The sequence below is a fragment of the Oncorhynchus masou genome, chromosome 10 (genome assembly GCF_036934945.1).
Source record: "Oncorhynchus masou masou isolate Uvic2021 chromosome 10, UVic_Omas_1.1, whole genome shotgun sequence".
NCBI lineage: Eukaryota > Metazoa > Chordata > Actinopteri > Salmoniformes > Salmonidae > Oncorhynchus > Oncorhynchus masou.
Window position 1 is genome coordinate 44,469,242 of NC_088221.1, and position 137,006 is coordinate 44,606,247.

General features: G+C 42.5%; 3 protein-coding genes and 1 pseudogene across 10 annotated transcripts in view; 1 reads left to right on the plus strand and 3 right to left on the minus strand.

Moving 5' to 3' along the window:
* The window catches only part of LOC135547665 (aryl hydrocarbon receptor-like), an 83,197-nt gene extending 72,521 nt beyond the window's left edge, over positions 1-10,676 (plus strand). The window contains exons 10-11 of one of the 3 annotated variants that reach the window (XM_064976856.1): positions 5,064-7,047; positions 10,074-10,676. In XM_064976856.1, coding sequence (XP_064832928.1) covers positions 5,064-7,047; positions 10,074-10,148 — 2,059 coding nt within the window. In that variant the 3' untranslated portion in view covers positions 10,149-10,676. Of the gene's footprint in view, positions 1-5,063; positions 7,581-10,073 lie in introns of those variants that run through there. The other 2 variants (XM_064976857.1, XM_064976855.1) reach the window with 2 other exon arrangements.
* A 7,162-nt stretch (positions 10,677-17,838) lies between these two features.
* LOC135547666 (major histocompatibility complex class I-related gene protein-like) lies at positions 17,839-34,067 on the minus strand. Of its 4 annotated transcripts, none has more exons than XM_064976859.1 (13): positions 33,911-34,067; positions 26,536-26,793; positions 26,158-26,436; positions 25,610-25,915; positions 24,774-24,839; positions 24,500-24,538; positions 24,208-24,240; positions 24,010-24,048; positions 23,780-23,809; positions 21,759-21,806; positions 20,679-20,745; positions 20,477-20,496; positions 17,839-20,340 (listed from the first exon to the last, which is right to left on the minus strand). In XM_064976859.1, exons 1-13 carry the CDS (start codon positions 34,029-34,031, stop codon positions 20,336-20,338), a joined length of 1,311 nt encoding a protein of 436 aa, XP_064832931.1. In that variant the 5' UTR covers positions 34,032-34,067; the 3' UTR covers positions 17,839-20,335. The 4 variants fall into 4 exon arrangements, with proteins under 4 accessions (XP_064832931.1, XP_064832930.1, XP_064832932.1 ...); XM_064976858.1 differs by having other exon boundaries at positions 20,444-20,496; XM_064976860.1 differs by lacking the exon at positions 33,911-34,067 and adding an exon at positions 33,150-33,283 and having other exon boundaries at positions 20,444-20,496.
* A 23,215-nt stretch (positions 34,068-57,282) lies between these two features.
* LOC135547668 (1-acyl-sn-glycerol-3-phosphate acyltransferase gamma-like) lies at positions 57,283-83,903 on the minus strand. Of its 3 annotated transcripts, XM_064976864.1 has the most exons (11): positions 83,714-83,903; positions 69,238-69,327; positions 67,950-68,009; positions 67,328-67,556; positions 66,413-66,582; positions 66,049-66,210; positions 62,711-62,864; positions 61,704-61,806; positions 58,631-58,706; positions 58,241-58,439; positions 57,283-57,984 (listed from the first exon to the last, which is right to left on the minus strand). In XM_064976864.1, the coding sequence occupies exons 4-11, from the start codon at positions 67,503-67,505 to the stop codon at positions 57,893-57,895; spliced, it is 1,134 nt and encodes a 377-aa protein (XP_064832936.1). In that variant the 5' UTR covers positions 67,506-67,556; positions 67,950-68,009; positions 69,238-69,327; positions 83,714-83,903; the 3' UTR covers positions 57,283-57,892. The 3 variants fall into 3 exon arrangements, with proteins under 3 accessions (XP_064832936.1, XP_064832934.1, XP_064832937.1); XM_064976862.1 differs by lacking the exon at positions 69,238-69,327; XM_064976865.1 differs by lacking the exons at positions 69,238-69,327; positions 83,714-83,903 and adding an exon at positions 68,407-69,174.
* A 6,862-nt stretch (positions 83,904-90,765) lies between these two features.
* Positions 90,766-115,148, minus strand: LOC135547669 (pyridoxal kinase-like; annotated as a pseudogene).
* Between the last annotated feature and the right edge of the window lie 21,858 nt (positions 115,149-137,006).

Consider the following 137,006-nt stretch of genomic DNA (forward strand, 5'->3'; position numbering starts at 1 on the left):
ATTTAACAGGAGTTGTAACAGATGTATCGAACACAGAAGCATCATGGGACACTAAAAATGGGGCCCTCTTAACTATTACTGTAACAATAAGCAGATTCTCATGGAACCCCCATATCTTCATCCTTAACACTAACTATGCCTTATCAACTAACCCCCCCCAAAAAATACTTGTTTCCAGGATTCTATATTGAGAAATAAACACAAGTTTTTATTTTTTAACAGAGGGCAGATGTATGTGAACCTTACTAAATTCAGTCTCCCACACCACTTGCCAATCCAAATGTACTATAAGGGGGCTGAGGAAGCGTGGTCTGCCTAAGTTCACACAATATAATGAAGCTGCACTCTGTTAAGGCTTGCATGAATCTGTCCTGGTTAAAAAACAACAACATTTAAACGTTATAATAAAATAAGAACAAAGGACATTAACAACACACGGTGAAAAGCTGGTGATGTTGTAACAAACTGGGTGTCTTCTCCAGACAGGGGATGATGACAACGACGTGTTGCTGCTATGTTTGCATGTTGCACTCAGGAAGTACCAGTCACCTGTAATCTGACACCTGCTTTCATGCCAATCCCCGTTTGTAAAGGAAAATCAGCACCCTCCCATTTACACTCAGAGTGTAAATAGATAAACAATGTGCGATGTGTTCAAAGTAAGTGCAGGTGTGTTGGAAAGCAGGTGCAGGTGTGTTGGAAAGCAAGTGCAGGTGTGTTGGAAAGCAAGTGCAGGTGTGTTGGAAAGCAGGTGCAGGTGTGTTGGAAAGCAAGTGCAGGTGTGTTGGAAAGCAAGTGCAGGTGTGTTGGAAAGCAGGTGCAGGTGTGTTGGAAAGCAGGTGCAGGTGTGTTGGAAAGCAGGTGCAGGTGTGTTGGAAAGCAGGTGCAGGTGTGTTGGAAAGCAGGTGCAGGTGTGTTGGAAAGCAGGTGCAGGTGTGTTGGAAAGCAGGAGCAGGTGTGTTGGAAAGCAGGTGCAGGTGTGTTGGAAAGCAGGTGCAGGTGTGTTGGAAAGCAGGTGCAGGTGTGTTGGAAAGCAAGTGCAGGTGTGTTGGAAAGCAAGTGCAGGTGTGTTGGAAAGCAAGTGCAGGTGTGTTGGAAAGCAAGTGCAGGTGTGTTGGAAAGCAGGTGCAGGTGTGTTGGAAAGCAGGTGCAGGTGTGTTGGAAAGCAGGTGCAGGTGTGTTGGAAAGCAGGTGCAGGTGTGTTGGAAAGCAGGTGCAGGTGTGTTGGAAAGCAGGTGCAGGTGTGTTGGAAAGCAGGTGCAGGTGTGTTGGAAAGCAGGTGCAGGTGTGTTGGAAAGCAGGTGCAGGTGTGTTGGAAAGCAGGTGCAGGTGTGTTGGAAAGCAGGTGCAGGTGTGTTGGAAAGCAGGTGCAGGTGTGTTGGAAAGCAGGTGCAGGTGTGTTGGAAAGCAGGTGCAGGTGTGTTGGAAAGCAGGTGCAGGTGTGTTGGAAAGCAAGTGCAGGTGTGTTGGAAAGCAGGTGCAGGTGTGTTGGAAAGCAGGTGCAGGTGTGTTGGAAAGCAGGTGCAGGTGTGTTGGAAAGCAGGTGCAGGTGTGTTGGAAAGCAGGTAGTTTAGTTAGTAGGCATGGTGCTCTGTAGCTCAGTTAGTAAAACATGATTCTCTGTATTTCAGTTAGTAGAACATGGTTCTCTGTATTTCAGTTAGTAGAACATGGTTCTCTGTATTTCAGTTAGTAGGCATGGTGCTCTGTAGTTTAGTTAGTAGGCATGGTGCTCTGTAGTTTAGTTAGTAGGCATGGTGCTCTGTAGTTTAGTTAGTAGGCATGGTGCTCTGTAGTTTAGTTAGTAGGCATGGTGCTCTGTAGCTCAGTTAGTAAAACATGGGTCTCTGTATTTCAGTTAGTAGGACATGGTCCTCTGTAGTTCAGTTAGTAGGCATGGTGCTCTGTAGTTTGGTTAGTAGAACATGGTCCTCTGTAGTTCAGTTAGTAGGCATGATGCTCTGCAGTTTAGTTAGTAGGCATGGTGCTCTGTAGCTCAGTTAGTAAAACATGGTTCTCTGTATTTCAGTTAGTAGAACATGGTTCTCTGTATTTCAGTTAGTAGGCATGGTGCTCTGTAGTTTAGTTAGTAGGCATGGTGCTCTGTAGTTTAGTTAGTAGGCATGGTGCTCTGTAGCTCAGTTAGTAAAACATGATTCTCTGTATTTCAGTTAGTAGAACATGGTTCTCTGTATTTCAGTTAGTAGAACATGGTTCTCTGTATTTCAGTTAGTAGGCATGGTGCTCTGTAGTTTAGTTAGTAGGCATGGTGCTCTGTAGTTTAGTTAGTAGGCATGGTGCTCTGTAGTTTAGTTAGTAGGCATGGTGCTCTGTAGTTTAGTTAGTAGGCATGGTGCTCTGTAGCTCAGTTAGTAAAACATGGGTCTCTGTATTTCAGTTAGTAGAACATGGTTCTCTGTATTTCAGTTAGTAGGCATGGTGCTCTGTAGTTTAGTTAGTAGGCATGGTGCTCTGTAGTTTAGTTAGTAGGTATGGTGCTCTGTAGTTTATTTAGTAGAACATGGTCCTCTGTAGCTCAGTTAGTAAAACATGGTTCTCTGTATTTCAGTTAGTCGAACATGGTTCTCTGTATTTCAGTTAGTAGAACATGGTTCTCTGTATTTCAGTTAGCAGAACATTTTTCTCTGTAGTTTAGTTAGTAGGCATGGTGCTCTGTAGCTCAGTTACTAGAACACGTTCCTCTGTATTTCAGTTAGTAGGACATGGTCCTCTGTAGTTCAGTTAGTAGGCATGGTGCTCTGTAGTTTAGTTAGTAGGTATGGTTCTCTGTAGTTTGGTTAGTAGAACATGGTCCTCTGTATTTCAGTTAGTAGGCATGGTGCTATGTAGTTCAGTTAGAAGAACATGGTTCTCTGTAGTTTTGTTAGTAGGCATGGTTCAGTTAGTAGAACATGGTCCTCTATTAATTCAGTTAGTAGAACATGGTCCTCTGTAGTTCAGTTAGTAGAACATGGTTCTCTGTAGCTCAGTTTGTAGAACACGGTCCTCTGTAGTTTAGTTAGTAGAACATGGTTCTCTGTAGTTCAGTTAGTAGGCATGGTGCTCTGTTGTTTAGTTAGTAGAACATGGTTCTCTGTAGTTTAGTTCGTAGGCATGGTTCAGTTAGTAGAACATGGTCCTCTGTAGTTCAGTTAGTAGGCATGGTGCTCTGTAGTTTAGTTAGTAGGCATGGTTCTCTGTAGTTTAGTTAGTAGAACATGCTCCTATGTAGCTCAGTTAGTAGAACATGGTCCTCTGTAGCTGTTCTAGTAGAACATGGTCCTCTGTAGCTCAGTTAGTAGAACATGCTCCTCTGTAGCTCAGTTAGTAGAACATGGTCCTCTGTAATTCAGTTAGTAGAACATGGTCCTCTGTAGTTCAGTTAGTAGAACATGGTTCTCTGTAGTTTAGTTAGTAGGCATTGTGCTCTGTAGCTCAGTTAGTAGAACATGGTTCTCTGTATTTCAGTTAATAGAACATGGTTATCTGTAGTTTAGTTAGTAGGCATGGTTCAGTTAGTAGAACATGGTCCTCTGTAGCTCAGTTAGTAGAACATGGTTCTCTGTAGCTCAGTTAGTAAAACATGGTTCTCTGTATTTCAGTTAGTAGAACATGGTTCTCTGTATTTCAGTTAGTAGGCATGGTGCTCTGTAGTTTAGTTAGTAGGCATGGTGCTCTGTAGTTTAGTTAATAGGTATGGTGCTCTGTAGTTTATTTAGTAGAACATGGTCCTCTGTAGCTCAGTTAGTAAAACATGGTTCTCTGTATTTCAGTTAGTCGAACATGGTTCTCTGTATTTCAGTTAGCAGAACATTTTTCTATGTAGTTTAGTTAGTAGGCATGGTGCTCTGTAGTTTAGTTAGTAGGTATGGTTCTCTGTAGTTTGGTTAGTAGAACATGGTCCTCTGTAGTTCAGTTCGTAGGCACGGTGCTCTGTAGTTTAGTTAGTAGTTATGGTTCTCTGTAGTTTGGTTAGTAGAACATGGTCCTCTGTATTTCAGTTAGTAGAACATGGTCCTCTGTAGTTCAGTTAGTAGAACATGGTCCTCTGTAGTTCAGTTAGTAGAACATGGTTCTCTGTAGTTCAGTTAGTAGGCATTGTGCTCTGTTACTCAGTTAGTAGAACATGGTCCTCTGTTACTCAGTTAGTAGAACATTGTTCTTTGTATTTCAGTTAATAGAACATGGTTCTCTGTAGTTTTGTTAGTAGGCATGGTTCAGTTAGTAGAACATGGTCCTCTGTAGTTCAGTTAGTAGAGCATGGTCCTCTGTAGTTCAGTTAGTAGAACATGGTTCTCTGTAGCTCAGTTTGTAGAACACGGTCCTCTGTAGTTTAGTTAGTAGAACATGGTTCTCTGTAGTTTAGTTCGTAGGCATGGTTCAGTTAGTAGAACATGGTCCTCTGTAGTTCAGTTAGTAGAGCATGGTCCTCTGTAGTTTAGTTAGTAGAACATGGTTCTCTGTAGTTTTGTTAGTAGGCATGGTTCAGTTAGTAGAACATGGTCCTCTGTAGTTCAGTTAGTAGAGCATGGTCCTCTGTAGTTCAGTTAGTAGAACATGGTTCTCTGTAGCTCAGTTTGTAGAACACGGTCCTCTGTAGTTTAGTTAGTAGAACATGGTTCTCTGTAGTTTAGTTCGTAGGCATGGTTCAGTTAGTAGAACATGGTCCTCTGTAGTTCAGTTAGTAGAGCATGGTCCTCTGTAGTTTAGTTTGTAGAACACGGTCCTCTGTAGTTTAGTTAGTAGAACATGGTTCTCTGTAGTTTAGTTCGTAGGCATGGTTCAGTTAGTAGAACATGGTCCTCTGTAGTTCAGTTAGTAGGCATGGTGCTCTGTAGTTTAGTTAGTAGGCATGGTTCTCTGTAGTTTAGTTAGTAGAACATGGTCCTCTGTAGCTCAGTTAGTAGAACATGGTTCTCTGTATTTCAGTTCGTTTGCATGGTGCTCTGTAGCTGTTCTAGTAGAACATGGTGCTCTATAGTTCAGTTAGGCATGGTACGTGAAATGCCAGGGTAGTGGGTTCGAGAAAGAGTCTGAGACCTGTCTGTTTTCTATCCTTTTAGGGAGGAGGAAGGAGGCGAACACCTACGTAAACGTTCCATGCACCTCCCCTTTACCTTCGCCACGGGAGAGGCCCTGCTCTACCAGTCCAGCCATCCAATTGGACGCTTCAACCACAGCACCCAGGGCTCCGAGAAGAACGTCAACAAGTCCAAGAAGGGCCGGATTGACAGGGTGTCCAGGGATGGCCTGGACCCGGGCTCCCTCTTGGGGGCGCTGATGAGTCAGGCTGAGTCTGTATATGTCTGCCAGCCGGCCTTGGAGCCCCAGCTGTCCTTCCACAGCAGTCTGTTCGGAGACCGGGTTGGTTTCTCTGACTCCGACCCCACCGCCCTGCTCCAGGGCTGGGATGAGTCGTCCAACGGAGTGGTGGGTCCTGGCCTTCCAGAACCGGCGTCGAGCTTTGACCCTATGCTGGCAACCCTGGACTCCCTGTCTCTGGGGAGTCCGGGGGGTGGGGTGGCCTGGGATGGGGATGGAGGAAATGGGGAGAACTGTTCCAACGGGGAACTGTTTGGGGCTTTGGAGGGCCTGGGACTGAGCGCTGAGGACCTGGAGCTGCTGCTGCTGGACGAGAGGATGATCCGGGTGGAGATGCACCCTGAGCGGGTTCCCACCCTGGATGACCTGCTGACCAACGATGAAATCCTGTCCTACATCCACGACTCCCTGGAGGCAAAGACAGATTGGGCAGAGGACGGGGACCAAGTACCCTCCACTATCCCAGGAACAAATGCCCCAGAAACCACCACAAAAACAACAAAGGCTCCTGTTGAAAGTAATCCCACTTCTGCCACCAATGTGTACCCTCAGTACGTTTCCCATAATGCCCCCATAGTTCAGCAGATGCAGAAGCACCTCAACATGCAGCCAGGGAGGGCGGTCCAAGACTGGGTCCAGCATAGCAACCACTTGCCCCATCCAGTGGTGAATGGACTGCAGAGTCAGCCAATACACAACGGAGAATGGACATCCCTACACATTCTAGCCAATACAGGGGTACCGGTTGACGACTGTCACACCCCCCAGACTCTGTTAAATGGAAAGGCGTCAGAGCCGGATGGGGACCATCACTGGCGGCAAGCCCACGAACGTCAACACTACCTCCAGCAGCAGCAGGCCCTGGTCCAGAGACCGCTCCCTCACAGCCATGCCAAACATCCAGGCGCTAATCTCAACGGAGTGTGTGGCATTCCAAACACACACACAGAGCATCTCCCAGCTGGCAAACAGCAATGGCAGGACAATAGTTACTGCCCCCCTGGGCAAACAACCCTGAACAGCAACCCCCCTGGGCAAACCACCCTGAACAGCAACCCCCCTGGGCAAACCACCCTGAACAGCAACCCCTCTGGGCAAACCACCCTGAACAGCAACCCCTCTGGGCAAACCACCCTGAACAGCAACCCCCCTGGGGAAACCACCCTGAACAGCAACCCCCCCGGGGAAACCACCCTGAACAGCAACCCCTTTGGGAAAACCACCCTGAACAGCAACCCCTCTGGGAAAACCACCCTGAACAGCAACCCCCCTGGGGAAACCACCCTGAACAGCAACCCCCCCGGGAAAACCACCCTGAACAGCAACCCCCCTGGGAAAACCACCCTGAACAGCAACCCCTCTGGGAAAACCACCCTGAACAGCAACCCCTGCCTTAACGATGGCCAGGTACCTCTCCTCACACACACCACCTTAGACGCTTGTATGAATTACACTATGGCTGATGTTCCCGGCATGGACTATACCATCAACAGATGTACATATGGGGGGAACGAGCAGCACCACGGGACCGGGGCTGCCGTTTCGTCCTACCAGAGGATGAACCACAAGCAGCTGCAGCAGGAGAAGCTGCCCCCTCCCTTGGCTCAGGTACAGTGCCCTCCTCCCTCAGCTACAGTAGAGCAGATCCTTGTGGTTGGACACTCTTCACTGGAGGCCAATGGCATGGTGACCTCTGACATCCCTCACCACCCCAACCACAGTAAGGTGAGACCACAGGGATTATATATTCATGCATTGAGTATACAAAACATTAAGAACACCTGCTCTTTCCATAACAGACTGACCAGGTGAATCCAGGTGAAAGCTATGATCCCTTATTGATTTCACTTGTTAAATCCACTTCAATCAGTGTAGATGAAAGGAGGAGAAAGGTTAAATGAGGAATGTTAAGCCTTGAGACAAGTGAGACATGGATTGTGTGTGTGCCATTCAGAGGGTGAATGAGCAACACAAAAGATTTAAGTGCGATTGAACGGGGGTATGGTAGTAGGTGCCAAGTGCACCAGTTTGTGTCAAGAACTGCAATGCTGCTGTGTTTTTCACGCTTTACAGTTTCCCATGTGTATCAAGAATGGTCCACCACCCAAATGACGTCCAGCCAATTTAACACAACTGTGCGAAGCATTAAGGTCAAAATGGGCCAGCATCCCTATGGAATGCTTTCGACACCTTGTAGAGTCCATGTCCCAACAAATTGAGGCTGTTCTGAGGGCAAAAGAGGGGGCTGCAACTCAATATTAGGAAGGTGTTCCTAATGTTATGTACACTCAGTCTTCTAATTCTATTCCTTTGGGTGAGAGATCCTGACAGTGGCATTAGGGTGGACATTATGGATAGGATTAGAAATTGGTTAAGGTTCTGGCTGGTTTACGATTAATGGTAAATGGTAGTGTTAAGGTTAGGGCGGAGGTTAAGGTAAGGGTTAAGGTTATGGGTCTGCTAGTTGAATATGCACTGCCTAAGAACTAGATTATTTACATAAGGGTTCATCAGCCTTTATACATGTAGCATCTTAATTTGAGCCAGTTTGCGACAGCGGGGATTTTTTATTCTTATGTGGATTATAATTAATGGACATTTTTGTAGGGGTTGATACATTTTGAGTAAGGGAAAATCAGAAGCCTTTTTAAACCTCATACACTACACATTTTAAATGTCCTGCATTGCAGGAAAGTTATCTTGCAACTGGGTGATCAAATTAAGATTCTACATCTGTACACCTCTTCCTAAAATCTTCATATTGATTGAGGAACAGTGGCGGATACAACAAAGCTGGGACAATGGTCCCTAACAGAGGGCCACAGAGGCCTTGCAGTGTCTCCAGTGAACATAATGGAGTTTATATAAATGGCCACTCATACAGTAAGACACAACACACAGTAGAAGCCCTCTAACTTTGACATCTGGTGCTAACTGTTCCTTGACAGATTCTTACTTTCACTCCTCCTCCTCCTGTCAACAATAACATAATTATTTCTCCACTCATGATTATTCAACAATAAAAAATAAAAAAATGTAATTATTGCACCCCTTTTGTGGCACTTGTTCTGTCTGTTCAGGGTCAGTACTCTCTTAGAAAAAAGTTGCTATCTAGAACCTTTAAAGGGTTCTTCGGCTGTCCCCATATGGATAACCCTTTGAAGAACCATTTTTGGTTCCAGGTAGAACCATTTTTTGTTCCAGGTAGAACCCTTCTTGTTCCAGGTAGAACCTTTTTGGGTTCCATGGAACTCAAAAGGGTTCTACCTCGAACCAAAAAGGGTTCTACCTGGAATCAAAAAGAGTGGTCCTATGGGGACAGCTGAAGAACCCTTTTGGAACATTTTTTTTCTAAGAGTAGCATTTAATTAATGGCCATTTAAAGGGAACTGACAAGCATTTGATTGTAAATTTAAGACAAAGGGTTCTGTAGAGACAGTAAGGTTCCATAGTTCACACCAGGACAGGAGGTGCTTTTCAGGGCCGCAATGTGTTTAGATAAATTAACATCACCATTCTTTCACAAATAACTTCCATAATTAATACTGCAAATCACAAAATGAATAAGCGTAAGTTCAAATATTTTTTTTAGATTGATGATGTTTGATATTGAGAATGTATCTTTCAACAGCTCTTTATTGAACTCTCTGGGATATGTGGGCTAGCGCCAAATTCAAATAAATTACTATAAAAATCTAACTTTCATTAAATCACACATGCAAGATAGCAAATTAAAGCTACACTTGATGTGAATCCAGCCAACATGTCAGATTTCAAAAAGGCTTTTTGGCGAAAGAAAACAATGCTATTATCTGAGGATAGCACCTCCGTAAACAAAGAGAGAAACCATATTTCAACCCTGCAGGCGCAACACAAAACGAAGAAATAAACATATAATTAATGCCTTAACTTTGATGAGCTTCTTTTGTTGGCACTCCAATATGTCCCATAAACATCACAAATGGTCCTTTTGTTCGATTAATTCTGTCGATATATATCCAAAATGTCCATTTATTTGGCGCGTTTGATCCTGAAAAACACTGGTTCCAACTTGCGCAACGTGACTACAAAATATCTCAAAAGTTACCTGTAAACTTTGCCAAAACATTTCAAACGACTTTTGTAATACAACTCTAGGTATTTTTTAACGTAAATAATCGATACAATTGAAGATGGGATGATCTGTGTTAAATACAGGAGGAAAACAAACTGTAGCTAGCTTTCTGGTCACGCGCCTCTATCTAACAGTACACTACAAATGACCCTAATTCAAGATGGCCGTACTTCTTCATTACACAAAGGAATAACCTCAACCAATTTCTAAAGACTGTTGACATCCAGTGGAAGCGATAGGAACTGCAAGAAGGTCCCTTAGAAAGCTGGATTCCCAATGAAATCCCATTGAAAAGAGTGACCTCAAAACAAAACAAAATCTGAATGTTTTGTCCTCGGGGTTTCGCCTGCTAAATAAGTTCTGTTATACTCACAGACATGATTCAAAAAGTTTTAGAAACTTCAGAGTGTTTTCTATCCAAATCTACAGGCAGTTGAATTTGGCATGCATTTCATCCGGACGTGAAAATACTGCACCCTGTCACCAAGAAGTTCAATTGCCAACATTGCTGACAATGCAGTCATTGGCATTTCAGGTGTCAATCTGCTCCTGGTAGTCAACCATCAACATCATACCATTCACAAGCTGAAAGGCAGGTTCCCTTCATTGTCTCCATGTCTTCTTCCTCTTTTCTCAGATGGAAAATGGCTGCATTCTTAACGGGACGTACTCGGGAGGCTGTGTTCTGCCCAATAGGAGTGGTGCCCTCTAACGGCCAACTCCCCTGCCCTGACACTGTCCAGAACCCCAGACCTCAGGCTTTTACCTCTGACTGGGGACCTCCAGGGGACACTAACTGACTGGAGGGTCCCACCCACCCACCCTACCACTGGACCAGCTTGTTACTCTAGTTGACAACAAAAGCAACACTTAGGCCTAAATATGTTTGGTACTTTTGTTTGGTTGGGTTTGATGTTTCATAATAACATAATTCTCATTTGAGCCCTTTGTTTACAATATGACGTCGGAGCGCTAAAGTTGAGTTTTATTCTGTTTTTAAAATAACTCAGAAGAAAATAATCTTAGTCTTAGAATTGTTGTTTCTGTTTTTAAATGTAAAATATATATATATTTTTAGTCCTGGTGGAATTACAACATGGTCATTGGTAGTCATGGAGACACCACCTAACCCTGCATGTATAGATGCTTACGGCACCATCACATTTATGATTTGTTGTGACACATGACATCATGATCGGTGTCATGAGTTGTCATACAACAGGAATGGAACCTTCAAATGCAACGTCCAACGTGCTCATGAGTTTCCTCTATTCGGGAACGTTAATAAATTGTTTTAGAACATTAAGTAATGTAAAGGAAAAACAGGTCTAGAATATCCTGCACTTTATTTCAAGCACCCAGTGATGCAGATACGGTAGTCGGTCAGGGAAACTAGGGTTATTTACGTCCCCCCAAAAAATTATACAGATGGACCTTCTTTTACGTTTTAGTATTTGAGGTCGGGAAATCTGTAACAATTGTCTTTTTGTTCTATTTTTGCGGTATTATATTTCAGTTGATCAGTTGATGTCCTCACACTTCTGTACAATTGTCATATTTTTGTTCACTTGAATTATCATTTTGTTGATGTCGTTGACGTCTTGTACCTCTGTGAGTGTTTGTCCAATACTAAGGTCAACTGACTCTGAACTAGCCGAAGGCTGCTTTGAATTCAGTATTTATTCATTTGTGATTCATTCCTCTAACATACATTACAAGATACCATCTTGATGAGATGGGAAGTACAGTATATCGTCAGAATCTAAACATTGCCAGCCACTATTTCAGTCTTATGATGTTGATCTAATGACAGTTCACTGACAAATCTGAAAACCAAATGATCTCTTCTGGAAGGATACCATGTTGAATGTTTTATGTAAATACTAAATAATTGGGCAGTAGTGCTAAATATAATTATTTCTTCATGGAGATGCTGAAAAGAGATTTCCTTGTAGTTGTTACAATAATTATCGTCATTATTTTTGTTATTATTACCATTATTGTCATTTATTGTGTTTTAAGTTGAAATGTGATACACATGTGGTTTCAGAATCAACTTGGTTTCTTTCCCCTTTCTTTTTTTACTATTAAAATGTTTGATATATTTAATATGATTGATGTGGCCTATTAACAATATGATTAAATAAAAGTGTAAACAAACAGCAATGGTTTTGAGAAATACAGGTATGTAAAGGTCTGCGTCATTTCACTTGTTTTAAAACACTGCTGCTTATCGAACTCTTGTGTTGACTCCATTTGCATTATACGTGCAGTGCCTTCGGAAAGTATTCAGACCCCTTGACTTTTTCCACATTTTGTTATGTTACGGCCTTATTGTAAAATGAATTACATTTTCTCCCCCTCATCAATCTACACACAATACCCCATAATGACAAAGTGAAAACAGGTTTTTAGAAATGTTTGCAAAAAAATACTTATTTACATAAATATCAAATCAAATCAAATTTTATTTGTCACATACACATGGTTAGCAGATGTTAATGCGAGTGTAGTGAAATGCTTGTGCGTCTAGTTCCGACAATGCAGTAATAACCAACAAGTAATCTAACTAACAATTCCAAAACTAATTTCTTATACACAGTGTAAGGGGATAAAGAATATGTACATAAAGATATGAATGAGTGATGGTGCAGAGCCGCATAGGCAAGATACAGTAGATGGTATCGAGTACAGTATATACATATGAGATGAGTATGTAAACAAAGTGGCATAGTTAAAGTGGCTAGTGATACATGTATTACATAAGGATGCAGTAGATGATATAGAGTACAGTATATACATATACATATGAGATGAATAATGTAGGGTATGTAAAATTATATTAGGTAGCATTGTTTAAAGTGGCTAGTGATATATTTTACATCATTTCCCATCAATTCCCATTATTAAAGTGGCTGGAGTTGAGTCAGTGTGTTGGCAGCAGCCACTCAATGTTAGTGGTTGCTGTTTAACAGTCTGATGGCCTTGAGATAGAAGCTGTTTTTCAGTCTCTCGGTCCCCGCTTTGATGCACCTGTACTGACCTCGCCTTCTGGATGATAGCGGGGTGAACAGGCAGTGGCTCGGGTGGGTGTTGTCCTTGATGATCTTTATGGCCTTCCTGTAACATCGGGTGGTGTAGGTGTCCTGGAGGGCAGGTAGTTTGCCCCCGGTGAAGCTTTGTGCAGACCTCACTACCCTCTGGAGAGCCTTACAGTTGTGGGCGGAGCAGTTGCCGTACCAGGCGGTGATACAGCCCGCCAGGATGCTCTCGATTGTGCATCTGTAGAAGTTTGTGAGTGCTTTTGGTGACAAGCCGAATTTCTTCAGCCTCCTGAGGTTGAAGAGGCGCTGCTGCGCCTTCTTCACGATGCTGTCTGTGTGAGTGGACCAATTCAGTTTGTCTGTGATGTGTATGCCGAGGAACTTAAAACTTACTACCCTCTCCACTACTGTTCCATCGATGTGGATAGGGGGGTGTTCCCTCTGCTGTTTCCTGAAGTCCACAATCATCTCCTTAGTTTTGCTGACGTTGAGTGTGAGGTTATTGTCCTGACACCACACTCCGAGGGCCCTCACCTCCTCCCTGTAGGCCGTCTCGTCGTTGTTGGTAATCAAGCCTACCACTGTTGTGTCGTCCGCAAACTTGATGATTGAGTTGGAGGCGTGCGTGGCCGTGCAGTCGTGGGTGAACAGGGAGTACAGGAGAGGGCTCAGAACGCACCCTTGTGGGGCCCCAGTGTTGAGGATCAGCGGGGTGGAGATGTTGTTGCCTACCCTCACCACCTGGGGGCGGCCCGTCAGGAAGTCCAGTACCCAGTTGCACAGGGCGGGGTCGAGACCCAGGCTTGATGACGAGCTTGGAGGGTACTATGGTGTTAAATGCCGAGCTGTAGTCGATGAACAGCATTCTCACATAGGTATTCCTCTTGTCCAAGTATTCAGACCCTTTGCTGTGAGACTCGAAATTGAGCTCAGGTGCATCCTGTTTCCATTGATCATCAGTTAGATGTTTCTACAACTTGATTGGAGTCCACCTGTGGTAAATTCAATTGATTGGACATGATTTGGAAAAGCACACACCTGTCTATATAAGGCCCCACAGTTGACAGTGCATGTCAGAGCAAAAACAAAGCCATGAGGACGAAGGAATTGTCTGTAGAGCTCAGAGACAGGATTGTGTCGAGGCACAGATCTGGGGAAGGGTACCAAACATTTCTGCAGCATTGGAGGTCCCCAAGAACACAGTGGCCTCCATCATTCTTAAATGGATGATGAGTGTGCAAATCTGTCATCAAGGCAAAGGGTGGCTACTTTGTGGAATCTCAAATATAAAATATATTTTAATTTGTCTAATACTTTTTTGGTTACTACATGATTCCATATGTGTTATTTCATAGTTTTGATGTCTTCACTATTATTCTACAAGGTAGAAAATAGTCAACATAAAGAAAAAAGAAGTAGGTGTGTCCAAATTTTTGACTGGTATTGACAGGTATTGTATGTAAAGGTGATTTTTCAAACCTGTTTATGCTGTGTCATGGGGTATAGTGAGTAGATTGATGAGGAAAGATAACATTTTAATCATCTTTAGAATAAGGCTGTACAGTATGTGGAAAAAGTGAAGGGGTCTGAATACTTTCCGAATGCACTGTACATGACCTCTCACATGTCACAAAAAAAGTTGGACTCTTCTGTTATTCCAAATTGGTGCCATACTACTGAAACTCAATTCATTTAACATATTGAGAACTTTATTTTGAGTCTTTTACTCAGTCACATTGAATTTATTTTAACATGTTAACAGGAACAGATGTAGTTGTTATGAGATACATTTTGACCCAAGGCCTTTGAATGCTTGTTTCAAATGTATTATTTTGGTCCTTTGAAATAAAGGATTTTTGCATTCACATTGATACAGGAAATGTTAATTATTGTGGATTAGAATTAATGCAGATTTTTGTAGGGGTTGATACATTTTTTTATTAGGCCAAATGAAGTCTGACATTTTAAAGTTTGAATACAAGTTTGCATGGTAGGCAATTTTGGGTCCATGAAAACCATAAATCCCATGTATTATTATTATAATATTCAGTGAGTCATCTGAAAAATAACTCCAATGGAGACAAATATGAAAAGCATGAATTACATGAAAGAAGCAGACTAAAATAGCTCTTTATGATGGTTTGAACTTTGGCCCTCGCTCTACCACAACAGTACTTTAGAAATATTCAGACAGGCTTTTAAAGGCATGGCCTGTTCACTGTCCTCTCCCCTCCATACTCGTACTGCTATTTGGCCAGACCGCTCTCTCTCTGCTTCTTAATAAGATTGCAGAGTTTGCCAGGGCTGCTTTTTTCTCCATCATATCCCCGCCTAAAACCAGACATGGTAAGTTTGAGTAGACCCCTTATTTTAAAAGGATGGCTCTAGTCCTCTTTAATTATTTTGGTAAAATATGAGTTTTTACTAGATAGAGTGGGGGGAGGGGGAGGAGCTGACTACAATATTTGAAAATGCTGCTTTCAGTTGTGTTTGTTGCATCTTTCTGTGCCCAGTAGCCTCTACAGCCCTTGGCTTGTTCGGGGCTTTTCAAAAGACAAAATATACATTTGGGTTCGCTGACGAGGCTTCTTTTATCATTGTTGTTGTTTCAGCATTAATAGTGGAATGACCCAGACTGAGGAGCCTTGTCTCGGCCCACAGTACTCACCATGATGCTTTGTCATCAGCGAGAGGTCCGCCAGAGGGGAACGAACGTCATGTGGGTTGAGTGGGAAGGAGTTTTAGTTTAGAGTTTATTAGTTACATGCACAGGGTCACAGATGTAATTGCAGGGTACTGTGAAATTCTTAAGCTCCGAGCTCCAACTGTGCAGGTCAAGAGAAGTGAATGGGACAATAATAAAATAATAATATATACATATTTACAACTGGAACAATGATAAATGTTCATTGGGGGCAGGGTTAATGTCAGTTGAGGGGGAATAAAATGTTCATATGGGGAGCAGTGGGGGGATAGCTAGTTTGGCCATTTTAAATTATGTATATTATTGTATATTATGAAATAAAATAAGCATGTTCCTTTCAATTACCTTGTTCATTGATGACCAACCAAGAACACTGCGCATGACTGCAACAGAAGAACCATATCTCCACCTTAAAACAATCCTTGCTGCTTTGTTCTGTGCATTCTGCAGCCTCCTAACTTCACTAGATGATGCATTTCCCCAGACCACAGAACAGTAGTTCACCTGACTCTCAATTAATGCTGTGTTATTTGCTGAACAATTTTTCCTGGTAAATATAAAATATGCATGCTGTTTTTTTTATACATAGATTAGTTATTTGAGACGACAATGATAAATAGTTGTCTAGCTCCATTCCCAATAGTTCTTCTTCAATTTGTACTCCTCCCATACTTAATTGTATCCCATGCTGTTTTGGCCTTTTCCTTGTGGAACAGACCAACATAACTATGGTTTTCTTGGTGTTTAAAACAAGTTTGTTTCGGCAAACCCACTCCCTAATATTCTCCAAATTTCCTTGTAAAGCTTGCTGTACCTGTTAAACCGATGGTCTTACTGCATAAATTGTAGTATCATCAGCAAATATAGTAGCTTGAGTTTCAGCTAAGGCATAGGGAAGGTCGTTGGTATATATTAAATAGAGAAGTGGCCCAAGGCAGCTGCCCTGCGGTATTCCACAGTTTAACACATGAGGGGAAGAAAATGAACCATTGATATAGGTGGACTGTTTCCTGTCAGTTAGATATGACTGTACCCAATTCAATGCTACCTCCTTAAAACCATAATGCATCGATTGTCAAAATTATTTCATGATCCACTAAATCAAATGCTGCACTGAAATCTAAAAATAGTACACCAACAAATCTGCCATTATCCATAGCATTGGGCCACTGATCAGTCATGCCAACCAATGCAGTGGTAGTGGAATGTTTTTTTGAGATAAGCATGCTGATTGGTTGTAATCAGATCATTCTTTTCCGTGTGCTCCCATATTTGTCTACTCACAATACCCTCCAATATCTTACTGAGTGTAGTGAGAAGACTAATTGGTCGACTATTAGCAGGAGTAATGGGTTCTTTGCAGTCTTTCGGAATAGGACAGTTTCACATGCTTCAATACATTTGCAAATTTGCAAACATCCCCTTTTCCAGTGACCAATTAAATATTTATCTCAGTGGAACTGCAATCTGGGGAGCAGCACAGCGAATCAAAAAATTGTCCATAAGACCATAACCTGTAGATTTACCATCAGGTAATGACTTCAATAGGTTTAACACCTCCTCTACTGACACCGTTTGTAGACTAAAAGAGCAGATCTTATTGCTCATAATATGATCATCAATCCATTGGACAATAGCTTGTTTGGAAGAATGTATGTTTACATTGTTGCTCAGTAAATTAATTTTCTTTGTAAAAAAAATCTGCAAAATGATTGGCAATATCAACTGGCTTTGTTATTATTCTACCGTCAACCTCCACACTAGATGGGCATGATGAGATAGATGCACCAAGTAAGCCCTTACCATTTTATAATCATTTTTATAATCAATAAAAGCATTTTTGTAAAATAACTTTTTTCCTTTCGATTCAATTTAAATGCATTATTACGTAATGTTCTATAATTCTGTTCATCAATTTCTAATTTTGACTTGGCTGCTAAGACCTTTGCCATATTTCTTTGCAAAAAGCCTCACCCAGTTCATCATCAATCCATGGAGATGGACGAGCACCAACTGTACTCTTTCTTATAGAGGCATGATGGTCCATTACGTCAGTGAGCAAATCAATAAAACATTCTATAGCGTGATTTAAATCATCCTCTAGATAAATCAACTCCCAGGGTACAGCAGCCAAATCATTTAGAAATAACTCATGATTAAATGTTTTCAAATGTCTCTTAACCACAATTCTAGGGGGTTTCTTTGGAATCTTGGTGTTCATGGTTATGGTCACAATATTATGGTCGGTCTAGCCCACTGGCATTGATCTGGCTTTTAAGCATCGCTGAAAGATTAGTGGAATCTGTGTGGGTAGCTGGACAGGTAGGATGACTGACAGTGAAGGTGAACGTGTCAGGTGACAGAGGAATGGATGAGACTGAGGCAGGAATTATTAACATAATTTAGGGAATTGAACAGTTCAGTTCATTAAGAAGTCCATAGTAATCATCCGAGAGTCATTTAGGCTCATAACTATTTATCATAAATCATGAAAGAATACAAACAGTGAATGGTTATACAATCTATAATCCTGTTAAAGGAATTCTATATTCCTGTATTGTTTCCCAATCAGAATGAATTACTCTGTCAATGCATTCTTTGGGATTGTAAAACCCATATTATTATAGGAATGGACAGAGCCCCGGCCATAAAAGTCAGGTAACAGCGTTTAATTCAAGAGAGTACTCCCTCAAAATGCAAAGAACATTACATTTTAAAGAGAGAACATAAAATGACGTCATCAGTTTCTCACACTCTCCGATCCACACAATAGCGCAGTGTCATCAGGTCTGGAGATTGTCTTCTACTCCCCTCATAAAACAAACATTCCAATCTGTCTAAAATATATATTCTTCTCCACTAATGGAACATCAAACAAACATTTTTATCTGTCTAAAGAGATATGCCCTCCCTCTCCCTTAAACCCGCAAGGTACAGACAATTAATTTGTTTTACTTACATTTTCAGTCCTAGTATAACCAAGAACCCCTACATTTCATACCATAACATAATAGTATTAAAATAAATGGTTCTAATTTAAATGTATACATAATTAATCATTTCAACTATAATTTCTTCCAACAAATTCCCATTATCAAAGTCAATCAGTTAGCAAACAATGACGTTTCTCATTTCACTCTTCAGTGAAGTAGCCTGCCTTCACAAGGTTATGAATCTCTCGGTTATGAACTTCTGCAAGCTCAGGATTCTTCACCAGGCGTCACCCCGTTCCACGCAGTAGTGGGAGTACAGCCCGTGTCGTGGTTGCCAGAGGATGGTTGGGCACCCGTAGCAGTGGGGTTGCATACCTGCGAACACCATCCATTTCGGTGGTGGTGGTGCTCTTCTCCAGGAGGTCTAATGCATAAGGAGTCATGTTTCGAGCGAGTGACCTCCTGTAGCTTCTGGCTGGAGAAGGTGTCCATCTTCCAGAGCATCTCAACATTCCGAAGGTCAGTGGCTGCACAGGGGAATGGATCTGGATTGCTTCTGGTGAAGAGGACTTGCTGTGACTGTACAGCTTGGGTGGAGAGAAGTAGATGGGATGGACCTTGCACAGCCCAACCCAAGGATGTATGGACAGCAATGGGCCCTCATATAGGCTCAGTCGGGGTGATGAGATGTGGGTGATGAGATGTGGGTGGTCTGACCCAATCAGGATAAGTGGTGCTACTCTGACCAGGTTAGGAAGAGGCAAGCCTCGTAGATGAGGATATTGTTTCTGTAGAACACTTACCGGGCAGGAGTGCTCTGCAAGTTTCAAGCCATCTGCCGTGAAGACATTGGTGACGTTATAGGCCACATCCGTTTCCTGAAGGTTAAATGCTAAAGGTTACAGCAGAGCCTTTCATTTGGATAACATCATGTCGCACCGTTCTGAGATTAAGGGTCTCGGGGGTCCCCTCCAGGTTAAGCTGACAGGTGGCCGCCGTGAGAATGATTGTTCTTTCTGACCCATCATCTAGAACGGCGAATGTATCAATGCTTCTCCCTTCACTTTGCAGTGACCTTGACCACCTTCAACATGACCTTTGGAGACCGGTTCTGCTGGTCGAGGTACAGCTCCTTTGCAGCTCCTACCATGAGCATACTCTGCTCCTTCTGTGCTTGGGGAATTAGATCATGCAAAACGGTGAGATGGATTTCTTTACAGCGGTTGCAGGGTTTCCTCAATGTGCAGGTCTCCACCTTATGGCTACGGGCACACTTGTAGCATCGCTCGCCTGAAGTGATCCAGGCCTTCAATTGAGTTTGAGTGAGCATTTTTACCCTGGGGCATGAGCCAAGGAAGTGCCCCTTACTATTGCAATATGGGCAGTAAGGCTGGAATTTGATGTCCTAGTAGTATCATTAACCATTTGTTTCAAACCACAATTCTTGGCATATCTCATCAATTATGTTCTATTCAAATTATTGTGATCCTTCCAATTTATATTAATATCTCCCAAGATAAATACATCTCTGTTGCTATCTGTGGCCTGGTCAAACCCAGTGCATAAGTCATCCAGATAGGACACCTTGAGAGCTAGGAGGTCTATACACATATCCTACCAATATGGGTGCCTGGTGAGGCAGATGTACCTGAGCCCATAGTGCCTCTACTTGACATACATTAAGGTAATCCCTCCTCTTAAAAGGTATATGATTCCAATATATATAAAAGGTATATGATTATTTGCGATTTTCAGAAATCGTTAACGTTGCGTTATGCTAATGAGCCTAAGGCTTTAGTCACAAACCCGGATCCGGGATGGGGAGTTTCAAGAAGTTAATGAATGAATCGCGATACATGAAATAACTGATATAAATAAATAACAACAAAACGGAACGTGAAACCTAATTACAGCCTATCTGGTGAACACTACACAGAGACAGGAACAATCACCCACGAAATACACAGTGAAACCCAGGCTACCTAAATACGGTTCCCCATCAGAGAAAAAAAACAATACGACAACACAATAACATAAACCCATGTCACACCCTGGCCTGACCAACTAATTAACTAAAAACACAAAATACTAAGACCAAGGCGTGACCGTAGCCAATATACTGAAATAACAATTCCAAACACTGATATATTTTGTAACTACACGGATAATTCAGGTGTCCAAGATCACAAAAGAAGACAGCCCTCCAACTGCAGTCGACCTAGACTAAAAACATAGGAAAGAGAATATACTATCAGCACTATTAGCAGATATGTTATTAAAGCAGATTTGTGTAATTAAAAAATATTAAAACTATTCAAGAACATACAGCAAATAAGATGTTAAACAGATCCCAACTTACGATTCTTGAAAAGAGGAGTTCTAGGGGGAAAGCATAGATACATTTTTTTTTAAATGAAATCAGAGAACAAAGCACAGCACTTCGAAAGTTATATCCATGTACAAAATCAATGCACAAGTTCATCTGTCACACAGGATTCAAAACATTTACTTTACATGCTGATTTTGTTCAATAAAAGGATCACAATATAATGGATACTTACGTAGAGTCTCCAGAGTCATAGGAGCTTGAGGAAATTGTTATGCTTCTGTTGGACGTTCTGTCGGAACCTTAAATATGAAAACATTTATCCTGAACTTTCCTGAACAAAATTCACCTTAAAACAGTGGAAGATTAATTACTTCAATGGATTGCACTATAATATTAGTTGGATATTTTTCATAACATTTAAAAAGCATTTCCTGTAAATGAACATAATCTATTGACAAAATTCCCAGTATTGTGTGCATTTGAGTAAGATCCCCCCCCCCACAAGCTATCGGATTTTTATTTCCATCACCCTCCATGATTATGCTTCACATTTGAGTCCTTTAGCAGACACTCTTATACAGATCAACTAACAGTAGTGACTGCATTCATTTTCATGATTTCTTCCTACTACTCCCCCGTGGGAATCATACCCACAACCCTGGCATTGCAACAGCCATGCTCAACCAGCTAACATGCCCCAGGGCAGTGATTGGGGACACTGCCCTGTGTAGGGTGCCGTATTTCGGATGGGACGTTTAACGGGTGTCCTGACTGAGGTCATTGAAGATCCCATGGCACTTATCGTAAGAGTAGGGGTGTTAACCCCGGTGTCCTGGATAAATTCCATCACAGTCACCTAATCATCCCCAGCTTACAATTGGCTCATTCATCCACCTCCTCTCCCCTGTAACTATTCCCCAGGTCATTGCTGTAAATGAGAACGTGTTCTCAGTCAACTTACCTGGTAAAACAACTGTAAAATTAAAATAAATAAATAAAACAGAGCAACATTTATACATGTGATGTGTGGATAAATAAACGACAAACTGAAAATAATTTATGGGGGGGGCGACCATCCAGAGTTTATTTTTAAGAACCTATAAGAGGACTGGATGACTAATAAACTCAAAACTCTACAGTGTCTTCAGGTCCACAAAATACCTTGAAGGGGAGTCTGCATCAAGTCATTGGTGCATTTAAAGTGACATTTAGATTCCTTTGCATTCATTGACTGGTTTCAGATTGTTCATTGAAGAACCCATTTTCAACTCCAACTATGAAGCTATACAAATACAGGAATAAATATTCTTACCTGTCATATCTTGAGTCGGGCACTGGAGAGTATCAGTTGAATGGCTCACTGAAAAGCAGCATATTTCTTATTTTAACATGTCAACATTAAACTGTGAAAATCACAAAGGTTTCTACTTTCCCTACTGACACCGGGGACATTTAAACAAGAATGCATTAATGGAAGACTTAGTGACATCACCAGAATAGTTGGGTGACTTATGAAGTGTCTCCACCACAGACCATCTAGGCTCCCCACCGTGTATGGTGATGTCATATTGCTGAGTCTGTACTTCCCTGCTTCAATTTCCCAGGTTTCAGTACGGAAAGTACATTGAAGACATACAAGTGAGTGGAGGGGCCACTTATCAATATACAATGTACAGCGCCTTGCGAAAGTATTCGGCCCCCTTGAACTTTGCGAACTTTTGCCACATTTCAGGCTTCAAACATAAAGGTATAAAACTGTATTTTTTTGTGAAGAATCAACAACAGGTGGGACACAATCATGAAGTGGAACGACATTTATTGGATATTTCAAACTTTTTTAACAAATCAAAAACTGAAAAATTGGGCGTGCAAAATTATTCAGCCCCCTTAAGTTAATACTTTGTAGCGCCACCTTTTGCTGCGATTACAGCTGTAAGTCGCTTGGGGTATGTCTCTATCAGTTTTGCACATCGAGAGACTGACATTTTTTCCCATTCCTCCTTGCAAAACAGCTCGAGCTCAGTGAGGTTGGATGGAGAGCATTTGTGAACAGCAGTTTTCAGTTCTTTCCACAGATTCTCGATTGGATTCAGGTCTGGACTTTGACTTGGCCATTCTAACACCTGGATATGTTTATTTTTGAACCATTCCATTGTAGATTTTGCTTTATGTTTTGGATCATTGTCTTGTTGGAAGACAAATCTCCGTCCCAGTCTCAGGTCTTTTGCAGACTCCATCAGGTTTTCTTCCAGAATGGTCCTGTATTTGGCTCCATCCATCTTCCCATCAATTTTAACCATCTTCCCTGTCCCTGCTGAAGAAAAGCAGGCCCAAACCATGATGCTGCCACCAGCATGTTTGACAGTGGGTGTGTTCAGGGTGATGAGCTGTGTTGCTTTTACGCCAAACATAACGTTTTGCATTGTTGCCAAAAAGTTCAATTTTGGTTTCATCTGACCAGAGCACCTTCTTCCACATGTTTGGTGTGTCTCCCAGGTGGCTTGTGGCAAACTTTAAACGACACTTTTTATGGATATCTTTAAGAAATGGCTTTCTTCTTGCCACTCTTCCATAAAGGCCAAATTTGTGCAATATACGACTGATTGTTGTCCTATGGACAGAGTCTCCCACCTCAGCTGTAGATCTCTGCAGTTCATCCAGAGTGATCATGGGCCTCTTGGCTGCATCTCTGATCAGTCTTCTCCTTGTATGAGCTGAAAGTTTAGAGGGACGGCCAGGTCTTGGTAGATTTGCAGTGGTCTGATACTCCCACTTCAATATTATCGCTTGCACAGTGCTCCTTGGGATGTTTAAAGCTTGGGAAATCTTTTTGTATCCAAATCCGGCTTTAAACTTCTTCACAACAGTATCTCGGACCTGCCTGGTGTGTTCCTTGTTCTTCATGACGCTCTCTGCGCTTTTAACGGACCTCTGAGACTATCACAGTGCAGGTGCATTTATATGGAGACTTGATTACACACAGGTGGATTGTATTTATCATCATTAGTCATTTAGGTCAACATTTGATCATTCAGAGATCCTCACTGAACTTCTGGAAAGAGTTTGCTGCACTGAAAGTAAAGGGGCTGAATAATTTTGCACGCCCAATTTTTCAGTTTTTGATTTGTTAAAAAAGTTTGAAATATCCAATAAATGTCGTTCCACTTCATGATTGTGTCCCACTTGTTGTTGATTCTTCACAAAAAAATACAGTTTTATATCTTTATGTTTGAAGCCTGAAATTTGGCAAAAGGTTGCAAAGTTCAAGGGGGCCGAATACTTTCGCAAGGTACTGTATTATCACTGACAATAACTCTGCCTGGCAGTACTCACATTTTGATTTCTCCATTTCAGCAGGTTTTGCTAGGGGGAAATAAATGTTGTTGTTTTTTATTTCAATCAGTAATGGAGGAAATGCCTTGATGGATTATTTACGTAATTTTTGCAAAACTCTTTAATGTTCCTCAAATTATACTCTTAATGAAAATGGAAACAACTACCAGACTGAATTTCTTAACTGCCGAAAGGTCATATTTGAGTAAAATAGAAATCTGAATACTCACAATTGTTGAGCGGAAGAACATTCTTCTCCAGGTGACTTACTGAGAATTGGGAAAAAAGGAACATTTCACAATAACTTCCACCTCACCTTTTCAGTGAGGAAAGTTGAGTATAGTTGAGTAGGTTACTGACTGATATGAAACCCTTCGTAAAGGATTCACTCCTCTATTGCATACAGCACAACACAGTTCAGTACTTACCTGGACACTGTTTTTCCTTTCCAGCTGTTGGTTCTAGAAGGATAGTGGAAAGATTAACACTATTATAGCTTCAGAAATTCAAAACTGACTAACCTTTCCCCGTGTAAGACTGAAAATGAATGTTATTCCAATAAACTAAGAGTTAAATGTCAGAATATTTGTTAAATTCCATATAATGATCACTATATTGTTTAGTAGACACTGCAGCAATTGAGTAAAGTAGTTTCAAACCCCTCATTTTGCTATATTATCAACAGGGACATAGTGCTTGAAAGAATAGGTGGGAACTTACCTTTTCCTTTGCAGACCCTCATTCTCATTAAGACAAACACTTGGATAATAGGAGAAAAAGATGTGGCAATTAGTTCATTCCTTCTCTCATCATCATTGGTAATCTAAATCATATCAATCTGTTTCAATCATTTCAATGACAAAACAAAATACATGTAACACTATGGTGTTGTGTATTATTGACATTCAAATGTACTGATGCACTGGACGTTTTAAGTTGTTGCCACATTCGTGTGTCTGCTGGTGTCTATAGTGGTGAAGAGGGCTTGACATACCAATCACACTGAAGGCCAATATGACCAATATCAAGTTGATGATAGTGATGCTGATGATGGAAACCCCTGAGATCAAAGAAGAATTGCTCAATTGTGAATACATTTGATTTCATGACACACATCACACTATTAGTGAAGACACTGATGAGACAATGAATCAAGTTTTGTGTTAATTGTGATTAAAACTGATCAGACTCTAGGGGCAGAGGATGACATCACTTTTCACAGTGGCCAATAAGAATGCACGTTTGAAAAGAGGCTGTAACGACGTTCTTCGTTTGTCGCAAGAAAGTCGGACCGAAATGCAGCGTGTTGGTTACTCATGTTTATTAGTGAAACAAACAACGGAACTATACATGAAATAACTAATAAATACAAAACAACAAAACGGAACGTGAAACCTATTACAGCCTATCTGGTGAACACTACACAGAGACAGGAACAATCACCCACGAAATACAAAGCGAAACCCAGGCTACCTAAATACGGTTCCCAATCAGAGACAACGAGAATCACCTGACTCTGATTGAGAACCGCCTCAGGCAGCCAAACCTATGTAACACACACCCCTAATCAGCTACAATCCCAATAACTAAAAAAAACCACTAAGAATACAACAAACAATAAACCCATGTCACACCCTGGCCTGACTAACTAATTAACTAAAACACAAAATACTAAGACCAAGGCGTGACAGAGGCTGCCATATACAACTGGTTTGCTAATAGATTTATAACATATAGAAGTCTAGAACATAACATTTAGATGTAATATTTAGAAACAAAAACTTGAATTGGTCCTTGAGAACTGACTTAGATAATAGGAGTACTACTAACCCTGAGTATTCCTGCTGTTGCCACGAATGCTGTCCCTGTTAGCAGACAGAACCACATCATTGCCGCTGTGTTTGACAGTGCATTTGTAGTCGTGCTTCTGTAGGTCTTCAGGGGACACAGTGAGATGGGTTCTCTTCTGATACGTCCCATCCCCGTTAGGCAGGGTCTCTTCATGCACCACATCATCATGGATTTCTACCCCATCTCTTCTCCAAAATAGCATGATTGCGTTCGGATAGAAGCCTGTTGCATGGCAGGTCACAGGAGAGGAGGGTTCTTTCTGAAGCAAAGTTACCTCCGGTGGGGCTGTGGAAAGCAAATACACAGACATCAGGATATTGATCAAATACATACATCTCTATAGTGTTATTTTGTTCTTCAGATGACATTATCTGGCTGTACACTATTCAAGAGGAAGGCTACTGGACAAGTTTGTTTGAAAGATCTAACTGTATGTATACATGTAATTAGAATCTCCAAGACATGGAAATAGTAAACCTACTAAAATTGTGTAAAAACATACTAGGTCATAATAATAATGACAATACCTGTCCTCTGCAGCATGCGTCTCCGATTGGAAACATATTTGTTCAGCCATTCAATACATGTGTGGGTTAGATAGTGAATTTTGGCTTTAAGTTTAGGAATATTAGCATCCCACTTTATTTTGGTGACGTGTCCCTGCCGAAGAGGTGCAATCCATCTTTCATTCTTCAGATCAAATAACAGGAAATCCTCTCCTCCATATCCATACTGTTCATGTCCCTCTGTAGCACCAGTTGCCTCAACCAACTCACAGCTGTACATTACCTGCAATGTATGGGCACCTAAATGGGAACAACATAGTAACATTGATCCTTCAATATTCAAAGAGTGTTTACGGTTAGACATCTAATCAAAACATGCTCTGATGATGGCCTGCTAACTTGTCTGGTTGAAGCGATCTCTAGCAGTGTCCATGTTGTTTTTGAACACCTTCTCGGTCTCCTTAAGAATTTGTGTATTTCTTCTCCAGAAGTCTGGATCCACGGCTTCTTTTACCCACTCCTGTCGAGCTACCACTTCCTTTGTAGAACTGTCATAGAAATAAATTGGTTCCTCATCCAGATAAGTAACAGCGCTGAACTCTGGAAGGCCAGTAGATTGTGGGAGCGCTGTGTAGAAATACTTCAGGGAATGGGTAGCTAGAAGAAAAAAAAAACAAGCACAGGTATGAATTAATGGATGGAAACGGAAGCATTACTGTTACATAAACACACACAATTACTTACTGAAATCATGGTAGCACTAGTAACATACCAGTATAATAATCAGGGTAGCACTAGTAACATACCAGTATAATAATCAGGGTAGCACTAGTAACATACCAGTATAATAATCAGGGTAGCACTAGTAACATACCAGTATAATAATCAGGGTAGCACTAGTAACATACCAGTATAATAATCAGGGTAGCACTAGTAACATACCAGTATAATAATCAGGGTAGCACTAGTAACATACCAGTATAATAATCAGGGTAGCACTAGTAACATACCAGTATAATAATCAGGGTAGCACTAGTAGCATAACAGTATAATAATCAGGGTAGCACTAGTAACATACCAGTATAATAATCAGGGTAGCACTAGTAGCATACCAGTATAATAATAGTAGCACATAACATACCAGTATAATAATCAGGGTAGCACACATAGTAGCATAACAGTATAATAATCATGGTAGCACTAGTAACATACCAGTATAATAATCAGGGTAGCACTAGTAACATACCAGTATAATAATCAGGGTAGCACTAGTAACATACCAGTATAATAATCAGGGTAGCACTAGTAACATACCAGTATAATAATCAGGGTAGGTAACATACCAGTATAATAATCAGGGTAGCACTAGTAGCATAACAGTATAATAATCATGGTAGCACTAGTAACATAACAGTATAATAATCAGGGTAGCACTAGTAGCATAACAGTATAATAATCATGGTAGCACTAGTAACATACCAGTATAATAATCAGGGTAGCACTAGTAGCATAACAGTATAATAATCAGGGTAGCACTAGTAACATACCAGTATAATAATCAGGGTAGCACTAGTAGCATAACAGTATAATAATCATGGTAGCACTAGTAACATACCAGTATAATAATCAGGGTAGCACTAGTAACATACCAGTATAATAATCATGGTAGCACTAGTAACATACCAGTATAATAATCAGGGTAGCACTAGTAGCATACCAGTATAATAATCAGGGTAGCACTAGTAACATACCAGTATAATAATCATGGTAGCACTAGTAACATACCAGTATAATAATCATGGTAGCACTAGTAACATAACAGTATAATAATCATGGTAGCACTAGTAACATAACAGTATAATAATCATGGTAGCACTAGTAACATAACAGTATAATAATCATGGTAGCACTAGTAACATACCAGTATAATAATCAGGGTAGCACTAGTAACATACCAGTATAATAATCATGGTAGTAACATACCAGTATAATAATCAGGGTAGCACTAGTAACATACCAGTATAATAATCAGGGTAGCACTAGTAACATACCAGTATAATAATCATGGTAGCACTAGTAACATACCAGTATAATAATCATGGTAGCACTAGTAACATACCAGTATAATAATCAGGGTAGCACTAGTAGCATAACAGTATAATAATCAGGGTAGCACTAGTAACATACCAGTATAATAATCAGGGTAGCACTAGTAACATACCAGTATAATAATCAGGGTAGCACTAGTAACATACCAGTATAATAATCAGGGTAGTAGCACTAGTATAATAATCAGTATAGTATAATAATCATGGTAGCACTAGTAACATACCAGTATAATAATCATGGTAGCACTAGTAACATACCAGTATAATAATCATGGTAGCACTAGTAACATACCAGTATAATAATCAGGGTAGCACTAGTAACATAACAGTATAATAATCATGGTAGCACTAGTAACATACCAGTATAATAATCAGGGTAGCACTAGTAACATACCAGTATAATAATAATCAGGGTAGCACTAGTAACATACCAGTATAATAATCATGGTAGCACTAGTAACATACCAGTATAATAATCAGGGTAGCACTAGTAGCATAACAGTATAATAATCAGTAGTAGCATAACAGTATAATAATCAGGGTAGCACTAGTAACATACCAGTATAATAATCAGGGTAGCACTAGTAACATACCAGTATAATAATCATGGTAGCACTAGTAACATACCAGTATAATAATCATGGTAGCACTAGTAACATAACAGTATAATAATCATGGTAGCACTAGTAACATAACAGTATAATAATCATGGTAGCACTAGTAACATACCAGTATAATAATCAGGGTAGCACTAGTAACATACCAGTATAATAATCAGGGTAGCACTAGTAACATAACAGTATAATAATCATGGTAGCACTAGTAACATACCAGTATAATAATCAGGGTAGCACTAGTAGCATAACAGTATAATAATCATGGTAGCACTAGTAACATAACAGTATAATAATCAGGGTAGCACTAGTAACATACCAGTATAATAATCAGGGTAGCACTAGTAACATACCAGTATAATAATCATGGTAGCACTAGTAACATACCAGTATAATAATCAGGGTAGCACTAGTAACATACCAGTATAATAATCATGGTAGCACTAGTAACATACCAGTATAATAATCAGGGTAGCACTAGTAACATACCAGTATAATAATCAGGGTAGCACTAGTAACATACCAGTATAATAATCATGGTAGCACTAGTAACATACCAGTATAATAATCAGGGTAGCACTAGTCGCATAACAGTATAATAATCATGGTAGCACTAGTAACATAACAGTATAATAATCAGGGTAGCACTAGTAACATACCAGTATAATAATCAGGGTAGCACTAGTAACATACCAGTATAATAATCATGGTAGCACTAGTAACATACCAGTATAATAATCAGGGTAGCACTAGTAGCATAACAGTATAATAATCATGGTAGCACTAGTAACATAACAGTATAATAATCATGGTAGCACTAGTAACATACCAGTATAATAATCAGGGTAGCACTAGTAGCATACCAGTATAATAATCAGGGTAGCACTAGTAACATACCAGTATAATAATCATGGTAGCACTAGTAACATACCAGTATAATAATCATGGTAGCACTAGTAACATAACAGTATAATAATCATGGTAGCACTAGTAACATAACAGTATAATAATCATGGTAGCACTAGTAACATACCAGTATAATAATCAGGGTAGCACTAGTAACATAACAGTATAATAATCATGGTAGCACTAGTAACATACCAGTATAATAATCAGGGTAGCACTAGTAGCATAACAGTATTATAATCATGGTAGCACTAGTAACATAACAGTATAATAATCATGGTAGCACTAGTAACATACCAGTATAATAATCAGGGTAGCACTAGTAACATAACAGTATAATAATCATGGTAGCACTAGTAACATACCAGTATAATAATCAGGGTAGCACTAGTAGCATAACAGTATTATAATCATGGTAGCACTAGTAACATAACAGTATAATAATCATGGTAGCACTAGTAACATAACAGTATAATAATCAGGGTAGCACTAGTAACATAACAGTATAATAATCATGGTAGCACTAGTAACAACAGTATAATAATCAGTATAATAATCATGGTAGCACTAGTAGCATAACAGTATAATAATCATGGTAGCACTAGTAACATAACAGTATAATAATCATGGTAGCACTAGTAACATACCAGTATAATAATCAGGGTAGCACTAGTAACATACCAGTATAATAATCAGGGTAGCACTAGTAGCATAACAGTATAATAATCATGGTAGCACTAGTAACATAACAGTATAATAATCATGGTAGCACTAGTAACATAACAGTATAATAATCATGGTAGCACTAGTAACATACCAGTATAATAATCATGGTAGCACTAGTAGCATAACAGTATAATAATCATGGTAGCACTAGTAACAACAGTATAATAATCATAGTAACATAACAGGTAGCACTAGTAACATATAGTATAATAATCATGGTAGCACTAGTAACATACCAGTATAATAATCATGGTAGCACTAGTAACATACCAGTATAATAATCAGGGTAGCACTAGTAACATAACAGTATAATAATCAGGGTAGCACTAGTAACATAACAGTATAATAATCATGGTAGCACTAGTAACATAACAGTATAATAATCATGGTAGCACTAGTAACATAACAGTATAATAATCATGGTAGCACTAGTAACATAACAGTATAATAATCATGGTAGCACTAGTAACATAACAGTATAATAATCAGGGTAGCACTAGTAGCATAACAGTATAATAATCATGGTAGCACTAGTAACATAACAGTATAATAATCATGGTAGCACTAGTAGCATAACAGTATTATAATCATGGTAGCACTAGTAGCATAACAGTATAATAATCATGGTAGCACTAGTAGCATAACAGTATAATAATCATGGTAGCACTAGTAGCATAACAGTGAACAGGCCATTTATGACCTACCTGGTCAACTGTTAAAACCTGGGACATTGATATCCAAAAGATCCAAAAGGCTTCTCAACAGCTTCTAACCCCAAGCTATAAGACTCTTGAACAGCTAATCAAATGGCTACCCAGACAATTTGCATGCCTCCTCTTTTACGATGCTGCTACTCTCTGTTTATTATCTATGCAGTCACTTTAACTCTACCTACATGTACATATTACCTCAATTACCTCGACTGACCAGTGTCCCCGCACATTGTACATTGACCCTGTACCGGTACCCCGTGTATATAGCCTTGCTATTGTTATTTGACTGCTGCTCTTTAAATGTTCTTAAAACTGCATTTTTGGTTAAGGGCTTGTAAGTAAGTAAGGTCTATCTATACCTGTTGTATTCGGCGCATGTGACAAATAACATTAGATTTGATCAGGTGACTCTCTTACACACAATCAGTCACACCACTTATACTGCTGCCATACTGTTTATTATAATATTATTTATCACGCTACAAGTCACTTTCTCCCAATCCCTGCCTACATGTACATATTTACCTCACTACTCCAGTATCCCTGCACATTGTTCATTTGGCATTGGCATTGATCCTGTAGCTGCCTCTTCTATTTATCTCATGTTTTTATGTTCATTTTCCTATTATACTTTGTTTTATATTGAATACTCCTTCTGTTGGGAAGGGCTTGCTAGTTAGACGTGTCATGTGACAAATAAAACTTGACCTTGAACATCGTGTGTTTACAAAAACAAATGGAAACAATGGAGGACAACATTATATTTATTTAGGTATAGTCTAATGGGCTAAGGCAGTTGTACTTACGAGGCATGTGTTCAAGAATCAATGATTAAATACTGTGAATTTAAGTGTCTATTAGACTACAGTTCTAGGCGTATTGCACATACCTTGGTATCCTATTTATAGGTCAAATTCTTTTAAATCAATGAGTAGGCTATATATATATATATATATATATATATTACAATATTTTAGGTACCATTTGAGTGAGAGAAAAAATACTTACCTGCGCATGTCATGGGAATACCAATAGTGGTCAAATATGAACAATCATATTTGAAACTATTAGAAATAGCCTAGTTTTAGCAGTCATTTAAAATCTGAAGTCGATGCACAATCCAATTTCCAGGAAACTCGATGAATAAACATCGGACACACATGATTGGCTGAAAAATCCCGTTGTACACATCCTCACTTATATCCAGGCAGACTGTACTGGTGCAGGTTATAAATGAAAGTCACTTCGAGATCACGGACGAGACACAATACGCCATACTGACCCTGAATATAAGAAAGGTTACATTAACTTTTAAACAGTAATAATGTGCTCCGGTAATTTAGTAAGATATTCAGGGGAGGTGATTGTAGCCTCGTGTTAAGAGATTTAGCTACAACAAAAGGTGCATTTCTTTAAACAATGAGTGTGCTTGCCTTAGCAGTCTAAAGTAGCCTGTTTTGTGTACGACCCGTGTTCTGCCCCTTAGAAAATATAAATAATGCCAAATCCGTTTCTCTCTTTGAACACAAGACGTAAAATTAGGTTTTATAATTAAACGGATGTAAACACACGCATAATTACTTATTAAAATCATGTTAGCACTAATAGGATAACAATGAAGACGGTAAGCCTTTTGACAACCGAGTCCTACTTTGATATCAGGTATGTTTGTTTACAAAAACAAATGGAAACAATGGACCAAAGCCTTGAAATACAGGTATAGCCAATCTGGGTAAAACGATAACGTTAACTAACTTTATGAAGAATTGTATTCTTCAAGAATCAATTATTATATATAATTAATTGAAATGTCCACTGGGCATAATGGCTAGGCCTATTGCACATTCAGTACCTTGGTACCCAAATTATATTCTTTCGAATCAAGTCATAGGTTAAATATTTATATTTGATGTGATATTACCCTCTGAGTGGAAATAATGACTCACCTGCGCATGTCATGGGAATCAAATACGTTACCAATAAGGTAGAAATATGAACAATCCTATTTGAAACGGTATACATATTTAAAACAATCAGACATAGCCTAGCAGTAACTTCTTGATACCTCAATAGAAGAAAAAACAATCTAAGTGAACGAAATCTACTTTGGACAAGCGCGATTGGCTGAAAAATCCCGTTGTACACATCCTCACTTATATCCAGGCAGACTGTACTGGTGCAGGTTATAAATGAAAGTCACTTTCGAGATCACGGACGAGACACAATACGCCATACTGACCCGGAATACAAAAAAAAAAAGGTTAAATTGACTTTTAAACAGTAATAATGTGTTCCGGTAATTTAGTAAGATATTCAGGGGAAGTGATTGTAGCCTCGTGTTAAGAGATTTAGCTACAACAAAAGGTGCATTTCTTTAAACAATGAGTGTGCTTGCCTTGGCAGTCTAAAGTAGCCTGCTTTGTGTACGCTCCACATTGGTTTTGCCTCCAAGAAAATATTGTTTCTCTATTTGGGACAAAACACATTAACTACGATTACGTTTGTTTATTTTGTATATATCATCATCAACCCTTCCATGGCTGCAGATCCTGACACTCAGTTTTGGCGATAACCACGGAACTCCAACCTACATTGTCACATTCAAGTTGAAAATAAAATAGCGTTTTTGGATGGTTGTTATTTTTACTTTCAAAACGGCGTTTGATTTAGGGCTTTAAGTCTAGCCAAACAAAGGAAAGGCTCTCACCTGAGTTTGCTGTAGGCAGGTTGAGACACAACCATAATACCAGTATTTGGCCTACCATGGTTGGTAGCAACGTTACCAGCAACCGCTGGTGTACGCAGGGTAGGCTCTTCTGTAAATCCATAAAGTGTAGACCTATTTCCTTATCGTTTCCTTTAAAATAGATTTGGGCGCAAACAAATTTAGCGAATGATTAATACGGGCTTAACACTGTCACGTGTAACTAGGCAGATTCTGTCTGTGTATAACCCCTGTTCATTCTGCTTTTTCACATTATTTCCACATTCCTTATGTATCTGTTTTATAAGGGATTCCAGCTTTTCTACATTTAGACAGCCATCAAAATCGTATTTCTTTCTCCATCTTAGACTGAAATCGATGTTTCTCTTGTCTTTCTGTTCCATATAACGCTCGTCTCCCGTTAGTTCCGGGGCTTCTTTTGAGGCATTTCCACCCATTCGTACTCCTTACCGATACTTAGTAGCTATGGTATTTGATCACTTATCTATGCCTTTCTCTATTTAATTTTAAATCCTATGTGCGTGTCTTTCTACGAATTAGCAATTTACTGTTACTTAATTACTTTTAGTGCTTTTCTGTCTGACTATGTGTGTGTCTCTTTTATGGAAATCTTATCAATAGCTTTGACTTCTGAATCAGATATTAGGTCTCAAAGAAATTAAGGGAACACTTAAACAAAACAATGTAACTCCAAGTCAATCACACTTCTGTGAAATCAAACTGTCCACTTAGGAAGCAACACTGATTGACAATACATTTCACATGCTGTTGTGTAAATGGATTAGACAACAGGTGGAAATCATAGGCAATTAGCAAGACACCCCCAATAAAGGAGTGGTTCTGCAGGTGGGGACCACAGACCACTTCTCAGTTCTTATGCTTCCTGGCTGATGTTTTGGTCACTTTTGAATGCTGGCGGTGCTTTCACTCTAATGGTAGCATGAGACGGAGTCTACAACCCACACAAGTGGCTCAGGTAGTGCAGCTCATCCAGGATGACACATCAATGCGAGCTGTGGCAAGAAGGTTTGCTGTGTCTATCAGCGTAGTGTCCAGAGCATGGAGGCGCTACCAGGAGACAGGCCAGTACATCAGGAGACGTGGAGGAGGCCGTAGGAGGGCCGCTACCTCCACCTTTATGCAAGGAGGAGCACTGCCAGAGCCCTGCAAAATGACATCCAGCAGGCCACAAATGTGCATGTGTCTGCTCAAAAGGTCAGAAACAGACTCCAGATGAAAGCAGGTTCACACTGAGCACATTTGACAGACGTGACAGTCTGGAGACGCCGTAGAGAACGTTCTGCTGCCTGCAACGTCCTCCAGCATGACCGGTTTGGCGGTGGGTCAGTCATGGTGTGGGGTGGTATTTCTTAGGGGGGCCGCACAGCCCTCCTCCATGTGCTGAGATCCTCAGACCCTTGTGAGACCATATGCTGGTGTGGTTGGCCCTGGGTTCCTCTTAATGCAAGATAATGCTAGACCTCATGTGGCTGGAGTGTGTCAGCAGTTCCTGCAAGAGGAAGGCATTGATGCTATGGACAGGCCCGCCCGTTCCCCAGACCTGAATCCAATTGAGCACATCTGGGACATCCTGTCTCGCTCCATCCACCAACGCCACGTTGCACCACAGACTGTCCAGGAGTTGGCGGATGCTTTAGTCCAGGTATGGGAGGAGATCCCTCAGGAGACCATCCGCCACCTCATCAGGAGCATGCCCAGGCGTTGTAGGGAGGTCATACAGGCACGTGGAGGCCACACACACTTCCATTGAAGTAATTTTTGTGTGATTTTGTTGTCAGCACATTCAACTATGTAAAGAAAAAAGTATTTAATAAGAATATTTAATTCATTCAGATCTAGGATGTGTTATTTTAGTGTTCCCTTTATTTTTTGGAGCAGTGTATATATATACATATATATATATAAGTACCAGTCAATAGTGAAATATGGAATCATGCAGTAACCAAAAAAGTGTTAAAGAAAACAAAATATATTTTATATTTGAGATTCTTTAAAGTAACCACCCTTTGCTTTGATGACAGCTTTGCACACTCTTGGCATTCTCTCAGCCAGCTTCATGAGGTAGTCACCTGGAATGCATTTAAATCAACAGGTATGCCTTGTTCATTTGTAGAATTTCTTTCCTTCCTAATGTGCATGAGCCAGTCAGTTGTGTTGTGACAAGGTAGGGGTGGTATACAGAATATAGGCCTGTTTGGTAAAATATCAAGTCCATATTATGGCAAGAACAGCTCCAATAAGCAAAGAGAAACGACAGTCCATCATTACTTTAAGAAATGAATGTCAGTCAATCTGGAAAATCGCAAGAACTTTGAAAGTTTCTTCATGTGCAGTCGCAAAAACCATGAATCGCTATGATGAAACTGGCTCTCATGAGGACCACCACAGGAAAGATAGACCCAGAGTTACCACTGCTGCAGAGGCTCATTAGAGTTACCGGCCTCCGAAATTACAGCCCAAAATAAATTATTCACAGAGTTCAAGTAACAGACACATCTCAACATCAACTGTTCAGAGTAGACTGCATGAATCGGGCCTTCGTGGTCGAATTGCTGCAAAGAAACCACTACTAAAGGACACCAATAATAAGAAGAGACTTGCTTGGGCAAAGAAACACGAGCAATGGACATTAGACCAGTGGAAATCTGTCCTTTGGATCAAGGCTGGCCTGCTGAGGAGTGACAACTCCATCCTAGTTGGAGGCGCGGTGTTCGCCTTAGCAATCTCACTGGAATAAAGACCTCCTCCATTCCTGTCATTATTGAAAGAGATTGTGTTATCTCACATCTCAAAATAGGGCTATTTAATGTTAGATCCCTCACTTCCAAGAAAGTTATACTCAATCAACTAATCACTGATCATAATCTTGATGTGATCAGCCTGACTGAGACATGGCTTAAGCCTTATGAATTTACTGTGTTAAATGAGGCCTCACCTCCTGGTTACCCCCGCGGAGGTGTCGCTAACATTTACCATAGCAATTTTCAATAAAAAATCATTTTAAACGACCTTTCCGTCTTTTGAGCTTCTACTCATGAAATCTACGCAGCCTACTCAATCACTTTTTATAGCTACTGTTTACAGGCCTCCTGGGCCATATACAGCATTTCTCACTGAGTTCCCTGAATTCCTATTGGACCTTGTAGTCATGGCAGATAATATTCACATTTTTGGTGACTTTAATATTCACATGGAAAAATCCACAGACCAACTCCAAAAGGCTTTCGGAGCCATCATCGACTCAGTGGATTTTGTCCAACATGTCTCCGGACCTACTCACTGCCACAGTCATACTCTGGACCTAGTTTTGTCCTGTGGAATAAATGTTGTGGATCTTATTTTTCCTCATAATCCTGGACTATCGGAACACCATTTTATTACATTTGCAATCGCAATAAATAATCCGCTTATACCCCAACCAAGGATCATCAAAATCCATGCTATAAATTCTCGGACAACCCAAAAATTCCTAGATGCCTTTCCAGACTCCCTCCACGTACCCAAGGATGTCAGAGTACAAAAATCAGTAAACCACCTAACTGAGGAACTCAGTTTAACCTTGCGTAATACCTTAGATGCAGTCGCACCCCTAAAAACAAAAAACATTTGTCATAAGAAACTAGCAAGCTTCCATAAATTTGGAACGGAAATGGCGTTACACCAAACTGGAAGTCTTCCGACTAGCTTGGAAAGACAGTACCATGCAGTATCGAAGAGCCCTCACTGCTGCTCGATCATCCTATTTTTCCAACTTAATTGAGGAAAATAAGAACAATCCCAAATGTATTTCTGATACTGTAGCAAAGCTAACTTCAAAGCAGAATTCCCCAAGAGAGGATGGCTTTCACTTCAGCAGTGATAAATTCATGAACTTTTTGATGAAGAAATCATGATCATTAGAAAGCAAATTACGGACTCCTCTTTAGATCTGCATATTCCTCCAAAGCTCAGTTGTCTGAGAGTCTGCACAACTCTGCCAGGACCTAGGATCAATTGAGACAGTCAAGTTTTTTAATACTATATCTCTTGTATGAAAATAATCATGGCCTCTAAACCTTTAAGCTGCATACTGGACCCAATTCCAACTAAACTACTGAAAGAGCTGCTTCCTGTGTTTGATCCTCCTATGTTGAACATAACAAACGGCTCTCTATCCACCGGATGTGTACCAAACTCACTAAAAGTGGCAGTAATAAAGCCTCTTTTGAAAAAGCCAAACCTTGACCCAGAAAATATAAAAAACTATCGGCCTAAATCGAATCTTCCATTCCTCTCAAAAAAATGTGAAAAAGCTAACTCACAACCTTCCTGAAGACAAACAATCTATACGAAACGCTTCAGTCTGGTTTTAGGCCCCATCATAGCACTGAGACTGCACTTGTGAAGGTGGTAAATTACCTTTTAATGGCATTGGACCGAGACTCTGCATCTGTCCTCGTGCTCCTAGACCTTAGTGCTGCTTATGATACCATCGATCACCACATTCTTTTGGAGAGATTGGAGACCCAAATTGGTCTACATGGACAAGTTCTGGCCTGGTTTAGATCTTATCTGTCAGAGAGTTATCAGTTTGTCTCTGTGGATGTTTTGTCCTCTGACAAATCTACTGTAAATATTGATGCTCCTCAAGGCACCGTTTTAGGACCACTATTGTTTTCACTATATATTTTACCTCTTGGTGATGTCATTCGGAAACATAATGTTAACTTTCACTGCTATGCGGACGACACACAGCTGTACATTTCGATGAAACATGGTGAAGCCCCAAAATTGCCCTCCTTGGAAGCCTGTGTTTCAGACATAAGGAAGTGGATGGCGGCAAATGTTCTACTTTTAAACTCGGACAAAACAGAGATGCTAGTTCTAAGTCCCAAGAAACCAAGAGATCTTCTGTTGAATCTGACAATTCATCTTGATGGTTGTACAGTCGTCTCAAATAAAACTCTGTAGGACCTCTGCATTACTCTGGACCCTGATCTCTCTTTTGATGAACATATCAAGACTGTTTCAAGGACAGCTTTTTTCCATCTACGTAACATTGCAAAAATCTGAAACTTTCTGTCCAAAAATGATGCAGAAAAATGTATCCATGCTTTTGTCACTTTTAGGTTAGACTACTGCAATGCTCTACTTTCCGGCTACCTGGATAAAGCACCAAATATACTTCAGTTAGTGCTAAACACGGCTGCTAGAATCTTGACTGGAACCCCCAAAAATGTATCATATTACTCCAGTGCTAGCCTCTCTACACTGGCTTCCTGTTAAGGCAAGGTCTGGTTTTAAGGTTTTACTGCTAACCTACAAAGCATTACATGGGCTTGCTCCTACCTATCTTTCCAATTTGGTCCTGCCATACATACCTACACGTACGCTACGGTCACAAGATGCAGGCCTCCTTACTGTCACTAGAATTTCTAAGCAAACAGCTGGAGGCAGGGCTTTCTCCTATAGAGCTCAATTTTTATGGAATAGTCTGCCTATCCATGTGAGAGACGCAGACTCGGTCTCGACCTTTACATCTTTATTGAAGACTCATCTTCAATATGATTAAGTGGACAGATTATCTCCACATGTGTGAAGCATGGAGAAGGAGGTGTGATGGTGTGGGAGTGCTTTGCTGGTGACACTGTCTGTGATATATTTAGAATTGAAGGCACACTTAACCAGTATGGCTACGACAGCGTTCTCCAGCGATACGCCATCCCATCTGGTTTGTGCTTAGTGGGACTATCATTTGTTTTTCAACAGGACAATGACCCAACACACCTCCAGGCTGTGTAAGGGATAGTTGACCAAGAAGGAGAGTGATGGAGTGCTGCATCAGATGACCTGGCTTCCACAATCACCCAACCTCAACCTAATTGAGATGGTTTGGGATGAGATGGACTGCAGAGTGAAGGAAAAGCAGCCAACAAGTGCTCAGCATATGTGGGAACTCCTTCAAGACTGTTATATAAAATATATTTTAATGTAGAAAATAGTCCAAATAAGAAAAACCCTTGAATGAGTAGGTGTGTCCAAACTTTTGACTGGTAATGTATTTATATTAAAATATTAATATCATACAGTGGGCATATAAACCAATAGGCCTTTGCATTCAATGCTCTGATACTTTTAGTGCTCAAATTACTGACAACTGAACCGTGAGATGGACCATCATTATGTTAGGCTGTACCAGGTTGGATCTGAATGCATATGGATGTCCATTACATTTCTCAAATGTCCGGTAAATGTAAATCTTCCCTGTCATGTTGTCCAGCGCCTATTTTTTACTAAAGGACATGAAGGTCAGTCATATTGTTTTTCTGAAGATTTTAGAATATTCACATGAAAATCGGTCGCCAATTGAATAGAAACCTGGCTATAAGACACCTTAAATCAGGGTTCCCCAACTGGCGGCCTGTTGGTCGAATTTGGCCCGCGGGGGGTTTTCTTTGACCTCTCAAGTTGAAGTGCTCAAAGTCAGTATGCTTTGTTTATTGGTTGTGTGGTGCGAGAAAGCTGTTGCACAGAAAACTGTTGGTTGAAAATGTGTTGCATATATTGGATATAATTAGAAATATGGTTTCAAAATGTTGAAAATCTGATTTCTCCCAAGCTAATCTGATTTCTCCCTAGCTAATCATTGTCTTCAACTGGCTCTGATCGTAGTGTAATGAAACAGGCAGGGAGAGTGAGCTCGTTTGTGGTGGTCAGCAATCCCTCAAACTTCTGGCATGTAGCCCTGCATGGCATTGACAGTGCCACAAACACATGCTGAAGTGTTGAAGTTTATATCCAAGTTTATAAACACAGGGTCGCTACAGTTATTGTTATTTGTGGTCATAAACATTATTTTGAGTTAATTCTATGAGGGGGAGGGTGTTCAATTAATTTTACAGTACAAGTGGAGGGTCATGTGAAAAAAAAAATACTTTGTGAGGTGGGGGAAATTATTTTTTTATGACACCTTGAGTTGGATCATCCCCCCCGCAGTACATTTCAATCTCTCTTAAATATATGATTTGTATCATTTTGATTTTGAATATGAGTATTTTTTTCTATTTCTATGAAAAGTAATGCTACTTTTACTCTTACCATAACCAATGGAGCCATTATTGGTCATATTTATTGTTGTCATTTGTTGAAGGAATTCTAAATTCCTCTGTTTTATTTCCCAATCAAAATTAAACACTCTGTCAATGTATGTAAGGGTTTGTAAGACCCTTATCTTATAAGAATGGACAGAGCCCCGGTCTTAAAAGTCAGGTAACAGCGTTTAATTCAAGAGAGTACTGCCTTCATACACATTTTACCACAGGTTATAAACTGAAAATGACGTCAGCGTTTTCTAAATGTTCTATCTCTTCTTGACACTGGTAGAGAGGCCCTATAGTTCTCAAGCCTTCCCTCCTCGCCTAAAGCCAAGGTCAGTCAGTGTAGTTAAGCATTCTAGACAGTCTGGAGATAGTCCGTCCCTGCCATCTGGAGATAGTTCATTAATTTGTACAAAGGAACAGACCGTCATTGTTCTAACTTTTGCCCACGTTCACACACCTCCGTTCCAGTACCAAGGCTGTGTCTCAAGCCTTCCCACATCCGTCTCCCTACCAATTTAATATAATTTACGAGTCAAGGTTTTCTTGTGTAGATAAGCATTCTAGCCAGTCTGATTCATTTGTACCAATGAACAGACTGTCATTGTTACTAAACTCTTGACCACATTCACTTCAGTACTGGGATCAGATAAGAAAATTCATACATATACAGTAACATTTAGTATTTTGATTAGTACATATACAGTACCATAATTGTATTCTGATTAGTACATCCTGATTGAAATGTATACATAATTAGTCATTATAGATAAAAATTCCCTTAACACATTACATTGTTAAAAACAAATGATTACTTTAAATAAACAATATTTTATCCAAAGTAATGTTGATCTCATGGAAAACATTAGTTGAACACAGTACATTAAATCATAGAAACCAAGTGCTGTTTCTGAAAGTGTCATGGGAAGCATTTGCTCCATTTTATAAATGTTTGCTCAAATCACACCCTTTGATGCCATGCACATCTTGATCATTGATCAATAGTATTTTCAAGGCGCTGTGCAATCAGAAACTTGATTTTATTCATATTTCCACATCATGAGGTTGGAATAATACTGTGAAATTGTGAACATGATAATGCCCTTCTAGTGTAACAGCTGTTTGAAAGGACTGCCTGACATTTCAACCTATTTTGGTGGGAGTTTTTAAATACCTGGTGACATCACCAGGCAGTAAATTCGTCAATAAACCAATAAGAAAAAGAGTTCCAAACCTATCTTCCAATAACAGCTAGATTGCTCCCAGACAGTCCTAGAAAAATTATTGCTTGAGAAACTATTTTTCGCCATTTTTGTCAATTCATTCAAACAATCACAGTAAGGCACTTAATTGTTACCCAGAAATGATGTAATATTGACATAAAAACAGCTGCATTGGTTTGGTTTATTCCACATTGAACTTGTAATTAAATTGAATGTTGAACTGAGTCTGTGCTTGTAATGTTTATTCCTCAATCCCAGTTTATCTTCCATGTAGATCCTTGTTAATGTGACTCCACTCTGTTCTCTCTGGCCTCCTCTCATATCAGAAAACTCCCCGGCAGAGTCCCTGCTGCAGCTCATATAGTAATAATCCCTGTTGCTGTCCTTAGTGGAGCCCTCACAGACCCAGCTCCTATAGCAGTCCCTGTTGCTGTCCTTAGTGGAGCCCTCACAGAACCAGTTCCATTAGCAGTCCCAGTTGCTGTCCTTAGTCCCAGTTGCTGTCCTTAGTCCCAGTTGCTGTCCTTAGTGGAGCCCTCACATAATCATATAATCTATTTGCATGATTTCACATTTGGCACAGAACCAATTCAAATGTAAGGATAGAGGTTTTGGGGGAATTATCTGGTAAAAAGATCTGAGTGTGTCCCTCTGTCTCTACACCTTCATCCGTCTCAGGCTTGTCCTCTGCTGACCTCTTTACCTCAACGGCCATTGAAAAAATTGAATTCAGGACAACATAACCAAGACCACTGCCCTCACTGTTTCCTTCCACCATTTCATCTATCATCCTCGGCAGCTCTAGGTTCTGAGTGATGATATTGTCCCTGGCAGTGGCGGGTCTAACTTGTATGGCTCCCTGGGCAAATCCCCCTTTCAGCGCCCCTCCACCCGCCAAAAAAAGCACCATTCTGCTCTAACTCTAATTTTTATTCAGACATGTGGACAACACAAATAAATTATCCTAACATTTTAAACTATTTAAATTTAAAAATATACAAAAATAAGACTCATAAATAACAAAAAGAAGTAACAAAGACAAATGGAAACAAATTTTAGTATATAAATCCAAACAAAAAAGACAGGCAGCAGGAAACTTAGTGGTTAGAGCGTTGGGCCAATACCTGAAAGGTTGCTTGATCAAATCCCTGAACTGACAAGGTAAAAAATATGGTGTTCTGCCCCTGAACAACGCATTTAACCCACTGTTTCTAGGCTGTCATTATAAATAAGAATTTGTTCTAGCGCAGGGCGACAACATTCCGCTGAAAAGGCAGCGAGCGAAATTCAAAAATATTTCACACATTAACAAGTCCAAAACAGCAAATGAAAAATACACAACTTGTTAATCTACCCATTGTGTCCAATTTCAAAAATGCTTCACAGCGAAAGCACAACATATGATTATGTTAGGTCATAGCCAAGTCGAAAAAACACAGCCATTTTTCCAGCCAAAGACAGGAGTCACAAAAAGCAGAAATATAGATAAAATGAATCACTAACTTTTGATGATCTTCATCAGATGACACTCATAGAACATCATGTTACACAATACATGTATGTTTTGTTTGATAATGTGCATATTTATATCCAAAAATCTCTGTTTACCCTGGCGCCTTACGTGCAGTAATATTTTGATTCCAAAACATCCGGTGATTTTGCAGAAATACTCATAATAAACATTGATAAAAAAATACAAGTGTTATTCACATAATTAAACATAGACTTCTCCTTAATGCAACCACTGTGTCAGATTTTTTTTAAAAGAAGCATAATCTGAGAACGGCGCTCAGAAGCCAAAACAGGAATATCCGCCATTTTGGAATCAACAAAGTTAGAAACAACACCATAAATATTCACTTACCTTTGATTATATTGATCAGAAGGGACTCCCAGGAATCCCAGTTCAACAATAAATGACTGATTTGTTCCATACGTTCCATAATTTATGTCCAAATGGCCACTTGTTGTTAACGTGTTCAGCCCAGTAATCCATCTTCATGAGGCGCAGGCACTTCATCCAGACAAAAACAGTCCTTTAGAAACATGTCGAACGATGTATGGAATCAATCTTTAGGATGTTTTTAACATAAAACATCAATAATGTTCCAACCGGAGAATTCCTGTGTCTTCAGAAAAACACTGGAACGAGAAGTAACTCTGTCAGGAGCGTGCGTCATGAGACCAAGGCACTATGCCAGACCACTGACTTCAAGAAGGTCTCATGAGCCCCTCCTTTATAGTAGAATCCCCTTTTAAGTTTCTAAAGACGGTTGACATCTAGTGGAAGCCATAGGAAGTGCCACTTTATCCATATCTCAATGTGTATTTGGTAGGCCAAGCTTTGAAAAACTACAAACCTCAGATGTCCCACTTCCTGGTTGGATTTTTCTCAGGTTTTTGCCTGCCATATGAGTTTTGTTATACACACATACATCATTCAAACAGTTTTAGAAACTTCATAGTGTTTTCTATCCAATACTAATAATAATATGCATATATTAGCATCTGGGACAGAGTAGGAGGCAGTTCACTCTGGGCACACTATTCATCCAAAAGTGAAAATGCTGCCCCCTATCCCAAAAAGGTTTCACTGACATGCCTGGTTTAAAAAAAAAATACACCTTTGCTAACATAAAACTAAATTGCACAAATCTTATATCACACAAATAGAAAAAACAGTTAAGAAGAAGAGAGCCTGATTATTGCACTTCCAACAAGAAACACACAAAGGAAAGCGAAGGCTAGCTTTTTCAAGTAGAAATTTTCATCTCGTAGCTCTAACTCCAAAAGGTTTTGGGACACTGTAAAGTCCATGGAGAACAAGAGCACCTCCTCCCAGCTGCCCACTGCACGGAGGCTTGGTAACACTATCACCACTGAAAATTTCAGTAAGCATTTCTCTATGGCTGGCCATGCTTTCCTCCTGGCTACACCAACACCGCAGTTCCTTGCCCGAGCCCACCCAGCTTTTCCTTCACCCAAATCCAAATCCAGATAGCAGATGTTCTGAAAGAGCTGCAACCCCTATTACCAGTCTGTTCAACCTCTCTTTCATATCGTCCGAGATAAGAAAGCTGCCGCGGTCATCCCCCTCTTCAAAGGGGGTGACACACTAGACCCAAACTGCTATAGACCTATATATATCCTGCCCTGCCTCTCTAAAGTCTTCGAAAGCCAAGTTAATAAACAGATCACTGACCATTTAGAATCCCACCGTACCTTCTCCGCTGTGCAATCCGGTTCCCTAGCCGGTCACGGGTGCACCTCAGCCACGCTCAAGGTACTAAACGATATCATAACCGCCATCAATAAAAGATAGTACTGTGCAGCCGTCTTCATCGACCTGGACAAGGCTTTCGACTCTGTCAATCAACGTATTCTTATCGGCAGACTCAATAGCCTTGGTTTCTCTGATGACTGCCTCACCTGGTTCATCAACTGCATTGCAGGCAGAGTTTAGTGTGTCAAATCGGAGGGCCTGTTGTCCGGAACACTGGCAGTCTCCATTGGGGTACCACAGGGTTCAATTCTCAGGCCGACTCTTTTCTCTGTATATATCAATGATGTCACTCTTGCTGAGGGTGATTCCTTGATCCACCTCTATGCAGACGACACCATTCTGTATACTTCTGGCCCTTCTTTGGACACTGTGCTAACTAACCTCCAAACGAGCTTCAATGCCATACAACACTCCTTCCGTGGCCTCCAACTGCTTTTAAACGCTAGTAAAACTAAATGCATGCTTTTCAACCGTTTGCTGCCCGCATCCACCTGCCCGACTAGCATCACCACCCTGGACGGTTCTGACCTAGAATATGTGGACAACTATAAATACCTAGGTGTTTGGCTAGACTGTAAACTCTCCTTCCAGACTCATATTAAACATCTCCAATACAAAATCAAATCTAGAATTGGCTTTCCATTTCGCAACAAAGCCTCCTTCACTCATGCCGCCAAACTTACCCTCGTAAAACTGACTATCCTACCGATCCTTGACTTTGGCGATGTCATCTACAAAATAGCTTCCAATACTCTACTCAGCAAACTGGATGCAGTCTATCATAGTGCCATCCGTTTTGTTACCAAAGCACCTTATACCACCCACCACTGCGACCTGTATGCTCTAGTCACCAGACCCACTGACTCCAGGTCATCTATAAGTCTATGCTAGGTAAAGCTCCGCCTTATCTCAGCTCACTGGTCACGATAACATCACCCACCCGTAGCACACGTTCCACCAGGTATATCTCACTGGTCACCCCCAAAGCCAACACCTCATTTGGCCGCCTTTCCTTCCAGTTCTCTGCTGCCAGTGACTGCAACGAATTGCAAAAATCGCTGATGCTGGAGACTTATATTTCCCTCACTAACTTTAACATCAGCTATCTGAGCAGCTAACCGACCGCTACAGCTGTACATAGTCCGTCTGTAAATAGCCCACCCATTTTACCTACCTCATCCCCATACTGTTTTTATTTAGTTTTCTGCTCTTTTGCACACCAGTATCTCTACTTGCACATCATCATCTGCTCATTTATCACTCCAGTGTTAATCTGCTAAATTGTATTTCTTCACTACTATGGCCTAATTGTTGCCTACCTCCTCACGCCATTTGCACACACTGTATATAGACTTTATTTTTTTCTTCTGTGTTATTGACTTGTTTATTCTTTATTCCATGTTATTCCATGTGTAATCCTGTGTTGTTGTTTGTGTCGCACTGCTTTGCTTTATCTTGGCCAGGTCGCAGTTGTAAATGAGAACTTGTTCTCAACTAGCCTACCTGGTTAAATAAAGGTGAAATAAAAAAAAATACAAATACATAATAAAATTTCACAACTAATCGCATTAGTAGTGTACAAAGTTAGAGGTGTGCTATTTGATAGATTCCCCCGCTCCCCCTACCTCGGGCTTCCAGAGGGGAGACCTGAGGTCAACCTACCCCCGCCCCCCTACCTCGGACTTCCAGTGTGGAGACCTGAGGTCAACCTACCCCCGCCCCCCTCCCCATCTTGTACCTCTGAGTGGGAGACCTTCCCAGGCAGTAGCCTGCCTAGCTCACAAACTAGAATCAGGGCTCCCACTCCGACAAGGTTAATTGACCCACAGTCCCACATGGTGACATGATATCATTGACGTGACTTGCAAATGAGCAATAGAAAACCAATCGCGCAAATGTCACTATTCTGAATATTATAATATATATATTTTTTTTTTGTGCGGGCGCCCTGTGCTGCCCCCGGCAAGATGCCGCCCTGAGCAGCTGCCCATGTTGCCTATATGGAGAAAACCCATGTCTCGCTATGTGCTCATTTAGTGACCTGCCCCTCAGTGTCATGTGCCTCCACACTGTGGTTTAGAAGCTCGAGGAGGCCCTCTACTGTCCACTCCCTGCCTTTGTGTGAGTTTCAGCGGATGACCATGACAAAGGCATGGGGACCTGGTTGACACATGGACATCCTGGCTTCTATGCTGGACAGTGATGGAAAAAGTAAAAGTAAAGAGACCTTAATAGAACATGTGAAAAGTCACCCAATAAAATACTACTTGAGTAAAAGTGTAAAGGTATTTGATTTTAAATGTACTTAAGTATCAAAAGTAAATGTATAAATCATTTCAAATTCCTTATATTAAGCAAACCAGAAGGCACAATATATATATTTTTTTTTTGGACAGATAGCCAGGGGCACATGCCAAAACTCAGACATAATTTACAAACAAAACATTTGTGTTTAATGAGTCTGCCAGATCAGAGGCAGAAAGGATGACCAGGGATGTTCTCTTGATAAGTGTGTGAATTGGACCATTTTCCTGTCAAAATGTAGCAAGTACTTTTTGGTGTCAGGGAAAATGTATGGAGTAAAAAGTAAAACAATTTCATTAGGAATGTAGTGAAGTAAAAGTGGGCAAAAATACAAAAAGTAAAGTAAAGTACAGATACCCCAAAAAACTACTTAAGTAGTACTTTTGCTCCCAAGTGGTCAAACCCAGAAAACGCTGGGCCAATTGTGCACCACCCTATGGGACTCCCAATCATGGCCTGATGTGATACAGCCTGGATATGAACCAGGGACTGTAGTGACACATCTTGCACTGAGATGCAGTGCCTTCGACCGCTGCACCACTCAAGAGCCCAGAGATCCAGTGTGTGTGTGTGTGTGTGTGTGTGAGAGTGTTTAGTTACACTTTTCCCCACAAGAATAGTCAAAAAACAACCAGTTGGGTTTAGGGTTAAGGTTAGAATTAGTGTTAGGTTTATGATCTAGGGTTAAGTTTAGAATTAGTGTTAGGTTAAGGCCAGTGTTAGGTTTAGGGTGTGCTAAGGTGAGAAGAATCAGAGCAGGTGATCAGTCTGTTTAAAGTGTTCAGCAGTCTGATGGCTAGTAGATAGAAACTGGGGCGGCAGTGTAGCCTAGTGGTTAGAGCATTGGACTAGTAACCGAAAGGTTGCAAGTTCAAATCCCCGAGCTGACAAGGTACAAAATCTGTCGTTCTGCCCCTGAACAGGCAGTTAACCCATTGTTCCTAGGCCGTCATTGAAAATAAGAATTTGTTCTTAACTGACAAAAAAACACACAAAAAAAAAACTGTCTCAGCCTGTTGGTATCAGACGTCATGCTCCAATAATGGAGAGAACTGGGGAGTGTGGGGTCCTTGATGAAGTGTGGGGTCCTTGCTGATGTTGCAGGACTTCCTTAGGCACCATTTCAAGTAGATGTCATGGATGGAACACGGACCCAGCGATGTACTAGAGGGCATTGTGAACACGGACCCTTGCGGTCGTGGAGAAACTCCTGTACCAGACCGTGATGCAACCGGTCAGGACGCTCTCGATGGTGCAGTGGTAGTATGTTCTTCGGCCGCCTTAGGAAGTAGGGACGCTGTTGAGCCCTCTTGACAAGAGTGGTGTTGCTGGTCGATGTCAGGTCCTTGGCGATGTGGTTGCTGAGGAACTTAAAACTGCTGACACTCTCTACCACAGTCCCGTTGATGTGGATCGAGGTGTGTTCCCTTCTCTGCTTAAGCAAACCATGAAGTCAACAATAAACAAATATAAATACAATGTGAGACAACTAAAAACAATACGCTGAAAAGCTTTGAAATAAATCAGTAACTAACCATTGTGTCTGGAAGCCATTTAGACCCTCTCTCTCTGGTGTTGGACTTCCCTGAAGTATACTCATTCAACCTGGCTATCACTTCCATTCATTTAGGCTCAGTATTCAAGGAAACGGTCACCCCCCAAGCTTTGTCTACACTCTTCTACACTCTTCAATGTCATTTCATGTGATCGTTCAATAGAAGGTCTCCCACTCAGAAGTACAAGATGGGGAGTGGGGCGGGGGTAGGTTGACCTCAGGTCTCCCCACTGGAAGCCCGAGGTAGCGGTAGCAGGGGTAGGTTGACCTCAGGTCTCCCCTCTGGAAGCCCGAGGTAGGGGGAGCGGGGAATCTATCAAATAGCACACCTCTGACTTTGTACACTACTAATGCGATTAGTTGTGAAATTTTATTATGTATTTGTATTTTTTTTGTTATTTGGATGCAACTCAGCATCCTTTGTCCTCCAAACACGATGAGTTGAGTTTTTACCAAAAAGTTCTATTTTGGTTTCATCTGACCATATGACATTCTCCCAATCATTTTCTGGATCATCCAAATGCTCTCTAGCAAACTTCAGACGGGCCTGGACATGTATGGCGCTGCAGGATTTGAGTCCCTGGCGGCGTAGTGTGTTACTGATGGTAGGCTTTGTTACTTTGGTCACAGCTCTCTGCAGGTCATTCACTAGGTCCCCCGTGTGGTTCTGGGATTTTTGCTCACCGTTCTTGTGATCATTTTGACCCTTTGATCTTGCGTGGAGCCCCAGATCGAGGGAGATTATCAGTGGCCTTGTATGTCTTCCATTTCCTAATAATTGCTCCCACAGTTGATTTCTTCAAACCAAGCTGCTTACCTATTGCAGATTCAGTCTTCCCAGCCTGGTGCAGGTCTACAATTTTGTTTCTGGTGTCCTTTGACAGCTCTTTGGTCTTGGCCATAGTAGAGTTTGGAGTGTGACTGTTTGAGGTTGTGGACAGGTGTATTTTATACTGATGACAAGTTCAAACAGGTTCCATTAATACAGGTAATGAGTGGAGGACAGAGGGGCCTCTTAAAGAAGAAGTTACAGGTCTGTGAGAGCCAGAAATCTTGCTTGTTTGTAGGTGACCAAATATTTATTTTCCATCATAATTTGCAAATAAATTCATAAAAAATCCTACAATGCGATTTTCTGGATTTTTTTCTCATTTTGTCTGTCATAGTTGAAGTGTACCTATGATGAACATTACAGGCCTCTCATCTTTTTAAGTGGGAGAACTTGCACAATTGGTGGCTGACAAAATACTTTTTTGCCCCACTGTGTCTAACTATTTCTTCACACAGCAAATTACATGGACTGACACATACAGGGCCTTCAGATGTATTTACACCCCTTGACTTTTTCCACATTTTGTTATGTTAAAGCCTGAATTTAAAAAAGATTAAATTGAGATTTTGTGTTACTGGCCTACACACAATACCCCATAATGTCAAATTGGAATTATGTTTTTAGAATGTTTACAAATTAATACAAAATGAAAATCTGAAATGTCTTGAGTCAATAAGTATTCAACCCCCTTTGTTATGGCAGGCCTAATTAAGATCAGGAGTAAAAATATGCTTAACAAGTTACATAATAAGTTACATGTACTCACTCTGTGTGCAATAATAGTGTTTAACATGATTGTTTGAATGACTACCTCATCTCTGTATCCCACACACACAATTATCTATAAGGTCCCTCAGTCGAGCAGTGGATTTCAAAAACAGATCTAACCATTAAGGCCAGGAAGGTTTTCCAATGCCTCGAAAAGAAGGGCACCTATTACTAGATGAGTAAAATAAAAAAGCAGACATTGAAGTTATTAATATGGCTTTGGATGTTGTATCAATACACCCAGTGACTACAGAAATACAGGCGCCCTTCCTAACGCAGTTGCCAGAGAGAAAGGAAACCGCTCAAGGGTTTTCACCATGAGGCCAAACAGTAACAGAGTTTAATGGCTGTGATAGGAGAAAACTGAGGATGGATCAACAACATTAAAGTTACTCCACAATAATAACACAAATAACAGAGTAAAAAGAAGGAAACCTGTATAGAATTAAACATTTCCAAAACATGCATCCAGTTCAAAATAAGGCACCAAAGTAAAACTGCTAAAAATGTGGCAAAGAAATTAACTTTATATCCTGAATACAAAGCGTTATGTTTGGGGCAAATCCAACACAAAACTGAGTACCACTCTTCATATTTTACAGTATGGGGGTGTCTGTATCATGTTATGGGCATAACCATGGGTGTGCTGAGGGTGCTGCAGCACACCCTTAAAAATCTGAATACATTTTTTTTAAACAAAATAATTCACAAAGCGCAGCGGTCTAAGGCATTGCATCTCAGTGCAAGAGGCCTCACTACAGACCCTGGTTCGATTCCAGGCTATTACACACCCGGCTGTGATTGGGAGTCCCATAGGGCGGCGCACAATTGGCCCAGTGCTGTCTGGGTTAGGGTAGGCCGTCATTGTAAATAAGAATTTGTTCCAAGTAATTGGTTTCCCTCTCTAAGAGGTGTATATTGATGTTGTGCCTTTATAGACATGTTTTAAGTGTGATGTCATTAGCCATTTATTAATGTACATATACATTTCACTTGTTCCACATTGTTACGTTACACCCTTATTCTGAAATGGATTAAATAGTTGTTTTCCCCTCATCAATCTACACACAATAACCCATAATGACAAAGCAAAAACAATTTTAGAAATGTTTGCAAATGTATTAAAAATAAAAACCTGAAACATGTCATTTACATAAGTATTCAGACCCTTTACTCAGTACTTTGTTGAAGCTCCTTTGGCAGCGATGACAGCTTAGAGTCTTCTTGTGTATGAGGCTACAAGCTTGGCACACCTGTATTTTGGGACTTTCTCCCATTAATCTCTGCAGATCTTCTCAAGATGCTTCAGATTGGATGGGGAGAATCTCTGCACAGCCATTTTCAGATCTCCCTAGAGATGTTCGATCGGGTTCAAGTCCGGGCTCTGGCTGGGCCACCCAAGGACATTGAGACTTGTCCCGAAGTCACTCCTGCGTTGTCTTGGCTGTGTGCTGAGGGTCGTTGCCCTGTTGGGAGGTGAACCTTCGCCCCAGTCTGAGCGCTCTGGAGCAGGTTTTCGTCAAGGATCTCTCTGCACTTTGCTCCGTTCATCTTCCCTCAATCCTGACTGGTCTCCCAGTCCTTGCTGCTGAAAAACATTCCCACAGCTGCCACCACCATGCTTCACCTTTGGTTTCCTTCAGATGTGACGCTTGGCATTCAGGCCAAAGAGTTCAATCTTGGTTTCATCAGACCAGATAATCTTGTTTCTCATGGTCAGAGCCTTGAGGTGCCTTTTGGCAAACTCCAAGTGGACTGTCATGTGACTTTTATTGAGGAGTGGCTTCCATCTAGCCAATTTACCATAAAGGCCTGATTGGTGGAGTGCTGCAGAGATGGTTGTCCTTCTGGAAGGTTCTCCCATCTTCATAGAGGAACTCTGGAGCTCTGTCAGAGTGACCATCGGGTTCTTGGTCACCTCCCAATGCCCTTTTCCCCGATTGCTCAAGTTTGGCCAGGCAGCCAGCTCTAGGAAGTGCCTTTGTGGTTCCAAACTTCTTCAATGTAAGAATGATAGAGGCCACTGTGTTCTTGGGGACCTTCAAAATGTTTTGGTACCCTTGGTTTTTGCTCTGACATGCACTGTCAACCATTGGACCTTATGTAGACAGGTGTGTGCCTTTCCAAATCATGTCCAATCAATTGAATTGACTAAAGTGGACTCCAATGAAGTTGTAGAAACATCTCAATGATGATCAATGGAAACAAGATGCACATTATCTCAATTTCGAGTCTCATAGCAAAGGGTCTGAATACTTCTCTAAATAAGGTATTTCAGTTGTTGGTTTTTAGACATTTGCAAGTATTTCTAAAAACCTGTTTTCACTTTGTCATTATGGGGTAGTGTGTGTAGATTGATGAGGAAAATGTTTTATTTAATCAATTTTAGAATAAGTCTAACGTAAGAATGTGGAAAAAGTCAAGGGGTCTGAATACTTTCCCGAATGCACAGTATGTATATTGTATTATAGCCGCGTTTACACAGGCCGTCCCAATTCTGATTTATACCCCCACTAATTGGTCTTTTGGAACAATTGGACAAAAGATCAGAATTAGCTGCCTGTGTAAACACAGCTAAACGGGCCTGCTTTGTGTGGTTCTGCCATTAACTATCAGTTGACCTAAGACAATGACACCGCGGTCTCATTAGAACGACGTCATCGGTCTGAAGACAGTGTGGTTCTGCTGCATAGTTCAAACAAACTGAAAGAATAAGAATTGCCTGATTAAATCCTTTAATATTCTTAATTGTTTACTTAAAGAAACAACAGATACAAATAGACTTAGAAAAAAGACAAATGTAAGTTGAGTCGAGATGCAACTTTAACAACTTTCATGCCAAAAAAGGTTCAAATTTCAGTGTTGAATTTCTAACGTTGCTTGTTTCTTTAGTTTCGAGAACTTTAACAAAAATAAGAAAATCAGAAATTAGTGGGATTTTTTTGCAGTACAAACCAGTGTTAGAAAATGTCAAATAGTGTTAACTTCTCTGCATTTGTCCTGTTGCTCTGGAATAGATACACCACAGGCTGCGTTTACACAGGCAGCCCAATTTGGGTCGTTTCTCCACTAATTGGCCTTTCCACGTCAAATCTTTTTCAGAGCTCATCCGATTGGTCAAAAGACCGACGAGTGAAAAAAATATCAGAATTGGGCTGCCTGTGTAAACACAGCTGACTGATAGATACCTGAGGGAGTGGTGGGACTGCACCAGTGCCTGATGGGTACTGTAGTTTGGAATTACAGTATGGGAAGGACACTGGAGATGAGATAAAACGTATGCCCCACAACTTAGAACAGGGCCCGTACCCACAAAGCTTCTCAGAGCAGGAGGGCTGATATAGGATCAGTTTAGCCTTTTAGATCAGAATTAATAAGAATATATGGAAAGATCCTAGATCAGCACTCCTACAGTTAGACTCTGTGGATATGGGCCCAGATCTCTCTTAAGCTACTGAAAACAGGTGTATTGACAGTTGAGAGATTTAACAGGAGTTGTAACAGATGTATCGAACACAGAAGCATCATGGGACACTAAAAATGGGGCCCTCTTAACTATTACTGTAACAATAAGCAGATTCTCATGGAACCCCCATATCTTCAGCCTTAACACTAACTATGCCTTATCAACTAACCCCCCCAAAAAATACTTGTTTCCAGGATTCTATATTGAGAAATAAACACGAGTTTTTATTTTTTAACAGAGGGCAGATGTATGTGAACCTTACTAATTCAGTCTCCCACACCACTTGCCAATCCAAATGTACTATAAGGGGGCTGAGGAAGCGTGGTCTGCCTAAGTTCACACAATATAATGAAGCTGCACTCTGTTAAGGCTTGCATGAATCTGTCCTGGTTAAAAAACAACAACATTTAAACGTTATAATAAAATAAGAACAAAGGACATTAAACAACACACGGTGAAAAGCTGGTGATGTTGTAACAAACTGGGTGTCTTCTCCAGACAGGGGATGATGACAACGACGTGTTGCTGCTATGTTTGCATGTTGCACTCAGGAAGTACCAGTCACCTGTAATCTGACACCTGCTTTCATGCCAATCCCCGTTTGTAAAGGAAAATCAGCACCCTCCCATTTACACTCAGAGTGTAAATAGATAAACAATGTGCGATGTGTTCAAAGCAAGTGCAGGTGTGTTGGAAAGCAGGTGCAGGTGTGTTGGAAAGCAAGTGCAGGTGTGTTGGAAAGCAGGTGCAAGTGTGTTGGAAAGCAAGTGCAGGTGTGTTGGAAAGCAAGTGCAGGTGTGTTGGAAAAGTGCAGGTGTGTTGGAAAGCAGGTGCAGGTGTGTTGGAAAGCAGGTGCAGGTGTGTTGGAAAGCAGGTGCAGGTGTGTTGGAAAGCAGGTGCAGGTGTGTTGGAAAGCAAGTGCAGGTGTGTTGGAAAGCAGCAAGTGCAGGTGTGTTGGAAAGCAAGTGCAGGTGTGTTGGAAAGCAGGTGCAGGTGTGTTGGAAAGCAAGTGCAGGTGTGTTGGAAAGCAGTGCAGGTGTGTTGGAAAGCAGGTGCAGGTGTGTTGGAAAGCAGGTGCAGGTGTGTTGGAAAGCAGGTGCAGGTGTGTTGGAAAGCAGGTGCAGGTGTGTTGGAAAGCAAGTGCAGGTGTGTTGGAAAGCAGGTGCAGGTGTGTTGGAAAGCAGGTGCAGGTGTGTTGGAAAGCAGGTGCAGGTGTGTTGGAAAGCAAGTGCAGTTGCAGTTCCTGAGCTCAGGGTGGTGCTGTAGCATGCAGGGAATAGCAGCAAAAGAATAAACAACGGGGCAAAAACCTCCTTCCTGTGCAGCTCAGGACCTGGAAGCAGCTTTTAGTAACGTATCGCTGGCTACTGAGATGTAGAACAGTACTGTTAGGGACGGTATTGTAAATTGCTCTGGATTAGAGCTTCTGTTAAATGACACATGTAATTGCAATTCAATAAGATCCTTTTGCTCCTGCACCATGTCAACATACACCAGGGCATAATAAACATGCCAGAACTAACATGGAGAATATTCAACTACCCACAGTGCACCAAGACTTTAGTAGAGGAAGAGATGAGGTAGGAATGGAATTTAGTAACCAATCAAATCACCCTAGCCTATGAGATAGGAACGGTGTAACCAATCAAACAATCACCCTTGCAGAGGCAAACATTACTAGTCTACAGCTGGAGAGAATCAGTAGCTAGTGCATTTCAACTATAAAAGGGTAGGTGGGGTTATAGTCTGTTTTGACTGGAGTTGGTTATTATAAGAGTCACACTGACATGGAGGGTGGTTGAGCTGTGTATAGACACCAGGAGTGGTTGAGCTGTGTATAGACACCGGGAGTGGTTGAGCTGTGTATAGACACCGGGAGTGGTTGAGCTGTGTATAACAGAGTGGAGACAACAGAAGAAGAGAAAACAGGAACTGGCTCGTCATAACATGGTATGTTAATGTGTGTGCGAGCAAAGCATGGGAGAATGCGGAAAAAAACCTACATAAAATAATAATTAGTCAGAACTTGAGGGCGTTGGAACAGTGGAGTCGAATATCATGTCAAAGATAACAAAATGTTAGTAAGTAGTTAATTAGTGTGTAGTTAATGAATACAGAGCCCTTACTGTAGTCTTAACACACAGAAACCTGCCTCAGTATTTAAAACACTGGAAGTCCCATCTCTGCTGTTGTACATATTTTCATCTGGGCTAAGTGCCGTGGTAATATTCAACAGTGACCAGAATGCATAGACTTGTAGAATCATGGAAACGCCCCATTATATTTGATTTTGAATCTGGACAACAAATATAAAAGGGGGCGGGCTCCCACAGCAGAGATAGGAAGCACAGTGAAAAATAAACACCTATTTCTTAGAGGTTAAAAGCAAAGTGGAAACCAGGCTGAGCCTCAAGAAACTGGTTCCCATTCGAAGTCCAGTCATTTGGTAGAACGAGGGGGAGATGTACTGTATGTTGTTACAAGAGGTAACACCACCTAAACACGAGTAACACCACCTAAAAAAAAGAAGGAAAAAAGGACCAGAGCATGTGACAGGAAAAGGAAGTGGTGAGCTCAGAACAGGAAGTGGGCTTGTTTCTGTGTGGTGAGCTGACGAGTTGTCCAGTGGTGAGGACCCCAGTGGTCAGGAGGTGAAGAGTGGGCGTGGCCGGGGACATCCGAGGGAGTTGTTAAGGGGGCAAAGAGCCTGGTCATAGCCTCTCCTTCTACCCTCTCCTACTCTACAGAGAGCTGGCTCCAGACAGTCTTCCTTTCTCTCTCGACACTCCTTCCATGGTTATAACGCTCTCTCTCTCTTTCTACAGATCTCTGTGTAATGTTTTGGTACCCTACAGATCTATCCATTTTATTTCTAGGTGTAATGGTTTGGCTCCCTCCAGATCTATATATGGTAACTCTAGGTGTAACGGTTTGGCACCCTACAGATCTGTTTTATCTCTATGTGTAATGGTTTGGCCCCCTCCAGATCTATCTGTTTTATCTCTAGGTGTAATGGTTTGGTCCCATCCAGATCTATCTGTTTTATCTCTAGGTGTAATGGTTTGGTCCCATCCAGATCTATCTGTTTTATCTCTAGGTGTAATGGTTTGGTCCCATCCAGATCTATCCGTTTTATCTCTAGGTGTAAAGGTTTGGCCTCCTCCAGATCTATCCGTTTTATCTCTTGGTGTAATGGTTTGGCCCCATCCAGATCTATCTGTTTTATCTCTATGTGTAATGGTTTGGCCTCCTCCAGATCTATCTGTTTCATCTCTATGTGTAATGGTTTGGCCTCCTCCAGATCTATCTGTTTTATCTCTATGTGTAATGGTTTGGCGCTCTCCCCGACGTGCTGACTGCACCTGCAGGACAACAGAATAGAGGGAGGGCAACCGCAGGAGGACCGTACAGCAACCAACAGGGGGGAGGTAGAGGTCTAGTTCTGTTTCTTGGACCCCTCGTCGCCGTAACTGGAGCCTGTCTTCTTTACCTCGGTGACACCGATCAGGCGCCGGATGGCTATGGAGGCTGAAGAGGACCAAAAAGAAAAAACAGAGATGATGGACCAAATCTCAAGAGGCAAAAAAAACCACACAAAATTATAATATTTACTGATATGTAACTTTGTTGTCAGGAACAATACACATTAGTCTACATTTCAGTTACATTCATGTGTATGTTGGAGTTAGCTACTGTATAAAGCTCATTGTTATTGGATCAAGGTCCCAGGCCACGGCAACAGTGAAGAGGAAGTGCTTGCGGCTGTTGTGTACCCTCTACTCACCTACGATGAGGAAGAGGCTGAAGCCGAGGATGAGGAGGGGGGAGCCGCTGACCACCACCCCGCAGGCGAAGTTGATGAGGGGTGAGAGCAGCAGGGCCGCCCAGAACAGGAAGTTGAGTAGCGTCCACAACCGGCGAGGAGGGGTGATGGTGGGACCCGGGAAAGTGCCCTCCTTATGGTAGTGCTCCTGCAAAGCATCCTGGAGAGAGCCAATGTCAAGGTACAGTAGGTGGCTACTACCAAACCTGGTAAAACATTGTGCTGTTACTTCAAAATAAAAGTAGGTGTAACTCATCTGATATGAGTTTATATGCCTGACTTCTACAGGTAAGAAAGCGTCTCTACATTTAACACTATTCAGTTAAACCACAAGCACCAAAAGAGCCTTACCTTCTCCTGGTAGAGTTTATGAAGCCAGTTGGCACACTCCTTCTCATCTTCTGGGATCTCCTCTACAGGGAACCGCCTGCAGGCCAGAGAAGAGGAGACAGGCAGTCAACACAATGCAGGAGATAGCAGGAGAATGAGCGTCTGCTGTGGCAACAGAATGCAGGAGAATGAGCGTCTGCTGTGGCAACAGAATGCAGGAGAATGAGCGTCTGCTGTGGCAACAGAATGCAGGAGAATGAGTGTCTGCTGTGGCAACAGAATGCAGGAGAATGAGCGTCTGCTGTAGCAACAGAATGCAGGAGAATGAGCGTCTGCTGTGGCAACAGAATGCAGGAGAATGAGCGTCTGCTGTGGCAACAGAATGCAGGAGAATGAGCGTCTGCTGTGGCAACAGAATGCAGGAGAATGAGCGTCTGCTGTGGCAACAGAATGCAGGAGAATGAGCGTCTGCTGTGGCAACAGAATGCAGGAGAATGAGCGTCTGCTGTGGCAACAGAATGCAGGAGAATGAGCGTCTGCTGTGGCAACAGAATGCAGGAGAATGAGCGTCTGCTGTGGCAACAGAATGCAGGAGATTGAGCGTCTGCTGTAGCAACATCTCACCACCAGGGAGCAAACTGACTCAAGGTTCAGATGGGGGTTCCTCATACAGTAAAAGTAGGACTGGACCATAAAACAAGCATCTGTTTTTGCCACACCAGGCTATGTTTCCCGTTGAACCTCACACAGGGCTCATTCATGCAGGCTACGTTTCCTGTTGAACCTCACACAGGGCTCATTCATGCAGGCTACTTTCCTTTAACCTCACACAGGGCTCATTCATGCAGGCTACGTTTCCCATTTAACCTCACACAGGGCTCATTCATGCAGGCTACGTTTCCCATTTAACCTCACACAGGGCTCATTCATGCATGCTACGTTTCCTGTTGAACCTCACACAGGGCTCATTCATGCAGGCTACATTTCCTGTTGAACCTCACACAGGGCTCATTCATGCAGGCTACGTTTCCCGTTGAACCTCACACAGGGCTCATTCATGCAGGCTACGTTTCCTGTTGAACCTCACACAGGGCTCATTCATGCAGGCTACGTTTCCTGTTGAACCTCACACAGGGCTCATTCATGCAGGGGAGGTGTCTTGGCCATCTAATAAAAAAGGCAATGAAACAGAGCCTTTGAAGGTCTCTGAATGTTGTTATTCAAATGGTTTCTATGACTGAAAAGTTGTGCTTTTACGTGACGCAATTAGACATATGCTGGGCTGAAAGAAGACAAGAAATCCCATGACTGAAAACTTAATCTCAGATCAATCGTTTGGGCTCAAGTTAATAACCTCCCCTTCCACGTCAGGAAGTCATGACCATCATGCATTTAGGCAAAGAGGATCAATTCATCATGTATCAAACTGCGAGTTTGGCCAAATCCCATCCCTTGATCACGGGGTCTTCCCCGGGATCATTTTTATGAAGCACTGAGAAACTCAGTTCTGTTTACTTTTTAAAAGGGACATTATACTCCAAAATTAAATTTAAATTAAATCATGCTGACACCATCTAATATATAATTTCCACCTCTAGAAATGGGCCTCAATGTGCATGTCAGTTCAGGGCACACAACGTAACAGAGAAAATACAATATTTGAGAATATATTTATTAATGTCCAAACCAGACTCCAAACCAGGATTTTCATTGCAGATCCACACTGATCTCAAAACAACCTCTCCAGAACCCATATGATGGGAATACGTTACATTGACGGGTAATTTTAACCCCTGCAAATGGCTCTCTGTAATCTTACAGTTTAGTCTATTTTATTTAACCTTTATTGAGCTAAGCAAGTCAGTTAAGAACAAATTCTTATTTACAATGATGCCTATGGGAGTCCCAATCACGGCCGGTTGTGATACAGCCTGGAATCGAACCAGGGTCTGTAGCGACGCCTCTACATTTACATTTAAGTCATTTAGCAGACGCTCTTATCCAGAGCGACTTACAAATTAGCACTGAGATGCAGTGCCTTAGACCGGTGCGCCACTTGGGATCCCCCCCAACTCCCTGTAAGAGTTGATGTCTCTCTGTAATCTTACAGTATAGTGTCCTCCCTGTAAGAGTTGAGGTCTCTCTGTAATCTTACAGTATAGTGTCCTCCCTGTAAGAGTTGAGGTCTCTCTGTAATCTTACAGTATAGTGTCCTCCCTGTAAGAGTTGAGGGCTCTCTGTAATCTTACAGTATAGTGTCCTCCCTGTAAGAGTTGAGGGCTCTCTGTAATCTTACAGTGTCAGCTGATGTTGTAACAGAAGCCTGATACTAACCCTGGTATTTAATGATGGTCTCCGGGATATGAGTCAGAGTCATGCTTTTCACCGCAGCTTTTCTGTGACCTCACTGCCCTCTCTCCACCCTTTCTCTCCCTCCTCCTGTCTCCACCAATGTGTGTTGGTTAGGACAGAACATGATTACCCCAGCAGCATTACCCATGTGTGTCGGTTAGGACAGAACATGACTACCCCAGCAGCATTACCCATGTGTGTCGGTTAGGACAGAACATGACTACCCCAGCAGCATTACCCATGTGTGTTGGTTAGGACAGAACATGACTACCCCAGCAGCATTACCCATGTGTGTTGGTTAGGACAGAACATGACTACCCCAGCAGCATTACCCATGTGTGTTGGTTAGGACAGAACATGACTACCCCAGCAGCATTACCCATGTGTGTTGGTTAGGACAGAACATGACTACCCCAGCAGTATTACCCATGTGTGTTGGTTAGGACAGAACATGATTACCCCAGCAGCATTACCCATGTGTGTTGGTTAGGACAGAACATGACTACCCCAGCAGCATTACCCATGTGTGTTGGTTAGGACAGAACATGACTACCCCAGCAGCATTACCCATGACTACCCCAGCAGCACAAGACTCCAGCTGAGTTAAGCAGTCCATTGTCTCTCTCTGATAAACACCAATGTGCTTGGAACAGTGCCAACGGGGCTAACAGAGCATCATGGGCTTCCATTTGAAACAGCCCCAGTAATAATCACAGGGTCGTATCTATTGATCTGTTCCCACCTGATTCTCATATCTGCCATGTATTTCTTGCCGTTGATGATGCCCAGCAGAGTGGGGACTTGGTGGTCTTTAAAGTTCAGTGTGACGTCATACACAGCAGACACTAAAAACAGAAGATGACAGACACAAGAACAGAAAATCAGTGTGTGTAGGGTTCTCCCCAGGATGGTTTTAAAAGGTGCTGCTGCAAAGTACAGTGTTTTTGAACAGCTGTAACTGACAATTTCTGCAATCTAGAGCAAAAAAAACCCAAACCTATTAGAGTATGGTGCCTGGCCTTAAATGATAAAAAAAACAAAACAAATATGTACAAGGTGGCGCGGCCAGACATCACAAGGTGGCGCGGCCAGACATCACAAGGTGGCGCAGCCAGACATCACAAGGTGGCGCGGCCAGACAGGTGGCGCGGCCAGACATCACAAGGTGGGCGCAGGCCAGTCATCAGACATCAAGGTGGCGCGGCCAGACATCACAAGGTGGCGCGGCCAGTCATCACAAGGTGGCGCGGCCAGTCATCACAAGGTGGCGCGGCCAGTCATCAAGGTGGTGGCGGCCAGACATCACAAGGTGGCGCGGCCAGACATCACAAGGTGGCGCGGCCAGACATCACAAGGTGGTGCCAGACATCACAAGGTGGCGCGGCCAGACATCACAAGGTGGCGCGGCCAGACATCACAAGGTGGCGCGGCCAGACATCACAAGGTGGCGCGGCCAGACATCACAAGGTGGCGCGGCCAGACATCACAAGGTGGCGCGGCCAGACATCACAAGGTGGCGGCCAGCGCGCTTGCCAGACATCACAAGGTGGCGCGGCCAGACATCACAAGGTGGCGCGGCCAGACATCACAAGGTGGCGCGGCCAGACATCACAAGGTGGCGCGGCCAGACATCACAAGGTGGCGCGGCCAGTCATCACAAGGTGGCGCGGCGCCCGTCTTCCATTCTTTGGGGAGAACCCTGGTGTGTGTGTGTGTGTGTGTGTGTGCGCACTTGAATGCATGCCACACCTGTGCCCTGGAGGCATTTGAGAGCGGTGGTGAAGCCTTTGGTTCTGGGCAGCAGGTGGTATTTGAGCTTGGGCAGGCCTTTACTCTCTGCCACTTCCATACTGATCTGGTGCTTCTTCTCTGTGAAGCGAGTGCCTTCACAGTACAGCAGGAACTACAGAGAGAGAGTAAGAAAGAGACAGTGAGATACATTGAGCTTAAAAAAAATACACACTAAGACAAACAAAGTTTTAAAAATACAAACAGATAGACAAGAAGCAAACAACAGGTTTAGACAACACTCCCGTTAAGGTGGCCTCCTCTCATCTCTGTTTGTATTCGGTCATGTTTCCGGTCACCTTGCCCTGATTAAAAGCAGTGGTTCGCGCTTTCAGTTTCACGCGAATGCTGCCATCAATCCACGGTTTCTGGTTTGGGAATGTTTTAATCATTGCTATGGGAATGACATCTTCAACGCACGTTCTAATGAACTCGCACACCGAATCAGCATATTCGTCAATGTTGTTGTCTGACGCAATACGAAACATATCCCAGTCCACGTGATGGAAGCAGTCTTGGAGTGTGGAATCAGATTGGTCGGACCAGCGTTGGACAGACCTCAGCGTGGGAGCTTCTTGTTTTAGTTTCCGTCTGTAGGCAGGGATCAACAAAATGGAGTCGTGGTCAGCTTTTCCGAAAGGAGGGCGGGGCAGGGCCTTATATGCGTTGTGGAAGTTAGAATAGCAATGATCCAAGGTTTTGCCAGCCCTGGTAGCTCAATCGATATGCTGATACAATTTAGGGAGTCTTGTTTTCAGATTAGCCTTGTTAAAATCCCCAGCTACAATGAATGCAGCCTCAGGATGTATGGATTCCAGTTTGCAAAGAGTCAAATAAAGTTTGTTCAGAGCCATCGATGTGTCTGCTTGGGGGGGGAATATATGAGGCTGTGATTATAATTGAAGAGAATTTGCTTGGTAGATAATGCGGTCGACATTTGATTGTGAGGAATTCTAAATCAGGTGAACAGAAGGATTTGAGTTCCTGTATGTTGTTGTGGCCACACCACGTCTCGTTAGCCATAAGGCATACGCCCCCGCCCCTCTTCTTACCAGAAAGATGTTTGTTTCTGTCGGCACGATGCGTGGAGAAACCAGCTGGCTGCACCGACTCCGATAGCGTCTCTCCAGTGAGCCATGTTTCCGTGAAGCAAAGAACGTTACAGTCTCTGATGTCCCTCTGGAATGCTACCCTTGCTCGGATTTCATCAACCTTGTTGTCAAGAGACTGGACATTGGCGAGAAGTATACTAGGGAGTGGTGCACGATGTGCCCGTCTCCGGAGTCAGACCAGAAGACCGCTTCGTTTCCCTTTTTTACAAAGTCGTTTTTTGGGGTCGCCGGCTGGGATCCATTCCGTTGTCCTGGGTGAAAGGCAGAACCCAGGATCCGCTTCGCGAAAGTCATATTCTTGGTCGTACTGATGGTGAGTTGACGCTGCTCTTATATTCAGTAGTTCTTCTCGACTGTATGTAATGAAACCTAAGATGACCTGGGGTACTAATGTAAGAAATAACACGTAAAAAAACAAAAAAAAGTGCATAGTTTCGAGTGAGGCGGCCATCTCTGTCGGCGCCGGAACATATAACATTTGTGACATCAGCTGATGTAAGGGTTTTGAATTTAGAGTGGGCCCATTTCAAAGACACAGTAAACACTCAACATGTCAGAGCTGACCTGTCCCCGTGTCAGAGCTGACCTGTCCCCGTGTCAGAGCTGACCTGTCCCCGTGTCAGAGTTGAGTTGGTGGGGGGTTTTCGAGGGGTCACTAAAAATCAGATCAGACCACTTAATTTGCCGAAGCCCTCTGGTAGTTCCCGGTAACCGGTAACGAGCGTCAGACGTGGAATCTTGCAGCCCGAGCGACAGCACGTGTCTAAACCTCTCCAAAGAGAGGAAGAAGGCCAGAATCACACTGTCCTATATTCCTGTGGTGTCTCGGCCAGTTGAATGGCACCAGAGATACAGTAACCAGACCTGATCGGGACAAGACTGAACTCCTGGACCTAGTCCAATGACTTGTTATAACAGACTGAAGCTAGGTGCTCAAGGATAAATCCTGTGTGTAGATTCCCTGCCATCTGGGCCTAATGTACATTGTATTTGAGGTGTTTCAAATGGCAGTTAAACCTCTTAGAGATCGGGCTACTTTTTTCAACATTCTGTTAAAAATCGCGCAACATTTCAACGTCCTGCTACTCATGCCAGAAATATAATATATGCATATGATTAGTATGTGTGCATAGAAAACACTCTGAAGTTTCTAGAACTGGTTCAATGGAGTCTGTGACTATAACAGAACGAGTTCCGTGGTCAAAATCGCCAGAAAACCTGGTCACTAAATCGACGAAGAAAAAATCAATCCGCCAGCCCATGTATTGTCTATTGGAAGGAAAAAAAGTTAAGGGTGAGATTACAGTTCCTACAGCTTCCACACGATGTCGCCAGTGTTGTGACTTCGGTTCAACTAAATCGCTGGTCATCTGAGTAATAGCCACATCCGGTTGTCAAGTCCACAGCTGTAAACAATGGAACCGGAAAAGTTAGTTATGTTTCCCAAACTCGTGCTTATTGAATACAGATCGCTCCGTGATCAATTTGATCGTTTATTAACGTTTAGTAATACCTAAAGTTGGATTACAGAAGTAGTTTGAAGTGTTTTGTCAAAGTTTATAGGCAACTTTTTTAATTTTTAAAAATAACGTCGCGTTTAAAAAAATGTGTTTTTACTGGATCTGACGGTGTTCATAAATTGACATTTTGGGGACACAAGGACCGATTTAATCGAAAAAAAGACCCAATTGTGATGTTTATGGGACATATAGGAGTGCCAACAAAGAATCTCGTCAAAGGTAATGAATGTTTTATATTTTATTTCTGCGTTTTGTGTAGCGCCGGCTACGCTAATTCCTTTGTTTACGTCCCTTCTGGTATTTCGGCGTGTTGCCTGCTATCAGATAATAGCTACTCATGCTTTCGCCGAAAAGCATTTTACAAATCTGACTCGTTGGCTTGATTCACAACGAGTGTAGCTTGAATTGACTACCCTGCATGTGAATTTTAATGAATGTTTGAGTTTTAACAAGTGCTATTAGCATTTGGCGTAGCACATTTGCATTTATTGTTGGCAGGGGGTGCGGTTGCGTCCCGGGTGGGCCAGACAGGTTAAGAGCCGACTGAATGACAAGAATTTGAACAATCTTGGCCAGGATAGAGAAATGTAGCCCTATGACTAAGGAGCCTGAGTAATCTTGGCCAGGATAGAGAAATGTTGCCCTATAACGAAGGAGCTATACTCACCCACATAAACTCAGGGTAGTCTCTGAGTCTTTCTAGCCCTCTGAACACGGTCTCTCTGTCCTCCTCCCACTTTCTCTTGCAGAACACGATCTCCAGGAAATACCAGGTCCAGCCAATCAGAGGCACCTTCAGCAGCTCGTGTTTGGCCAGCACCTTGGAACTCTGGGTAAACAAAGATGGATCATCAGGTCAGAAAAAAAGGGAGAGATGTGAAGAACGCCGGTCCACCTCAATGGTCTACAGTGGCTCCCTCAACTACTGTCCTGTTTATCTGCACTGAAAACAAGGGACAAGTCAACAGGACAGGCCAATAGAGTGACAGAGAATTGGAGCGAGCCAGTGAGGGTTGGAGATCATTACTGACCCCTAGGACTCCGTATCGCTCACAGATAGTCCAGCCGCACAGGAAGTCAATCTCATAGTTGTGGTTGAGGATGATGATGACGTGTTCCTTGCCGAACTTGTCCACTGTGGCCTGATCTGTGTAGAGGGTGCACTGTGTTCCTGACCACCACTCCAGCAGCATCACCAGCTCTGTACAGGACAACAGGGTCAACACAGTCACATCTATTCACAGCTCTCTGGTCAACTTTACCCCACCAAGATCCTTGTTGGATCGAAACATTGGCCATAAAAAAAAGGTGCTAGTTGGGAGGTTATTCAGTATGAACTCTGTCACCACTAAATCTACTCTGTCAACATCAGGACACAACTTGCTTTCTGTTACACAGTCTCATACAAAACAACTCCATGGCCACAAATATAAATTATTGCCTCTACTAGTCAACTGAATCACAGTTGTCAATATCACAAGATCCATTCTGTTACAAGTTCTCCCTTTGAGGTGTGACAAATAGACTTCATATTATACACACAACGCATTACATATTAACGAGGTCACACCAGGATCTCACAAATAACTAGTCAAACACACACCCACACACAAACACCAGGATCTCACAAATACCTAGTCAAACACACACCCACACAAACACATCAGGATCTCACAAATACCTAGTCAAACACACACCCACACACAAACACACCAGGATCTCACAAATACCTAGTCAAACACACACCCACACACAAACACCAGGATCTCACAAATACCTAGTCAAACACACACCCACACACAAACACCAGGATCTCACAAATACCTAGTCAAACACACACCCACACACAAACACCAGGATCTCACAAATACCTAGTCAAACACACACCCACACACAAACACCAGGATCTTACACAGACACGGGACAATTGCAGCGTGGTGACTCACGGCTCCAGAGGGAGTAGGAGAGCCTGGTGTTGATCCTGCGGTACAGCTGCTTGTCGATGGGCCACAGGACGCACGTCAACAACTGGATGAAGTTGATGAGGAGGCCGCTCACCACGAACACAAAACCCAGGAGGAGCTGCAGAACAAACTGGGTCTTCAGGTAAGCTGCCAGGCCCATGGCTGCTGCTACTACTGAGGACCACTTCTCTCCTCTGCACACTACGACAACCTGGGGGAGGGGAGAGGGTGGGTGCAGGAGGAAGGAGAGAGGCAGGGAGGAGGTAGGTAAGATAAAAGGTGTCATGGAGAAAGACATTAAAAAAAATAACAGAAGAGGAGAAATTAGTCAAAAAAAGAAACAAAGCCCAGGTTGCTACATTAGATGTGGTTGTAAATGCAGAAATGAAGCCCAGGTTGCTACATTGGATGTGGTTGTAAATGCAGAAATAAAGCCCAGGTTGCTACATTAGATGTGGTTGTAAATGCAGAAATGAAGCCCAGGTTGCTACATTGGATGTGGTTGCTCAGAGAGAATATTAAAGAAATCCATTTCAAAAAAGGGAGGATGTGTGTGGTTGGTTTTGAAAGTGATTTGAGAAGATAAAGTTTCTTTCATTCTTACCAAGCGAGGTGGGTTCTCTTTGAGTCCCTCTCGCACAGCCCTTCACTCAGTATTACAGATCTGAGACAGAGAGTGCCAGAGGTTAATATAAGGACAGGAGACAGAAAAAGTCTACTGTAAACCATACAGTACAGTTGCACAACAGGAAGAGGTAACCAGGACGCTGGTGTAGCCAACCTCAATACCAACCAGAATCTACTGAACTGGAAGCTATCAGAGACCAGAGGGAAAACTTACAGTTTCTCACTAAATCTTTCTGGCAGAGCATGAGAATGTGCTATATTGTGTGTGTGTGTGTGTCACAGAAGAGTATGAGTATAGGTCCATCACAGACTGAAGTGACAGTGTTTGACAGACAAGGAGGATTACATTTTGTGTCACAGCAAATGCATGCGTTTCAGTGTGTGTGTGTGTGTGAGTACAGTGACTAGTCTTTGTGATTTAGGCCAATGCTCACTCAAACAGAGCACTGAGTCACAACATCACACAGCCCTCCAGTCCACCGTGACCTCCCGTGCAGGCTAGCCTGGTCCCGGATCAGTTTGTACTCCCCTGTCATTGCCAAGACAATTCCATTATGCAGCTGAAATCAGAAACAGATCAGTCTTCATGCACTGAAGACAGGCTCAACCCTGAATACCAAGAGCTTCCTCTGCACACTCCACCTCTCCTTTTCATTCTATTACATCCCTCTATTCGACTAACTCCTACTCATCCTCCCCTTCATCCCTCTAATCTCACATTCAACTTCCCATTACCTCTCCATCTCTTCACTTGTCTCTCATCTTTCCCTTCTGTTCTCCGAGGTGTTTAAGCTCTGGTTTGGGTTATAAGACCAGACAATGCCTGGAGGCTGCATGCTCTCATCCCATAGGGGATAGAATGTGACTTAAGGGTGTGTATCAGTGAGTATATCAGTATATTGTTCCCTCACAGGACAGGACAACCATGTCGTCTCCATTTCTCAGGGGCAAAAAACACCAGCTAGCCAGAGAGGGAGGAAGAGAGACTGTGTACAAGTGTGATGATATGTATGTCTGTTCGTGTGTAGAATCATTTGAACGAGTGGCAGAACTAGCAGGCGGTCATTCCACCTCAAAAAGCACCAGAAAGGGGACTTGGACTGACACCATCTCAGATTGTTCTGTTAGAAACAGAAAAGACATTCCTGCAACATTAATCTGTTTAAATATAATTAGATCTCTGAGAAATGAATCTGGCTGCACCCAAATTGGCCATTATATGTGATAGGATTCATATAATAATAATAATAAAATATATATATAACCTTGCTAGTGCTGCGTAGTCTAGCTCTCCTCTTCCTTGAGAGATATCATCATCATCACCTTCAGCTCCTGGCTTCAGCTAAATCAGACTTCTAAATACAGAAATTATTTCAGAACAATCTGAGATGGTGGGTTTGTCATGGCCTGCTGAAATGACATGGAACGACCCCAGAGTCTCTAGATCACAAACACGGATCCTTCCTCAGTACAAATAAGCTCTAAGAATCGGTTGTCTTCTCACAGCTCTGAGAAGGTCGCAGGTCTACTTGCTGTATTGAACCACCGGCTCCCGGGTGGGCGGAGCGGTTTAAGGCACTGCATCTCAGTGCAAGAGGCGTCACTGTAGACACCCTGGTTCGATGCCGGGCTGTATCACAACCGGCTGTTATCTGGAGTCACATCTGGGCTGATGGAGTCTGCAAAAGACTGAGACTTGGCCCAGACCGTCATCCGGGTTAGGGGAGGGTTTGGCCGGGGTAGGCCGTCATTGTAAAATAAGAAGTTGTTCTTAACGGACTTGCCTAGTTAAACAAAGGTTAAACAAACAACAAAAAAACATCACTGACCGAGTGTGAAGCCACTACACAGCAGGTCATGGTGCTATTTGGCCTGTAAACAAATTCAAACAACCAGGGATCTGCGATGGTGGGTTTGTCATGGCCTGCTGAAATCTGACCAGAGTCTCTAGATCACAAACACGGTTTTCAAGGCTAATTTGTGTGTGGCTTACAAAGGTCTGGGAGGGACCTTAAGTGTTACCCTCACAATTGGCTTAGATCACAGGGATAGGCCTAGATACCGTCGAATGTACAATAGAATGTCTGCCATTCTCGTAGATCAGGAGGGGACTACTAACAGGTGAATAATGGCACCGGAGGAGATGGCTGACGTTTTTACGGTTTCCTAACCAATTGTGCATGTTTTTTTTGCATTATTTGTAACTTATATTGTACATAATGTTTCTGCCACCATCTCTTATGACCGAAAAGAGGTTCTAGATATCAAGACAGCGATTAATCACCTCGTACTGGAAGAAGAAGAAAAGAGGTTCTAGATATCAAGACAGCGATTAATCACCTCGTACTGGAAGAAGAAGAAAAGAGGTTCTAGATATCAGGACAGCGACGACTCACCTCGTACTGGAAGAAGAAGAAAAGAGGTTCTAGATATCAGGACAGCGATTAATCACCTCGTACTGGAAGAAGAAGAAAAGAGGTTCTAGATATCAGGACAGCGACGACTCACCTCGTACTGGAAGAAGTGTTTTTATTTATTTAAACGGGGCAGACAAAGGATTTCCTTCAGACACCCGACAAGGCCCAAATCCCAGAGATTCGCAGGAGAAAGAGAGAGATATCGGGGACGTAGGTCAGGGTGCCTTGTAAGGATCTGACGGAAAGTGGGTAATCTGCCACTACCATCAGTCCTATTAGAGTACACCACAATCAAAATAGACTAACTACGATCACAAATATCCTACCAACGGGACATTAATAAAAACTGTAATATTTTATTTTTCACCAAGTCGTGGCTGAACAACGACATTAATAACATACAGCTTGTGGGGTTTACGCTGCATCGGCAAGGTAGAACAGCCGCCTCCGGTAAGTCAAGGGGTGGTGGTCTGTGTATATTTGTAAACAACAGCTAGTGCACGAAGTCTAATAGTAAGGAAGTCTCAAGGTTTTGCTTGCCTGAGGTAGAACACTATTTACCAAGAGAGAGTTTATCTTTATCCAGACGAGCTAAATTACTTCTATGCTCACGTCGTGGCAAGTAACACTGAGACATGCATGAGAGAATCAGCTGTTCCGGACGACTGTGTGAATACGCTCTCCACAGACGATGTGAGTAAGACATTTAAACAAGTCAACATTCACAGGGCCGCAGGGTCAGACAGATTACCAGGACATGTGCTCCGACCAACTGGCAAGTGTCTTCACTGGCATTTTCAACCTCTCCCTGTCTGAGACTGTAATACCAACATGTTTCAAGTAGACCACCATAGACCCTGTGCCCAAAGACACTAAGGTAACCTGCCTAAATGACTACCGGTCCGTAGCACTCACGTCTGTAGCCTGAAGTGCTTTGAAAGGCTGGTCATAGCTCACATCAACACCATTATCCCAGGAACCCTAGACCCACTCCAATTTGCATGCAGCCCCAACAGATGATGCAATCTCTATTGCACTCCACACTGCCCTTTCCCACCTGGACAAAAGGAACACCTATGTGAGAATGCTATTCATTGACTACAGCTCAGCGTTCAACAAGTGCCCTCACAGGTCACCCCCAGGTGGTAAAGGTAGGTAACAACACATCCGCCACGCTGATCCTCAACAGGGGGGACCCTCAGGCGTGCGTGCTCAGTCCCCTCCTGTACTTCCTGTTCACCCATGACTGCACAGCCAGGCGCGACTCCAACACCATCATTAAGTTTACGGATGACACAACGGTGGTAGGCCTACAGGAAAGTCAGAGACCTGGCCGTGTGGTGCCAGGACAACAATCTCTCCCTCAATGTGATCAAGACAAAGATGATGATTGTGGACTACAGGAACAGGAGGACCAAGCACGCCCCCATTCTCATCGACGGGGCTGTAGTGGAGCAGGTTGAGAGCTTCAAGAACCTTGGTGTCCACATCACCAACAAACTAACATGGTCCAAGCACACCAAGACAGTCGTGAAGAGGGCACGACAAAGCCAATTCCCCCTCAGGAGACTGAAAAGATTTGGCATGGGTCCTCAGATCCTGACTGTTTGCATCACTACCTGGTATGGCAACTGCTCGGCCTCAGACCGGAAGGCACTACAGAGGGTAGTGCGTACGGCCCAGTTCATCACTGGGGCCAAGCTTCCTGAAATTCAAGACCACTATACCAGGCGGTGTCAGATGAAGGCCCTAAAAAAATGTCAGACTCCAGCCACCCGTCATAGACTACATCATGGCAAGCGGTACCGGAGCGCCAAGTCTAGGTCTAAAAGGCTTGACAGCTTCTACCCCCAAGCCATAATACTCCTGAACAGCTAATCAAAGGGCTACCCAGACCCCTCTTTTATGCTGCTGCTACTCTCTGTTTATTATCTATGCATAGTCACTTTAACTCTACCTACATGTACATATTACCTCAAATACCTTGACTAACCGGTGCACATTGACTCTGTACCCCTTGTATATAGCCTCACTATTGTTATTTTACTGCTGCTCTTTCATTATTTGTTACCATGATTTTCTACGTAACATTTATTTTTCTTAAAACTTCTTAAAAGCATTGTTGGTTAAGGGCTTGTAAGTAAGCATTTCACTGTAAGGTCTACACCAGTTGTATTCGGCGCATGTGACAAATAACTAACATTGGATTTAGTGCGTCTGCTCTATCCAGAAGTGTCTGCTCGTTATTTAAACCATGGCAATTAAATAACCCAACAGTAAATAGAGGTTCTAGTTAAAACACTCCTTAGTGAGCAGCTCACATAGGCTACTGAGTGACTAGTCCACATACTCCATTAGTGGATTGGCTTCTTCACAGATAGGATTCCTAAATACGTTAAATTCCTCGTAATGAATTAATAGTAGGCTACATTCACATCAGTAGCCAGCTGGCCCTTTGCACTAGGAGGAATCTTGGTACTGGTTCCACCTCTTCAGACAGGAGGTAGCCGAGCCAACTCCTTAGGTGACTACCCCGACAGCTGCTGAGTAGGGCCGGGCCCATGCCAGTACAGCCGTATTCCTTAGCATCTTAGCAACTCCTTTAGGAAAACAGCCCTGACATTGTTGTCATCCAGAGTCAACATTTATTCATTTTCCAGGCTATAGAACAAAATATTTGACATATAACAGGGTTTTAAAGAACCCCCAAAAAAAAAAAAGAGTTGCTTTATGTTTTCGTTTTTGCCATGGAAAAAAAAAACATTGCGATACTGGTATCGTCACAGCCTGAAGATCCCGTCTCGCTCTGGCTGGCCAGACACCATCTGGAACAAACAGAGTTACGACCATGACCCCAGAGGAAGGGAGAGTGGTGGGATACTGTTACAGAGACAGACTATTCTCTCACACAGTCTGAAGATCCCGTCTCGCTCTGGCTGGTCAGACACCATCTGGAACAAACAGAGTTACGACCATGACCCCAGAGGAAGGGAGAGTGGTGGGATACTGTTACAGAGACAGACTATTCTCTCACACAGTCTGAAGATCCCGTCTCGCTCTGGCTGGTCAGACACCACCTGGAACAAACAGAGTTACGACCATGACCCCAGAGGAAGGGAGAGTGGTGGGATACTGTTACAGAGACAGACTATTCTCTCACACAGCCTGAAGATCCCGTCTCGCTCTGGCTGGCCAGACACCATCTGGAACAAACAGAGTTAATACCATGACCCCAGAGGAAGGGAGAGTGGTGGGATACTGTTACAGAGACAGACTATTCTCTCACACAGCCTGAAGATCCCGTCTCGCTCTGGCTGGCCAGACACCATCTGGAACAAACAGAGTTACGACCATGACCCCAGAGGAAGGGAGAGTGGTGGGATACTGTTACAGAGACAGACTATTCTCTCACACAGTCTGAAATGATCCCTTAGCCCCAATCCTGAGACACTTCGAAACCATGTGCTACAGATCATGTATTCAGAAAGCACGCACACCCATTGACTTTTTCCACATTCTGTGGGGTTACAAAGTTGGTTAGGACTTCACTAAGGTCACCTGTTGTAGTCATGAAATGACCCTCTCCTCTGCATGCAGCTTTCAAAGACTTGACCTCTCATGATGTATTGCTTTGTTTTTTTGATGCTCGAGGCACTTTGAGGTTCTATGAAAAGCTCTATATAAAAATATCATGTTAATGCCATATTGGTTAGGACTACCCCCACCCAATCATCTCAGATATAGGCTACAGGAAAGGTCGAGCCCAGGTGTGTCCAAACATTAGGACTGTGTGTATGTGTGAGGGACAAATTGGAATCTGTGGTAAGGCCCAGATGGTCCAGGCAGATCTAGGGGTGGATTTGGGGCATCTGTGAGGAACTGCCAGTCAAACCAGTGGGATAAAGAAAGCACGTGGTTGGGAATAGACACAAGACTGGGACCAGGGAGCCAAACAAGTCAATTCCTAGCCACTTTGAGATAGACATCATTTGGGAGGGAATCTCCCCACGTCCCACCAGGTGAAAAATAGAAAGGCATTGAAATGCAGTAATAAAATCACCTACATTTAGGGCATTAACCAGAGTATCAGAGTGAGAGCTGCCTGTGTATCCTTGTAGTCAAAGCTTCCAACTGAGACCAAAGGACAAGGCTATGTGCATTGAGGTAAGAGAAAGTAAAGAGCACGTTCTCTCTCTCACACACACACACACACACACACACACACACACACACAGTTCAGGTGTGACCACTGGATCAATTTATTATCCAACTCACTGGAATAAATATTGGAATAAAATGCTTCCGGTGTGCATTTGTACACTTAGTGAGAAAAATAAATAAATAATACTAATAATAATTGGATCACCTGAAAGAATCCACCCCCTTTGACATCCTCAAAAGGACCATATCATCACATAGTTGCCATGGTAACAGACCCCGGTGTAACACACTAGGGTTATGGGTATTATATGTGATCTTTCTGCATCTTTAGTTTCCAGTTTCTCTTTCCCTCTCTCCATCAGTCTGTCTTTCAAGTCAACCAGGGCTGAAAGGGAACAATGTAACACACCTTGTTCCAGGATCATCTGCAGGACAAGGGTTGGTTATCACTGCCTCAGGACTACCCTCAAAGCATCACATAGTAGGTCATCTGAGCTCGGGCTCCACCCCAACCTGAGCTCGGGCTCCACCCCAACCTGAGCTCGGGCTCCACCCCAACCTGAGCTCGGGCTCCACCCCAACCTGAGCTCGGGCTCCACCCCAACCTGAGCTCGGGCTCCACCCCAACCTGAGCTCGGGCTCCACCCCAACCTGAGCTCGGGCTCCACCCCAACCTGAGCTCGGGCTCCACACCAGCCCCTCGCACATGCCTGGGAGAGGATGACAGACACTGGGTTAAAGTTGCGTAGGAAAATAACTGCTGCCTGTCCTCGATCACCTGGCAGCAGGTTCACTGGGGGTTATGGTTATCTATTCTATTTAAAAATCGGTTTCGATTCTTGCCTGATTCCGTTTCATTTAACCCCGCATTCCGTTTTTTTCCTCTCCCAGGTTTCTGTTTCCCCCAGTTCAGGTTTCCGCTCCACAAAACAATACCACATCAGGACACCACTTTTGAAATGTTGACCAATGTAAGAAATTTAGATTTTTGGGTAATAGTTACCCTTTAATTCAACTGTGCCAGAGACGGGCTGGTCTGGATAGCGATATTTCTGTAGCACTCATGTGATTGCAGAGTTTGCAAAACAAATGACCACTGGTTTTATGCAAATAATCATGACTCCGTTCTGCCAGGTAGGCATAGGCATTTTGTAAAGCATTTCCATCTACCAGAAGACTGTTTATGACATTAGCATCATCGCTAACGGCTACACAACGTGGTAGACACACACACACACACACACACCTCTTCAGAAAGTTGCAGGAAAATACAGATCACTGATGCATTTTGTTCATGTCTTCAACACATTTAGTTCAATACATTTACTTCAATTTAACTTAAATAAATCAGATATTAAATAAAGTAATAGATTAACTTAGGAAAATGTATGTATTGTCTAATACATTTAGTTGATTTCCTACTAAGCTATTCAAAGTAAAGAAGGCTCATCATATAGCCAGACTAGGCAGAGAGAGCAGAGCAACCCCTTGGGTTGAACATACAGTACCACGTGTCAAATTATGATTCACACAAGCAGGAGACGAGAGACAGAAAGCCTGTCAAAGTACCACTGATGTGATGCACACCTCAATAGGTGGTTCAGTTATCCTCATGACATGGGACACGTGGGGATAGATGGGCACTGTCAGACAATCGCCTTAAAATGGCCCACTTCTTGAAGCTTGCTGTTGTGTCCAAAAACACTAATTTTGCTCAATACATTTATCAACCCTAACACTTTTATTTAACTAGGCAAGTCAGATAAGAACAAATTCTTACTTATAATGACGCCTACCGGGGAACAGTGGGTTAACTGCCTTGTTCAGGGGCAGAACGACAGATTTTTACCTCGTCAGCTCTGGGGTACGATTTACAGTTACTGGCCCAATGCTCTAACCACTAGGCCACCTGTCGCCATGAAAGCTGAAATGCGTAACTTTCCGGGCGACCTGATCAAATTCACATAGAAATGTGAGTTATAGATCAGTCACTCATTGAAGGAAAGTCTAAGAAGTGGTAAGTCTGTTCTGTGCTCTATTTCTGTTTCCCCGTTCTTTTCTCATCTTTTACTTTAAGATGTGTCCACCAGCTTCAAAACAGCTGAAAATACAACATTTTTGGTTATGGAAAATATATTTCACAGCGGGTAAGATGCTGCAATGATTTTCTACACTATAGTTGCTTGTTTTGTCAAAAACTGAAAATAGGAAAACTATTTAAAAAATGCTAGCAACTGGGAAATGGCAGAGCGATTTCACCATGGTGCACATTACTGTAGTCATTAGTGGGATATTGTTTTAAAACAGGAGAAGTTCAGAAATAGCTGGAGTGTGTCTTTACATTTATTGTCCATAACTGTTGGTTACGAGACTATAGGATTATTGTGCCCGCCCTGTGCATGCGTGTCTACGTCTTAGAGCGCAGTGAACAGGCGAGCTGTCTGTCTTGGCTCTCCCTTTCAGTGTGCTTTCTAATTCACCACAAGGACCTGCTTCGTAAACAACGGGTGTAGACTAACAGTGAAATACTTACTTGCAGAGGGAAAATAATGAGAAATAATAGAAAAATAATAACAAGGAATAAATACACAATGAGTAAAGATAACTTGGCTATATACAGGGGGTATCAGTACTGAGTCAATGTGCAGGGGTACGAGGTAATTGAGGTCGATATGTACAGTGAAGATATGTACAGAAAGTGTCTGTTCTTTTGCCCATCTTAATTTTTTATTTTTACGAGACACTTTGAGATATGGATTTTTCTTTGCAACTCTGCCTAGAAGGCCAGCATCCCAGAGTCGCCTCTTCACTGTTGATGTTGAGACTGGTGTTCTGTGGGTACTTTTTAATGAAGCTGCCAGTTGAGGACTTCTGAGGAATCTGTTTCTCAAACTAGACACTAATGTACTTGTCCTCTTGCTCAGTTGTGCACCGGGGCCTCCCACTCCTCTTTCTATTCTGGTTAGAGCCCGTTTGTGCTGTTCTGTGAAGGGAGTAGGATACAGCATCGTAATTTGTAAGTCGCTCTGGATAAGAGCGTCTGCTAAATGACTTAAATGTAAATGTAATGTACGAGATCTTCAGTTTCTTGGCAATTTCTCGCATGGAATTAGCCTCCATTTCTAAAAACAAGAATAGACTGACGAGTTTCAGAAGAAAGTTCTTTGCTTCTGGCCATTTTGAGCCTGTAATCGAAAACCACAAATGCTGATGCTCCGGATACTCAACTAGTCTAACGAAGGCCAGTTTTATTGCTTCTTTAATCAGAATTTTTCAGACGTGCTAACATAATTGCAAAAGGGTTTTCTAATGATAAATTAGCCTTTTAAAATGATAAGCTTGGATTATCTAACACAACGTGTCATTGGAACAGAGGCGTGATGGTTGCTGATAATGGGCCTCTGTAAGCCCATGTAGATATTCCATTAAATTTAGATTTTTTTTTTTTTTAATCTGCCGTTTCCATCTACAATAGTCATTTACAACATTAACGATGTCTACACTGTATTTCTGATCAATTTGATGTTATTTTAAAATGGACAAAAAAATAAGTGTTTTTCTTTCAAAAACAAGGACATTTCAAAGTGAATCCCATTCCTTTGAACGGTAGTGCGGGTAGGGAAATAGTGACTAGGCAACAGGATAGATAATAAGCAGAACCATCAGCGTATGTGATGAGTCAAAAGTGGGGCACTGCAAATGGTTAACTATTTAAGTAAATAACTACACAGACTATTTAGCAGTCTTATTCCCTGGGGGGGGGGGGGGGGGTAGAAGCTGTTCAGGGTCCTGTAGGTTCCAGACTTGAGAGGGAAGAGGTGTTGTCGTGCCTTCTTCACAAATGTGTTGGTGTGTGTGGACCATGTTAATTCCTTAGTGATGTGGACCCAGAGGAACTTCAAGCTCTCAACCTGCTCCACTACAGTCAATGTGGATATGAGCGCGCTCGTCCCTCCATTTCCTTTAGTCCACAATCAGCTCCTTTGTCTTGCTGACATTAAGGGAGAGGTTGTTGTCCTGGCCCCACTGCCAGGTCACTGATCTCCTCCTTACAGGCTGTCTCATCGTCATCGGTGATTACGTCCCCGTTGTGTAGTCAGCAAACAATGGTGGTGTTGGGAGTTGTGCGCAATGACGCAGTTGTGGGTGAACAGAGAGTACAGGAGGGGATTAAGAACACACCCCTGAGGGGGGGCCCCACACTGTGTTGAGGGTCAGCGTGGCGGATGTGTTGTTGCCTACCCTCACCACCTGGGAGAGGCCCGTCAGTAAGTCCAGGATCCAGTTGCAGAGGGAGGTGTTCTGTCCCAGGGACCTGAGCTCAGTGATGAGCTTAGAGTTGCCTTGGTCTACCCCCAGTCACCATTCATTCACTTCTCAAGGGTAATGGGATTAAGCCTGGTCTTACTATCCCCCTCCAAGTCCTTCTCCGTAGGTCCAGCCACCTCTCCTGCAATGACAATGCTAAAGTGGAAACGTTTGACTAATTAAACATTCCCTCAATGTTACTTTACTCCGTGCCAAGTCCTTTTCAGTGCTACCATGACATGTTCAGCGTGTAACACACCCTGCAATCGCAGAAATATAGCCTGAAGGTTGTAGCTTCAGTCAAAGGAGAAGTGTACCCAAAATCCAGAAACTACCATGTGATTCCATACATTGAAACTAGTTCCGTGGAGTTTGCACTCTGACCCTTGCTGGATGCAAGCGTCACTCTGCTCCGTTGCCAGTGAACTCATGATTCAGAAATCTGTTAAGTGTGGACAAATTAGTTGTTTTATTGAAAGCGTAAAGCCAAATGAGGTATTTTGTCAAAAGTACTGTCAGTTTTGAGTCAGGAAATAGGTACCTTTCCACCAAAAACATTTGAGTATTTTTATAGCGTTGTTTTATTTCCCTGACTGCCATATGTGCCCCTGTGGGGGAGACTGCTGTGTCAAAATGTCCCGATATGCCCGTAGATGATGCTTGATGTCTTTTGGGGGTGAGAAGGTGCATATGAACAAGATATGTAATCTAAAATTATGGGGACAGAAAATCAAAGGTTGCTAAGATACCGCTGTTGCTACTGTACAGCTGTTGCTACATGTCCAAATTAAAAACAATGGCAACTACTGTCTAATAATAATAAAACAAAAACATACATTAACACATACACATTAACACATACACATTAAAACATACATTGTGATTAACAAAAAAACGTTGTTGTACAACAAATGTTACTAATAGGCTAGCCCATTAATGGACTAAAGGAGTCTAACATTAGTCCTTATTGTCCTAGGACATTACGTGTTCTGTTTAGAGGTGAATTGGCTCTGGATGACAAAACACCGAAAGCTCTGTCTAAACATGAATAGATTCTGGTTCTAAAAACATAAAACCCTCTCCTTTCGTATCACATCAAAATAATTTCACAAGTGCAAAATAGACACTTGTGGAACATCGTCGCAACACAGTTTCAGCCAACAGTATTTTTCAGTGACAACACGTTTGTGGCGTCTGTCTTCTGTTTACACAGGTGTTCGGAGTCACAGATAGCTAAATAGCACAGGTAGTCCACTGTCTGCTTTCCTTAAACATGTTGGCACGTTTATTAGAACATTTTGCCATATGTATGTCGTTGAACAAGTGATTTATTTTGCGCTTCACTCAGTCACCGAGCCTACTCCCAAACAAAAGCCTGTGATTGTAGGTAACTCCAAAACCCCTTGAAGGTTGTGAGAAATGAACACGAGAATCAAATGCTTTCGAAAATAGAATTGCTATTCATTTCTATCGGCATTAAGATAAGACCCTTCCCTCACAAAGTGAGAGGGTAGGAATGAAATGAAACATCCATCAAAAAAAAGCATCAGCTCGGGCTCTGAATATCACTTTTGATATGACAGTGATTCCACACGTTCCTGTGACAATTAAATGGGAAAAAATATTATTTGAATTTTATTCTGTTATATTCTTACTATAAAATAAATGTGTGTTGACTGATTGGGGTAGGTGTGTCTTGTCTGTTGAACAAAATAACTTAATTTGGATGTAACATAATTTAACTCAAAATATGCTAGGGCTGTTTTAAATGGGGTCGTGTCCACCGGTTCCCCACAAGGTTGTGTGCCCTCTCCTCTACTGTACATACTAATGACTGTCGCAGCAAATATGGGGAACCACGCCTGTGGTAGATGACTGTGTCATGGGGGAGCATGGCCTGTGGTAGATGACTGTGTCATGGGAGAGCATGGCCTGTGGTAGATGACTGTCATGAGGGAGCATGGCCTGTGGTAGATGACTGTGTCATGGGAGAGCATGGCCTGTGGTAGATGACTGTGTCATGAGGGAGCATGGCCTGTGGTAGATGACTGTGACATGGGGGAGCATGGCCTGTGGTAGATGACTGTCATGGGAGAGCATGGCCTGTGGTAGATGACTATGTCATGGGGGAGCATGGCCTGTGGTAGATGACTGTGTCATGGGAGAGCATGGCCTGTGGTAGATGACTGTCATGGGGGAGCATGGCCTGTGGTAGATGACTGTGTCATGGGGGAGCATGGCCTGTGGTAGATGACTGTCATGGGGGAGCATGGCCTGTGGTAGATGACTGTGTCATGGGGGAGCATGGCCTGTGGTAGATGACTGTGACATGGGGGAGCATGGCCTGTGGTAGATGACTGTGTCATGGGGGAGCATGGCCTGTGGTAGATGACTGTGTCATGGGGGAGCATGGCCTGTGGTAGATGACTGTGTCATGGGAGAGCATGGCCTGTGGTAGATGACTGTCATGGGAGAGCATGGCCTGTGGTAGATGACTGTGTCATGGGGGAGCATGGCCTGTGGTAGATGACTGTGTCATGGGAGAGCATGGCCTGTGGTAGATGACTGTCATGAGGGAGCATGGCCTGTGGTAGATGACTGTGTCATGGGGGAGCATGGCCTGTGGTAGATGACTGTCATGAGGGAGCATGGCCTGTGGTAGATGACTGTGTCATGGGGGAGCATGGCCTGTGGTAGATGACTGTGTCATGGGGGAGCATGGCCTGTGGTAGATGACTGTGTCATGGGGGAGCATGGCCTGTGGTAGATGACTGTGTCATGGGGGAGCATGGCCTGTGGTAGATGACTGTGTCATGAGGGAGCATGGCCTGTGGTAGATGACTGTGTCATGGTGTGAGAACTGCCTCTTCCAAATGAATGCCTCCAAAACTAAAGACATGGCAAATGACTTTAGAAGGCAGCCACTGAACCCCACACCGACTGTGGTTATGGGAAATGGCATTGAGCTGGTCAGTACCTACAAGTGCCTGGGAACAGTGTTGGACAACGTATTGACGTGTGAGGAGAACACAGATGCCACCTGTAAGGCACAGCAGCAGCTTTTTTTATTTTAAATATGAACTCGTCTTATGTCAGTAAGACAATGATGGCACTCTGTTACAGGAGTTTCATTGATGTTCTCGATGGTGGCCTGGCAATCTTAATGTTTGCGACAGAAATAGGTTGGACGGTGTGGTTAAGGTGGCCGGCCAGGTCATCGGGTTGCAACAGGCACAGCTCTCATTCAGAAAGCAAGTGGTGAGGAGAGCTAACAGTATCCTAGACTGTCCTGGTCACCCTCTCCGAGACCATTTTGCACACTTCCCCTCAGGTCATCGGTTTAGACTTCCCAGAGTCAAGAGCAACAGATACAGGAACACATTTATCCCACAGGCCATACATTTTCTGAATATGTACATGAAATGCATATTTATTGCTGAAATTTTGCAGACTGATTAATCATTTTTTAAATCGATCTCATTGTTTCATGTTATGTGTATATCGGTTGTATGGTTGTCACCCAATTGGGACAATTACGTAAGATAACAGAAGATGGTGCTGACAGAGAGGGCTGCCTCGCTTCTTCTAGTCCTTAGGAAAATGTTATTACAAGTGTAGTGAAATGCTTGTTTAAAAAAACAAACATCTGCTAACCATGTGTATGTGACCAATAAAAATGATTAATTTAAAACTTAAGTGCCTTGCTCAAGGGCAGAACGGATGATTTTCCCACCTTGCTAACTAACTAAATTGTTTGAAATTATCATTTAAATCTCAATAAAAACGAAAATACATTTTATTAGTCTTAATGTTTATTTAACATTTATTTAACTAGGCAAGTCAGTTATGAACAAATTATATGCAATGATGGCCTACCTTCTTAGCAACCTAACAAACAACAAATGAATAATGTATTTCTTTTTTATGGTGTATATTAAATGGATTTACTAAAATAAAACACTCACCCACATCTGCACAACACTATTACCACTCAGCAGCACCTGCATTCTGGCATGGGCGGTACAAAAATGTGTATGCGGGCAAGAACGGGGTAAAAACGGGCCTATTTGAAAGGGTGTCGTAAACAATGCCCACATTCTTTTAAAGCAAAATACCATAAATCCTAAGTGAAAACAGTATGAGAGTCACGATCAAGGGCTACAACTACCAATAAAACTAAGCACCTTTAATATTTACATACTTACGAATATATCCATCCACATGGTGATGTTTCTAATAGTTAAAACACAAACAGAATGTTCTTAGTTAAACATTTCAAAAAAGTGCTTTTTAAATTCACTCAAGGAGATTCCTTTTACTGGTGCAATAGCATAAAGGGGATTTTTACACCGTTCAGAACCGCAAAGGCACGCAGGAGAGTTTGCACTAAAGTAACCCCGAGGTGGTACGACAACGTACGCATGCCAAGTCAGCGCTACTGACACCGAAGAACACATGCCGTGTCACCGGAACCCAGAGGGTATCAGGAATTGCATATTATTTTAGCACGAAGATGTTTGTGATATGCAGTTTGCGAATTCTTTATCAATACACTTCGCACAGAACAACCTTAGCTGCATAGCAAGCTTGAAACTCACTAGCTAGACGATTGGTCAGCAAACGTAACTACAAACATCAAATCATGATGCATGAGGAGACCAATCTAGTTAACTAGTTATAAAACTAATACGAGATTGTATTGCTGTAGCATGGAAGGTATACAACTTCACAATAAATGTTTTTCTTCTAACTATATTGCGTTAGCTAGCTACCCAACAGCAAGACAACGCCAGCTAACGTTAATTTTAACCCTTGCTGTAATACGGGGTGAAACGCTAGCTAAAGTTGACGTTACCTGATTTCGCCGTGGGTTGGATCTCCGGATTTGTTTCAGTTTTGCAGATGCTCGGAGTTTCACAAGTGCTGCCACCTTGATCCCTATATAAATTATTCTCAGTAGCTAGCTAATTCACTCAGGATGGTTGCTATTGTTTAGTCGTTGAAGCTCCAGTAGTGTGTGATTGCGGGCCGCAATTCGGGGCGTTCAAGCATGTGGGCATTCCTGCATATGCAGGAACGCCCCCCCTCGAGCATCTCATTGGTTCTTTCATGAACGCCCCCCACCTCGATCATCCGATTGGTTCCTGCATGAACATCCTCATCGAGCATCCCATTGGTTCCTGCATGAACGCCCCCCCTCCCCCTCCTCGAGCAAGACATCTTCAAGCTTGTGTGACTTTTGAATGTGGCTCAAAAGGGAAATAAAACTATTATTGGAGTTTTTGCCCCTGCCTCTGGTATACCGGAGTCCTCCTAGCCGGACCTTCAAAATAAAATAGAATCTATCACATGCACCGAATACAACTAGTGTAGACTTTACAGTGAAATGCTTGCTTACGAACCCATGCAGAATAGTAACTAACACAAGAGGAATACAATTAAATACACAAGAATGGAGCTCTATGCAGGAAGTACCAGTACCAGATCAATGTGCAGAGGTACGAGGTACTTGAGGTAGATATGTACATGAAGACAGGGCAGATAATATGTACATATCTACCTCAAGTACCTTGTACTTCTGCACATTGATATGGTACTGGTACTTCCTGTATTTGAGGTAGACAAGTACATGAAGGCAGGGTAAAGTGACGAGGCTTCAGGATAGATACTAACAATGTATTTGAGGTAGACATGTACATGAAGGCAGGGTAAAGTGACTAGGCATCAGGATAGATACTAATAAGGTATTTGAGATAGATATGTACATGAAGGCAGGGTAAAGTGACTAGGCATCAGGATAGATAATAATAAGGTATTTGAGGTAGATATGTACATGAAGGCAGGGTAAAGTGACTCGGCATCAGGATAGATACTAATAAGGTATTTGAGATAGATATGTACATGAAGGCAGGGTAAAGTGACTAGGCATCAGGATAGATAATAATAAGGTATTTGAGGTAGATATGTACATGAAGGCAGGGTAAAGTGACTCGGCATCAGGATAGATACTAAGACGTGTAAAATAAATAACAAGAGTAGCAGCAATTGATGAGAGTAAAAGTATGTTTGTTTGTGTCGATATTTTTATTTTAGTCAGTTAAGAACAAATTCTTATTTTCAATGACAGCCTGGCCTGTTCAGGGGCAGAACGACAGATTTGTACCTTGTCAGCTTGGGGATATGAACTTGCAATCTTTCAGTTACTAGACCAACACTCTAACCACTAGGCTACCCTGCCACCCCATATGCATGTAGTGTTTAGATGTGTGTGGAAGTGACAGGGTGTGGAAGTGAATGTGCATATAAAGTCGAGTGAGTGTGCTTAAGGCCAGTGCAAGATAGTGCAGATAGTTTGGGTACCATTAATTCACTCTTTAGTAGTTTGGCTATTTAGCAGTCTTATGGCTTGGGGTAGAAGCTGTCTCGGAACTGGTTGGTGCGAGAGCCAATGCTCAAATCAAATTTTATTTGTCACACACACATGGTTAGCAGATGTTAATGCGAGTGTAGCAAAATTCTTGTGCTTCTAGTTCCGACAATGCAGTAATAACCAATGAGTAATCTAACCTAACAATTTCACAACATCTACCTTATACACACAAGTGTAAAGGGATGAAGAATGTGTACATAAAGATAAATTAATGAGAGATGGTACAGAATGGCATAGGCAAGATGCAGTAGATGGTATTGAGTACAGTATATACAGTGGGGCAAAAAAGTATTTAGTCAGCCACCAATTGTGCAAGTTCTCCCACTTAAAAAGATGAGAGAGGCCTGTAATTTTCATCATAGGTACACTTCAACTATGACAGACAAAATGAGAAAACAAAAATCTAGAAAATCACATTGTATGATTTTTAATGAATGTATTTTTAAATTATGGTGGAAAATAAGTATTTGGTCAATAACAAAAGTTTATCTCAATACTTTGTTATAAACCCTTTGTTGGCAATGACAGAGGTCAAACGTTTTCTGTAAGTCTTCACAAGGTTTTCACACACTGTTGCTGGTATTTTGGCCCATTCCTCCATGCAGATCTCCTCGAGAGCAGTGATGTTCTGGGGCTGTTGCTGGGCAACACAGACTTTCAACTCCCTCCAAAGATTTTCTATGGGGTTGAGATCTGGAGACTGGCTAGGCCACTCCAGGACCTTGAAATGCTTCTTACGAAGTCACTCCTTCGTTGGCCGGGCGGTGTGTTTGGGATCATTGTCATGCTGAAAGACCCAGCCACGTTTCATCTTCAATGCCCTTGCTGATGGAAGGAGGTTTTCACTCAAAATCTCACGATACATGGCCCCATTCATTCTTTCCTTTACACAGATCAGTCGTCCTGGTCCCTTTGCAGAAAAACAGCCCCAAAGCATGATGTTTCCACCCCCATGCTTCACAGTAGGTATGGTGTTCTTTGGATGCAACTCAGCATTCTTTGTCCTCCAAATACGACGAGTTGAGTTTTTACCAAAAAGTTATATTTTGGTTTCATCTGACCATATGACATTCTCCCAATCTTCTTCTGGATCATCCAAATGCTCTCTAGCAAACTTCAGACGGGCCTGGACATGTACTGGCTTAAGAAGGGGGACACGTCTGGCACTGCAGGAGTCCCTGGCAGCGTAGTGTGTTACTGATGGTAGGCTTTGTTACTTTGGTCCCAGCTCTCTGCAGGTCATTCACTAGGTCCCCCCGTGTGGTTCTGGGATTTTTGCTCACCGTTCTTGTGATCATTTTGACCCCACGGGGTGAGATCTTGCATGGAGCCCCAGATCGAGGGAGATTATCAGTGGTCTTGTATGTCTTCCATTTCCTAATAATTGCTCCCACAGTTGATTTCTTCAAACCAAGCTGCTTACCTGTTGCAGATTCAGTCTTCCCAGCCTGGTGCAGGTCTACAATTTTGTTTCTGTGACAGCTCTTTGGTCTTGGCCATAGTGGAGTTTGGAGTGTGACTGTTTGAGGTTGGGGACAGGTGTCTTTTATACTGATAACAAGTTCAAACAGGTGCCATTACTACAGGTAACGAGTGGAGGACAGAGGAGTCTGTGAGAGCCAGAAATCTTGCTCGTTTGTCGGTGACCAAATACTTATTTTCCACCATAATTTGCAAATTAATTAATAAAAAATCCTACAATGTGATTTTCTGGATTTTTTCCCCTCATTTTGTCTGTCATAGTTGAAGTGGACCTATGATGAAAATTACAGGCCTCTCTCATCTTTTTAAGTGGGAGAACTGGTTCCAGTGTGTTAGTGCAGGGTATTGAAATGGGTTTTGTCCCAGTGCCATTGCACTTTGTGAAAGTACACTCTGAGTTAACCAGTGGAATATTCAGAGTGGGGGTACGCCCTATGTTGCCAGTGAAAGGTGTGACCTTTATAATGGGTAACGATATTGCCGGAGGAAAGGTAGTACCCGTGATTGTATATACTGACCATAACCCCTTAGTTTTTCTCCACCGAATGTACAACCAGAACCAGCGCCTGATGCGTTGGGCGCTGATTGTACAAAATTATAATTTGGAGATCCGCCACAAAAAGGGTTCTGATAATGTGTTGGCAGATGCTTTGTCTCGTGTGTGAAAATGATTTCTGTATGTTTTGCAAGGTTGTTGCTTTGTTGTGAGTATTCATTGAAATACTGTAGTTGCAACCCCTAGGGTTGCTCTTTTAAGGGTGGGAGTGTTACGGATACAGTTATCCTGTGTGTGTGTGTGTATCCTGTGTGTGTGTTTCTTTTCTCTCCTTCTCCCCTCACAGGTGAAAATCATCACTCCCCAATCAGTCAACAATCAATCATCAATCAGAAGACACACCTCCTCCTATTTCCTAACCTATCACAGTTCCTTCCCCGTGGTTTAAAAACCCCATAATTTGTTTGTTCTAGAGCTCAATCTCTCTGTAAATGCCATGTCTGTAGGTCTCTGTGTTTCACTCTCACTTTGTGTCTTAACCTCTCTTTTGTTTAAGCACCTCATAGCACTTTGTCATCACCTGTGAGTATTTGTTAAATACACTAGTTAGAACTGGGCGGACCACCCACTGTATTTTTGGTTAGTTAGTTAGCTGTTGTTAAAGTAGGCTAGTCTAGCTTAGGGGTGTTTTTGAATACTTATTGTTTCTTTCCTTGGGTCCAGCTCAGCCCCTTTTCCTGCTCCCCCCATTACCGCGTGTTTATAAATAAACCTGGAGTTTGACGGTAGATTTCTGTTGTCGTGGTTATTTCGTTCACACTTTTACTTTGTCACAATAATAATTTGCATGAGTTATGTTACGGGTCTCATTACCATCCCCCCTAGACTGTCGGGCCAAAAGGGATTCGTAACACAAACCAAGGCGGTGGTTGTTCGACGAAACAAAGCTTTGTGCTTCTGATAAAAGTGATACAGGCACACTTCTCCAAAGTAAACTGCTTAGCAATTTTGATGCATGCCTCAGAGCTTCAATATCAAACACAACATCGCTAGCAGAGAGTATCCTTCGCTCCCGCCTGCCCGAATACCTGCTCTCACCTTCATTGACAGAACTGCGGGAAAACAGTGCCCAGTACACAGCAGGTGGATCCCTTTGAGAATGGGTGTCAACAGGTAGCTAGCGTTACTCACTGGACCAGTCACTTGTTTATAAAACATCAGCTGGTGAATCACTATTTACTTTCTTTTGTGTAGACAACAGTACAGTTTAGTTGTGGTGTGGTGCTCAGTACCTGGATGTGCAAACTACAAGCAAGCACAGGCTGCTGGGGCAACATTTAATAGGATACCTTGCTAAGAACTCGAGCAGCTGTAACATAGCTAACTTAGTTAACTAGCTAGCAAGCTACATTCATTTATCTAAACCAACATCTAGCTAGCTATCATAATACGCTGGCTAGACATTTCAAAGCAAATCAATGTATACTGAACAAAAATCTAAACGCAACATGTAAAGTGTTGGTCCCATGTTTGATGAGCTGAAATAAAAGATCCCAGAAATTGTCCATACACACAAAAAGCGTATTTATCTTAAATTTTGTGCACAAATTTGTTTGCATCCCTTTTAGTGAGCATTTCTGCTTTGCCTAGATAATCCATCCACCTGACAGGTGTGGCCTATCAAGAAGCTGATTTAAACAGCTTGATCAGTGATAAGATGGCGCCGAAGTGGACGGCGGACTTTTTACATGCTCTGAACCAACCGTGCTATTTTGTTAGTTTTATTTGAACTTATTTTGAACATAATGTTGCTGCTACTGTCTCTTATGGCTGAAAATAACTTCTGGACACCAGAAGTTATAAAATAAAATTGATGACCGACGATTATCCTACCAACGGGGTCATTAAAAACTGTAATATCTTATGTTTCACCGAGATGTGGCTGAACAACGACACGGATAATATAGAGCTGGTGGGATTTTCCATGCACCGGCAGAACAGAGAAGCTACGTCTGGTAAGACGAGAGGTGGGGGTGTGTCTTTTTGTCAATAACAGCTGGTGCGCAATGTCTAATATGAAAGAAGTCTCGAGGTATTGCTCACCTGAGGTAGAGTACCTTATGATAAGCTGTAGACCACACTATCTACCAAGAGAGTTCTCATCTATATTATTCGTAGCGGTGCTCCTAGTGGCCGGGGACTTTAATGCAGGCAAACTTAAATCAGTTTTACCAAAATTTTACCAGCATGTCACATGTGCAACCAGAGGGGATAAAAGCTAAACGAAACTATATGTATTTAATTATTATTATTTATTTTTTAGTAGGGGGGAAAGTAACATAACTTTAAAAAAAAAGATGTTTATCTATTTTTATGTTTATCTCACATATAATTTAAAATTATGCTTTAAGGTGTCTGTAATAGAATAAAAATGGCAAACACAAATGTATACATGAATAGATGCATTTCTACAGCTTACAACATATTATTTTACAATGGCAGAGTGCCAAGATGGAGGCACGGTGGCTTAAAACAGCGCCACGTCAGTCATCTAGTGTAAATAAAAAGCAATGGTGACAAGCATCAACGACCCATCACTAGAGAGCACCATCCCTCCCTCAAAAGAAAATCAGAGCAGAGAAGATATCAAACTTCCTGTCCGGTCCCTATCATTTAGCAGTTCCCATGAACTGAGACACAGCAGTTCAGATACAGACAGATGGAGAGAGACTTTTTAAAAGACAATTCTGGGAATGTTGCATTGTATTGCTTCATTGTTAGCCACAGTCAAGAAGATTCATGCTATCCCCTTATGATTATTCATGGTCCTCTGTATAGCCCAGGCCTGAGTAGCAAGGGATGGATCAGGGAGATAACTGTGTCTCAGAGGCCCTCTGCTGGTTACTGTAACTAACCACAACCTCCTCTACATCCAGTGGGGCTCAGGTGTTGGTGGTGTAACTACAGACAGTGTTGTTGCTGGGCAGACACCCCAATCAAAAAGCATGACTCGTCATTTTGGTTTGAGTTCCCTTGACACAGCAGAGTGATCATCTTTACTTGGCGTGCCTGTTTATTTGGGTCGTTGCAGGCTATCCACATTGGGATTAGTGCAGCGAACTGTGATGCTGTGAAACCTGACCCTATAATCTCACCAGAATACAGGCCCCCACCCAGACGGTAAAATGATTCTCTGTAATATTCCTCCAATTTATTTAATCTCCAACATTCACCTTTTGTGGCATCGTCATTTCCATTAGTTCAAGCACAAACAAAATAATATAGAAAATACAGATTCACTGGTGGCATAGATCATTCATTTCCAGGCACCAATACCTGTGGGATCAATTAATAGTGCAAAACGAAACTAAAGCCTGCCCCTATTCACATTCTCTTATAGGACTGTAGAACAGACCACTACTGATCTCACTGTAATCCCACTCAAGGGACACATAGCAACAGGAACATGAGGCACAGAGGCCCAACTACAAGAGACCGGTGGGTTTAATTAAAATATTTTATTATTCCTCATCATTTATCAGAGCTTCAGCTTTGGCACTTATCTTTCTAACATTGTATAATAAATATTTATTTCATTACCTTTGCAGGCATAGATACAAAACATTCAACGACGGTATTCCTCTAAACGACGCTAAGGCCAAATTGTACTTTTTCATACCAACATAGGCCTGTGTTCTAGTAACGATATGAAACTGGTAAGACAATCAAGACCATGAAAAGCATTCAATGATTAACATTAATAATAAACATGTTTATCATGATTATCTGTGCAAATATTGTTACCTCAGTTAGAAATGTATAAGACATTTAAGAATGACAAGCATTATTATTAGGACAAAGTACATTAATAGTCCAATACATGTATGAATCATTCACATCATAAAAAGTATGAAAACAAAAACGTACAATTGTCAATCTATGAAATATTATACTTTTTGCCTAAAATATTTTTTTTTAAATGGACAATTGAAAATCTTATGAGAAAACGTGCACGGATTAGTACTGCATAACATGCTTCATGGTAGCACAAATATAATGCCTCACTGGATCTGATAAAAGCCTATGATGTATCACCAACCCATAACCGAAGCGCAGAGATTTTCCTGGTCAGCTCACATTGTCAGGGGAAATTCAGGGCCCATGCAAATACCTAGGCCTTATTGAGGGCCAATCAGGTATCCATACAGTCACTTCACTATTCTGATGTATGGTAATATCCACAACCTGTGTGTGTTCCTCTAAGATAGGGTTTCTGAAACTATGGGTCGGGACCCAAAGTAGGCCCTGGGTAATGTGAGAGGTGGGTTGTGAGTTATGAGAATACATCTATAAAATTACACACTATTCTTAATTTGGGTCGTTAGAGGATTAATTGGGTCACGGAAGGACGGTCAATTTCTCAACCTGATCTCAAGCTGAGAAAAGTTAAACAACCCTGCTCTAAGACCATCTATGTTTTCAAATGGGTGACAATGCTTATGTCATAGTAAGGACACATGGCAGTGACTAAGTAAGTGTGTGTGTGGTGTGCAGGTCAAATAGTCTGATGTCCATCATGAAAACAGTGCTCTCTACAAGATCCTACAAGGCAAGATGACACCTCATGATGTAAAAGTCCTATATGTCTATTTATGAGGCGTTGGGTGTTATAAGATGGTGGCCTCCACTACGATGTCCGGGTCCTCAATGTCTTTTTTGCTCTGGACCATCCTCAGCTCCAACTGAGCAGGGTTGGGTCTCTTACCAGGGCCGGCCATCTCTGATGGAGAGGAGGAGAGATGTTAGACTGGAATATACACTGAACAAAAAATAAAACGCAACATGTAAAAGGAGTTGGTCCCATGAGATGAAATTCTTAAAAATCCCAAAAATGTTTCATATGCACAAAAAGCTCTCTCTCAAATGTTGAGCACAAATTTGTTTACATTAGTGAGCATTTTTCCTTTGCCGAGGTAATCCATTGAACCTGACAGATTACACAGGTGCTACTTGTGCTGGGGACAATAAAAAGCCACTAAAATTTGTAGTTGTGTCATAACACAATGAAGATCATGTGCGTGCTCGTCGCTCTTCCCAGGGTCTTGACCAGACTGTAGTTCAGCGTCATAACCGACTTCAGTGAGCAAATGCTCTCCTTCAATGGCCACAGGGGGCGGCAGGTAACCTGGCGGGTAGGAGCGTTGGGCCAGTAACCGACAGGTTGCTGGATCAAGTCCCCGACCTGACAAGGTAAAAACATGTCATCCTGCCCCTCAGCAAGGCAGTCACCCACAGTTCCCTGGGCACTGATGACGTGGATGTCGATTAAGGCAGCCCCCCACACCTGTATCCCGGTTTCAACTGTACCGGGCAGATGGCAAACAGTGTGTATGGCGTCGTGTGGGCGAGCAGTTTGCTGACGTTGAGAACAGAGTGCCCCATGGTGGAGGTGGGGTTATGGTATGGGCAGGCATAGGCTATGGACCACGAACACAATTGCATTTTATCAATGGCAATTGGAATGCACAGAGTTACCGTGACGAGATCCTGAGGCCCATTATCGTGCCATTCGTCCACCGCCATCACCTCATGTCGCAAGGATCTGTACACAATTCCTGAAAGCTGTAAATGTCCCAGTTCTTCAGTGGCCTGCATACTCACCAGACATGTCACCTATTGAGCACGTTTGGGATGCTCTGGATTGACGTGTACAACAGTGTGTTCCAGTTCCTACCAATATCCAGCAACTTTGCACAGTCATTGAAGAGGAGTGGGACAACATTCCAAAGGCCACAATCAACAGCGTGAAGGATATGTCGTGCTACATGAGGCAAATGGTGGTCACAACAGATACTGACTGGTTTTCTGATCCACACCCCTATTTAAACATTTTTTTTAAAGGTATTTGTGACCAACAGATGCACATCTGTATTCCCAGTCATGTGAAAGCCATAGATCAGGGCCTAATTAATTTATTTCAATTGACCGATTTCCTTATGATCTGGAACCCAGTAAAATCTTCAAATGTTGCATGTTGCGTTTGTTGTGTAGATTAGACAGTCCTACAAACAGGCAAGTAGAGACTTGTATATCATCTCACCGTTGGCATAGGTGATGGTCCTCTTGATAACATGGTGCAGGACTGAGACAGTCTTCTCACAGGCAGCCTAAGAGAGACATGTATGTTAGAAAAGATAGGCTAATCCATGGATCAAACCACATGTATTACATTATTAAGGATAATGTAGCTTGGTTGTCATCTCTGCATTGATAAACTCCCCAGTCCCCTGTGTTACTGACCTACAGGTAGTTAAAGCAAAACAGAGAACACCATGGTGTTCGTGAGAGTCTCATCTTTCCGAAGAGAGGTCATAAAATGTTCTATGCCAAGCCATTTGGACACTACAGATGATTTTGTGAGAAGACCGTTTTTTCGGGATGTCTCGTAATCTGACCTATCCAGCTCCATCACCTTTCACCACAGATGCGGAAGGGTGACATAGGCGGATTTATACCCATCCAATGCAACAAAAAAAACATCTCTATCTTAAAACTGACAATTTTATGTTGTGGAGTTTGATATGCTCATAGAGAATGTTAAGCTCCTCTGCCGTCAGCACTTGCCTTTTCCAACTAGCATAGCCTTGGAAACAAGAGAGGTTAAGGGTCAGAGGTGAGGGATCACCTTAAGACCTAAAGCATACTCCACTTTACTCAACAGATTGGTCTGCCGATGCCTGCTATTATCCTGAATAAAAAGTTCCAACAACAAAGGGGGCTGTTGTTTATGGAGGGAAAGTGTGGACTGGTAAGTTGTCAAGATGTTTTTTAAAGAATTCCAGAGGCAGATTTGGATGCTGAGGTAATTATAGAAACACTGATCTCTCAGTCAATCAATCAATAGTCATCAGTTCTTCTTATGACCAGCAGGGGTCAACGTGAAGTAGAAGTCAGCAAGCAGTTATTCAGGGTTTGGATTTGGTACATTGTTGGGCGAGACAATCAAACATGCTGACAGAGGAAGACTGATTACAATCTCCATTGTTAGAATTTCAGTTACGTGCATCAATCATTCACGAGCATATCTCCCTTTGACATTGGGCTGAGGACATAGCAGCTCATTGAAGAAAACAAGCCATTCACAACTGAGCAAGTAAGAGGCCCAGCAATGAATCTAATCTCTAAACATTTCTAATAAACCCCCTACTGGGGGTATTACTGACCTTCAGGTCATTGGGGTGGTGGTGGCTCCAGGCAAGCAGCATGGCAGTGAACAGGTCCCCGTGCCCACAAACACTGCATCCACCTTGGGCATCTCAATACGAATCTTCTGGGTGGACTTGCTCCCATCTGTCCTAACTGAGGAAAGGACACAGTAGGAGTCTGTTACCCTTTAACACGTTGGCAAGTAAAACTTTCACCCTCCATCCCAGCCCTTGCCTTACCCATTTTCTGGCTACCAAGGGCCACCAGGAACTGGTCCCCATGAGAAGAGGTCAGGTCTGTGCTGGTGAGGACCACCGTATCAGGACCCATCTGATGGAGCAGCTCCATCACCTGAGAGGGCAAGAAGCCTTCATTACAAGTCAAGATTAAAATCCTCATCATGTGTAATAGCTCTATAATGGACAATGGAACCCACGTCAAGAGCGTCTTTTTCTGTGCTGATCGTCCTCCCCGTCAGCAGCCTAAGAGACACACGCAGAGAGGTTACAGTACAGGCACAGAGGTGCTAGACATACTTGCACACATGCCCATTGTAATTCCACATTAGTCCAGAGGGTGTATTTTGCAGGCAAATCAAGTCAAGCTGTGTGTGATTCTGAATACATAAACCAGGACTCAGTTCCCTTAAAGGGTTGGGGAAAGGTTTGGTCTGCTGCTTTATGAATAAAACATTAGGGAAGAAAGAGTTTGTGACCTATAAGAGTTATTATAAACTGGGTGCTTTGAGCCCTGAATGCGGATTGGCTGAAAGTCGTGGTATATCAGACCGCATACCATGGGCATGACAAACACAATGTCTACTTACGTTGGAAACCAGTTTATAACAGCAATAAGGCCCCTCATGGGACTTGTGGGATATGGGCAACATACCACGTCTGTGGTCAGCATTCCATACAAGGACTGTATCCAGGTACTCCACATTGAGTCCTGCCTAAGAACAGCCCTTAGCCGTGGTATATGGGCCATATACCACGTCTGTGGTCAGCATTCCATACAAGGACTGTATCCAGGTACTCCACATTGAGTCGTGCCTAAGAACAGCCCTTAGCCGTGGTATATGGGCCATATACCACGTCTGTGGTCAGCATTCCATACAAGGACTGTATCCAGGTACTCCACATTGAGTCGTGCCTAAGAACAGCCCTTAGCCGTGGTATATGGGCCATATACCGCGTCTGTGGTCAGCATTCCATACAAGGACTGTATCCAGGTACTCCACATTGAGTCGTGCATAAAAACAGCCCTAAGCCGTGGTATATGGGCCATATACCGAGGTTAGCTAGCCAGCTATTTGTCGTCCTTAACGTAGGAGATACTGCTAGCTAGCTAGCTAGCCAACAGCTAGCCAACGTCTACCGAATTGAACTTCAACTACCCGGTCAACATTCCGCTTCGCTCCACAGGTAGCATCACATTTTCATTTCACTTCATTACAGTACAACGGTTTGATTTGTTTGATCGTAGCTAGCTAGCTACATAGCCGTCTTTGTATCTAAGACAATTGTGTAGTCTAGAGCGATTTTCTAGGTTAGCTAGCCAGCTATTGTCGTTCTTTTAACGTAACGTTACGTAATCAACATTGCTAGCTAGCCAGCTAGCCCCCGAATAGCAGCACTGTAGAAACTATTACACTCGACGGAACGACTTGATTAGTGTAGTGTCAACAACGCAGCCACTGCCAGCTAGCCTACAAAGTCAACAACGCACCCACTGCCAGCTAGCCTACTCCAGCAGTACTGTATCATTTCAATCATTTTAGTCAATAAGATTCTTGCTACGTAAGCTTAACTTTCTGAACATTCGAGACGTGTAGTCCACTTGTCATTCCAATCTCCTTTGCATTAGCGTAGCCTCTTCTGTAGCCTGTCAACTATGTGTTTATCTATCCCTGTTCTCTCCTCTCTGCACAGACCATACAAACGCTCCACACCGCGTGGCCGCGGCCACCTAATCTGGTGGTCCCAGCACGCACGACCCACGTGGAGTTCCAGGTCTCCGGTAGCCTCTGGAACTGCCGATCTGCGGCCAACAAGGCAGAGCTCATCTCAGCCTATGCCTCCCTCCAGTCCCTCGACTTCTTGGCACTGACGGAAACATGGATCACCACAGATAACACTGCTACTCCCACTGCTCTCTCTTCGTCCGCCCACGTGTTCTCGCACACCCGAGAGCTTCTGGTCAGCGGGGTGGTGGCACCGGGATCCTCATCTCTCCCAAGTGGTCATTCTCTCTTTCTCCCCTTACCCATCTGTCTATCGCCTCCTTTGAATTCCATGCTGTCACAGTTACCAGCCCTTTCAAGCTTAACATCCTTATCATTTATCGCCCTCCAGGTTCCCTCGGAGAGTTCATCAATGAGCTTGATGCCTTGATAAGCTCCTTTCCTGAGGACGGCTCACCTCTCACAGTCCTGGGCGACTTTAACCTCCCCACGTCTAACTTTCGACTCATTCCTCTCTGCCTCCTTCTTTCCACTCCTCTCCTCTTTTGACCTCACCCTCTCACCTTCCCCCTACTCACAAGGCAGGCAATACGCTCGACCTCATCTTTACTAGATGCTGTTCTTCCACTACCCTCATTGCAACTCCCCTCCAAGTCTCCGACCACTACCTTGTATCCTTTTCCCTCTCGCTCTCATCCAACACTTCCCACACTGCCCCTACTCGGATGGTATCGCGCCGTCCCAACCTTCGCTCTCTCTCCCCCGCTACTCTCTACTCTTCCATCCTATCATCTCTTCCCTCTGCTCATACCTTCTCCAACCTATCTCCTGATTCTGCCTCCTCAACCCTCCTCTCTTCCCTTTCTGCATCCTTTGACTCTCTATGTCCCCTATCCTCCAGGCCGGCTCGGTCCTCCCCTCCCGCTCCGTGGCTCGACGACTCATTGCGAGCTCACAGAACAGTGCTCCGGGCAGCCGAGCGGAAATGGAGGAAAACTCGCCTCCTGCGGACCTGGCATCCTTTCACTCCCTCCTCGCTACATTTTCCTCCTCTGTCTCTGCTGCTAAAGCCACTTTCTTCCACTCTAAATTCCAAGCATCTGCCTCTAACCCTAGGAAGCTCTTTGCCACCTTCTCCTCCCTCCTGAATCCTCCTCCCCCTCCTCCCTCTCTGCAGATGACTTCGTCAACCATTTTGAAAAGAAGGTCGACGACATCCGATCCTCGTTTGCTAAGTCAAACGACACCGCTGGTTCTGCTCACACTGCCCTACCCTGTGCTCTGACCTCTTTCTCCCCTCTCTCTCCAGATGAAATCTCGCTTCTTGTGACGGCCGGCCGCCCAACAACCTGCCCGCTTGACCCTATCCCCTCCTCTCTTCTCCAGACCATTTCCGGAGACCTTCTCCCTTACCTCACCTCGCTCATCAACTCATCCCTGACCGCTGGCTACGTCCCTTCCGTCTTCAGAGGCGAGAGTTGCACCCCTTCTGAAAAAACCTACACTCGATCCCTCCGATGTCAACAACTACAGACCAGTATCCCTTCTTTCTTTTCTCTCCAAAACTCTTGAATGTGCCGTCCTTGGCCAGCTCTCCCGCTATCTCTCTCAGAATGACCTTCTTGATCCAAATCAGTCAGGTTTCAAGACTAGTCATTCAACTGAGACTGCTCTTCTCTGTATCACGGAGGCGCTCCGCACTGCTAAAGCTAACTCTCTCTCCTCTGCTCTCATCCTTCTAGACCTATCGGCTGCCTTCGATACTGTGAACCATCAGATCCTCCTCTCCACCCTCTCCGAGTTGGGCATCTCCGGCGCGGCCCACGCAATGGATTGCGTCCTACCTGACAGGTCGCTCCTACCAGATGGCGTGGCGAGAATCTGTCTCCTCGCCACGCGCTCTCACCACTGGTGTCCCCAGGGCTCTGTTCAGGCCCTCTCCTATTCTCGCTATACACCAAGTCACTTGGCTCTGTCATAACCTCACATGGTCTCTCCTATCATTGCTATGCAGACGACACACAATTAATCTTCTCCTTTCCCCCTTCTGATGACCAGGTGGCAAATCGCATCTCTGCATGTCTGGCAGACATATCAGTGTGGATGACGGATCACCACCTCAAGCTGAACCTCGGCAAGACGGAGCTGCTCTTCCTCCCGGGGAAGGACTGCCCGTTCCATGATCTCGCCATCACGGTTGACAACTCCATTGTGTCCTCCTCCCAGAGCGCTAAGAACCTTGGCGTGATCCTGCACAACACCTTGTCGTTCTCAACTAACATCAAGGCGGTGGCCCGTTCCTGTAGGTTCATGCTCTACAACATCTGCAGAGTACGACCCTGCCTCACACAGGAAGCGGCGCAGGTCCTAATCCAGGCACTTGTCATCTCCCGTCTGGATTACTGCAACTCGCTGTTGGCTGGGCTCCCTGCCTGTGCCATTAAACCCCTACAACTCATCCAGAACGCCGCAGCCCGTCTGGTGTTCAACCTTCCCAAGTTCTCTCACGTCACCCCGCTCCTCCGCTTAAAGGGTTGGGAAAGGTTTGGTTGCTGCTCTCTCCACTGGCTTCCAGTTGAAGCTCGCATCCGCTACAAGACCATGGTGCTTGCCTACGGAGCTGTGAGGGGAACGGCACCGCAGTACCTCCAGGCTCTGATCAGGCCCTACACCCAAACAAGGGCACTGCGTTCATCCACCTCTGGCCTGCTCGCCTCCCTACCACTGAGGAAGTACAGTTCCCGCTCAGCCAGTCAAAACTGTTCGCTGCTCTGGCCCCCAATGGTGGAACAAACTCCCTCACGACGCCAGGACAGCGGAGTCAATCACCACCTTCCGGAGACACCTGAAACCCCACCTCTTCAAGGAATACCTAGGATAGGATAAAGTAATCCTTCTCACCCCCCCTTAAATGATTTAGATGCACTATTGTAAAGTGGCTGTTCCACTGGATGTCAGAAGGTGAATTCACCAATTTGTAAGTTGCTCTGGATAAGAGCGTCTGCTAAATGACTTAAATGTAATGTAAATGTAATGTAAATGTAATATACCACACCCCCTCCGGCCTTACTACTTCACTTTACAAAGGGCTAAGAACAGCAACCAAGTTTCTCTCTGAGTTAGTACGACTGTCGTAAGCATTGATGGTCCCATTACTGTAACAGCTACATTATGACATGTTGTGTAGCACTTAGCAACTTAATGCATGTAACCCGATGTATCCTAGTAGCCACTGTACTCACTCAGCCTCAAACTGGTTGGGTGTGAGGATATCAGCCACTGCACTCACACTGCCTCAAACTGGTTGGGTGTGAGGATATCAGCCACTGTACTCACTCAGCCTCAAACTGGTCGGGTGTGAGGATATCAGTCACTGTACTCACTCAGCCTCAAACTGGTTGGGTGTGAGGATATCAGTCACTGTACTCACTCAGCCTCAAACTGGTTGGGTGTGAGGATATCAGTCACTGTACTCACTCAGCCTCAAACTGGTTGGGTGTGAGGATATCAGCCACTGTACTCACTCAGCCTCAAACTGGTTGGGTGTGAGGATATCAGTCACTGTACTCACACTGCCTCAAACTGGTTGGGTGTGAGGATATCAGTCACTGTACTCACTCAGCCTCAAACTGGTTGGGTGTGAGGATATCAGCCACTGTACTCACTCAGCCTCAAACTGGTTGGGTGTGAGGATATCAGTCACTGTACTCACTCAGCCTTAAACTGGTTGGGTGTGAGGATATCAGTCACTGTACTCACTCAGCCTCAAACTGGTTGGGTGTGAGGATATCAGCCACGGCTACGACTTTGTCTCTGTAAACAGGCAGTATATTCTCAGGGACATACTGGAAAAGAAGAGGGTAGAATGTTCATGGTTGGTTTGAACAGGACTAGAACAATAATAATAAGAATGGATTATACGCATGGATAAACCTATAATAAAAAGTGCTATAAAAGCATGGATACTAACCATAGAGCCTTGGTCTCCCATCACTGGATCACACACTGATAACACAAAAGAAAGAAACTATGGAATACACTCACACCCAAGCTCTACATCCATCCACAACCTTGCTGAGCGTAGCTACAGTGTATGGGATACACATCTGTGTAGCAATAGTTACTCACCATATACCAGTTTGGGATTCAACCTCTTCAGCTCTTGAACAATGTCCACCACTGTCTCTAAGAAAGAGGTGTCCCTGGTGTACCCTTGGGGAAGAAGAGATCTGAGTTACGCAAAGGTCACAAACCTCATGTGTAAACTTTAAAAATAAATAAATGTATTCCAATCGTTACAGAGCATAGGTTAACCCGTAAGAGTCTAAACTGGGCAATTTGGAATTTTAAGACTCCTTGAAGTAACAAAAAAATATTTAATAATGGTAATAATTATTATTATTATTTGATGACAAATTATATTTGTCCTTACTGCTACACTACATCTCATTCCATAATCATGGGAATTAATACGGAGTTGGTCCCCCTTTGCTGCTATAACAGCCTCCACTCTTCTGGGAAGGCTTTCCACTAGATGTTGGAACATTGCTGCGGGGACTTGCTTCCATTGAGGCATGAGCATTAGTGAGGTTGGGCGGTTAGGATCGGCTAACAGTCAGCATTCCAATTCATCCCTAAGGTGTTTGATGGGGTTGAGGTCAGGGCTCTGTGCAGACCAGTCAAGTTCTTCCCCACCGATCTCGACAAACCATTTCTGTATGGACCTCGCTTTGTGCACAGGGGCATTGTCATGATGAAACAGGAAAGGCACAAAATCATCTAGAATGTCACTGTATGCTGTAGCGTTAAGATTTCCCTTCACTGGAACTAAAGGGGCCTAGCATCTGCACGCACAGTGAGGCGAAGACTTTTGGAGGATGGCCTGGTGTCAAGAAGGGCAGCAAAGAAGCCACTAATCTCCAGTTAAAACATCAGGGACAGACTGATATTCTGCAAAAATGACAGGGATTGGACTGCTGAGGACTGGGGTAAAGCCATTTTCTCTGATGAATCCCCTTTCCGATTGCTTGTCCAGAGAAGACAAGGTGAGCGCTACCATCAGTTCTGTGTCATGCCAACAGTAAAGCATCCTGAGACCATTCATGTGTGGGGTTGCTTCTCAGCCAAGGGAGTGGGCTCACTCACAATTTTGCCTAAGAACAAGCCATGACTAAAGAATGGTACCAACACATCTTCCGAGAGCAACTTCTCCCAAACATCCAGGAACAGTTTGGTGACGAACAATGCCTTTCCAGCATGATGGAGCACCTTGCCATAAGGCAAAAGTGATAAGTGGCTCGGGGAACAAAACATCGATATTTTGGGTCCATGGCCAGGAAACTCCCCAGACCTTAATCCCATACTAAACAGTCTCCATTTATACTTCCATTTATGTTTTGAACTGGCATATGTTCACCATCAGACGAGTCTTGTGAGGCCTGTGGGCATACTAGAGCTAAACAATGTGTTCGTGAGTCTCACCTTTGCACCGAGGGGGTCATATTAATGTGTAGCCCAAACTGTTCGTACCATTACAGACAGAAGTTGGCAGATCGGCTGTACCGACTTCAGACGAGTCCCAAGACGCTTGTGGGCGTCAGAGCAAAACGGAGAACACCATCATGTTTGTGAGAGAGGGTTCATTATATTTTCTGGGCCAAACCATTACGATGCTACAGATGACTTTGTGAGAAGACCGGTTTTCGGGATGTCTCATGGTCTGACAAACACTACTCTAGCTCTGTCACCTTTCACCGCAGATGCGGAAGGGCAGCATAGGCGGATGTAGTGGATTGAGGCGCATCCAATGCAAGTTTGTATTAAACTAATTTGATTTCCGCAGGGTGCGGCCATCGACCTTAGGGGGTTAAATATCAACACAGCCGTAACAATCATACATACTATCCTCGAAATGTTATTTTACAAAACTGCTTATAAATGGCAGAACCATATTGACAATAGAAACAGCTGCAAGTCTCACCCGTGAGGATGTAGTCATAATGGTTGACGTTGTTGAGTTTGATACCCTCATAGAGAACGTTAAGCTCCTCTGCCGTCAGCACTTGCCCTTTCCAATGAGCGTAACCTTGGAAACAAGAGAGGTTAAGTGTCAGAGGTGAGGGATCACCTTAAGACAAAGCATACTCAACAGACTTAAGTCTGCCGATGCCTGCTATTTTCCTGAATTAAAAGTTCCAACAACAAAGGGGGCTGTTGTTTATGGAGGGAGAGTGTGGACTGGTAAGTTGGCAAGATGTTTTTTAAGGAATTCCAGAGGCAGATTTGGTTGCTGAGGTAATTATAGAAACACTGATCTCTCAGTCATCAATCAATATATTGTCTGTATGTGATCAGTTCTTCTTATGACCAGCAGCAGGCAACGTGAAGTAGAAGTCAGCAAGCAGTTATTCAGGTATGGATTTGGTAGATTTTTGGGAGAGATAAAGAGGCTGAGAGATAATCAAACATGCTGACAGAGGAAGACTGATAACAATCTCCATTGCTAGACATTCAGTTACCTGCATCAATCATTCACTAGCATCTCTCCCTTTGACATTGGGCTGAGGACATAGCAGCTCATTGAAGAAAACAAGCCAAGAAACAGGCCCAGCAACGAATCTAATCTCTAAACAGTTCTAATAAACCCCCTGCTGGGGCAAAAATAATACAGTCTCGGGTTTCAAAGTTCAAACGTCTAAGGAATGTGTTTATTCACTTCTAACCCTGAACATGAGTTGAACACATTTAATGGAAATTATAGTTAATCATGAGCACCCCCTAGGACTTAAACAGTTGGTCAGTCATTTGTATTTATTAGGGATCCCCATTAAAATGCTGCCAAGGCAGATACATCACATAAAATAAAACATTACATCATATAATATTATTACACCACTATATATCTACAATACAACATGTACGTGTGTAGAGTGCCTGTGCTAGCGTTTGTGACAGGGAGGGGACACAGTGGGGTGAAACTCCAAGAAAATGCTGCACTTACACCATTACCCAAATCACTTATTGATGGCAAAAAGTGATTTGCACACAAAGGAATCTAGGTTTGAGCACAGACCTTATTGGAGGCCAAAGTGAAGTGTTTGGGCTACAAAATGTCTGTCTGCTTTTATCCCACAATATCGCTCTCCCTCTTTACAGTCCTTCCTTGTCCTCCCCAACATCTTTCTGTTAGTCCTCCCTGTAGGTAGTGAACTCACTGACACACATTCAGGTTTCACTTCAGCCAGATAACTCTACCGGTTACTCTAGAAAACATTAAACAGACAGGAGAGCAACTCACTGAACTATCAAATTAGATACTAACTACACTGTGCGCAAGATAACAAATATGGTGACCACAAGCTAGGCCTATTTTGTTGAATCATGAAGAGACATTCCAGCAGAATGTATGAGGGGAAAAATAAATGTTTCAACCAAGAAACACACAGGCTTCCCACTGAGTTTAGTGGAGGCCCCCTTGGCCCAGACCCAAGAACAGAGAGGATAAGGGGGACTTCTGGGATGAAAAGGAAAAGTAGAGGAACAACAGGGCTCCTATAGCTTGTTCCATTAAACAGATTGGGCTGAGGGCTGTAGGCCTAACTTGATATCGATCTTCTCACCATGAAAGGATTCATGGCAGAAGATTTTGTCCTTTCATCAGCTACCAAACTCCATATTGGGAGGTCAAGTCATTATTTAACATAGATAATGTAGCCTACTAATAGTTCAAATGCAACCATCCCAGATGTGATTGCGGACTGAAGATGGCGGTACAGAATGCCTCATGAGAAATCTCAATATTCATTATCTCTAAAACAGACTAAATAGTAGCACTACACCATCTACTCATGGCAATAATATTCAAGCTGGATAACAACCCCCAAAAATGTATAAGGCTAGAGAAGTTAATTTGATAAATATTACGGAAGCAGTAGAGGTCAAAACATGTCTGAGAGGAACCATGGAAAACAAAAACAGAACCAAACTCCATGTGAAAACTACGAGATTCCTCTACAGACACTGATGATTTATGCTTTTCACCACCTGGTACAGTAAGATTGGAAACCCACCTGCTAAAGTCAATAAATGATCAAATTGGGCTTGAACGTGTCAGTAAAGACTTAAAGGAGAGCCTCGAAATGAGTACTTCAAAACATGTGACAATGGAGAAAGAAACAAACAAACTAAAAAAGGTACAATCAATACTATTGAAACAGATGTTAATGAACTTAAAAAAGGACAACATGTTTCTGAGAGAAGCCTTACTTGGTATACAGACTAGATCCATGTGAGAAAATCTGGTACTTACTGGTATTAAATAAAATGAGGGGGAAGAGTCTGAAAGCGCGGTGAAAGAATTCCTCCTTAAAGCGCTATAGATCCCAGGCCCAACTGTCGACAAAATCAAATTTGAACGTGTACACTGTTTCAGACACAGGATACAGCGATACGAGCGCCCAATCGTTGCCAAATTTGCATTCTTCAAAAGATAAAATAATGGTTAAAAACCCTGGGCAAAATAGTCACTGGCACGAAAATAGGAATGAATGATCAGTTCCCAAAGGAAATTGCAGAACGGCACAAAGTTTGGACCCACTCTTCAAGGTTAATAGACTTAAAAGGGAAGTGTGTAGCTCTTGTAGTTGATCAACTGTACATTGATAGCCAACTGTTCCGAGACACCAAGACTATTCCGTGGCTATTCTAAATAATGCAACGTTTCCATAGAGGAGTCGAATAATGGAACACCAAATACTGTGCATGGTAGGGATTGTAATTAAAAAAAAACAAAAAAAAAAAACAAAAAAAAACAGTTGATAAAGAAATAAACTACAAATGTGACGTGGCTCGATTCAGTCTTATGTAGCAAAATTTGAAATGGTGTTTTTACATTAGACAAAAGTAGAGACTCAGAGCAAGAAATTGGTAAATCATACACTACAGTTGAGGAACAATGGTAAAGTAATTCTGCTTTGAAAGTTGATAAACTTGTAACCTCAATTTTGAGAAAAATGGCGCTTGAATGTCTTGGAACACCTACTGGGGAGCTCTTCTTTGTCTACACCCATTCAGCATCGTCCACACCCTCTTAAGCTTTAGCTTAAGAGAAATCTGTGTTATTAACTTATTAATCTGTGTTATTAAATTATTGCACCCACACAATGAGTGTCTGCATTGCCATGGGATAAAATAGAAATCAGTTCTATTTCTGACGCAGATCGCGCTGCAAGACCTGCCTCTCCCATCTCCTCATTGGTTTATAGAAGCAGGTACCCACGTGCCATCTCCTCATTTGTTGTACCCACGTAGGTGACTGAAAGACGACGAGGTCAGAGCCGGTAATGCACCTAATTTATGAAAGTTGCCAAACGCAATATAAAGTCAAGAGAAGAAAAAGCCTGGAAGGAAGAGAGATGACTAGAAACGATTTGGTTGACTGTTTTATGTGTGAATTAATTGGCAGAGTAGAGGACCTTGTGCATTTCAGATAAAATGACCAGTCAATGTTTATATCCCAGGACAAATTAGCTAGCAACAGCAAGCTAGGTAAATAGGACAAATTAGTTAGCTTGCACTTGCTAGCTAGCCATAAATGTTTAATGCTTTTCAACCTGTCCCCAAATTAATATAATTGTTTTGTTTTGACATTTTAACCTGCGTGTTGTGATCGTGTTTGGTGTGGGGGGACAAAATACATGTATTCACGATGGAGCACGCGTGCAGCCGGTTTGTGTTCTGTGTAAGGATTCACATGTGAGGCCATGTACTAAAAAAAACTAAGATTTTAAGACTAAAGTCTGGTTTATACTACGGGTGTGTTAATAAATTCAATTTGTAAATTCAGAGCGTTTCACTCTTGGAGTGTTCAGAGCGCACACTGGATGCTCTGGCTGAGGAGAGCCGAAGAACACCATCCCAACTGTGAAGCACGGAGGTGGCAGCATCATGATGTGGGGGTGCTTTGCTGCAGAAGGGACTGGTGCACTTCACAAAATAGATGGTATCATCATCAGTACAATTATGTGGATATATTGAAGCAACATCTCAAGACATCACTCAGGAAGTTAAAGCTTGGTCGCAAATGGGTCTTCCAAAAGGACAATGACCCCAAGCATACTCCCAAAGTTATGGCAAAATGGCTTAAGGACCTCAAAGTCAAGGTATTGGAGTGGCCATCACAAAGCCCTGACCTCAATCCCATAGAAAATCTGTGGGCAGAACTGAAAAGCGTGTGTGAGCAAGGAGGCCTACAAACCTGACTCAGTTACACCAGCTCTGTCAGGAGGAATGGGCCAAAATTCATCCAATTTATTGTGGGAAGCTTGTGGAAGGCTACCCGAAAAGTTTGACTCAAGTTAAACAATTTAAAGGCAATGCTACCAAATACTAATTGAGTGTATGTAAACTTGTGACCCACTGGGAATTTGATGAAAGAAATAAAAGCTGAAATACATTATTCTCTCTACTATTATTTTGTCATTTCACATTCTTAAAATAAAGTGGTGATACTAACTGAGCTAAAACAGGGACTGTCAGGAATTAAATGTCAGGAATTGTGAAAAACTGAGATTAAATCTATTTGGCTAAGGTGTATGTAAATTTCCGACTTCAACTGTACATGGCGGAGGCTCAATGAAGCCTTGTCTTGACTACTTTCCCATGTCATTTTCGCTGGTACCAAAAGTTAAGTGTGCCGATAGGGGAGAGAATGCGGTCGGACCATCAAATAATTGGTATATACAGCGCATTCGGAAACTATTCAGACCACTTGACGTTTTCCACATTTTGTTACGTCAGACTTATTTCTAAAATGGATTAAATTATTATTTATATAAATATCCTTAATCTACACACAAGACTCCATAATGACAGGAGAAAACCTTACATAAGAATTCCGACCCTTTGCTATGAGACTCGAAATTGAGCTCAGGTGCATCCGGTTTCCGTTGATCATCCTTGAGATGTTTCTACAACTTTATTGGAGTCCACCTGTGGCGAATTCAACTGATTGGACATGATTTGGAAAGGCACACACTTGTCTATATAAAGGTTCCACAGTTGACAGTGCATGTCAGAGCAAAAACCAAGCCATGATGTCGAAGGAATTGTCTGTCGAGCTCTGAGACAGGATTGTGTCAAGGCAGAGATCTGGGGAAGGGTACCAAAACATTTCTGCAGGATTGAAGGTCCCCAAGAACACAGTGGCCTCCATCATTCTTAAATGGAAGAAGTTTGGAACCACCAAGACCTCTAGATCTGGCCGCCTGGCCAAACTGAGAAATCGGGGGAGAAGGACCGTGGTCAGGGATGTGACCAAGAACCTGATGGTCACTCACAGAGCTCCAGAGTACCTCTTGAGATGAGAGAACCTTCCAGAAGTACAACCAACTCTGCAGCACTACACTAATCATGCCTTTATGGTAGAGTGGCCAGACGGAAGCCAATCCCTCAGTAAAAGGCGCATGACAGTCCGCTTGGAGTTTGCCAAAAGGCACCTAAAGGACTCTCAGACCATGAGAAACAAGATTCTCTGGTCTGATGAAACAAAGATATAACTCTTTGGCCTGACTGCCAAGCGTCACGTCTGGAGGAAACCTGGCACCATCCCTACGGTGAAGCATGGTGGTGGCAGCATCATGCTGTGGTGATGTTTTTCAGCAGCAGGGACTAGCAGACTAGTCAGGATTGAGGGAAAGATGAACAAAGCAAAGTACAGAGAGATCCTTGGCAAAAACCTGCTCCAGAGCGCTCAGGACCTCAGACTGGGTAGAAGGTTCACCTTCCAATAGGACAACAACCCTAAGCACACAGCCAAGACAATGCAGGAGGGGCTTTGGGACAAGTCCTTGAGTGGCTCAGCCAGATGCCGGATTTGAACCCAGTCGAACATCTCTGGATAGACCTGAAAATAGCTGTTCAGTGACACTCCCCATCCAACCTGACAGAGCTTGAGAGAATCTGCAGAAAAGAATGGGAAAAACTACCCAAATACAGGTGTGCCAAGCTTGTAGCGTCATACCCAAGAAGACGAGGCTGTAATCGCTGTCAAAGGGTGCTTCAACAAAGTACTGAGTAAAGGGTCTGAATACTTACGTAAAATGTGATATCAGTTTTTTAAATTCTTAATACATTTTCAAACATTTCTAAGGGGGGCTGTGGGGAGGAACAGTAGAGGAACAACAGGGCTCTTTCTTTAGCTCGCTCCATTAAAACAGATTGGGCTGAGGGCTGTAGGCCTAACTTGACATTGATCTTAACATCTCACCATCAAAGGATTCATGGCAACAACAACAAAAAACTTTTCATCCACTCCCAAGCCCCATATTGGGAGGTCAAGTCATGATCCAACATAGATCATGTAGCCTACTAATAGTTAAAATGCAACCATCCCAGGGTTCAATCTCTGAGTGAATGGCATGTACTCTATGAACCCATTACTTAACAGTTCAGTATCTCCCTTCTTTCTGTACAGTTAACAGATTATCAATCATTAACTGTAGGACTATCTCCAACACCTTACTGTATTTAATGTAAGTGCAATTGCTCAGATACACAAGTACTTTCTCCGAGTTCATGTAATGCCGAAAGAGGAATTGTTTACAGACTGCAGGGTAATGTACGAGTTCACTGCTTCATTTTACTCCAAACATTGTCTTTCATGAATTAACTTTAGAAAAATAGTTTTGGGAATTGCACTAGTTAGAGCCAAAACCACATTTTGAATGAGCACAAAAGGCTCAATTCTTCTCTGCGAGTGAACACTGTTGAACTTTACAACAGATGGGTGGAAACCCTCAAATTGGGGGGAGGGATTAAAAAAAATTGGGCTCACCAAAAATGAAGAGGGTGAGGCTAGTGCTACACACCGTGGTTACTGAATACAGTCACTGGAATCTTGAATGTGGGCCGAGATTATATTGGCTACTGATATGGGCCAAATAGAATCCCACAACCAGGGATACATTCCATAAGTGACTCGTTTAAGGAAACGAGGCATTTCACTACCGCACAGGAGGCATTTGAACATGTGTTTTTTGGGGGAAGGGGGGCAGAAATGCCTTCTGGAACATGTGATCTTTGCCAGTCACATTTTGTTAAAAGTCCCCAAAGCACACACATCCCTGGGTCGCTCGTCTTTTCAGTTCGCTGCAGCTAGCGACTGGAACGAGCTGCAACAAACACTCAAACTGGACAGTTTTATCTCAATCTCTTCATTCAAAGACTCAATCATTGACACTCTCACTGACAGTTGTGGTTGCTTTACTTGATGGATTGCTGTCTCTACCTTCTTGCCCTTTGTGCTGTTGTCTGTGCCCAATAATGTTTGTACCATGTTCTGTGCTGCTACCATGTTGTGTTGCTACTATGTTGTTGTCATGTTGTGTTGCTACCATGCTGTGTTGTCATGTGTTGCTGCCTTGTGTCTCTCTGTATGTATCATCCCTGTAGGAGGCCTTTTGCCTTTTGGTAGGCCATCATTGTTAAAATGAATTTATTCTTAAAACCTCTTGATACTCCCCATCCCGGATCCGGGATCGTGAATAAAGCCTCAGGCTCATTAGCATAACGCAACGTTAACGATTTCTGAAAATCGCAAATAAAATGAAAATAATGTGCCTGCTCTCAAGCTTAGCCTTTTCTTAACAACACTGTCATCTCAGATTTTCAAAATATGCTTTTGAACCATAGCAAATCACTAATTTGTGTAAGAGTATTGCAAGCTAGTTTAGCATTTTGAGTAGCATTTAGCACGCAACATTTTCACAAAAACCAGATAACCAAATAAATAAAATCATTTACCTTTGAAGAGCTTCGGATGTTTTCAATGAGGAAACTTAGTTACATAGCAAATGTTCAGTTTTTCCTGAAAGAATCTTTGTGTAGGAGAAATCGCTCCGTTTTGTACATCACATTTGGCTACCGAAACGAACCGAAAATTCAGTCACCAAAACGTCAAACTTTTTCCGAATTAACTCCATAATATTGACAGAAACATGGCAAACGTTGTTTAGAATCAATCCTCAAGGTGTTTTTCCACATATCTCTTCATTGATATGCAGTTCATGGAAGCCTGCTTTCCCCTCAGAATCGCATGGAAAAATACCAGCAGCTGAAAAAGACGCACCAATTTCGACGGAGGACACCGGGCGGACACCTGGAAAATGTAGTCTCTTATGGTCAATCTTCCAATGATATGCCTACAAATACGTCACAATGCTGCAGACACCTTGGGGAAATGACAGAAAGGGCAGGCTCATTACTCTCGCATTCACATCTATATAAGGAGACAATGGAAAACGGAGCCTCAAAAATCCTGCTGATTTCCTGGTTGCCGTTTCATCTTGGTTTTGCCTGTAGCTCCCGTTCTAGGGCATCCACAGACAATATCTTTGCAGTTCTGGAAAATTCAGAGTGTTTTCTTTCCAAAGCTATCAATTATATGCATAGTCGAGCATCTTTTTGTGACAAAATATCTTGTTTAAAACGGGAACGTTTTTCATCCAAAAATGACATTTTTAAACATTTAAAAATACAAATTATAATGTTCCTTAATAACAAACTTGTATGCCATATGAAAATACAAATAAAACAAATTAAATACCGATTTTACTTGGTTTAGCCTCGGAAAAAGACAGGAATCTTCCCGCTAGCCATGATTGGCTGAAATGAGTGGGCTGGACATGCCAAGAGATGAGTTTGGATTGGTCTGCCATGTAGCATGCTTCCGTCTATAACACAACTGTGCTGTACGTGTAAGTAATCCTTTGTAATGCTGCTTTTTTGAGAGATATCACAAAGAACTGCAAAAGTGTTTTTTAATGCTCTCCACTTTCTGGTGGACAGAGTTTTGAAATCAGTGGAATGCCCAGTGGAAGCAGTGTATAAAGGGATGGAGAATTCATGCATTTGTTTGCAAATATGCAGAAGGAGTCGAAAAGAGAACTCACAGAAAGTTGTTGTATAAAACACCTGTCTCCAGATTACATCTTCAAGCTTAAGGGCAAACATGGCATCCGTGACAGAGAGGGAGAAGCATCTAGCTAGAGTCTAGATAGCTACATTTTCAGATATTATAGGTTTAAAATGGTCAGAAATGTATTTTCATTGCAAGTTAAAGTGTACTGTTAGCTAGCTAGCTAATGTTACGTGTATGATCTGTGTAATAATATTATTCGTATCTCAGAGCCATTTGTACTGCTAGTTATTCTCTAATGTTAGATAGCTAACATTGAACATGATTGATTAGTTTTAGCTACCTGTAGATTCATGCAGGATAATAATGTTATGAGTTGGGATTATGGTTCACTGTTTAGCTAGCTAGCTACACGTGTAAACAAAAGACTCCATTATGCAAGTAACCATTTCAAAATAATGTTTATGATGTCACTGTACTGTTTACACCTTCTGTATCATGTGCATGTGAAAAATAAACTTAGATTTTATTTGATATAGTGTGCGTTTACCAGAGACAGTAATGTGAAGAATAACATGATCGTCACCAAAGTGAAATTAGGATATAATGTTAGGCCAACGAGATAATGCCCTGCTTTTGTTTTGTCACACTCATAACCGTAAACTATTTTCTGGAATTAGCTCGCCATTAACTTGGAAATAATGACCTTGTTGTGAGTTTATTTCTGTGTAATAATGAATACAAATTATCTAAAGTTAAGGCATTGTCAGCTATACGGTATGGTCATTATTTGACCTGGCTAGCTAACTTAACATGCTAGAAACTAACCAAAACATTGTTTAGAAAGATGCTTTTAATTGCCTGGTTTGCTAGATTGACATTTACTAAATTCATTTTTAAACAGATTGGTTTATTGGTGTTAAAATACACCGGATATGCTATTTTGGACCACCAGGCTGCTGATGTCATGCAGCCTGTCATTTGAGTGTTTATACTTTTCTACTGTTGTCCGACAATGATCACAATGTCACTGTGACAGCTGTATACAGACATATCGATAGTCATAGTATTCAGTCTTTAGTCTTGAAATCTTTGGTTGTTCACTACACTACCTTACTCACTGTTTATCACATGGCCTCACATGTGAATCCGTAACTTCTTATGGCTGCGGAGACACTATTGAGTAGCTTGGATGAAAAAACCTGAGAAGAAATCCAAACAGGAAGTGAGAAACCTGAGTGTGGTCAATTTTTTAACCCAGCCCCTATTGAATTCACAGTGGGATATGGATGAAGTTGCACTTCCTAGGGCTTCCACTAATGTAAACCGTCTTTAGACACTTGAATGAGGCTTCTACTGTGTTGTGGGGCTGAATAAGAGCTGAATGAGTCGGAGCCATTTCCTGGTCACGCGCATTTCACATTATCAACCTGCGTTCCATGGCTTTTCTACACACAAAGGAATTTTCTGGTTGGAACTTCATTGAAGATTTATGATAAAAACATCCTAAAGATTGATTCTATACTTAGTTTGAAATGTTTCTAAGACCTGTAATATAACTTTTAATTAATGTTATGCGGGACCTGCACGAGCATTTGGATTTGTATACCTAAGCCCTAACAAAAGTAGCTACTTGGACATAAATAATGAACATTATCGAACAAATCAAGCATTTATTGTGGAACTAGGATTAATGGGAGTGCATTCTGATGATGATCATCAAAGGTAAGGGAATATTTATAATGTTATTTCTGGTTTCTGTTGACTTCAACATCGTGCATAATCTGAGCGCCGTCTTGTATGGTTTGCTTTTTCCATAAAGTTTTTTGAAATCTAACACAGCGGTTGCATTAAGGAGAGGTAGATCTATAATTCCATGTGTATAACTTGTATTTTCATCTACATTTATGATGAGTATTGCTGTTGAATCGATGTGGCTATGCAAAAATCACTGGATGTTTTTGGAAGTGAATGTAACGCGCCAATGTAAACTCAGATTTTTTTTATATAAATATGAACTTTATCAAACAAAACATAAATGTATTGTGTAACATGAAGTCCTATGAGTGTCATCTGATGAAGATCATCAAAGGTTAGTGATTAATATTATCTCTAATTGTGCTTTTTGTGACTCCTCTCTTTGGCTGGAAAAATGGCTGTGTTTTTCTCTGGCTTGGTGGTGACCTAACATAATCCTTTGTGGTGCTTTGCTGTAAAGCCTATTTGAAATCGGACAATGTGGTGGGTTTAACAACAAGATTACCTTTAAAACCGTATAAAATACATGTATGTTTGAGGAGTTTTAATTTTGAGTTTTCTGTTGTTTTGAATTTGGTGCCCTGCACTTTCACTGGCTGTTGTCATATCAAACCCGTTAACGGGATTGCAGCCCTAAGAAGAGATGTGTGTGGCTAAGGCTTAAGAGAGTGTGAACGATGCTGAACGAGTGTAGACAAAGAAGAGCTCTCCAGTAGGTATACCAAAACATTCAAAGGCCATTTTCTCAAAAAGTGGGGTTCATCAGCTTTCAAAGCAGAATTACTTTCCCGTTGTTCCTCAACTGTACTCTATGATGTACCATTTTCTACCTCTTTACTTTTATCCAATATGAAAACAACACAATTTCTAATGTTCCTACATAAGACCAAATTGTGTGGGATAGGATTTCATTCTTGATAACATTTTATTCTAGTGTACTTTTTATACATAGCCTATTGATGCCTCAGCTGTTTCTGTCAAATGTTATATTGAAAAACGAGCACAGAGTTACTGCACTGCACACACCTGTGTGATTGGAGAATTGCACTGAGTTGATGGAGTCCACTTCGAACCCAAGCACCTGTGAGGGGAGACAAGCAAATCATAACAATGCTTGCAAATATTGCATCACTTTTGTGGGTTTATGACGTATCTTTCTTCATGAACACACAATCATTTGAGTACAACAACATAAACCCCATTGCATTGATTCATTATGTCTGAGACATGGTTGGTTGAGGCACTATGAGCAGTCTGTGGAAAAGATGTGACACTTCATTATAAGAGGCTCGTGATACACTGTATCCTGTATTTTTCTATTGTTGTTACTGACTGTACGTTTGTTTATACCCAGTGTAACTCTGTGTTGTTTTTGTCGCACTGCTTTGCCTTATCTTGACCAGGTCGCAAATGTAAATGAGAACTTGTTCTCAACTGGCCTACCTGGTTAAATAAAAGGTGAAATAAAATAAATAAAATCCTCTGGCAAGTATAGTCTGTACTATTGTTATTCTGAATGACTAACGTTATTCAGAGCTTCTCCAATCTCTTCTATTCGCCAAATACACTACAGGTTACTGTACACCCATGTAATTGAGCTAATTCTGCTAATCTAACCAGTTTTGCGAATCTCTCCTAACCCTTGGATACTGTATCTCCTCTTTCTCAGCATGTAGCCAGGCTAGTCGATCAGAGTTGTCGAATGCATACATTGAAAACCCCCAGCAAGTAACGTAAACATATTCATTTCTTACCTGCAATGGAAATGTTGCCGATTTATTCCCGACGTATCCCCTGACAACATGACTCTGAATAGATAACACACGACACTCCATTTCAAGGATGAAGTTAAAAATGAAGCTACGAGGGCTGTGGAATAAGATGTGTTCCGTGCACGAGCTAACGACGCTCACTAAGCAAACAATCCTGTAGGCAACACGAACGTATGCGAAAACTCCACTGTATTCAACTGTAGGCTACAATAAGGACACAACACAGCATTGACGATTCAAGAAGACTGACTGGCAGAAATATCGCAGGCAACTATATGGACACCTAAGAAAAGTCACCGTCGCCTTAAAGTGGATAATGATTTAAGTTTATTGTACAAATAAATGATTCACACAAACTATCCCAATGTAAACTGACATCCAACCTGATTCAATCATGGTTTACATAGGGTCGGAGTCAAACACATGATAATAGAAACGCAGGGATACAGAAGTGTGGTCCTTTGAACTAGAAATTAATTTATATTGCAAGCTGTTGCTACTGCCACTGGCTGTCAGCAGGGGTCAGCCTAACATACACTGCACATTCAGTATTGCTTCTTCTCTGATTATAACATATAGCATAACATGATGATGAAAATAAGAAAGAGCTTAAATCATTGTTTATCATCAGCAATTATAGCAGCTAATATTTAAAATTAAAATAATTAAAAGAATGATCACAGTGTTAAAAAAAAAAATATCAATCAACAATTCACTTGTCAGAATGATAAGATTTCTCTTGTCAGACGTTGTTGTCTGTTTAAGAACACAGCTCACACACATACGTCCGTCTCATAAAGATGAAGACAAGAGGTTCCAAGAGTTTTCCCTTGTTTTCTCTCAATGATCAGTCTCACTTTTTACAGACTGAGGGTCTACACAAGAAACGTCTTGTATCACCACCAGTCTTGAATCTGGTCGAAGAGATTAAATTAGCAGCCTAAATGCACTGCATCACACTCTCTGTGTGTCTCTGGCCAGTTTAGACCAGTGGTTATGCCTTTTATTCAATCTCAGTGATACTGATACTGTAGTGTACAGTAGGCATACGCATGTCTGGTGGGCAGAGTGATATAACATGTCAGGTGGGCAGAGTGATATAACATGTTTGGTGGGCAGAGTGATATAACATGTCTGGTGGGCAGAGTGATATAACATGTCTGGTGGGCAGAGTGATATAACATGTCAGGTGGGCAGAGTGATATAACATGTCAGGTGGGCAGAGTGATATAACATGTCTGGTGGGCAGAGTGATATAACATGTCAGGTGGGCAGAGTGATATAACATGTCTGGTGGGCAGAGTGATATAACATGTTTGGTGGGCAGAGTGATATAACATGTCTGGTGGGCAGAGTGATATAACATGTCTGGTGGGCAGAGTGATATAACATGTCTGGTGGGCAGAGTGATATAACATGTCTGGTGGGCAGAGTGATATAACATGTCTGGTGGGCAGAGTGATATAACATGTCTGGTGGGCAGAGTGATATAACATGTCTGGTGGGCAGAGTGATATAACATGTTTGGTGGGCAGAGTGATATAACATGTCTGGTGGGCAGAGTGATATAACATGTCAGGTGGGCAGAGTGATATAACATGTCTGGTGGGCAGAGTGATATAACATGTCTGGTGGGCAGAGTGATATAACATGTCTGGTGGGCAGAGTGATATAACATGTCTGGTGGGCAGAGTGATATAACATGTCTGGTGGGCAGAGTGATATAACATGTCTGGTGGGCAGAGTGATATAACATGTCTGGTGGGCAGAGTGATATAACATGTCTGGTGGGCAGAGTGATATAACATGTCTGGTGGGCAGAGTGATATAACATGTTTGGTGGGCAGAGTGATATAACATGTCTGGTGGGCAGAGTGATATAACATGTCTGGTGGGCAGAGTGATATAACATGTCTGGTGGGCAGAGTGATATAACATGTTTGGTGGGCAGAGTGATATAACATGTTTGGTGGGCAGAGTGATATAACATGTCTGGTGGGCAGAGTGATATAACATGTCAGGTGGGCAGAGTGATATAACATGTCTGGTGGGCAGAGTGATATAACATGTCTGGTGGGCAGAGTGATATAACATGTCTGGTGGGCAGAGTGATATAACATGTTTGGTGGGCAGAGTGATATAACATGTCTGGTGGGCAGAGTGATATAACATGTCTGGTGGGCAGAGAATGATGATGAGTGATATAACCCACCTTTGTATTCTTTTGATCTGATAAACCATTCATCTTCCCTGTCAGAGGCAATATTGTAGTTTATTATGTATATATAGTGGCTTGCGAAAGTATTCACCCCTTGGCACTTTTCCTATTTTGTTGCCTTACAACCTGGAATTAAAATATATTTTTTTTATTTTTTTTTTGGGGGGGGGTTGTATCATTTGATTTACACAACATGCCTACCACTTTGAAGATACAATTCTTTTTTATTATTGTGAATTACAGCTGCAAGTCTCCTGGGGTACGTCTCTATAAGCTTGGCACATCTAGCCACTGGGAATTGACAAACATCCCCACAGCATGATGCTGCCACCACCATGTCTCATTCCATGTTGGATTGTGTTCTTGGGGTAAGGAAAGGTGTTGGGTTTGCGCCAGACATAACATTTTCCTTGATGGCCAAAAATCTAAATTTTAGACTCATCTGTCCAGAGTACCTTCTTCCATATGTTTTTAGAGTCTCCCACATGCCTTTGAACACCAAACGTGTTTGATTATTTTTTTCTTTAGCAATGTTTTTTTTCTGGCCACTCTTCCGTAAAGCCCAGCTCTGTGGAGTGTACGGCTTAAAGTGGTCCTATGGACAGATACTCCAATCTCCGCTGTAGAGCTTAACAGCTCTCAGGGTTATCTCTGGTATCTTTGCTGCCTCTCTGATGAATGCCGTCCTTGCCTGGTCCATGAGTTTTGGTGGGCGGCTATCTCTCGGCAGGTTTATTGTGGTGCCATATTCTTTCCATTTGTTAATAATGGATTTAATGGTGCTCCGTGGGATAGTAAATGTTTCTGATATTTTTTTTATAACCCAACCCTGATCTGTACTTCTCCATAACTTTGTCCCTGACCTGTTTGGAGAGCTTCTTGGTCTTCATGGTGCCGCTTTCTTGGTGGTGACCCTTGCTTAGTGGTGTTGCAGACTCTGGAGCCTTTCAGAACAAGTGTATATATACTGAGATCATGTGACAGATCATCTGACACTTAGATTGCTCACAGGTGGACTTTATTGAACTAATTATGTGACATCTGAAGGTGATTGGTTGCACCAGATCTTATTTAGGGGCAACACTTTTCCCATTTTACAATTTTTTGAATCATGTTCTTTTTTTCATTTCACCTCACCAAATTGGACTATTTTGTGTATGTCCATTGCATGAAATACAAATACAAATCCATTTAAATTACAGGTTGTAATGCAACAAAATAGGAAAAATGTCAAGGGGGAGGAATACTATTGCAAGGCACTGTTTTGCCTTTGGATCACACAATTTCAAGCACCTACTGTATGTATGTCAAAGACAAACTGACACAAATACGCATACCCAAACAATGTCATTAGGTTTATCTGTATCCATACTTTTCCCTGATAAACGTACTTTAAAAAAAAGTATATTATACCAACTAAAGTCAGGTTAGTATTACAGCATTCTAATGGTCTATCTCTGAACATGAAACACTGTATCAGGTTAATCTGGATTTAAACAATTAGTCACATGGGAAGCAGTGGAGGCTTCTGAGGGGAGGATGGTTCAAAATAATCTCTGGAAGGGAGTCAATGGAGTGTTATCAACCACACTGACTAGGACAAGTATCAAGGGTTGCATGCACTTTGACAGCCGTAACACCACAATTTGGCTGGTGGGTCTGTTAAAAGAGTGGGCCAAACAGAGGGACAGTGTGCGGGCCTAATGTAACGGATGTGAAACGGCTAGCTTAGTTAGCGGTGCGCGCTAAATAGCGTTTCAATCGGTGACGTCACCTTGCTCTGAGACCTTGAAGTAGTGGTTCCCCTTGCTCTGCAAGGGCTGCGGCTTTTGTGGAGCGATGGGCAATGATGCTTCGAGGGTGACTGTTGTTGTGTGCAGAGGGTCCCTGGTTCGCGTCCGGGTATGGGCGAGGGGACGGTTTAAAGTTGTACTGTTACACTAACTTCACTGTCCCTGAGTGGGGCTTTGCAGTCAACATGGCAAAATGGAACTGGTGCCCATTGATTTGTATCTAATGCTGTGCCTCACCTGATAATGATGTCACTGGCTGTGTTTATACTGGGTGTGTTTATACTGGCTGTGTTTATACTGGCTGTGTTTACACTGGCTGTGTGTATACTGGCTGTGTTTATACTGGCTGTGTGTATACTGAATGTGTGTATACTGGATGTGTGTATACTGGCTGTGTGTATACTGGCTGTGTTTATACTGGCTGTGTTTTTACTGGCTGTGTGTACACTGGCTATGTTTATACTGTGTTTATACTGGCTATGTTTATACTGTGTTTATACTGGCTGTGTGTATACTGGATGTGTGTATACTGGATGTGTGTATACTGGCTGTGTGTATACTGGCTGTGTTTATACTGGCTGTGTGTATACTGGCTGTGTGTATACTGGCTGTGTGTATACTGTGTTTATACTGGCTGTGTTTATACTGGCTGTGTGTGTACGTACACTGGCTGTGTGTATACTGGCTGTGTGTATGGATTATCACTGTGCAGATACAAACAAGGACCAGGGCAGTCGACTGCGAGGCCTATGGAGGTTGTCTATGAAAGCCTCAAAGCAGATAACCAAAGGTGAGAAAAGCATGGGATGAAATATCAAGAATCTTGTGCCTTCTTGTAAGAGGCCAATGTTATTACGAGGTCCAGAGTTTTTCCTGTAAACTCTTGGCCCTAGAAACTGTAAGTTAATGACCTCCCTACCCGCGGCAGATGATTCTTAGATGTTTGTTCATTAGGAAGTTTAAAGGTTGAACAATCAATCACCTGATGTGAAATTTCTCTGCCAGACAGCTTTTAACTGCTGTGACTGAGGTCACTTTGTTAAGATAAATATCTGTATCTTATGTAACTGTGTCTGGGCCAGGCTGCCATGATCAGATATTAAAATACATTAACCTTGGTTTTGCGGTCACCTTGAGAGATCGGGCCTTCCCTACCTAGTACTCTTACAGTACAGCAAACTTAGACAACAGAGGAGGAAAACAGAACTATAGATCCACTGATGAGACGAGTGTGTCCACCATTTTATTACTTAAACATCCACCACCCCCGCCCGCCCCTCTCTCTCTCTCTCTCTCTCTCTCTCTCTCTCTCTCTCTCTCTCTCTCTCTCTCTCTCTCTCTCTCTCTCTCTCTCTCTCTCTCTATTCAGTTCTGCCATTTCCTCATCCAATCAAATGAATGGTCAAACTACAGCTGTTGTACAGCCGTGTTGGGATTGCACACCATCTCCAGATCCTGGCCACTGTCACCATACCAGAACAAGACAGATAATAGTGACTGATGCTGTTTTAAGAAAACTGTCTCAGTTCATCTGTGAGAATTAGTTTGCAATCCATATTCTGTCTGTTTCTGTGTTCTGCTCTCCCTTCGTCTTACTCTCCCTTTCCTGTTTGTCCAGTAAGACTCAATGCAGCACAGGGACGGTGACCTCAATCAAATGCCTGGGTGAGAGGACTGGCCACCCCACATAGCCTGGTTCCTCTCTAGGTTTCTTCCTAGGTTTTGGCCTGTCTAGGGAGTTTTTCCTAGCCACCGTGCTTCTACACCTGCATTGCTTGCAGTTTGGGGTTTTAGGCTGGGTTTCTGTACAGCACTTTGAGATATCAGCTGATGTACGAAGGGCTATATAAATAAATTTGATTTGATTTGTGAGTGAATATTTAAGGAAAATGGGAAACTATACACAAAGCTTGCCGATTATTTGGGGTTTTATTAACAGCATGTGCGTTTGTCTGCAGAGTGTGGCTCCAGACCCCAGTTCAGCAGTCGTATGGTTGGGGGTAATGTGTCTACACACTCCTACACATACACGCACACACACACACACACAATCATTTGACACGCACAAACACAATCCCACACCCCTCATACTGTTTCTCCCTCCTCAGGTTTGCGTTCCCCACACCGGTGGCAGTGCATGGAGGATTGACAGATCAGGCAGGTGAATGGGGCAGAGCAGCCTGTGAATGGGGCAGAGCAGCCTGTGAATGGGGCAGAGCAGCCTGTGAATGGGGCAGAGCAGCCTGTGAATGGGGCAGAGCAGCCGGGTGAATGGGGCAGAGCAGCCTGTGAATGGGGCAGAGCAGCCTGTGAATGGGGCAGAGCAGCCTGTGAATGGGGCAGAGCAGCCTGTGAATGGGGCAGAGCAGCCGGGTGAATGGGGCAGAGCAGCCTGTGAATGGGGCAGAGCAGCCTGTGAATGGGGCAGAGCAGCCTGTGAATGGGGCAGAGCAGCCGGGTGAATGGGGCAGAGCAGCCTGTGAATGGGGCAGAGCAGCCTGTGAATGGGGCAGAGCAGCCTGTGAATGGGGCAGAGCAGCCTGTGAATGGGGCAGAGCAGCCGGGTGAATGGGGCAGAGCAGCCTGTGAATGTGAATGGGGCAGAGCAGCCTGTGAATGGGGCAGAGCAGCCTGTGAATGGGGCAGAATGGGGCAGAGCAGCCGGGTGAATGGGGCAGAGCAGCCTGTGAATGGGGCAGAGCAGCCTGGGGCAGAGCAGCCTGTGAATGGGGCAGAGCAGCCTGAATGGGGCAGAGCAGCCTGTGGGGCAGAATGGGGCAGAGCAGCCGGTGAATGGGGCAGAGCAGCCGGTGAATGAGGGCAGAATGGGGCAGAGCCCGGTGAATGGGGCAGAGCAGCCTGTGAATGGGGCAGAGCAGCCTGTGAATGGGGCAGAGCAGCCTGTGAATGGGGCAGAGCAGCCGGTGAATGGGGCAGAGCAGCCAGTGAATGGGGCAGAGCAGCCGGTGAATGGGGCAGAGCAGCCGGTGAATGGGGCAGAGCAGCCTGTGAATGGGGCAGAGCAGCCGGGTGAATGGGGCAGAGCAGCCGGGTGAATGGGGCAGAGCAGCCTGTGAATGGGGCAGAGCAGCCGGTGAATGGGGCAGAGCAGCCTGTGAATGGGGCAGAGTAGCCTGTGAATAGGGCAGAGTAGCCTGTGAATGGGGCAGAGTAGCCTGTGAATGGGGCAGAGCAGCCTGTGAATGGGGCAGAGCAGCCTGTGAATGGGGCAGAGTAGCCTGTGAATGGGGCAGAGCAGCCTGTGAATGGGGCAGAGCAGCCTGTGAATGGGGCAGAGCAGCCTGTGAATGGGGCAGAGCAGCCTGTGAATGGGGCAGAGTAGCCTGTGAATAGGGCAGAGCAGCCTGTGAATGGGGCAGAGCAGCCGGTGAATGGGGCTCAGGCTCTGGCAGTGGAGAAGATTATCTAGCGGCCCAAGGCTCTGGAATATGACGTCGCTCTGGTGAAGCTGGTCCAGCCATTCACCTTTAATGGTAGGTAAGGGACCCCGCTGTCTTTAATGGTAGGTAAGGGACCCCGCTGTCTTTAATGGTAGGTAAGGGACCCCGCTGTCTTTAATGGTAGTTAAGGGAGCCCACTGTCTTTAATGGTAGTTAAGTGACCCCGCTGTCTTTAGACATACTCTCTGATCTCTCTCCATGTGTCTTTATGAAGGGATGGAGGCTTTGTTTCTGTATCAGTTTTTACCCGCAAGCCATAAGACTCCTGAACAGGTAATAAAATGGCTACCCGGACTATTTTCATTGTGTGCCCGCCCACCCCTCTTTTACGCTGCTGCTGCTCTCTGTTTATCATATATGCAAAGTCAGTTTAACTATACATACATGTACATACTACCCCAATCAGCCCGACTAACCGGTGCCTGTATGTAGCCTCGCTACTTTTATTTTTCACTTTTTACTGTAGTTTTTATTTCTTTACTTACCTATTGTTCACCTAATACCATTTTTGCCCTGTTGGTTAGAGCCTGTAAGTAAGCATTTCACTGTGAGGTTGTATTCGGTGCACGTGACAAACTTTGATTTGATTTGATTTGAAGTTTGACATGGATGCATAGTGATGATGTAGTTATAGTTGTATCCAGCAGATGGAAGCACATGAATGGTTATGATGTAGTTATAGTTGTATCCAGCAGATGGAAGCACATGAATGGTTATGATGAAGTTATAGTTGTATCCAGCAGATGGAAGCACATGAATGGTTATGATGCAGCTATAGTTGTATCCAGCAAATGGAAGCACATACATAGTTAAAATGTAATTCACAGTTTAAAGAGATGTTTCAAGAAAACCTCAAACGGCTATGAGCCTGTGCTTCGTTCTGACCATTCAAAATGTATTACATAAAGGTATCATACATTTTGTGATCGGTCTACTCCTCCATAAGGAAAGTGACTAAACTTATCTAATTCATGTTCTTTGGTGTATTTACTCAACCGGATTTGTTTGAAATCAGTATTTTTGAATTAATTTCCTTGAACTCCACATTTCTGGGCACATTGTTCGAATCCATGCACTGTCTTATCGCTGAGGCTACAGTGTTTGTGAGTGATTCTGTACATTTTCCATTTGCATTTAGGCTAATCCAAAACATTTTTTTGTCATTTTTTCATTTGTTTTGCAATTGTGGTTGGCTGATTGAGAATGAGGACTGGCAGCACTCATACATGGTCTTATAGGCTACTGTATCATACAGTTTGAGGAGAGACTGGTATAAAAAATAACCCGTATTTCAATTTTTCTGCTGTGACGCCAAGCCTTTTTTTCCCACAATTCTTGATGACCGTCTCAGTTTAGTCATCTCGTTATTTTATTGGCGGCGTTGAAAGTTTCTGTGGACCTGTTTCTGTTGACCACAGCTGACCTGTTTACTGGGGTTCTGACCTCTCCCAATGCTGACCTTTATCAGACAGCCAAGATAAATGAGAAGCGTGCAGACAAAGCATTTCTGCTTGTCAGGCTATGCTGATTACTCTTACAACCTCTATTTACTGTGATGTCAACAAAACGTAATGGCCATGTTGTGGGTGCATGTCATACAATGCTGAGGGACATAAAGCTGTCCCCAAAATGTTTTGGTCTTGTATTATTTTTCTCAGAGTAAAATATGTTCAAGTCAGTCCCCCTGTTTTCTTCCCCATTTGCTGCATGTAGAATATGTTGTTTCAATGAGTCAGTCAGTCATTTAGTCAGTCGGTGAGACAGTCAAATCAAATCAAATGTATTTATAAAGCCTTTTTTTACATCAGAAGATGTCAAAGTGCTAAACCCCAATGCAATGCAGATGTAAAAGCACGTGGCTAGGAAAAACTCACTAGAAAGGCAGGAACCTAGGAAGAAACCTAGAGAAGAACGAGACTCTGAGTCAGTCAGTCAGTCACTCAGTCAGTCACTTAGTCAGTCAGTCAGTCACTTAGTCTGGCAGTCAGTCACTTAGTCAGTCAGTCACTCAGTCAGTCACTTAGTCAGTCACTCAATCACATAGTCAGTCACTTAGTCAGGCAGTCACTTAGTCAGTCACTCAGTCACTTAGTCAGTCAGTCAGTCAGTCAGTCACTTAGCCAGTCAGTTAGTTAGTCAGGTAGTTAGTCAGTCAGCCAGGCAGGTAGTCAGTCAATCAGTCAGTCAGTCAGTCAGTCAGTCAGTCAGTCAGTCAGTTAGTCAATAAAGGGAAATTGCACTGAATTGATGAAAACCATTCATGTCATGCTCATAGAAGTCTAAACTTTAACTGTGTTGCTTTGGAAAATATCATAATATTTTGGAGAGAACAAAAGGACATCTGATCATTAAAACTATTAGCCATGGCTTTGGGAAATGAATGCCTGTCTCTTTGCAGATGCCAGACAGCCTTTCTCAAGTCATTCAAAGGCACAATTAAGACTTGTCTCTTACAGTACAATGGAGGCATGTCTCTAGTGAGGCATTGGTGCTTTCTGCTCTGCAGCTGATTGTGTTCTCTACCCGACAGACCTATTCCTCCCTTATCTGTATTCACTGAAGCCCCATCCGCACTCTCTCCATAAATAGGTTTATCGCCTTGAAAGGCGATTGTTGTAACACAGCAGAACTCACAAATTCAATTAATTCAATCAGAACTGTTGTGTAATAACATAACACAACTCTAACAGAACTGTTGAGTAATAACATAACAACTAACAGAACTGTTGTGTAATAAGATAACACAACTCTAACAGAACTGTTGAGTAATAACATAACAACTAACAGAACTGTTGAGTAATAACATACCAACTAACAGAACTGTTGTGTAATAACATAACAACTAACAGAACTGTTGTGTAATAAGATAACACAACTCTAACAGAACTGTTGAGTAATAACATAACAACTAACAGAACTGTTGTGTAATAAGATAACACAACTCTAACAGAACTGTTGAGTAATAACATAACAACTAACAGAACTGTTGAGTAATAACATAACAACTAACAGAACTGTTGTGTAATAACATAACACAACTCGAACAGAACTGTTGAGTAATAACACAACTCTAACAGAACTGTTGAGTAATAACACAACTCGAACAGAACTGTTGAGTAATAACATAACACAACTCTAACAGAACTGTTGAGTAATAACATAACAACTAACAGAACTGTTGAGTAATAACATAACAACTAACAGAACTGTTGTGTAATAACATAACACAACTCGAACAGAACTGTTGAGTAATAACACAACTCTAACAGAACTGTTGAGTAATAACACAACTTCAACAGAACTGTTAAAAAAGTGACTTTTTCGTCTTTTGAGCTTCTAGTCATGAAATCTATGCAGCCTACTCAATCACTTTTTTATAGCTACTGTTTACAGGCCTCCTGTGCCATATACAGCATTTCTCACTGAGTTCCCTGAATTCCTATTGGACCTTGTAGTCATGGCAGATAATATTCACATTTTTGATGACTTTAATATTCACATGGAAAAGTCCACAGACCCACTCCAAAAGGCTTTCGGAGCCATCATCGACTTAGTGGGTTTTGTCCAACATGTCTCTGGACCTACTCACTGTCACAGTCATACTCTGGACCGAGTTTTGTCCCATGGAATGAATGTTGTTGATCTTAATGTTTTTCCTCATAACCCTGGAATATCGGACCACCATTTTATTACGTTTGCAATTGCAACAAATAATCTGCTCAGACCCCAACCAAGTAGCATCAAAAGTCGTGCTATAAATTCACAGACATCACAAAGATTCCTTGATGCCCTTCCAGACTCCCTCTGCCTACCCAAGGACGTCAGAGGACAAAAATCAGTTAACCACCTAACTGAGGAACTCAATTTAACCTTGCGCAATACCCTAGATGCAGTTGCACCCATAAAAACTAAAAATATGTGTCATTAGAAACTAGCTCCCTGGTATACAGAAAATACCCGAGCGCTGAAGCAAGCTTCCAGAAAATTGGAACGGAAATGGCGCCACACCAAACTGTAAGTCTTCCGACGAGCTTGGAAAGACAGTACCGTGCAGTATCGAAGAGCCCTCACTGCTGCTTGATCATCCTATTTTTCCAACTTAATTTAGGAAAATAAGAACATTCCAAAATTAATTTTTGATACTGTTGCAAAGCTAACTAAAAAGCAGCATTCCCCAAGTGAGGATGGCTTTCACTTCAGCAGTAATAAATTCATGAACTTCTTTGAGGAAAGATCATGATCATTAGATAGCAAATTACGGACTCTTTAAATCTGCATATTCCTTCAAAACTTAGTTGTCCCGAGTTTGCACAACTCTTCCAGGACCTAGGATCAAGAGAGACACTCAAGAGTTTTAGGACTATATCTCTTGACACAATAATGAAAATAATCATGGCCTCTAAACCTTCAAGCTGCATACTGGACCCTATTCCAACTAAACTACTGAAAGAGCTGCTTCCTGTGCTTGGCCCTCTTATGTTGAACATAATAAATGGCTCTCTATCCACCGGATGTGTACCAAACTCATTAAAAGTGGCAGTAATAAGCCTCTCTTGAAAAAGCCAAACCTTGACCCAGAAAATATTTAAAAAACTATCGGCCTATATCAAATCTTCCAATCCTCTCAATTTTTTTTGAAAAAGCTGTTGCGCAGCAACTCACTGCCTTGCTGAAGACAAACAATGTATACCAAATGCTTCAGTCTGGTTTTAGACCCCATCATAACACTGAGACTGCACTTGTGAAGGTGGTAAATTACCTGTTAATGGCATCAGACCGAGGCTCTGCATCTGTCCTCGTGCTCCTAGACCTTAGTGCTGCTTTTGATACCATTGATTACTACATTCTTTTGAAGAGATTGGAAACCCAAATTGGTCTACATGGACAAGTTCTGGCCTGGTTTAGATCTTATCTGTCGAAAAGATATCAGTTTGTCTCTGTGAATGGTTTGTCCTCTGACAAATCAACTGTAAATTTCGGTGTTCCTCAAGGTTCCGTTTTAGGACCACTATTGTTTTCACTATATATTTTACATTACATTTACATTTACATTTAAGTCATTTAGCAGACGCTCTTATCCAGAGCGACCTCTTGGAGAAGTCATTCGAAAACATAACGCTAACTTTCACTGCTATGCGGATGACACAGCTGTACATTTCAATGAAACATGGTGATGCCCCAAAATTGCCCTCGCTAGAAGCCTGGATTTCAGATATAAGGAAGTGGGTGGCTGCAAACGTTCTACTTCTAAACTCGGACAAAACAGAGATGCTTGTTCTAGGTCCCAAGAAACAAAGATATCTTCTGTTGAATCTGACAATTAATCTTGATGGATGTGCAGTCGTCTCAAATAAAACTATGAAGGACCTTGGCGTTACTCTGGACCCTGATCTCTCTTTTGACGAACCTATCAAGACTGTTTCAAGGATAGCTTTTTTCTATCTAGTGCTAAACACGAACAGAAATCCTGACAAGAACCCCAAAAATGTGATCATATTGCTTCAGTGCTAGCCTCTCTACACTGGCTTCCTGTTAAGACAAGGGCTGATTTCAAGGTTTTACTCCTAACCTACAAAGCATTACATGGGCTTGCTCCTACCTATCTTTCTGATTTGGTCCTGCCGTACATACCTAAACTTACGCTACAGTCAAAAGACGCAGGCCTCCTAATTGTCCCTAGAATTTCTAAGCAAACAGCTGGAGGCAGGGCTTTCTCCTATAGAGCTCCATTTTCATGGAATGGTCTGCCTACCCATGTGAGAGACGCAGACTCGGTCCCAACCTTTAAGTCTTTACTGAAGACTCATCTCTTCAGTGGGTCATATGATTGAGTGTAGTCTGGCCCTGGAGTGTGAAGGTGAACGGAAAGGCTCTGGAGCAACGAACCGCCCTTGCTGTCTCTGCCTGGCCGGTTCCCCTCTCTCCACTGGGATTCTCTGCCTCTAACCCTATTACAGGGGCTGAGTCACTGGCTTACTGGTGCTCTTTCATGCCGTCCCTAGGAGGGGTGCGTCACTGCAGTAGTTTATGTGTCGGGGGGCTAGGGTCAGTTTGTTATATCTGGAGTACTTTTCATGTCTTATCCGGTGTCCTGTGTGAATTTAAGTATGCTCTCTCTAATTCCCTCTTTCTCCCTTTCTCTCGGAGGACCTTAGCCCTAGGACCATGCCTCAGGACTACCTGGCCTGATGACTCCTTGCTGTCCCCAGTCCACCTTGCCATGCTGCTGCTCCAGTTTGAACTGTTCTGCCTGCGGCTATGGAATCCTGACCTGTTCACCGGACGTACTACCTGTCCCAGACCTGCTGTTTTCAATTCTCTATAGACAGCAGGAGTGGTAGAGATACTCTTAATGATTGGCTATGAAATGCCAACTGACATTTAATCCTGAGGTGCTGACTTGCTGCACCCTCGACAACTACTGTGATTATTGTTATTTGACCATGCTGGTCATTTATGAACATTTGAACATTTTGGCCATGTTCTGTTATAATCTCCACCCAGCACAGCCAGAAGAGGACTGGCCACCCCTCATAGCCTGGTTCCTCTCTAGGTTTCTTCCTAGGTTTTGGCCTTTCTAGGGAGTTTTTCCTAGCCACCGTGCTTCTACACCTGCATTGCTTTCTGTTTGGGGTTTTAGGCTGGGTTTCTGTACAGCACTTTGAGATATCAGCTGATGTAAGATGGGCTATATAATACATTTGATTTAATTTTGATTTGCGTAATAACACAACCCTAACAGAACTGTTGAGTAATAACACAACTCTAACACAACTGTTGAGTAATGACACAACTCTAACACAACAATGATCAATATATCTTCATGCCTCATAGATTCCCATTGATTTGAAATACTTGGTTGCATCATTATTAAAGGTTAGCCCTGCTACAAAGACCAACTCTGTTCAATTACAAAGAAGATTGGGCAAGCGAGGAGATACATGCTCACTATTCAATATATATTTTGGCAATGTGGTTTAGATGTTCCTGAAAATCTGTAAATATAACAACTAAAAACATAAGGGATGGAGAACCTCTAACCCCAGTTTTACAGGACTTGGTATGGGTAGTCTGATAGACCATTTGGGGATAAAGAGCTCTCTGTTTTCTCCCTATCTCTGTAGACCTAGATTCTTGTTATCTTTGTTTCAAGGTCAATGCTGCAACCTATAGCAAAGTAACTAGTGTTGTTTCATTGGAAAAATAGACTGCATTGAAAATACACAAATTAAACAACACTCCTCTTTATCTCTACTAACAGTCTCATTCCTTGACTCAAGCACACACCCTCATACCCACACCTTCATACCATACCCTCATACCCACACCCTCATACATCCACATACCCACACCCTCATACCCACATCAAAATACCCACTCTCATACACCCTCATACTCCCACCCTCAAACCCACACCCACACACTCAAACCCTCATATCCACACCCTCATACTCACACCCTCATACCCACACCCACACACCCGCATACCCACAGTCTCAAGCACACAGCCTCATAGCTACACCCTCATACCCACACCGTCATACATCCACATACCCACACCCTCATACCCACATCAAAATATCCACTCATATACACCCTCATACTCACACCCTCATACACACACCCACACCCTCATACTCACACTCCCACACTCACACCCTCATACTCACACCCTCATACCCACACCCTCATACTTACACCCGCACACCCACACCCACACACCCTCATACCCACACCCTCATACCCACAGTTTCATACCCACAGTCTCATACCCACAGTCTCAAGCACACAGCCTCATAGCCACAGCCTCATACACACACCCTCATACCCACACCCTCAAGAACCCACCCTCATACCCACACCCTCAAGCACACACCCGCATAACCTGAAGAGCTCTATATCACCAGCGAGCATTGTCATGTACTGGGTGTCCATAGTTATCAGAGTGTCATTGATTTTGTGGAGATGTGGTAAACTTTGGTTATTTATCTCCATGGCCTAATTAAAGATTCAGAAGGGACCTTGTCTCTGTGTTGATGTTGTGTCCCAGGGGGTTGTGCAATTCTGCTAACAAACAGGATCAGCCAAGATGCTGAAGTGGCACTCCACTGCTGGCATCCATGCTGATGGGGGTCGCTTCCTTCATCTGACCTCTGTGAGCTAACTGTACCTCAATGTCTAGGACTCCACACAACCTAGAAATTAACTCACCAATTTACGTATGCATATGGCACATCCCAGCTGTCAATTTATGCCAATGCCCCTCGAATTAGCCATGGAAAACAATTAATTTTCTCAGAGAGTTGATTAGGAGTTTTCACAATGACCCTTACCACAATCTTTTGTGTCAGAACACTAGCTGACTCTGTGGGTAGTGAGGCAGAGGCATGGATAGAATTCAAGTGGAAGTGTGCCCAAGATTAAAACAAGGTCTTGCAAATTTAGCTAATATTCCAGCAAGTAATCACTTGAGTTGGTTAGTTCATTGATCTGACAGTTGTGGTTTGCATGTCTTTCTTTTCACAACTGTTTGCAGAAATGTACCTGCCGTAGGACAGTTAGGGCAAATTGTAGAGAATTATTACATGTTTTTATTGTAAAAAAAATGGGCCTGATAAGAAATGTTATTATGATTTCTCTGGCTAATGGCCTGCTGTCCAATTTCACAGACACCGGCCCAGAGTATTTTAGTGGACTGGCCCATTTGGCCCTGATGGACTGGCATGTCAGAAATTCCCCAGATGATTTATGGTACCAGTTCTGTCTGTTTGTGTATCAATAGTTGGATGTAATGAAGTTCAAAATAAACAAGTAGTTGGCTACTAAAAGTAATACTACTTAATTATTTTATTTAGTTTCTGGATGGATCTATACAGTGTCGTGTCTTTGGCTAACGGGTGTTAAGACACTAACAGCTTACAGATGGCGGTGTCGTGTCTTTGGCTATGCCGGATTAAGTGATAAGACATGCTATTCTATAAAATCATTTCTCCGTAATTAATATCACCTGATTGAGCTAATCATGTAAATGTAATTAACTACAGAGGGGCACCACAAAATAATCTTTATAGAGCTGTTATCTTCCGAATAAACTCTTAAAGACCTAGTAATATTTCACATCAATAGCAGTCAATATTAATCGTCACCCGAATTCAGTCTCATCTGAAAGTTGTAAATTCTTGGTTATCTTCACGAACCCTGGCTAACAAGTTGAATTAGCAATACAAAATTGGGTTTAATTATTTATTTACTAAATACCTAACTAATCACACAGAATTACACACACACGCATAATTAATCATAACTTGATTACAAATTACGTCATAAAGGAAAACGTCCCTAGCGGGAGGAACAGATATGACAGCTTGTTACACAAAAGAAAAGGGCTGGGTTTGAGTCAAAGAGCGGCAAAACTGAGGAACAAATGGAAAAAGCTGGGCTATCGTAAATACAGTATCTTGTGCATTCTAAATTACCGCCCATTTGGAAAAGGAAAATGCAATAAATATTTACTCTGAGCTACTCTTCAGTAGGTTGGTGGTAGATGGAAGAGCGTGTTGCCAAACCAAGTCCTTTGTCCTTTGAAGAATGTCTCTGGTGGTCAATTGGATAAGTTGTAGTAACGGCGTTGTGTGATAGACGGGATACTCTTGTCTGTTCTTTCCTAACCCCCGTTTGCAGTTGCTGTTGCTAACTCAACGGCTAGGAGGTATCACTTCTGTAGTGAATAAGAGTTCATACCATTCGCAACCAAAGCTCACGCTGATGTTGGCTTCGTTCTGTAGTTATTATCTGAACCATTCTGACATCGGACCGTCGTCCTCACATCCTCGGAACAGGTTACATTGTCGTCAAGGCTTTATATAGGAAGGGAGAGGAGGGCATGTTTGAAAAGTTTTATAGCCTATGATTGATTGAGCATAGCCCTAACCTTATGAAAACCCAAATCTCACATTTTAGAAGCTAAAATCACATTTCATCCCATCACAAATAATTTCATATTCAAACATTTAAATTGAATAACAATTTCATGTGAATCCGATAACTCTGATGTGTAGACTTTCCACTGTAGAGTTTATGTCATCTTATCATTGATGATGTCTCAGATGACAACTGAACTGACATCATATTCATTAAGTACCATCGAATATGTTCAATGGATCAGATTACCAGAATATAGTCAATTTCCCCCCACCTTCTGATGTTCCCAGAATCTCGATGTTAACCAAAGGGGTTCGCAAATGTAACATCAGTAGGGTAGAGAGAGGAAAAACGGGGGAAGAGGTATTTATATCTGTCAGAAACCTACCCCCAGGCCAACGTCATGACAACAGTTTCCCTGTAAATCTCTTTTTCTTCTTATGACATAAACCTAACATAACGAGGGACTTTAAAATACATCTCTAAATTCGGCCTGGCGTGCTGTACGTTGGATGGCATCTTCAGCATGACAGTAACAGCCTATTGCTCTGCTATCTGCTGAAGGTAAGTGGCAGCTTTGGAATAAGCCTCTTGCCAAGTGCTAAGTAGAAATCAAGACACCTTTCGACAGCCTCCTCATACATTTAGTTGCTTCTGCGTCTCAACTACAATTAAAGCCTCCGTTAGATCAGCTACAAGCATGTCAGGTTGACATTCCTATGATTAAGTAAAGCTATTGTTATGTAAGTTGTTAAATTTTCCTTTTTTGATTTGTTAAAAGATAAGTTCAATGGAAATAGTTTCCAAGGTAAAATCTTGAAGCGATTGCTAACGATAAGTATGAATGCAGTATTCTTTGTGAAGGGTTCTTTCTCTTCTCAATCTATTTTCTGCACCATTCTTTTACCTCTTTTGTATCCCATAAAGCAGTCATACCCACAAAGGAGTTAAAACCTTTATTTCTTGTCAGGAGAGAAGCAACCGTCTCTTTTGTACGGTGTGCAGTGCTGCAGAGCAAAAAGCAATTTGGAATTACAGAAGCCCAGACACTGATTAGCATTGGTAGGTTGGCTAAAAATGACTTTTTAATGACCAAAACATCACATATTTATGATTTTCTGTTTGCAGCATATTTTTTAATGAATTTTCTGTCCTGAAATTGCAAGTAAATAGTGAGCATGTTTGTGTGTGTACGTGTGTGCGTGTGTGTGTGTGTCTGTGTGTATGTATGTATGTTTGTGAAGTTAGTAATGATAATAGACTTTTGCCACTATATATTCAGTCAAATAACTGACCAGTCGTGTTACGTAATGTCCCCACTGACTGAAGATCCATTGGTTGTATCTCTTGCTGTCGCATGTCTCTCAGACCCAGCAACGCTCTGTAGGGAGACAATCACAGTCTATCTCTGGCTCACTAACCTTCCTCATTGTTTTTCAACTGTTCAACTGACTTCCAGTGGACCTGTCAGTATTCCTCGATGAACCTGGCAGAGATTCCAGATCTGTAGATGTTGAAGCACCAACTGCTCTCAACAGCTGTTCTGGCCCGTGACACTCAGGAGGGAGACAATTCCAGCAGAAATGTCATAGAGATGATGGCGGGGGTTTTGCCTGTGAAATGACTGTGTCCCAGGTAAATGCAGAAACCCGATGAGATTTCAATATTTACCATCAATAATGTAGGTCCTAAACAGTGGATTTTCAACCCTATCAAATAGTTTGGTCCAGCATCTAATAAAGCAGCTGTTGCCGTGGAGATGTATCTGGCTGAAGCACAGTGTTGGGGAACAAGTCTTTTCTCCTGATGGATTTCTAAGAGGTTCTCTGGTGGAGATGAAATTGGCTATTCACTCTGGGGACTGAATGTTGGAGAGGCCACACCGGGCAAATGACGGGCAGACATCTGTTTGCATTTTATCAGCATTATGCAGGGTAAAGCATCCAATCTGGGGTTGTGCTCAGCCTTATAGAAAATTATAAAAGGGAGTTGTGCTGATATTCCAAAACCATATTTCCTGTGCAGGTAACATGTAGAAATACTGAATAAGTGAAAGGTTAGGTTTAGTCTAAACCTATTAAAAATATATCTCAAGTTAAACGGACAAATACAGTTTAACAATGGTTTAGAACAGATGCTCTGGAACGTAATACACATTTCCTTTACTTTAAGTTTATTGTGAATTCCGATTAGTTCATATTCTCGTTATACACATTTTCAGTGTGCACAAACCCATTTTGGTGCTGGTTGATTAGCTCTACAAAGCCCACAGCACAATCATCCCCTGACTCTCCATGTCTCTCAAAGCAGCAAACCAGTAAACTGAAGTTAGTAAGCTTCCCTTTACCCAATTCTCATTATTCATTTGAGCTCCCCCAGAGAAACAAACACTGCCAGAGGACAACGCAGCTGGAGCATCAACAGCCAGAGGGTACAACCATTATTCTGAAGCCCAACTAACACCTCGGGCAGCACAGTGTGGGTTCCCTGTGGAAACTGCTAAACACGTTCTGTTGGCACAGTGTGTTATACCATTTCATTGTATGGTGAGGCTGATAGAGCAGAGGACATCTGACACGAAGAGGATTGAGAAGAATCATTCTTCTCCGCTAACGCTTCAAGAAAATAGTTTTCCTTTTGCACAGGGTAAAGATGTCAGATAGATATCCAATTTGGGATGAGATTGAGTTGTCAACAAATGGGAATTTAATTTGAAATAAATCACATTTTGTAACTTCATCCATGATTTATGAAATCTAGGTTAAATGTATGTTTACGTTGATGACTCGTTCACCTGTGGGTGTGCCTCAGGGTTCAATTCTCGGGCCGACTTTTCTCTGTATACATCAATGACATCACTCTTGCTGCTGGTGATTCTCTGATCCACCTCTACGCAGACGATACCATTCTGTATACTTCTGGCTCTTATTTGGACACTGTGTTAACTAACCTCCAGACAAGCTTCAATGCCATTCAACTCTCCTTCCGTGGCCCCCAACTGCTCTTAAATGCCAGCAGCATACCACCCTGCATACCACTGCTGGCTTGCTTCTGAAGCTAAGCAGGGTTGGTCCTGGACATCCCATCACTCCACAAAAGCCACGGCCCTCGCAGAGCAAGGGGAATAACTACTCCAAGTCTCAGAGCGAGTGACGTTTGAAATGCTATTAGCGTGCACCCCGCTAACTAGCTAGCCAATTCACATCGGTTACACCAGCCATTAGGCTGATAAGCTTGAAGCACAGCGCTGTGAAACTATAATTTTGAAAACAAAACGTTTCTTATTTCAGTGAAATACGGAAGCGTTCTGTATTTTATCTAACGGGTGGCATCCCTAAGTCTAAATATTCTTGTTACATTGCACAACCTTCAATGTTATGTCAATGATGGCTTGCTTCTGAAGCTAAGCAGGGTTGGTCCTGGTCAGTTCCAGGATGGGAGACCAGATGCTGCTGGAAGTGGTGTAGGAGGCACTCTTTCCTCTGGTCTAAAAAAATATATATCCTAATGTGATTGGGGACACTGCCCTGTGTAGGGTGCTGTCTTTCGGATGGGACGTTAAACGGGTGTCCTGACTCTCTGAGGTCATTAAAGATCCCATGGCACTTATCGTAAGAGTAGGGGTGTTTACCCCGGTGTCCTGGCTAAATTCCCAATCTGACCCTCAAACCATCATGGTCAATAATCCCCAATTACAATTGGCTCATTAATCCCCCTCCTCTCCCCTGTAACTATTCCCCAGGTCGTTGCTGCAAATGAGAACGTGTTCTCAGTCAACTTACCTGGTAAAATAACGGATAAAAAAAAAAAAAAAAAAACGAAATGTATGCTCTTCAACCGATCGTTACCCGCACCTGCCCGCTCGTCTAGCATCTCTCCTCTGGACGGTTCTGACTTAGAATATGTGGACAACTATAAATACCTAGGTGTATGGTTAGACTGTAAACTCTCCTTCCAGACTCACATTAAGCATCTCCAATCCAAACTTAAATCTAGAATCGGCTTCCTATTTCACAACAAAGCCTCCTTCACTCATGCTGCCAAACATACCCTCGTAAAACTGACTATCCTCCTTGACTTCAGCGATGTAATTTACAAAATAGCCTCCAACACTCTACTCAGCAAATTGGATGCAATCTATCACAGTGCCTTCCGTTTTGTCACCAAAGCCCCATATACTACCCACCACTGCGACCTGTACGCTCTCGTTGGCTGGCCCTCGCTTCATATTCGTCGCCAAACCCACTGGCTCCAGGTCATCTAGGTCTCTGCTAGGTAAAGCCCCGCATTATCTCAACTCACTGGTCACCAGAGCAGCACCCACCCGTAGCATGCACTCCAGCAGGTATGTTTCACACGTCACCCCCAAAGCCAACTCCTCCTTTGGCCGCCTTTCCTTACAGTTCTCTGCTGCCAAAGACTAGAATGAATTGCAAAAATCACTGAAGCTGGAGACTCATATCTCACTCACTAACTTTAATTACCAGCTGTCAGAGCAGCTCACAGATCACTGCACCTGTACATAGCCCATCTGTAAATAGCCCATCCATCTACCTCATCCCCATACTGTTATTTTTTTTTAAATCTTTTTTTTTTATCTCCACTTGCACATTCATCTTCTGCACATCTATCACTCCAGTCTTTATCACTCCAGTGGTTAATTGCTAAATTGTCCTTATTTCGCCACTATTGCACACACTGTATATAGACTTTTTTCTATTGTGTTATTGACTG

Bases quoted from the DNA above. Each gene is read 5' to 3' on its own strand.
- LOC135547666 (XM_064976858.1), bottom strand. From the start codon at position 34,031: ATGGATTTACAGAAGAGCCTACCCTGCGTACACCAGCGGTTGCTGGTA. The intron at 24,241-24,499 runs GTAAGTTCCCAC...CTATCCTTCTAG, and splicing joins GAGGGTCTGCAAAGGAAAAG to AACCAACAGCTGGAAAGGAA. The intron at 23,810-24,009 runs GTGAGTATTCAG...ATTTCCCCCTAG, and splicing joins TGTTCTTCCGCTCAACAATT to CAAAACCTGCTGAAATGGAG.
- LOC135547668 (XM_064976862.1), bottom strand. From the start codon at position 67,505: ATGGGCCTGGCAGCTTACCTGAAGACCCAGTTTGTTCTGCAGCTCCTC. The intron at 66,211-66,412 runs GTCAGTAATGAT...TTGTTTACCCAG, and splicing joins AGCGATACGGAGTCCTAGGG to AGTTCCAAGGTGCTGGCCAA. The intron at 61,807-62,710 runs GTGTGGCATGCA...TTCTGTTTTTAG, and splicing joins CAAATGCCTCCAGGGCACAG to TGTCTGCTGTGTATGACGTC.